The sequence below is a fragment of the Canis aureus genome, chromosome 36 (genome assembly GCF_053574225.1).
Source record: "Canis aureus isolate CA01 chromosome 36, VMU_Caureus_v.1.0, whole genome shotgun sequence".
NCBI classification, from domain to species: Eukaryota; Metazoa; Chordata; class Mammalia; order Carnivora; family Canidae; genus Canis; species Canis aureus.
The window spans coordinates 30,741,274-30,885,452 of NC_135646.1; the positions used below are offsets into that span (position 1 = coordinate 30,741,274).

Below are 144,179 nucleotides of genomic sequence, written 5' to 3' on the forward strand. Positions count from 1 at the left end.
GATAATTAGATAGATAGATGATAGATAATTTAAAAAATAAGTATTGTGTTCTTCATCTCTGATTGGTTATTTTTTGTCTCTTTGTTAAGGGTTTCACTGATGTCCTCCACTCTTTTCTTAAGTCCAATGAGTATCTTTACGATCATTATTTTAAATTCTCTTTCAAGGATTTACTTATATCTGTCTTCACTTATGTTTTTTTGTTGTGGCTTTGTCCTGTTCCTTTATTTGGGACATATCTGTCTCCTCATTTTGTCCAAGTCTTTGTGTCTGTTTCTCTGTGTTAGGAAAATCAGCAACATCTCTTGCTTTTGAAGTGATGGCCTTATGAAGTGAGGTCCTGTAGTGCCCTGCAGTGTAGTGTCCCCCATTCCCCAGGACCTGGTGCTTTAGGGAGTGTCTCCTGTGTGTGTTGCATGTGCTCTGCTATTGATTCCTGGCCTCTTTTCCTTCAGTCCAGTTGTCTGCAGAGCCCCTATGTACATCTGCAGGGGCTGTTTGTTATGCTGTCTTTAAAGGAGGGGAATCTGCTTCCTAATGCCTTCCAAGTTCTCTCAGAGCAGCCCACTGATTTTTATAATTCCAGGCTTTAAGTCCTGTTGATTGTAAGAATTCACAAAATCCAGCCTCTCTTACTTTCAAAGGCAAATGTTATGGGGACTCGTCTTCCCTGTTCAGGCTCCTTATAGTGAGTATTTTTTTAAGGGGAAAATACACAGAGAAAGATACACTGATGCATTAGTATATTGAAGTAAATCTGTATTTTATTGGTCCTGAGATGTGTATGGTGTTGTGGTGAGATCATGAGCTCTAGAGCCAGATTGCCTATATTCTAATACTGCACCCTCATTTCCTAGTGTGTAACAAAGTTAACTTCTACATATCTCAGCTTCCTAATGTTTAAAATGGTGAAAACAGTGCTTAACATAAAATTGATGATGGTTCATTGATATGTGACATGAAAAGTCTTTAGAAGAGTACCTGGCACATAATTTATTCATTTGAAAAATAACACATATTTATATTGGGTTTGTTTTTAGTTAACATGTAATGAATGTCCATTGGGCTGTGAAGCTTGGAGACTAATAAAGTCCTAGAGGGCAAGGGCTGTGTCTATATCATTGACCTGCATCTTCAGCACTAAGCATGGTGCCTGACAAGTAGTGGATGCCTAAGTGAATGAAATCAGACAGATTTGGGTTCCAATCATAGCTTTGCCATCTATAAAGACCTGCCTCGGTTACTTGACCTCTCAGCTATAAAATCAGGGTAACTTCATAGGTTTGTTGTGAGGATAAAGTATGCATATAAAGTACTTTAGTACCCATCACACACTGCATCAGAGATGTTCGCTATTAGCAGGAATTCAAATGCTGATAGACTATGGAACTGAGAGTTTGTGATGTCAACCTATTCAACAGTCTGTCACAGCTATCGCTGGAAACCCCTGCCCAGAAAGCAGTCTGTAATCACATCCATTTCCTCACTTTCCTCATCTTCCTCCTGATAACTGAACCCCCCAAAATAAGCTTCTGAGTCTTCTTTTGATTGTTCTAGTGTGGAACGCACTGTTGCATGGCTACCCAACAGTTATTCCATTCTCTCTTGCTTTCAGGACCCCAGTTTGTTTGGAATTAGGGGATAGTTAGATTTTTGTTCCCAGCCCTTCATCCTCTCTCTAATAGAATTGTACATCCACACCTTTTGGTGTGTGACTTTGTAGCACTTTCCACTGGAGTAGGCCGAGTATATATCCTTGCCCAGTGTGTTTTGGAACTGGCCAGTTTGTTTGGGAAATGGAATGTTACTGTACATGACATGAGCAGAGATTCTAAATGTGTTTATGTGTGTGATTTTATCTGGCTTCTTGTGTGCCTACCGTTTGCCATGAGACTATGCCAGGGACATCAGCAATACCAGAACAAGAATATGAATAGGGCAGACATGAAAACACACACAGTACTTTATCCAAGCCTAGTTGATCCCAGCCAAACCCAGGAGAATCACAGATGACCTATGTGCTCATAAGTGAGGAACAAACTCTTGTTCTAATAAGCCACTAAGATTTGGGGAGTTACTTATTATGAAGCATCATCACAGTGAAAGATGGCTAATATAAGCACTAGTCTGACCTCCTCCAGAAGATGAATCATAATTAATCTAAGCTAACCTTGTTGTTCTTGTCCATACAAGAGAATTTCCCAGATTTGCTTGGAGCTAAAGGTGGCCAAATGACCCAGTCTTGGCCGGTGAAATATATGATGATATCTACTGGGGACTTCTGGGAAAGCTTTGACCTCCACGATAAAAAGCACTGTAGGGGCTGAAAATGGTCTTTTCCTCTTATTTCTTGCTTGAAATTTCAGTGGGCATTTTGGGGCCATAATTTGAAAACACAAAGATGAAAAACTAACAACTATGGATGATGGAGCAAACAAATAAAAGTCTAGGCTCCTGACGACATGGCTTAGTGGTTGACCAACATCAGCAATCACCTATCTTTGCACTTGTTATTTAGTCAGATATTTTGCTTCCTGCTTTCTAAACCATTCCTAACTTACTAGAGCTGAAATATGTCAGTTTCATTATCTTAATCACCATTTCTCTGAGGTGAGTGAGGAAAAAGTAAAGGGAGCTAGGTAATCACAAGTCTCCTCACAAGCCTTAGGAAACTTTGTTAGTTTATTAGAGCCTGATGTGTGTGTGTAGTCTTTGTTTGTTTTTCCTGTGTTGCCTCTATGTCAAATGTTTGTAATAACAGCAATTAGCTTATGGTCACTTTTAACCAAAAATGTGGTGGGAACTGATTTGGATACAGAAAAGTACATCCTGACCAACACTGGAGACCATTATGTCAAATGGGGATTTCTGAAAAGGAAGTTGTGTCAACTATAGAGTCATAGTAAGAGCATCTGTTAGATGGTTGCCAGTATTCAAGAAATATGTGATGTATGTAATACGTATCTTCAACTTGCACAAGCCGTGTCCTCAGTTTAAATTTGGAGTATGCGTGGATTGCTACCAAATGAAGAGCAAAAATTGCCAACAGGGTGCCATCTACAAGATTTTTCCTTGGGTGGGATGAGTGAAGAGTCAGGTATATGAACCAAGGAACTTGATGTCTACACAGATCACCCTTAGAAAAGTTCTCTTTAATGTTGGAGACTATTCATTTTGTAAGAACAAAATGTGGGAAAAAGGCAAATTGTCCTTGTTAAAGCAGATATTTCAAGCTCTTCTCAAAGCCAGCCTCAGAGACATAGAGCAGACTCCTTTAGTTAGAGAAAAAGCTAGTTTTGATGCTGCGCTCTTGTAAAATCCCTCAGTGTTGGAGACGGCAGCTGTGGGTGAGAGTGCAGCCTCCGAGCCAGCCAACAGCATAAAATTGACCTGTCCAACCAGCACTTTTCCTTTAAATTAGCCAGCAGACTTTACCAGAGAGAATGTCAACAAAGAAAACAGACAGAATGGACACAAGAATACACAAAAAATTCTTGATATCTTTGCTTCTTCGATAGAAAATAAGACTTGCTCTGATTTATGTGAGAACCCCAAGAAATGATGACAAGCACAACATTCTGATACTCCTCACTATTGGCTGCATGGCCATTGTTTACTGTGCTTGCAAGATTTCGACAATAAGAGGAGCTGGAATGTGCCCAGGAAGTATTGGAAACAAAAGCAGCCAGTAATGTTGTCTGGATGCATCATAAATTGAACACTGAATCTTGTTGTTGTTGTTGTTGTTTTATGATAGTCACACAGAGAGAGAGAGAGAGGCGGAGACACAGGCAGAGGGAGAAGCAGGCCCCATGCATCGGGAGCCCGACGTGGGATTCGATCCCGGGTCTCCAGGATCGCGCCCTGGGCCAAAAGCAGGTGCCAAACCACTGCGCCACCCAGGGATCCCTTTGTCAAAGAGTCTGGTGACCAGTTAGTTGATCTAGTTAATTGTGGGATGTGTTAGTCTATTTGGGCTGCTATAACAAAATCCCGTACACTGGAGAGCTTAAAAGCAAGCATTTATTTCTCACAGTTCTAGAGACTGAGAAGCCCAAGATCAAGGGGCTGAAAGATTTGGTGTCTGGTGAGGGCCACTTCTTTGTTCATAGGCAAGTATATTCCTGCTATGTCCTCATAGGACAGAGGCAAGGGAACTTTCTGGGGACTTTTATAATGGCACTAATGAATTAATAAGGGCAGAGCCTAATCAACTCCCAAAGGCCCCACCTCTAAATATCATCACATGGGGAGATTAGATTTAAAAAATGAATTTGGGGGAACACATTCAGTCTATAGCAAGGACCAATGAAATCATCACTGAAGTCACTACAGGAGACTTTTGAAGTGGATTTGAAGGAGTTCCACATTTCTTGAAAAATGAAAAGGAATTAGTGATGTTGAAATTTAAGGGCTAGCCATGAAGAAGAAATTTTAGAGATATGATGTCTTCCAGGTTTCATGATCTCAGGGACAACATTCCACTGCTTGAATACACCAGGTAAGATGGTGAACTAACTGTATTTTCACTCTAGGCTACCAAAATACTTTGGCCAGATTGAGGTCCCAAGATGTATAATGCAGATAATTACTCTGGAAAATAAAAACTGTGGAGTAACATCTTTACTGAGACATATCTGATGCAGCTGATGTCATTGTCTATGTGAGAAATTCAAAAGGACAGTGTGACTGAGAAGTCCTTAAAACTGTTCAAGATGGAGATTCTCACAATAAAGCAATTTATTGAAGGAAAAGAGAAACCAAGAGCCTTCTGGTACATACATACCAGGTATGTTTATCAGAAAAGAGACCAAGAAGTCATGAGCATTTCTTTAAGAGTCATCAGAAAAGCGAGCTCAGGAAGAACCAGCAACCATGACCTGGTGTTTAGACCCATCACTACGAAAGCAGCTTCATTAAGAGTATGAAGCTGAAGGCTGGGCAACTGAAAGTTAGCAGAGATGTGGTAATTATCCCAGTAGGAACTCCGTATTATGTTCATGACCTATTTAACTGTATCGGTTGGCTGATGATTTTCTTTCTCCAGAGCGCGTTAAACAATGCTCCTGGCATACTCAGTAATTCTGTCATCTGTCACAGATTTATGCTAATCATGAAGACACATTACAGGTGAAGAATGTTATCTACTGTGGCTTCTGCTATACGAAAAGCCAGCAAATCCAGTTTCATCAAACTCTGAAGGTCCCAGAGATGCTGTAACCTTGGAACAATGAAAGTGATTTATTGGTAGCTGTTAAAACTCCAGGTAGGATTCCTGTGGATTTTAAGAATCAAGTTTCCTCATTTAAAAAAAAATCACACCTGACTTTTGAGGGTACTCTGATAATGTATATTTCTAGTGTTTAGAGACACTAAATATATGTGTGTAGTAAATAGTCACAGAACATGCATCCTTAAACTGTGACTTCTCACCTAGTGCAGTTTTTACCAACTTGCAAAAACAAAATCTCTTACTAGCTTTGGTGCAATACCTACAGTTACTCCATAGCTACTTATTTGGATAGTGTAGACAAAATGCATTTACAACTATTAGGAAACACTTTGCAGTTTATTTGGGTTGAATTTTGTTCCATGTTTGTCTAAGTACCCCTTCCTCTGTCATATAAGATTCAGAAGAACAATAGAGGAAATCAATAGCTAATGATAGAGTTTTTATTATATTGCATAGGATTGACATTATAGAGTAGAAATTTACTTCTGTAAAATTCTGGGGGTTAATAATCTTTTTTAAGTAAAGTTTTTTACTTAAATGAAGCTTTGCTGGTTTTAAGTGTTAAGTATTTTTGCATTATTCACATAATTTTTAAAAGCTTGCAAAATACCTGTGCTAAAATAAAAGTGACATCAAACCATGTAAGGCAGAAACTAACAGATTTGCAAAGAGAAATAGATGAATTTATTATCATGATTTGAGGCTTCAGCACCACTCTGTCAGAATGGATAGAGAAAGCAGGCAAAAGATAGTAAGGACATAGTTGAATTCAACATGATCATCGATCAACTGGATATAATCTCCATCTACAGACCACTTTATCCAACAATAGCAAAATCCATATTCTTCTTAAGCTCACATGAAATGTTCACATAGGTAGACTGCATTCAGAACCTAAAACACCTTAATAAATTTAAAAGAATAGAAATCAAACAATATCTTCTCTTAGATCACAATGGAGTTATCTAGAAACCAATAACAGGAAGATAATAGGAAAATCCTCAAACATATGGAAATTAAACAGGACACTTTTTAAAATTTTTATTTATTTATGATAGTCACAGAGAGAGAGAGAGAGAGAGAGGCAGAGACACAGGAAGAGGGAGAAGCAGGCTCCATGCACCGGGAGCCCGATATGGGATTTGATCCCAGGTCTCCAGGATCACGCCCTGGGCCAAAGGCAGGCGCCAAACCGCTGCGCCACCCAGAGATCCCAACAGCACACTTTTAAATAACACATTGGTCAAAGAAGGTATCTCAAGAGAGGTTTAAAAAATACTTCAACTACATGAAAATGAAAACACAACTTACTAAGTACATAGGATGTGGTGAAAGCAGCACTTACAGGGGATATTTATAGCATTGAATACATATATTAGAAAAGAAGAAATTTCTACTATCAATACATTTCCATCTTAGGAAATCAGAAAAAGAAGAGCAAATTAAATCTAAAGTAAATAGAAAAAAAGAAATAATAAGAATTAGAGTAGAAATCAATGAAGTGGAAAGCAGGAAACCAACAGAGAAAATTAATGAACCCAAGAGCTGTTTCTTTGAAATGATGAGTTAAATTAGTAAGCCTCTAGTCAGATGAATAAAAACAGGACACAAATTATTAATATAAAAAATAAAAGGACATCATTATAGATTCCATGGGCATTAGAAGGATAATCAAGGAATAGTATGAACAATTCTATGGCCCACAAATTTGATAACTTAGATTAAATGGATCCATTCCTTGAAAGACATCATATGCTAAAACTCACACAAAAAGAAATAGGTGAAACAAATAGACCTGTGTCTATTAAAGAAATTGAATCAGTAACTAATAGACTTCCAAAACAGAAAGCCTCAGGTACATTGGTGAATTCTACCAAACTTTTAAGGAAGAAATTATACCAATCCTCTACATTTTTTTCAGAGGAGAGGAGCAAAGGGAATACTTCCTAACTCATTCTATGAGGCCAGCATTGCCCTAAAACCAAAATTCATTTTAAAAACTACAGATGAATGAATAGCTCTTGTGACAAAGATACAAAAATCTTCAACAAAATATTAGTAAATCAAATCCAATAGTGTATTAAAAGAATTGTATACCACCACCAAGAGGGATTTATCTCAGGTATACAAGGCTGATTCAACGTTTGAAAATCAATTAATGTAATCCATTACATCAATAGGCTAATAAAGAACAAACTAATGATTGTATTAATAGGTGCAGAAAAAGCATTTGACAAAATTTAACACCAATTCATGATAAAAACTCAGTAAACTAGGGATAGGGAAACCTTCCCCAACTTCACGAAAAATAATAATTTAAAAAACCCTCAAAACTCTATAGCTAACATCATACTTAATGGGAGAAATTTGAAATTTTCCCACTAAGATCAAGTACAAGGCAAGGATATCCCCTTTAACTACTCTTTCAACACTGTACTGGAAGTTCTAGCAAATACAACAACAAAAGGAAATAACAACAACAACAAAAAAAGGAAATAAAAGATGTACAGATGGGGAATGAAGAAATAAAACTGTCTTTGCTCACAGATGACATGATTGTCTACATAGAAGATCTGAAGGAATCAACAAAAAGCTCCAGGAACTAATAAGCAATTATAGCAAGGTTGCAGGATACAAGGTTAATACACAAAAGTCCATCGTTGCCCTACGTATTAGCAATTAACAAGGAGAATTTGAAATTGAATTTCAAATTTACCTAATACCATTTAATATCCAAAAAAATGAAATACTTAGGTATAAATGTGACAACATATGCACAAGACATATATGAAGAAAACTACAAAATTCTGATAAACAAAATCAAAGAAGTACTGTATAGATAGTCTATACTCATGATTTGGAAGACTCAATATTGCTATGGTGTCCATTCTTCTCAACCTCATCTATAGATTCAATGAAATCCCAATCAAAATCCTAGCTAATTATTTTGTGATTATCAACACACTCGTTCTAAAGTGTGTATGAGGAGGCAAAGACCCAGAATAGCCCATACAATATTAAAGGAGAACAAAGTTAAAGGATTGACACTACCCAATTTCTAGACTTACCATAAAGCTATAAAGCTGTGTGGTATTGGTTAAAGAACAGATCAATAGAACAGAGGAACAGAATAGAAAGCCAAGAAATAGATAAATAATGCCAACTGATCCTTGACAAAGGAGAGTCTTTTCAATAAACGGTGCTGGAACAACTGAATTTCCATATACAAAAAAGAAAATCTAGACACAGACCTTATGCCTTTCACAAAATTAAATCAAAATGGATCACAGGCTTAAGTGTGAAATGCAAAACTATAAAACTCTTAGAAGATAATGTAGGAGAAAACCTAGATAACCTTGGGCATAACAATGACAAGATACAATACTGAAGACACAATCTGTGTAAAAAGAATTGGTAAATTGGATTTTATTAAAATTAAAAACTCATGCTCTGGGAAAGACAATGTCAAAAGAATGATAAAGCCATAGGCTAGGAGAAAAATATTTGCAAAAGATACATCTGATACAGGACTTATCCAAAATATAAAAGAACTCTTAAAAATCAACCACAAAAAAACAACCTGATTTTAAAAAGAGCCAAAGACTTAAACAAACACATCATCAAAGAAGATAGTCATATGACAGATAAACATATGAAAAGATGTTTCCCATCATAAGTCATCAGGGAAATCCAAATTAAAACTGTGAGAGGCCACTGCACTCCTGTTAGAGTGGCCAAAATCTGTATTATGGATAGCACCAAATGTCGGTGAGGATGTGGAATGATCGAAACTCTCATTCATGAATAGTGGAAATGCAAAATTGTACAGCCACTTTGGAAGTCATTTGGTGGTTTTTTGTAAAACTAAACATACTCTTACCATATGATCCAGCAATTGTACTCCCTTGGTATTTACTCAAAGGAGCTGAAATCTTATGTCTACCCAAAAATCTGCACACAGATGTTTATAACAACTTTATTCATAATTGCCAAACCTTAAAGCAACCAAGATATCTTCAGTAGGTGAATCGATAAACTATGCCCAGACAATGGCATAGTATTCAGCACTAAAAAGAAATGAACCATTAAACCATAAAAAGGCATGGAGTAACCTTAGATACTACATAGTGACTAAGTTACTAAGTGAAGGAGACAATCTGAAAAGGCTACATACTGTATTATCCTAACTGTATAATATTCTGGAAAAGGTATTATGTCACCCATAATTATGGAGACAGTAAAAAAAATCAGTGGTTGTAGGGCACTGTAGTTGTGGGGAGGATACAAAATCTCATCTTAGATTGTCCCATACTCAATTAGCTCACTTGCTACTGCCATTTCCCAGGATTCAATTTATGCCATATGGCAACAAGTGCAGCCTCAATGCATCCTTAACACATTTTTTCCAACTGGTCTGATTTAAGAATTTGTAACATCTTCATGTTATAAGAAATTGAATGAAAGATACAGCAACTATTACAATTAATTAACATTACATTGGCAGTATTGGGTGCTTACATAAAAGTGCACAGAACTTATTCCGGTGAAAAGGATTCTGGTTTTGTAATCAAAGAGCTGAATTAGAATTTGAGTTGTATAATTTATTGATATATGCCTTTGAATAAGTCACTTAACTTCTTCTGGGCTATACTTACCATTCTTCTGACTACTGCATAGTTACAGAGACCAGTGAGGTATTCAATGGGCATTGTATTTGGTAAATTGCAGAGGGGTGTGTGGATAGACAGGTTTCTACTGATAATACATATCCTCAGAACAGATGTGTGCAGTGACAGAGTGAGGTAGCAATTTGCACGTGGTTGTTCTGGGGAAGGACATCTGATTAGAGTCTTCTCCTACTATTTCACATGAAATATATGCCCTTATGTAATGATGATGAGCCTGCTCTCAAACTGTAAGATGTAGTGTCAGATCCCACTGGCCTATGACAAATTGACCATATGCACTGTTGCAACTTAGAGACATGGCTTGCATTTTACCCTTTGACAAAGAATAAACTTAAAAACTTGTTGAGTGAAATGAACTTGGGGGCATCGGAAATTTCCAGGCACTCCTTGATATGATTAGAATATTGTGGGTGTTTTCAGGGAGATAACGTTTCCCTGGATTTCCTTGGGATCCAGTAGAAAGCCCAACACTCTTCACATACCATAAGAATTAGATCTGTATCTATGTGTCTGGTTAAATACTCAGATATGGGGATCCCTGGGTGGCGCAGCGGCTTGGCGCCTGCCTTTGGCCCAGGGCGCGATCCTGGAAACCCAGGATCGAATCCCACGTCGGGCTCCCGGTGCATGGAGCCTGCTTCTTCCTCTGCCTGTGTCTCTGCGCCTCTCTCTCTCTCTGTGACTATCATAAATAAATAAAAATTAAAAAAAAAATAAATACTCAGATATGAAATGATAATACAATTTCTTTTATTTCCCTGAGAGAGCCAAATGGTTACAAAACAGCCTAGGTCCCTATGTTAAGGCACAGTGTGCAGGTCAACTGATGGCAATGCTCTCTCCAAGTGGAGATATGATATGAAGCCCAGGCTTTGGCACCACCTCTACGTCATAACAGCTATGACACATGGGGCTATAGGGTCTTTGGAGATATTTCACTTATACAAAGAGCAGGGACTCAGCTCATTATATTTCTAAGAAGGCTATTTCAGGAGGGCGAGGGATGGCTGCCTTCTTCACTTTTCATCATCACTAGCCTATAGTGCCCAGACATTTGTGTAATGTAGTAGGCTTCCCTAGTTTATTAATATATTCAATAATGAATTATTGCTATAAAACTATTACCATCTTTAAAAAAAAAATCTCTGCTTTACTCAAGTGGAAATTGCCCTTAAAGAAAGGGCAAGATTGGGGTACCTGGAGGGCTCATTTGGTTAAACAGCTGCCTTCCTCTCAGGTCATGATCTCATGGTCCTGGGATGGAGCCCTGCCTTGGGCTCTCTGCTCAGCAGGGAGTCTGCTTCTCCTTCTCCCTCTGTGTTCTCTCTCTCTCACACTTTCTCACCCTCTTTCTTGCAGTCAAATAAATAAATGAAATCTTTAAAAAAAAAAAATGAAAGGGCAAGATTGCCTCAGGGTCACACAAAGAGTGAGGCATAGACTCCAGACAAGGGCCTCTGCCTCCCAAATGTTATATCACATAGCTATACAAATGGATTCACAGTAACATTTTCCCTTAATTACAGTAATTCAACTTAGAACAGATATAATCCTTCATGCACAGATTGTAGTCAAAATCAAAATCTCTCTATCATGAGTAAACACCTTTAAAAATTATTATCATCTTAATTGCAAAAGGTATTATGTAGTACTCTTGCAGTCAAGGACCTTCAGAGCTGGAAGTCACCTCAGAAATGACCATCTCTTTCCACTTTACTGATGAGGAAGCAGATGCTATGGGAGTTTCAGTGATTTTTTTTCCAAGCAGTTCAGCAGAGCCACTGTGACTGAGTCAGGGATTGAGCTATCCTTTTTTTTTTTTTTTTTTGCCCTCCAAGAGTGGCCTGAGAGTAGATCCCATAACACCCTGAATTGTAAATGTGAACCCATAGTGACTGGCATACAGATTGCTCCTGCTAGAGATCTTCCAAAAGATGTAGAGATATTCAAGATGATTTAATTTCCCATTAAGAGAAGACCTTGAATGTGTGAGGAGACAAAGGCAAAATATGGAATAGCAATTATCCTTAGCTCTAGATACTCCCAATTTTTGGATATACCAGTTAAAGGTGTACTTTCTGTGTAGTTTGGTCCCAATAGCCAGTCAGACATCTCTCTGCTCCTTTATTTGAGGGACCTGAACATATTGGTATATATTTTGTAGTGTTCAGTGTAGTGTTCAATGTTTTCTTTAGGTTTTCTTATATAGTCAATAGGATATTTTCTACCAAATTAATGATTTGGGGGATGAGAGGAGTGTTACACATTGGATACACTAGACGGTGGAGTGGAATGAATTTGGGTATATTTAATTATCAAGAATTCCAAAACTCAGGGCAGCCCGGGCGGCTCAGTGATTTGGCGCTGCCTTCAGCCCAGGGCGTGATCCTGGGGACCCAAGATCAAGTCCTGCATCGGGCTCCCTGCATGGAACCTGCTTCTCCCTCTGCCTGTGTCTCTCCCTTTCTGTGTGTCTCTCATGAATAAATAATCTTTAAAAGAAAAAAAAAGAATTCCAAAAATCTGCCAAATTATGGAGACAGAGCAGAAAGGCAGAACAGACTGTGTCACATAGCGAGAATCATTTGAGCTGGAGTGCTTAGTGCCCTGAATGCAGGAGACATGGGAATGCTAAGTCTCTTAGGATTCAACTTGAAGGATGAAAACTGGTTCAGATGAAATAGAATAGGAGAACAAGATAAATACAAAGGAGGACAAAGGCGCAGAGAGTAAGGGGTTAAGGAGAGTGCTGTCATTAAAGCTAAAACTAAATAAATTGCTTAGGAGGAAGTGGTAGCTGGGAAAGCCAAGGGTTTAGGAGGTTTAGGAAGAAAGAAGGAAGTCATCAGGAGGCATTATGAGGTGAGGAATCTGAGCAGTTCTGATGACAAACTAAAGCTAGCGAGACAGGTTGCAAGCACTTGGTCCTGTAGCAATAGATATAGCAGTAGAATTTTTTTTTTTTTTTGGCAGTAGAATTTTTATATACTTTTTTGAATTGTTTAATATTTTTATTTTGAAAACTTTCATTTTACAGAAAATTTGTAAGAGGAGAACATTAAATATCATATGCCCCTTTCCTAGACTTACCAGTGGTTAACATTTTGCTAGATTTGCTTCTATCTCATATGCATCTTTATTTAATGAAACATTTATATTACCTGTGAATTTTAAATGGTTTGTGCTACATTTCACACTTAAATATTTCATTATTTATTTTCCAAGAACAAGGGCATGACAACATGACTACAATTCACTTATCACCTTCAGGAAATTTAATGTTGATATAATCTTATCTCTAAAATTTATATATATGCCAATTTCCCCAGGGATACCAAAATGTCCCCAAAATTTGTAGCTTTTTCTCCTTCCTCCAATCCAATATCCAACCAAGGATCACACATTGCATTTAGTTGTATCTCTTGTAGTCTCCTTTAGTCTACAATAGTTACCTACCTTTATTTCTTTCAAGACTGCCCACTTTGAGTCCAGATCTGTTTTGCCGAATGTCCCTCAATTTGGACTTGTCTGTTTTCTCCTGTTGAATTCAGATTAGACACTTTTTGTAGCAGTACCATATAAATGGTACTGGAGACAAGCTTTACAGTAAGTCACAATGCACAAAAGTCCTACAATCCTTCTGATTCTACTTGTCATCTTGAATATGTGTTTTGTGAAGAAGAAATGGGATGTGCTGAAAGCTGATCTAGACCTCCATGGCATAAATTGGATTCATCTCAAAATTCTACTTCACTCTGTGCTACATGTAGTTCAGGAATCAGAAGGCTGGATTCTGTTACTGATAATCAAATCTTTTTCACTCTAAAGCTTATACTTTGTACTTTCTTTTGTCTTAAGGAACTGATTTATAAAACATATACAATATGTTTGGCAATATAAGTATCAAGAATTAACCTCACGATAAGTCTGAGTCTTACTGTAATTCATCTTCAAGCGAAAGTGAAATCCTTTCACTGTTCAAGGCAATACATTTTAGCCAGGGTGGCTAAATCTGCCAACTGGTTTGCTTAACATTTATGAAAAAATTTGTATTTTTGTGACGATCTTTATCATACATGATTGTATTTAATGCTCAGAATGATCCTGTGAGGTTGTGAGATGACTGGGCCTCAAAGAAGAGATACAGTTGGTCCTAATTTCCAGTGAGACTCACATCTTTGCTTGTTGGGGCTGGTTTGCAGTCACACATACACTACCTTCCTCTCTGCCTGAGAAAGGTGGCAGTTTCAGAACCGGTTACTGGAATGATCAGGTTATCAGAGAAATCAAGTTAATTGAGATCTTTGAATCGACAATTTTTGTAGAAAAATGGCCAGTTCTAAAACAAAAATCTCACTTTAATATGTTGTTTTAATTGCATGTTACCTAATAAATTAGGACATCCATTTACTCACTCACTGAGTTTTCAAATTTTCATTTGGAACTCACTTAGCTAAATATACGTTGACAAGTTGGATATGATACCTGTTAGGATATATGAATATTTACATGTCCTTATATTCAGGTCTTTGTACAAAAAGATTTAAGATCTCTTACAGAAATACATGTTGTCTAGCAAAAAAATAATAAGAAAAAAGTAAGTAAACAATTAAAGTCAAAGAAAAAAGAATGCCAACAATGATATTAAAATGCAACACAAAGTGTAAGCCGTGAGATTTTGTTTTAAAGGTTGAAGATACTTGAGTGTAAGTGTGATCTTATGCCAAGGGGAAAGAAGAAAGTGAAAATTAAAGATAGAAGAGTTGGAGGTGATGATTGCTGGAGCAAGCTCCCAAGCAGACTGGAAAGAATGGGGTCAAAACCAAGAGGGTGGGAGTGAGAATTAGTTCCTCATGAACTCAAAGGATTTGCTTGTGGATAAAGCACAAGGATGAAGCAGCAGTGGTTTTTTTCAGTGTGAAACAGAAAGTAAGTCGACCTCCTCTCCTGGTGCTGAGGAGTGTGGGGAGTGGACAGCAGCCTCAAATATCCAGTGAAGCACTGTATTCTAAGATTGGAAAACACAGACCGTATTCAATTTTCTTTAGCTACCCCCACCGACTAAAACTCATGGACTGTGTTGTCTGTGCTGCAGAATATGTAGCTCCTCATTGGTTTCTGGGAGTACTCAGGGCCTGGGAAATAGATTTGATTAGATAGGACGAAATTTATAAACCTACCGTCTCATCATCTTTACCCTGTGGTCTCCTTCATTCAACAAATGAAAGTGCCACTTATGTGTCATGAAGTCTGCTCCTCATTCCATTTTTTGCTTTTGCTCATAATTTCTAGGGGAAATTACTGATGAGGAGTTCTAATTCTAGTCTGTTCTCTTGGGTAAAATCTGCAGAGATTCAGATCAAGTGCATCTCAAGCCTAAGTAGGTGCAGGATCTTCTTTCCTATTCAGAAATAAAATCTTTTAAGCTGTTTGTTTGCTCCTGTCTCCAGTGCCAAAGGAGGCTGTAATTAAGCAGAAAAACCACACATACATTTTTGAGTAGGGCTAATAGACGTCTGGGTATATTAGAGAATCACAATTTGAGAGCTCACCCTCCCCCCACCCAAAATCTTCAGAGGACCATCTAACAAAATACAGCCCTTTTATTTTAGAGGTAAAAAATTTAAGTCCTCAGATAACTTAATACAAGCACACGTGTAGAAAGAAGCTGAGCTGGAACTAGTAGTCTTCTGACTCCTAGATCAATGGAGTCTTTCTGGCCTAAGATACTGCTCACCAAATACAGCTTGACTACTGAACTCAAATTTCACAACGCAAACAGGCATTTCTGAGGGAACAAGAAGTTTAATTTTACCTTCCTATGTGAGCTAGAATATCAATATTTGCATTTAAAGTGATTGTTTTCAGAGCACTTACATTCGTCCTTCCGTTAAAGTAGGCAACCACTGAGTAACAAGGATTATCAAAACTCTACACAACAATGGGAGGAACTGGTGCACTTTCATGTCTGATTATTTCATTTTGGGAACTAAGTGCTCTGATCTCCCAAGGAGTTTCCAAGCCAGAGGTACATTATGCCTGAAGATGGAAAACTAAGATAGCTTTACCTCTATATTTATAAACTGATACCACAAATTTAGTATTTGCAAGACCAGATTCTTGGCATTTGGGGGCATGGGGTGGGAGTGGCACTGTAATATACCATTCTGGCATCTTAGTTTTGTGGTCACAGAATATCAGAGCTGAAAGAGATCATTTAGTTCTGTAATTTAGAGGAAGGAACTATGATCCAGAGAGTAAGTGGTTTGCTCATGGTTTTAGAAAAGCAAAAGCAATTTGAACAGTTCAATCATTAATTACATCTCTCTGGCTGTTGTAGTTCAGATAAAATAGCCTCATAGAAAAATCAATGCCATTTATAAAAGTTAACTTCAACCAAATGTTTTTTTTTTAAAAAAAAAAAAGATTTTATTTATTTATTCAGAGAGAGAGAGAGAGAAGCAGAGGGAGAAGCAGGCTCCATGCAGGGAGCCTGACGTGGGACTCGATCCCAGGTCTCCAGGATCACGCCCTGGTCTCCAGGATCACGCCCTGGGCTGCAGGCGGTGCTAAACCACTGAGCCACCAGGGCTGCCCTAATTTTAACCAAATGGTTATGTTTAACTTAATACGTTTTTTAAAAAGATTTTATTTATTTATTCATGAGACCTACACACAGAGAGGCAAAGACACAGGCAGAGGGAGAGCAGGCTCCCTGTGGGAAGCCTGATGCAGCACTTGATCCCAGAACCTCAAGATCACTCCCCAAGCCGAAGGCAGACGCTCAACCACTGAGCCATCCATGTGCCCCAACTTAATAACTTTCTGTTGAAGGCTACATTATAGTCATAGTGCAAAGACCCCTAATTACTTAAGATACATGATTACATTATAACACATTTCTAATTTGTGCCAGTTTATGATAAAGAAAAAAACAGAGAAAAGCTGTTCACATTAACAGTGAGCTTATTCTAATTAATATGTAGGTGTTCATTTAGCTTATTTTTCATTAAAAATTTACTTAAAACCAAGTATATAATCTAATACAATATCTAAATTTTACATACTTTTCTTGTATTTGGAACGTAATAGTACTAGTCAGATAATTAGAACCATTTGCATACGGAGGAAGAGCTTCATTTTACATATGAGGGGCTAAAGCTCAGCAGATTGAAGGCCTTCAGCCAGGTAAGGAGCTAGCTAGCTCCTGTTTGTGGCTGGGACTATCTAAATCTGGGCTTTCTCCTTTCCTGTTTGTTTCATATCATGATCCCTTCCCAGTTACAGATGCCTTTGTAATGCTAAGTAGCTGTCTTAAGTGTCTGGGAGACCAGGTGTTATTCTAGAAACAGCACAGGATTTGGGATTTGATGGGGAAGGGTTTGTGTCTTAGCCCCACTTCTTGAGGCTTATGATCTAGATATAACTTACTTGCTCTCTCTGGAGCTAGTTTCCTTATTTGTCAAATTGGGGTGACTACCTGACATCGGGAGTTGTGGGGAAAGTGTGATGTGTGTGAAATGTGTGGCATGTGATAAGTGGTTAACCTGTGGTCCATCCCCCATGAGGCTGAGGCTGTATACTTCCTGAAGTACAGGCTGCCCCAGTGAAAGCACCAAGTAGTAGGCTCATGCTGGACAGATAAATTAGATAAATGAGGGAGGAGACAAGGGGAATAAACTTTATAAGTTCACTTATGATGGGACTAGTTTTCTGTGGGGGGGACAAAAACTGGAGGGCCAGAACTACAAATCTGCTGGACAGGTCCAGATTTTAATGACTACAGTGGCCATTTTCCTTTTATTTGTATAATTGTCTTTGGAAAAAGAAACAGTAATTTTTTTATATTGGAATAGGAAAAATTTGAGTAATTCTTCTCAACAGTGTTGTCATGTTTTAGTATTAGAGTGATCAGCCTTTTAGAAAAAATAATTAAGTCCACATTTACAAAGCAACTATTCAGACTGTGTAATAATCATTATTTTAAAAATATATGTTCCATATTTATTTGATTTGAAACAATGGAATCTTTCATCATATATATAGCTGCAAAAAAAATAAGTTATTTCTTAAACTGGGAAGTACCATGTCAGTGTCTCAATATGGCAAAATAATAATGAAATTTGTTTGTAACTATGCCAAATGCCCCGCTTCCTAGGCTGAGAGGAAGCTGAGAATACTGGAGTCCTGGTCAGCCCCATCCCAGCTTACTTAGGGCAGAGGTTCCATGAGGAGAGATAAGCAAGGTCGAGGCTGTTGTCTCTCCCAGCTTGTAAAATAGTGTCTCTATGAGAGAAGGGCCATTGTGTCTATCCCTAGTTCTGGAGAAGTGGCTGACAGATTTTGCCCAGGGGCAGTCCATAAGAATAGACAGCTCTGACATTATTTGAAATAAAGTGCAAGCCTAAGGCTGTCCCTGAAAACAATGGAGGTTTTGGTGGTAGGTAATTAAAAAGAGGCTTGTAAGTAGCTCCATCAGTGCAATAAACTAAACCATGAACCAGCTAGTTTACCAGAAAGAAACAGTATGAGACAGCTATAAAGAATCCTCCTGGGATCAGAAAACAAAGCAAAACATAACAAAAAACCAACCAACCTCAAAACCTAACCATGCAAAGGCATCTAAATCTAATAGACCGGATTATGGAACAATGAATTCTCCATATAATGTAGATAATGAAAAATTATGTGACTGATTTGTAAGTCTTGTGATTTTTCCAAAAATTAAACACAGACTTACCAAGTTACTCAGTAATCCTACTCTTAGGTATATACCCAGGAAAAGTGAAAATAATAAAAAAGAATGATGTACTGATTCATGGTACAGCACGAATGCTAAGGGAAAGACACCAGCCAAAGAAGATCACACATATGATAGGATTCCATTTATATGAAATGTCCATATAAGCAAATCTATAAAGATGGAAGTATTATGGTTGCCTAGGGTGTGGGGTGGGATTGGTTGGGAGAAATGGGAAGTGATAGCTAATGCACTGAGTTTGGGGATGATGAAAATAATCTGAAATTGATTATGGTAATGATATACAACTCTGTGAATATCTGAAAACTACTGAATTGTACACCTTAAATGAGTGAATTTTATAGTGTGTGAGTTATATGTCAATCTAGCTATTATTTAAAAAAATGCATAGGCCTTACTTGGATACTGACTCAAACACACTAAAAAGCCATTTATAGCAATTTCATTAACATTTGTTGAGATGTGCTCTTATACTGTACTGTTTCATTTTTAATGGAGGTATAGTTGACATACAATGTTACATTAGTTTTAGGTGTACAACATGTACAACTCTATATATTACTCTATGCTCACCAGAGGCAATCATCTGTCACCATACAACACTATTACAGTATCATTGATTATATTCCTTACATGGTAACTTTTATCCCCATGACTTACTCATTCCATAACTGAAAGCTTGTATCTCCCATTCCTCTTAACCCATTTTGGCCATACCCCACCCCCCATCTCCTTCCCTCTGACAGCCATCAGTTTATTCTCTGTACAGGTCTGTTTCTGTTTGTTCATTTATGGTGTTCTTTAGATTCCACATAGAAGTGAAATCATATGATATTTATCTTTTTGCCTCATTCATTTCACTTAGTATAATACCCTCTAGGTTCATCCATGTCACAATTGCAATATATTGTTTTATTTTGGCTAAAAAATATTCTATTTTACAGACAGACACTGACAAACACACACCCTACATCTTCTTTATCCATTCATCTATCAATGGATACTGAGGTTACTCCCATATCTTGGCTGTTGTAAATAATGCTGCAATAAACATAGGGTTGCATATCTTTTCAAATTAATGTTTTTGTTTCATTTGGATAAATACCCAGTAGTGGAATTACTGGATCATTTGGCATTTCTACTTTAAAATTTTTGAGGAACCTCCATACTGTTTCCCACAATGGCTGTACCGATTTACATGCCCACTGACAGTGCATGAGGGTTCCTTTCTTTTAACATCCTTGCCAATACTTGTTATTTCTTGTCTTTTTTATTTTAGCTGTTCTGATAGGTAACATCTCATTGTGGGTTTGATTTGCATTTCTCTGTTGATTAGTGATGTTGAGCATCTTTTTCATGGGTCTGTTTGTCACCTGTAGTCTTCCTTGGAAAAATGTCTATTCAGGTCCTCTGCCCATTTTTTAATTGGATTGTTTTGGTGTTGAGTTGTATAAGTTCTTTGTATATTTTGGATATTAAGCCCTTATCAGAGATGTCATTTGCAAATATCTCTCCCATTCAGCAGGTTGCCTTTTTGTTGATGGTTTCCTTTGCTGTGCTTTGCTTTTGTTTTCCTAGCCTTCAGTAGACCTATCTAGAATGATGTTGCTATTGCTGATGTCAGAGGAATTACTACCTGCTTTCTTCTAGGAGTTTTATGGTTTTAATTCTTTATGCCTTTAATATATTCTGATTTTTGTGTATGGTATAACTGGTTCAATTTCATTCTTTTGCATGTAGCTGTCCAGTTTTCCCAGCAGCATTTATTAAAGAGACTGTCTTTTCCCCATTGTGTATTCTTACCTCCTTTGTTGTAGATTAATTGGGTATATAAGCAGGAGTTTATTTCTAGGATATCTATTCTGTTACATTGAACTATGTGTCTTATCTTTGTACCAGTTCTATATCCTTTTGATTATTACAGATTTGTGGTATATCTTGAAATCTGGGCATGCAAAACCTCCACCTGTTCTTCTTTCTCAAGATTGCTTTGGCTATTCAGGGTCTTTTGAACTTCCATATATATTTTATTATTTGGTCTTATTCTGTGAAAAATGCTGTTGGTATTTTGTAGGAATTGCATTGAATCTATAGATTGCTTTGGGTAACATGGACTTTTTAATATTAATTCTGCCAATCCATGAGCATGGACTACCTTTCCATTGTTTGTGTTGTCTTCAATCTCTTTCATTAAGTGTTTTATAGTTTTCAGAGTATAGTTTTATGGTTTTCAGTTTCACCTTTATGGTTATGTTTATTTCTAGGTATATTTTTATTTTTGGTACAGTTGTAAATGGGATTGTTTTTTCAATTTCTCTTTCTGCTACTTTATTATTAGTGTATAAAAACACAACTGACTTACGTGTATTAGTTTTGTACCCTGCAGTGTTACTGTTCATTTATTATTTCTAAAAGTTTTGTGGTGGAGTCTTTAGGTTCTATGCATAATATTTTATATCATCTGCAAATAGTGGCAGTTTAACGTGTTCCTTACCAATTTGAATACCTTCTTTTTCTTGTCTGGTTGCTGTCGCTAGGACTTCTAATACCAGGTTGAATAAAAGTGATGAGTGAACATCCTCGTCTTATTCCTGTTCTTAGAAAAAAAGCTGTTTTTCATTAGAGTATGAATGTTAGCAGTTTTTCATATGTGGCCTTAATTATGTTTAGGTATGTTTCCTCTATACCCACTCATTGAGCTTTATCATCAATCTCATTAACATCATCAATGGATGTTGAGTTTTGTCAAATGCTCTTTATTGAGATATGTTTTTATCTTTCATTTTGGTAATGTCATGTATCACATTGACTCATGAATATTGAAGCTTCCTTGCATCTGCCAAATAAATTCCACTTGACTGTGGTGAATGGTACTTTTGGTATATTGTTGAATACAGTTTGCTAATTTTTTTTGAGGATTTTTGCATGTATGTTCATCAGGGATATTGGCCTATAGTTTTTTTTTTTTATGATGTCTTTGGTTTTGGTATTAAGGTAATGCTGACCTTGTAGAATTTATTTGGAATCTCTCCCTCCTCTTCTATTTTTTTTGGAATAGTTTTAGAATAGGTATTAATTTTTCTTTAAATGTTTGATAAAATTCACTTGTGAATCCATCTGGTCCTGGACTTTTGTTTTTTAGGAGTTTTTAAATTACAAGTTCAATTTTGTTACTAGTAATTGGTTTTCAGATTTTCCATTCCTGATACGGTTTTGGAAGATTATGTTCCTAGGAATTTATTTCTTCTTGGGTGTCTGATTTGTTGGCATATAAATTTTGTAGTAGTCTCTTATAATCCTTTGTATTTTTGTGATACTGGTCGTTGTTATCTCTTTGATTTTCTGTTCTTTTTTTCTTGATAAGTGTGGCTAAAGTTTTATCAATTTTATCTTCTGAAAGACATAGCTCAGTTTCTCTGATATTTTCTATTGTTTCTATTTCATTTATTTCTGCTCTGGTCTTTATTATCTCCTGGCTACTATCTTAAGCTTTGTTTTTCTTCTAGCTCCTTTAGGTATACGGTTAGATTGTTTTGAGATTTTTGTTTCCTGAGGTAGGCCTGAATCACTATAAATTTTCCTTAGAACTGTTTTTGCTGTGTCCTAAGGATTTTGGACAGTTATTTTCATTTGCTTCATTTTTTATTTCTTCATTAATTCATTGGTTGTTTAGTAGCATGGTGTTTAGCTGCCACGTGTTTTAAGGTTTTTTTCCTTGTGATTTTTAGTTTCTTACCATAGTGGCTAGAAAAGATGTGTTATGACTTCAGTCTTAAATTTATTAAGACTTGTTTTGTGGCCTAACATGTGATCCATCCTGGAGAATGTTTCACGTGCACTTGAAAAGAATATATGTTCTAATGTTTCTGGGTGGCATGTTCTGTATATATGTTAAGATAATTTGGTCTAATGTGTTGGTTTCCTTATCAATTTTCTGCCTGGGTAATCTATCTATTGATATAAGTGGAGTGTTAAAATTCTCTACTATTCTTCTATTTCTGTCAATTTCTCCATTTATATCTATTAATAGTTGCTTTGTGTATTTAGTTGCTCCAATGTTGGGTGCACATTTACAGTTGTTGGATTGATCCTTTTATCATTAGGTAATGTCCTTGTCTCTTGTTATAGCCTTTTTTAGAAGCCTATTTTGTCTAAAGGAATACTCTTTTTCTTTCTTTTTCTTTCAATTCCATTTGCATTAAGTATTTTTCCATCCACTCATTTTCAGTGTGTGTCTATCTTTAGGCCTGAAGTCTCTTATAGGCAGCACATAAATGTATCTTTCTTTCCCCCACTACCCTGTCTTTGAAACATTTAGACCATTTAAAGTAATTATTAATAGGTATGTATTTATTGCCATTGTTTGTTTTCTGGTTTTCTTAGTACTCCTCTGTTCCTTTCTTCTCTAACTTGGTTTCCTTGTGATTTATGATTTTCTTTAGTGTTATGCTTGGCTTTTTATTTCTTCTGTACCTATTACAGATTTTGTGGTTACCATGAGACTCATCTATAACATTCTCAGTATATCATAATCTATATTAAATTGATAATCATTTAAGTTTGAACACATTCTAAAATAACTTTTTTTACTCTCTCCATGTTTTATGTATGAACATTTTCTATCTTTATTCATAATTCCCCATTTCTAATTATGCTCTTCTCTTTTTCACTTAAAGTCTCTTTAACATTTCTTATAAGGTGTGTTTAGTGGTGACAAATTCCTTTAACTTTTATTTATCTGGGAAACTTTACTTCTTTACTTCTGAATGTTAACTTTGGTAGGTTATCCTTGCTAGATAATCCTTGGTTGTAGGTTTTTTTCTCTCCTTAGCATTTTAATAGTTCATCTCACTCCCTTCTGACCTGCGTTTTCTGCTGAAAAATCAGCTGATAGCCTTATGTGGTTTCCCTTACACTGACTATTTGCTTCTCTTGCTGCTTTTAAAATTCTCTATCTAATCTTTGACATTTTAATTGTGTTCTTGGTATGGACCCTCCTTGGGTTCATTATTATGTTTGTAACTCTCTGTGCCATTCTTCTCAGGTTAGGGAAGTTTTCAACTATTCTCTCTTCAAATAATTTCTCTGCCGGAAACTGTTTTCTTCTGGGGCCCCCATATGTGAATGTTGGCTTCCCATTGTCTGACACATTCCGTACCCTATCATCCTTTTGTAATTTTTTTTGCTGCTCAGCTTGGGTGCTTTTCATTAGCCTGTATTCCAGATTGTTGATCTGTTCTGCATTTGCTGTTGATTCCCTCTAGTTTTTTATTTCAATTATTGCATTCAAGTAAAATTGGTTTTCTGTTTTATTTTTGTATATTTTTCATATATTTTGTATTATTTTTGTATATTTTTTATTGGAGTTCGATTTGCCAACATATAACACCCAGTGCTCATCCCATCCAGTCCATTTCAGGGCCCATCACCCAGTCACACCAACCCCCTTCCCCCCGCCCCTTCCACTACCTCTTGTTCATTTCCCAGAGTTAGGAGTCTCTCCTAGTTTGACTCCATCTCTGATGTTTCCCACTCATTTTCCTCCTTTCCCCTTTAATCCCTTTCACTATTCCTTATATTTCCTGTAGGAGTGACACCATATAATGATTGTCCTTCTCTGATTGACTTACTTCACTCAGCATCATACCCTCCAGTTCCATCCACTTCGAAGCAAATGGTGGGTATTTGTCGTTTCTAATGGCTGAGGAATATTCCATTGTATACATAAACCACATCTTCTTTATCCATTCATCTTTCGATGGACACCGAGGCTCCTTCCACAGTGTGACTATTGTGGACATTGCTGCTATAAACATCGGGGTGCAGGTGTTCCGGCATTTCCCTGCATCTGTATCTTTTTTTTCTTATTTTAATTTTATTTATTTATTTACGATAGTCACAGAGAGAGAGAGAGAGAGGCAGAGACACAGGCAGAGAGAGAGAAGCAGGCTCCATGCACCGGGAGCCCGACGTGGGATTCGATCCCGGGTCTCCAGGATCGCGCCCTGAGCCAAAGGCAGGCGCCAAACCGCTGCGCCACCCAGGGATCCCCCTGCATCTGTATCTTTGGGGTAAATCCCCAGCAGTGCAATTGCTGGGTCATAGCGCAGGTCTATTTTTAACTCTTTGAGGAACCTCCATAGTTTTCCAGAGTGGCTGCACCAGTTCACATTCCCACCAACAGTGCAAGAGGGTTCACCTTGCTCCACATCCTCTCCAGCATTTGTTGTTTCCTGTCTTGTTAATTTTCCCCATTCTCACTGGGATGAGGTGGGATCTCATTGTGGCTTTGATTTGTATTTCCCTGATGGCCAGTGATGTGGAACATTTTCTCATGTGCTTGTTGGCCATGTCTAGGTCTTCTTCTGTGAGATTTCTGTTCATGTCTTTTGCCCATTTCATGATTGGATTGTTTCTTTGCTGTTGAGTTTAGTAAGTTCTTTATAGATCTTGGAAACTAGCCCTTTATCTGATATGTCATTTGCAAATATCTTCTCCCATTCTGTAGATTTTTTACTTTTGTTGACTCTTTTGCTGTACAGACGCTTTTTATCTCGATGAAGTCCCAATAATTCATTTTTGCCTTTGTTTCCCTTGCCTTCATAGATGTATCTTGCAAGAAGTTGCTGTGGCCAAGTTCAAAAAAGGGTGTTGCCTGTGTTCTCCTCCAGGATTCTGATGGATTCTTGTCTCACATTTAGATCATTCATCCATTTTGAGTTTATCTTTGTGTATGGTGTAAGAGAATGGTCTTACAGGTCTTTTATTGAAAAGACTGTCCTTTTTCCAGTGGATAGTCTTTCCTGCTTTGTTGAATATTAGTTGACCAGAGTTGAGGGTCCACTTCTGGATTCTCTATTCTGCTCCATTGATTTATGTGTGTTTTGTGCCACTACCACACTGACTTGATGACCACACCTTTGTGTACAACCTGAAATCTAACATTGTGATGCCCCCGGCTTTGGTTTTCTTCTTCAATATTCCCCTAGCTATTCAGGGGCTTTTCTGATTCCACACAAATCTTAAGATGATTTGTTCCAACTCTCTGAAAAAGTTCATGGTATTTTGAAAGGGATTGCACTGAATGTGTAAATTGCCGTGGGTCACATTTACATTTTCACAATTCTTCCAATCTGTGAGCATGGAATGTTTTTCCATCTCTTTGTGTCTTCCTCAATTTCTTTCAGGAGTGTTCTGTAGTTTTTAGGGTATATATCCTTTACCTCTTTGGTTAGGTTTATTCCTAGGTATCTTATGCTTTTGGGTGCAATTGTAAATGGGATTGACTCAATTTCCCTTTCTTCAGTCTCATTATTAGTGTATAGACATGCCACTGATTTCTGGGCATTGATTTTGTATCCTGCCACACTGCCGAATTGCTGTGTGAGTTCTAGCAATCTTGGGGTGGAGGCTTTCGGGTTTTCTAGGTAGAGTACCGCATCATGCCAAGAGAGAGAGTTTGACTTCTTCTTTGCCAGTTTGAATGCCTTTTCTTTCTTTTTGTTGCCTGATTGCTGAGGCTAGGACTTCTAGTACTATGTTGAATAGCAGTGGTGAAGTGGACATCCCTGTAGTGTTCCTGATCTTAGAGGAAAGGCCTCCAGGGTTTCCCCATTAAGAATACTTGCTGTGGGCTTTTCGTAGGTGGCTTTTAAGATGCTGAGAATGTTCCCTCTATCCCTACACTCTCAAGAGTTTTGATCAGGAATGGATGCTGTATTTTGTCAAATGCTTTCTCTTTATCTATTGAGAGGATCATATGGTTCTTGTTTTTTCTCTTGTTTATGTGATCTATCACGTTGATTGTTTTACAAGTGTTGAACCAGCCTTGCATCCTGGGGATAAATCCACTTGGTCATGGTGAAGAACCTTGTTAATGTCCTGTTGGATCCCATTGGCTAGTATCTTGTTGAGAATTTTTGCATCTGTGTTCATCAGGGATATTGGTCTAGAATCCTCCTTTTTGGTGGGGTCTTTGGTTTAGGAATCAAGGTGATGCTGGCCTCACAGAATGAGTTTGGAAGTACTCCATCCCTTTCTATCCTTCGGAACAGTTTTAGCAGAATAAATATGATTTCTTCTTTAACCGTTTGATAGAATTCCCCTGGGAAGCCATCTGGCCCTGGACTTTTGTGTCCTCGGAGGTTTTTGATAACTGCTTAATTTCCTCCTGGGTTATTGGCCTGTTCAGGTTTTCTATTTCTTCCTGTTCCAGTTTTTGTACTTTGTGGTTTTCCAGAAATGCACCCATTTCTTCTAGATTGCCTAATTTATTGGCATATATCTGCTCATAATGTTTTTTAAATCGTTTGTATTTCCTTGGTATTGGTTGTGATCTCTCCTCTTTCATGACTTTATTAAATTGGGGGGCACCCTATATACTATTTTCCTTGGTCCTGGAGCTTTCCAGCTCTTCTTGGTCCAGAACTTGCTCTTCCCCTGTCCTTCCAGCTGGTCTTCTGGGGGAGGGTCCTGCTGTGCTCTCAGGTGTGTGTACCTGGGGAGATACCCCCCTCACCCGTCAGGTGCCAGGGTCGTTGGGTGCTGTTGACCCCGTGAGGTCTCTGTCCCCTGGCCGCCCACCCCCCCCCCCCGCCAGGCACACAGTGACATCAGGAGGAACAACCACTGGTGGCAGCCAGGTCTGCAGCTCTGGAGTCAGCTCTCCCAGTAACAACCAACAGTCTCCCAATCCATACTGGCCTAGGTGTTCCTGGGGTGGCGGGGTGCTGACCTGCACAGCCTGGGGGTGCCCGGGGTCATGGGGGTCCCCGCTGTCCTGTGTCCTCCCCGCCTCCACCTGTCCCCGGGGGAGCACAGGATCAGGGGCTGTGTCCACTTGGCGCCCTGGGATCTGGGGCCCTGTGTCGGTGGACCTGTGCTCCCGGGGCCGCCTCCCCTGCAGGGATCGGGGCTCAGCCCCCTCTACCCAGAGCCCCCGCCTGACCCATCCACTTCTCCGAGGCCCCCCCGGGTGCACGCTCCAGCCCTTTACCTAGATCGCCAGGTGTGCAGTGCGCTATTCCCGGGGCCCCCTCCTCTGCTAGTGACTCCGGGAGAGTGGAGGCCAGCTCCTTGTGGGGGCCCTTCCTCCACTTGGTTCCCATCCCCCACCTTCCTAGAAGCGAACACCTTTCTCTCTGCAGTGTCCAGCTGTTCCCTCTTTAAATCTCAGGTCGAGGGGGATCCCTGGGTGGCTCAGTGATTTAGTGCCTGCCTTTGGCCCATGGCATGATCCTGGAGACCCTGGATCGAGTCCCGCGACAGGCTGTGGGCATGGAGCCTGCTTTTCCCTCTGCCTGTCTCTGACCTCCACTCCCTCTCTGTCTATCATGAATAAAATCTTTGAATCTCAGGTCGAATTCGTAGGTGTTCAGGGTGATTTTAAAATTATCTAGGTAAGTTGGGAGGACCAAGTGATTTAAAGACCCTACTCTCCCACCTTACCCTGCCATTTTCTCTTTAATGAAGTTATTTTACTCCTCTCCAGCTTGGTGAGCATCTTTATAATCATTACTTCAAATTCTATATGGAAAATTGCCTATCACCATTTCATTTAGTTCTCTGGGGTTTGATCTTGTTCATTTGGAGTATATTCCTGTCTTTTTAAAAAATTTTTTAAAAGATTTTATTCATTTCTTCATGAGAGACACAGAGCAAGCAAGCGAGAGAGAGAGAGAGAGAGAGAGGCAGAGACACAGGCAGAGGGAGAAGCAGGCTCCATGCAGGGAGCCTCAGGTGGGACTCCATCCCGGGTCTCCAGGATCAGGCCCTGGGCTGAAGGCGCTAAACCACTGAGCCACCCAGGCTGCCCTTTTTTTAAAATCTATTTTTTTAATTGAAGTTCGATTTGCCAACATATAACAACCCAGTGCTCATCCATCAAGTGCCCCTCTCAGTGCCCATCACCCAGTCACCCCATCCCCCTGCCTACCTCCCCCTTCCACTACCTCTTGTTCACATCCTGTCTCATATTGCTTGGCTTTCTGTGTAAGTTTCTATGAATTAAGTGGATTAGCTACTTCTCAACTTGAAGGAATGGTCTGGTATATGGTCATCTTCTGTACCAACTGTGTATGCCTGGTGACTTTGGCTGGCTGGCATGTGCTGGGGATCCCAATGCTCTCTGTGCTGGGGCTGCCCTGGTAGGATGGCTGGGCTTAGTGTTCCAGGGCACTTTTTATACGCACGTCACCTTGGCAAGATACCTAGAGTAATAAGCACTGAACAGGGGTGTCCAGTGTACACCAAACTAGGGTCACTTTGGTGAGATGGTTGGGGCTAGGGGCTTGGGGCTCATTGAAGTGGTAGGCTGGTTCGGGTGCCCTGACCTTGCTCCCATTCATGCTATCAAATATGGAGAGAGAACATAAAACTGTGGCACTCTCCAAGCCCTCCAATTTGGACAGAGTTCCAGCAGTTCTCTTATTTATTGGCAGAGTTTGAGGGCTGAATACTATTCTCGTTGCTCTTTTAAACCATGGCGTTTTCCCCTGTGCCCCAGGGCAGACGAATCTGCTTGCATGTGGTTCCTCAGTACTATCCCACCTCACTGCCATTTGTAGTGCTGGGGGTAGGTGTTCTCTTCATTACCATGTCACTCACTGTTCTGTATGTGGTCTATCTTTTGCTGTGCAGAAGCTCTTCAGTCAGCTTTCTGTTGTTCTTCTGGAGGAAGTGCTCCAGAAACAGTTATAGATTTGGTGTGTCTGTGGAAGACATGGGGAGTTCAGGGTCCTCCTATGTCACACTATCTTGGGACTGTAAAACTGTGTACTTTACTGTTTTTAACTCTTTAACATTAATTTAATAGAGTAAGAAAGGTCCAAATACTAAATGGTTAAAAGTAGCCACCTCAGTACTTAAATATTGAGACTTGTATTTTATTCTACTAGCAATGGGACTTTGGTTAAAAAGTAGTTTTTCTCAAAAAAAAAAAAAAAAAAGTAATTGTTCTTTGACTCAATATACATAGCTGTAACACTGACAAAATAATATCTTCTTATATCTTCCAAGGCTTTCCTAAAAATTATATTATAAGTTGAGTAGATAAGTCCTTATCTGAAAGGCTTGGGGACAAATGATTTAAATTTAAAATTTTTCAGATTTTAGGAAGCCTATATTATTTAATATCCTATGGAATATCACGTAATCAAGTTATTTCTCTAAATTTCTCTTTGAGAAAATAAATACACTAAGAGGTATGAAGTAGGCCTACAGAAAACATCATATCTGTTCAGGTCCTATTTGGCCACCAAAGAAATCTTGGTTTAACACCAACTTAACAATATCATCAACAAAAACTTGTGATTTTCCAAACATTTTATATCTCCAAATTGCAGAGAAGAGGACATATGCTGCAACTGCTTGTGAAGAAAATGCCTCGCTATTTCTGAGGCTGATGTAACTCAAAAATGAGATGGTATCTATATGAATGCACCCAGCAACACTATAAAGCATGATGCAAACACAGCTTTGCATTTAAAAAGTAAAGCCTGTTCATATTTGATATTTTAAGAGAAATAACATTAAATAAAGTAGATGTTTTTGAAATATCAACATATAATAAAAAAAAATCACAAAGTGCAAGAATCTTCCTCTATCTCCAATGCTCAGAGAACAGTTATCCAGCTGTAGTCTACTTTCCTGAATTTTCTTAGTTCTTTTTCTTCAGATTTTGACAACTGATGTATAAGGTCTTCTCCCAAATCTGTGCTGTTTGTATCTTCTATCTTTTCAGTAAAATCTTTTTCTTCATCTGAATCATTACTTTCTTTTCCTTCCATATCTACATCTTCTGGGATTTCTTCACCACTTTCATAATAAAATGAATAAAATATAATTATCTAAAAATGCTTATAAATAGCAACTTCCTGATTTAAGATACCTGTGTAGAAATACAACTATACAAAGTAAATGAAAAATCTTGTTATTGAGTGCTCTTCAGAATGGGTTATTACAAAGTAAAGTAATTTTTATTCACTTGGCTTAACAGTCCTATATCCTTTAACTTCATTTTAAAGCTAAAATAAAGAGAAATACAATCGACCTTTTAACAACACAGATTTGGACTGTACTGATCCACTGATACATGGATTTTTTTGATACAATACTGTACATGTATTTTCTGTATGATTTTCCTAATTTCTCTAGTTTACTTTACTGTAAGAATAACATATATAACATGTATAACATGCAAAATGTGTGCTGACTGTTTATGTTAAGACTTCCATGCACATCAGACATTAGTTATTAAGACTTCCATGCACCATCAGACATTAGTAATTAAGTTTTATGGGAATCAAAATATACATGTGAATTTTTTGACTATGCAGGGGGGGTCGGTGCCCCTACCCCACACGATATGGAAGGATCAAAGTGAAAGAATATTCTAATAAAGGATAACAAACTATCTTGTTTCCCAAAACAATATCTAAACATATTTTCAAAACATCTTACCTCTTTGTCTCCTTAGACAGCAGCAATGAATTAACAAACTTGGAGCAAAGGAAAGAAGCAGATGGCAAAACATGAGCTGGAGTATGAAGAAGCTAGAGTTAAAAAAACAAGAAAAAGTTTCACTTAAAAAGACTTAATACCACCAGTTGAATGCAACAGATTTTCTCCACAGAAAAACCAAACCAGAAAAAATTTGTGCCTGCCTTCCAACATTTATGCAAAATGTCAGTTCAGATCACAATAATCTGGAATAACAAACTTATTTGGTTTGGATATTAAAACTGCATAGTATACAAATAATTATTCAAATGTTAGGTTATAGGGATGCCTGGGTGGCTCAGTCTTAGGTGTCTGACTCTTGATTTTAGCTCAGGTCATGATCCCAGGGTGGTAAAATGGAGCCCCATTTATGGTCTTTATGCTTCGCAGGGAGCCTGCTGGAAATTCTCTCTCCCTCTGCCCCTCCCCCTGCTTACACACGAACCCTCTCTCTCAAATCTTTAAAAAAAAAAAAAAAAAAAAAGTAATCTGTTACGAACTGACTGTATAAAAATTAAGTTAAGGTGCTGCTTTAATGGATTAATCTGTTTCATGTTGTGAATTACCTCATTAATTGCAGGTATGTTTTCTGTTAAGGGTAGTTGTATTAGTTCACTCTCCAAAGCTTCATTTATTTTTTCATCCTGCTGTTCCCTGTGTTTTCCCAGTATGAAATAAAATGGTGTCGTTGGAAGACTTTCTTCTGCTAGCAGCTATAAAGATTTAAGACAAAGGGAAATTTCAATAAAAAGGAGGAATTGCCTTTGACTCAATGAAAAGTACTGCAGTCATATAATGCCAGGTAAGAAAGGAACTTAAAAAATTATCTAGTATGATTCTTTCACTTTACAGGTAAAGTAAAGCTCAGCAGCCCACTTGTTATGGGAAAAGCTAACAATGGACACTTAGATGACAGAACAATATATACACTACTGCTTCTCCCAGTGACAAATGACAGCAAATGGGTTTTCAAAAGGACATAAGCCCAGAGAGAGAAAGAAAATGGGTAATATGTTGGAAGGTGGGCAGCAAGTTCAAGGGTGGTATGTAACTTAGTAGATTTGTCAAAGAATTCTAAGCTAGTTGACCAAGAAGCAACCCGATTTATACTGCAGAATCCTGCAAATGCTTAGGAATTGGTACTAATAGTACCAGTACTTCAGAAAAATGCTGACATAACCAGGTAGCCTCGTTGCAAGTCTATTTAGAGAGCACCCAGATTCCTAGATCTCCTTCTGGGCCCCAGTAGAGGGCTGCAAGTACAGTCTTTGAAGAGTGGAACAAAAGCATGTCTTTGAACTAAACTGCCTGGTGGGGCTGGTGACAGTGTCTTCACAGCTGGCAGTTGTGCCTCACAGAAGGTGCTTCCAGGTTGCTATCCTCCAGGCAAGAGTTTAGAAGAATTTTGTCTGGGCCATCCAATCAGCTTAAGACAAAAATACCTAAAAATAATGACTTTGGAGACTTCCTCAAAAATAAGCAGATGGTGGAGACTAGGAGACTAATTCCACCTAGGAGAGACCTTCTAAATGGCTTTTTTGATCATGTTTAAATAAAAACAGCTAAGAATCATCAGACTGATGAAAATTTCTGAAATCAAAGAGACCAAAACAGATGAAAAACAAATGATGGAAATGGGACTATGCAAGAGAAAAAAGCAGATTAAGATGATAAAAATAATCTCCCACAAAAAAAAGATGAAAAAAAAATTAAAGCATTCTTCTAGACTGTCCAGCACTAAGTAAGAGTTCCAGAAAAAGAACAGACAAAATGAAGGCAAAGCAGCAATTCTCTCATAATTATTTCTTGGATTAAAACTCTTCTAGGGCTCCACATATTACTCAGAGGAAAAGTCAAGGTCTATTTTATTCACCAAGGCTACTCTGCCTGGTCTACATAAAATGGCAAGCTGTACCACACACCCTTTTCCTCTAATCCTCCACTCCTAATTTCCTAACACTTTCTAAAGTACTACATATTTCATTTATTTCATGCTTGCTGTATTTTCTGCTAGACTGTAAACACTCTTAGTTTACAGACCTGTTTTGCTCACTGGTGTGTACTCCAACCATCTAGAACAGCTTCTAGCCTGTAGATGTTCAACAAAAAATTGAACGAATTCAATGGAGTTTTCAAAGGAAAATAAAGCTAATTTATAGATAAAGGAAGAGGAGTAAGAATAGTAACACCCAAAGTTATAAGACGGGCAATAGCATCAAAGTTTTAAGAGACAATGATTTTCAACCTAGACCTTTATAACTCAACCACCCAATCAAGTGGGAGAGAAAATAAACATTTCCAAACACAAAAGGTCTTAAATTTGCCTCCCGTGCACTAACAGAAGGTATTTCACCAAAGCGAGGAAGTGATGGAATAAGGGGAAAGCTATGGGATCTACTATTGTAGAAGTGAAATGAATCCCCAAATGATGATGAATATAGATCCCATGATGCCTGCTGTGCACCAGGTATTCATAGAGTGATCAGTACAGATGGAAGCAAGTCAGCGGCTCTTGGAAATATTCCTTCAAGACTTGAAAGAATACCTACTGTACCTGAAATACTGAGAGAAGATTTATACAACTTGAGTTTGGGGGTGAATTAGATGAGAAGTAGAAAACTACGCAAAATGAGAAGGCAATCATTAACTCCAGAGAAAACAGAGTTGCAAATAGAAGAAAATCTGTCTGGTTACTACATGATTCAGCTATGAATTGTGTTGACACGGTTATAATGAATACTGACCTGATTTATCTACACTAAGAAAACTGGGAACAGGAATGTTGCGTGTGTTATGTACATGGATGGGGAAGTGGCAGTGTGACAGAGAGGGACAACTTAAACATATCATTTAACAGACAATAACTTAATCTGAAAAATCCAGAATTAGCAATATAAACATGTTTCCTTAGAGATAGGAAGGCAAATAAAAACTCAAGCTGAAAGAGTTGAAACTGATTATCTTTTTTTGGGTAATGGCAGTGGGGTTAGGAAGTTTCCTGAAAGTCTTAAATAACTCCTTAAATCACAAGCATGTATTTTTGGTATTATAAATTAAAACTACATTTTAGAAGAGTAAATATAAGCCCAAAGAGGCAAGTAGCTTTGAAGTGTACGTTTAATTCCATGTTAGGGCAAGTGGAACATTGTTCTCACAGCTGAATTCAAACAGATAAGGTTATCTCTGTAGGGAGGTAATGTAGGTCTGCACCATGAGTGGCTAAAACATACCTGCTTGCTTGTTGGTGTGAGTTTCTCTTCTGGAGACTTCGTACTGAATGTCAATAAACTCTGAAAAGAAAGATTAACAATGCAAAATCTAAGTAAAAATGTTATAGTTAAAAAATGAGGTCAATTTTTCATCTTTATTTATGTCTCTGTCCAAAGAAAAGTAATTGGAGACTTAAAACATATTTAGTAACTACTGTGACAGTTACAAGATTATTCTAAGAAATCTTATTTAAGAGGAGGATCCCTGGGTGGCTCAGCAGTTTAGCGCCTGCCGTCAGCCCAGGGCGTGGTCCTGGAGTCCTGGGATCCAGTCCTGCGTCAGACTCCCTGCATGGAGCCTGTTTCTCCCTCTGCCTGTGTCTCTGCCTCTCTCTCTCTCTGTGGCTCTTATGAGTAAATAAATAAAATCTTTAAATAAATTTTCTGCAAAATGTTTTTCTTAATTTAGAAATGTTATTTTAACTTCAATTTTTCAATTGTGTATATCATTTTGAGGTAAACTGTAAAAGGAGTATCCTGCCTAGGCCCAAATTGGTACCTTTCTTGAGGTCAATTCCTTGTTGTTTACTACCTAATAAAGATCTAATAGTTCTCATACCTAAAAAACAAAAAACAAAAAAAAGGTATTTTAGTTGTCTTTTTTTTTTTTTTGCATGGAAATAATGCAAACAATACTTAAGGAGCCTCAAAGGTGTGGAGTAAAGTGGTGCTAATATACTAGCAATACTGTCCTACTGAGCATTTTAGATTACTTCCTAAAAGAAGGAAAGAAGAATCTAAATAATCCTTTATTTATTTAGAAGATTTTATTTATTTATTCATGGGAGACACACAGAGAGAAGCAGAGACAGAGGCAGAGAGAGAAGCAGGCTCCATGCAGGGAGCCCGACCTGGGACTCAATCCCTGGTCTCAGGACACGCCCTGGGCCGAAGGCAGGCACTAACTGCTAAGCCACACAGGGATCCCCGGGAAATAATCCTTTAATATAACTGTTCTACCTGTTATGGGCTATTACTTTCAAATATTAAATCCACTGAAATTTACATATACAAAGTGGCTGCCTTTTTGAAGTGGGATGGTTACCTGTGACTTTGTTAGGAAGAAAAACTGGGATCTGTTCAGCCACTGGTAAGCTTCTGAGGTGAATGATTCAGGTACATCTCGTGGAACAAATACTCCCCACTGGACGTCCTCTCTGGAGATATTCTTTTGAATATACAATGGTCTTGGCTCACTAGGTTTAAATACAAACACTAGAAAGAAAAAACAAACACACAATAACATTTTGCTGCAAAGGTTAGTTCTAGCCTCAGGCTGACAGACACAGTAACCCTGGGACTTACTCCATTGAGTAAGTGGTCCAAGTCATGATTATTTTAGACTCTGACTCAACAAATATCTACTGGGTGCCTGCTATGTGCCAAGCAGGTTAGAAAGGAGGGCTATGGAGATGAAAAAGAAGAAGAATCCCTGCTCCAGAGGCCAGGGCCTACTGCAGAAGACAGACACCAAAATATTATTGCGGTATTTTGTCTTAAGTACTAGAACAGGGGTCTGTAGACAGTGCTTTAGGAAAACAGAGGAAGAATGATTAAAGCTTTTTGAAATGCTTCAGGGGGCAAAATCTCTCTTGGGACATTCTGAATGTGGAGTGGGGTTGGCATGGTGAAAACTGAGGGATGTACCGGGGCTCTCCTAGAAATAAGTATGAACGCATACAGAACAAGTTGTTGGGGTAAGAACTCAAAGGGCAGTCACTACCTCAGGCAAAATGGCTTAAAATAAATATTTGATGTAAGAGCAGTTTGACTCAAAAATGCTACAAGAAAATTTAGGTAACAGATCGTGTCTTATTATCAAAGTAGAGTCTGTACTTACAGTCTGAACCCATCGAAGACTGAGAGATTGCAGCAATATTCTCTGAATTAGGATCAGGTTCTAGAACTCTAACATTTAATTTTGTACTCCATTCCACTGGGGGGAAAAAAGAAAACAATTCATTTCTAAGAAGAGATCTACCCAAAGCTTTTTTAAGCTTGTTCTTAAAAGTAGTTAATTTTTACTGGGGCAATCAATTCTATTATGCTTAGGAAGAGGGATATTACACTTCAAAACAATACATGGAGAGAACTGAAAATGACTGCAGAAGGCTGTACTAAAGTGAGGAAGCAGAAAAACAACGTGCTCCTCCCACATACAATGGAATGGTTGTTGTTTCAATGCAACTACTATCTGGTGCTTTTCTGTAGCTGCTAAACATGGGCAAAATGTTAACCACATCCAAAGAACATAGAGTATCACATATGTTTATGACTAAGCAACCACCACACCTTCCAAACATATTTGAATGAGTAAAATGCCAATAAGTAAAATGAATAAAAATGAGAAGTCCGCATTTGTTAGGAGGCCTGTGAAAGGAGACATTCAAATTTAAAGCTGCCAGGGATGCGGCCGTTAATGTAGGTTACAGATTAACAGAAACATTCCTCAGATTGTTAGGAGAGAACATGGAAGGCAAAAGAAAGTTTACATGGTGGGGAAAGGCAAGGTAACGGAAGAAGTCAATTTATGGCCAATTAGGCAGATTACAAAGAACGTGCATCTATGACAGGCCCAGCACTCTGAATTTTGGTGGTGTAACATGACATGTGAAAAATTACATATACTCTCTGGAGGAGGCATGAAGATATGAGCCAGAAGTCCTAAAATGCCAACATTTAATGGCCATTATTACATGCTTTGCCAAGTCACTTTATAATAAAAAAAAATCTTACATGCACAACTGAGCAGATTCCAACAGCAAAGAATGTCACTTTTAGTAGCACCAAGAAGATACTTGGAACAAGTCAATCTTCCAAAGCAAAGGTACCTATATTAAAACCACAAGACATGAACTATCAGTTCTAGCATGCTGAGGTTTGAACTGCAGACTTCTAGTATAGTTTTATGCAATGCAGATTTTTAGAAAGACACATTTTTGTTCATAATTATCTTGAAAAAAAGGAATAAGGAGAGCAAAAGGAAATATTTAGCTATTTTGTTTCTTTAAAAAAACAGGTTTGATGACCAATTCTTTCTTCTCTAATATGCTGTACAGTATAACTGACATATACTATAGATAACATGTATGTGAAATGCTCAAAGTCATTTAACAAAATCCTTTGTAGATTAGTACGCTTGTTTAATCTACAGGAAGAACATTTGCAATATAAATTCTGAAGGCAGTTTTACAAAGAAAATTCAGAATCAGATATGTTGGGAATTAAAAACTATCTTGTTAGCCTTCTGCCATTCTGTCCTCAAATGCCTGAGGTAAAGTGGGAGATGTTGCTGTCTTTCCTTTTGACCCTTCTGGATACAACAAAGTTTGAGTATGACAGTGTTTTTATGGGAAAACAGAAGATAAGGACTATTTGGATCCACTGAGGCTTATTAGCATCCATTATTAGGTAGCACAACCATGAAAAGTATTTATTGTAAAGAAAAAAGAAACCTGTTAGGCCAAAAGTGAAATGTTAATCCTCATTTCAGAAATGGGTAAAACCACAGCAAATGGTTCACATACCCCAAATTTTTAGCTTCCTACCATTTTGGTTTGCTGCTGACCCCCACTGACCCACAGCTAGCTTTAGAGGAAGCATAAATCATTACTAAAGTTTATGTGGAAAGACTCATTTAAATTAAAAAAAAAAACAAAAACTAATACCATATGACATACTCCCCAAATTACTTACCTTATACTCCCAGCTCGTTGACAAAATGTACATTTAAGTTCCCATGTCTCTGAATCCCATATTGTAACTATTTCCTCAAAACTAACTGCTAGTAGAGAGCCATCTTCAGAGAAACAACAGTTAGTTGCTTGGTATTTATGATAACTACCCACAAAGTCACAGGTCCAGCCAACTGCTTTTTCTGTGGAAACAGATCATATAGTTCAGAAATGGTATAAATGCTATATAATACTTTAGGGTAGTTATAAGCAGTAAGAAGCACAACAAAAAAAACCCTGCTCCTTGAAACTTTAGCTACAAATGCTCCAAGGCACTGACAGGTATGAAATGTATGTCCCTTCCTGGCAATCTTGACCTCCCTCTAGTGGAACAGTGAAAGAATTGGTGGGGTTTTGTTTTGTTTTGTTTTGTTTTTTGCACTGTACCCTCACAGAAATAATCAGCACGTGATTAATCAAGAATGTCATGGAAAAGCATATAGATGTTGGGGAAAAGGCATGTAAAATGTAATTCTCTTAAATCATTAAAATTAGGCAACAACTCACAGAAGTTAAATATGGTAGAAAATGTCCACCAGAATGGATACAAGTCACAAAAGAAATAAATATATGAATTCTTAAAAGTTATGCACTTTAGACATATTTATTTAACTTACTGTATATATCAGAATCATCTGTTAACATCCACACTTTGAAGTGACCATCTTTACTAGCTGTAACCAAAGTGGGGTTTTCAAATTTTTCTGCATTACAGAAACAGAGAGCTGTGATGTGGTCTTCATGTGGCATGTTAACCTTTGTATTAAGAACAAACCTAAGAGAAAGGAAATCATCAATTTATTCTTACATCAGAACCATATGATACACTGTCATGAGCACAACAATTTTTTAGTGTACACTTTACAACAGATCTTTAAGAATGGAAAACAGATACATTATCATCTAGAATGACACACAACTGAGTGTGCTAATGGCCACAGGATATAAAGCGTTCTAATACATTACCTCTGTTTTCACGTAACTTACACAATATAGAGATCATTATGTATACTGTCAACTTGTACAAAATAAATATAAAATAGGTCATTACAGAATGATATACAAAACTCTGCAAGAAAACTGTACAGAACTCAGATGACATCTACTTTGGAAAATAAGCAAAAAATGGAACTGCTGTGAAATCCCCTACTTGGGGCAAGAAAATACAGAAAACTACCTATTCAAACTGTCATAATCAATATTTAATATTTGGTCATCCAAACTCACTCTCAAAGCTTGTTTTCAACTTGACAGTGCTGCTACGAATGCAAGATAACCTCTGCTAGCACTGTGTTCTTAAAAGAACATCGGAGCAAGACTGTGCTGTGATTTTTTAAAAGTCCATACTACAAAAAGAGTGACTAGCGATAATCTATTAAACCCTCTGAGCCAGTTTCCTCAACCTGTAAAATGTGGAAAAGAAGTTTATCTTACATTATTTCTGTGCAGATTGGGAGGACAACAGGTACAAAAGCACTAATCCTAGTTCTTGGCACAGAGCAAGGCCTTGATAAGCAGCTGCTCTAATCAAGGTCTGAGAAACTAGAGAACTCCCTATCTAATCAAACATACAGGCTACTACTCTGCTGCCTACCGCTGCCATTTTTCTGAAGGTAGCATGTTAATAAAATAGCAAACGGACTAAGAAGTTTGGATTCCAATTCTGGCTTTGCTTGGAATTAGGTCTGATGTCCTTGGGGAGGGGGATCATACTCCTGTTTCCTCATTTATGCATGGAGATGACCTTACAATCTGGGGGACACCGACACTTTCTCAGAGCAGAAAGCTTGAAAGGCTTCATTAGTACAGTACCACCTCCCTCATTTCTCTAAATCTGAAATTTACCAAAATGAAACATTTAAAAGACAAATGAAACCATAAAATAGAAAGCCATACATTTTCCACTCTGAAATTAAATAGTCATGCAGATAGTATTACCCTTGTGTTTTCTTATTATACATCCACAGTTTCATCTGCAATTCAAGCTCTGTTTCCTTTTCCTGACGTTGTTCCACCGTTGCAAGCCAGTTACCATAGCAGTCAAATGCAGCCTTTGTCAGCTCGATTTGGATCAGACCATAATCATTGATATATTCTTGTTGTATAATATCTAACTGAAGGGTTAAAAAAAAATCCAAAATACTCTTAATGTAAATACAGAAACGTGAATGTTTTCAAGGAATAGTAATTAACCACAAAGGTAATTTTTGGAATCTATAGTAATAAGTTTTCAGATAAGGGAAAAAAATGAACTATTAATTATGGATATCAAAACCGCCATGAAAAAAGCACACTACACTTCACCAGTTCAGTGGCAATTATTCTTTAATGACCTTATATTTTAGTAATGACTGACCATGAACAGGATACAGTGGAACCTTTAGTTGACAGTAACACTTTTCTCCCTTGTTTCTATGTACAAAGAGCTTTATATAAAATCTCAAGGTTAAATTCTACATCACTAAAAAGGAGAAGAATAAAACTTAAATCTACAACTTTAAGTGGAGAAGAAAGATAGCAATGTTATAAGTAGACAATTTTATTTATGGTTGTTTCTTTTATCCCATTCCTTTGCTTACTCACTAAACATATATCAAGTAACTATTATTTTCCAGGCACTGTACTGGAAATGTACAAAGAAATAAGTCTCCTTTGAGGGGCTTAAAGGCGAGGGAAAGAAAGACCTCAAGTGTACAGTGCTATGACAGAAACTGGTAAAGAGTACTGTGGGGCACAAAGCCACAAGGCTGGATTAATAAGAAGCCTCCCCCTTACACTGAAAATTTCATCGTTAGTATGTACAGACTGACAACATTTTACCACAAAGCAGAGACATATCTGTATTTCCAATCCTTATGATCTTATTTCCCTATTCTTGTAACTCAAAGGCACAGATGTATGACAGCTAATTAGAGTGCAGTCTGAAGCATAATCAAATGGAGAGCCAGCATGGAAGTGCCAACTGGCTTACTTGGAGACTTAATTTGCAACTGTGGCCTCATTAGAATTATGCTGTAAAGAACTCAACTAAGTAACCACAGATAGTATTGATAATATTCAAGCAAACAAAGGCACAAGATCTTTTTAGAAGCTACTATACAAGTTACTTAACCCTAGTGGTGCGGCTGGGAACTTTCATTAGTTTTAAGACCAGTTAATGGATCAAAGTCTTACATTATATGGGGATCCCTGGGTGGCTCAGCGGTTTGGCACCTGCCTTTGGCCCAGGGCGTAGTCCTGGAGTCCCGGGATCGAGTCCCGCATCGGGCTCCCTACATGGAGGCTGCTTCTCCCTCTGCCTGTGTCTCTGCCTCTCTCGCTCTCTGTGTCTCTCATGAATAAATAATTAAAAAAAAAAAAAAGTCTTACATTATATAACTGCTTATCATGTTGCAGAGAATAAAACTGCAAATGGCCAGGTTTTCCATTCAAAACCAAAGCTTTAGTTCTGGGATCAATCATCAAACCAGTATAGATATTGCTGTCTGCAAAAGAAATGATAAATCGTTAAAATCATGCAAATAATCACTTTTAAAATGCACATGATTACAAATCGACTGGGTTTTATCTTACCTTTCACTAGGCCTTGAATTACTGCGGATGCCTCTAGGTTTCGGTGAATCACTATTATCTCTGTGGGTAAAAAAACAAAAAACAAAACAAAACAAAAAAAACCCAATCAATCAGAACTTCAAGGTAAAAAAAAAAAAAAAAAAAAAAAAAAATCAGTTAAATTATGTCCTTCTAAAATATACCAGAATACAATACAACTTAAGTTCAATTTATACTTAGTATTATTAGAAAATCAGGAATAAAAAAAGAAAATCAGGATTGTATTTTGTGATTTACCTAGAAAACTGAGGCTGGGGAGGAGGGGTGTTTTGAGGCTTTAAGGTTTATCACTTGTACATATGAATATATTTTAAGTGTTAATTCAGAAACTCATATACCCTAAAAGAGACAGTTTACTTTGAAATGAGTCACTACACTCATGGATTATCCAGTTATGGTTTTTTTTTTTTTTTTTTGAAGGGAAAAGGAGATAATAGGCTCAGATCTACATTTAGGCTGAGTAGTAACAGGATAAGCAAAAAGTTTTGGGGTTGTATCTATGACTGCCTCCATTCCTGTCAGAATCCACAGGACTCCCATGCTGAGAGAGTAGTTATGTAAGCGTTCTTTTGAAAATGTCATTACATTTGCGGAGGCACAAATGCCCACTTCAAGAGCTGCTACTCTATTACCCCGACATCATCCCACATGTAAAGGTTTTGAAGTGGAAGTGGTACAACAAGAACCAAATTACTAGCCCTGTATTTTTATAAAAACAATCCTGAAAATGTTGGATTCTGGTGCATCTAGAGTCAAAAAAGGAAGAGAGAAAGGAGGAAGAATGGAAGAAAAAAATGTTCACTTATGCTACTATGAATCTTATGCTACTCTTGATTAGTTTTAGGTCTCTTATTTTCCATTCGCTAGTTGTACAATTCTAATTCTTCACAACAAATTCAGACTTACTATTATCAGAGTGAGAAGTACAGAACAAATCCCCAGCTGGTGAGACCGAGATATGTTCAATAGTAGCTCCCAAACGGGGGAGGAACTCCTTATTCTTCTCTGCTGCATCGCGCCACTCTACTAGGACAGATTCCCGACCACCACTCAGCAGACTGGTGCCTTCTCATCCATCCACAGAAATGGAAAGAACAGCATATGGGGGGAAAAATTAGAAAGAGAAATAGAATTAACACTTAAGATTTTCCTACCATGTTAGAGATATATAACTATTTTTAAAAGTATGCAAACAAATGTCTTCCTATCTATTAATAAACCTAAGACAACAGACTTAACAGTTATGGATTCTGGGATATTCCTTTCCAACAACATCTAACTAGTTTGTTGCTGACCAACTCTTCTGCCAATAGTAGAAAAACTGAATGAAACAAACATCCTCTAGGACCAGATGGCTTCAATGACAAATTTTTTCAAATATTTAAAAAAAATGAACCAATTTTAATACTCTTCAAAGTAACAACAACAACAAAAAAAAAAAAAAAAAAAAAAAAACCCAGAGAACACCTCCCAACTTGTTTACAGGAACAGCATAACCCTTCCCCAAACTAATAAATTGTAAGAAAGTTATAAGTCAATTTCATGACAGATGAAAATTCTGAAAATATTAAAGCTGAATCCAAGGATATATTAAGCAGATAATATATGAGTAAACTCAATTGTAAAAATGTGATTAACACTTGAAAAGTAATTAATTCCATTGACAAAATAAAGACAATAATCATGAATATTTTAATAGATGCAGAAAAAGTAAATTGTAGAATTCTATACCCATGATAAAAATTCTCAGTAACTTAGGAATTGAGATCTCTAACATTTCATCAAGGATTCCTGGAGAAAATCTACAGAAAGCATCACTTTAAATGCTAAAATAATGAAAACTTTCCTCCTGTGATTGGGAACACTAGTCCCACTTAGATTCAGCATTATGTGGAGGTCCTGATACACTGACATGAGACATGAAGGGATTAAGGATGGGAGAGAACTAATGACTTCAGTGCTCATACAGTGTGACTGGGTGCAAAGCACAGCCAAAACAGTTTATACTGTTCATATTTGCCTGAACTTATAACCATCCTCCAAAGCAACTATAATTTATAGCTCATTTACACAGACAACTAATCTTCTCCTATTATTTCTCCTATACCTATATAGGATCAATGCTGATGTTTTTATTACTGACAACCATGTACTAGATATACGTGTGTGTGTGTGTGTGTGTATTTTAAAGATTTGAGACAGAGTGCATTGCACCAGAGTCGGTGGAGAAACAGAAGGAGCATCTCAAGAAGACTGCGCCCACTGTGCAGCCCGATGCAGGGCTTGATCTCACTACCCAGAGATCACGACCTAAACTTACAGTTGGATGCTCAACTGACTGAGCCACCCAGGTGCTCCCCGCCCCTACCCTGTATACGGTATTTAACTATTACTTCTCATTTACAAATATCCACATGACTTATAATATAAACCCAAGAATTCAACTCTCCGATAAGCCACGATTAGCTGTAGGACCTCCTATACCAAAGCTTTGGCTCAAGGCACAGGCTCCCTGTATTCTTTCCTTCCCTTTCTTTGAGTGCCTACTGGTCTACTCCTTCTCCAAGACTCATCTGTAAAGGGCAATAGTAAATGTTCCAGGGTTTAAGTAAAGCCATCACAGAGAGCTGTGACTGCTAACTGGTGTGAGAGGTGGCAGACGACAGAGAGAGGAGTCAGTGATAGTATGTATCAACTGGTCTTGGCCCAAATTAGGACAGGGGCCATAGCAGAGAACATGAAATTGCGGATGAAAAGCCAAATGACACTGCGTGGAACATGACATACATATGTATACATACACATGCCTCCCCCCATTTGTATTTCTGGAGGGTGGGGTATGAGAAGGGTGGAAAAGATGAGAACAGCCTACATCTTTTATCCAGAGGGTTAATATCCTCTTCATTCTCCTTCTATTCTTAATTCCCATTTCACAACTGTTGTACTACCCTAAGTGCATTAGGTTGGGTCCCACCCCCATACATCAGTAACTGCTCCCCACTCCAACCCAAAGTAGGCTGAAGGCACCTCCTACATCCTGAGGCTCCAGTGAGTTAAACCCAAGTAACCCTGTAAGGATCCAGAGCACATGATACTAAAACTTATGCTGACAGTCTCTAGGAAGACCTAGAGAAAAAAAAATTCACTTTCTCCAGGCACATAATCTTTTTTAGCACCCAGTCCCCTTTTTTCAGCAGTCAGTCAAAATATACTGATATAACTTTGACTACACAGGTGTGAGGGTGCTAAAATACAAACTTCTGTTGACCATCCTATTTTCAAGGAAGATTTTTAAATATTCTTAATAATTTAAAAAATGTTTCAAATTCCAATTAGTTTATAGTGTAATATTAGTTTCAGATGTACAATATAGTGATTCAACAATTCTATATAATACCCAGTGCTCATCACAAGTAAAGTCCTTAATCCCCATCACCTATTTAACTCATCTTTCACATCCCCTCCCTCTGGTAACATTTTTTTTTTTTTTGCTTAGAGTCTGTTTCTTAGTTTGCGTCTTTTTCCCTTTGTTCATTTGTTGTTTCTTAAATTCCACACAAGTGAAACCATATGGTATTTGCCTTTCTTAGACTTACTTTGTTAAGCATAATTCTCACTAGCTCCATCTGTCTTTGCAAATCGCAGTCTCATTCTTTTTTTTTTGGCTGAGTAATATTCCATTTTGTGTGTATGTGTGTGCGTACACACATCAGATTTTCTTTATCCATTCATAAATCAATGGACACTTGGCTGTTTCCATAATTTGGCTATCGTAGATAATGCTGCTATAAACATGAAGCTGCATGCATCCTTTTGAATTAGTATTTTTGCATTCTCTGGGTTAATACCTAATAGTGCCATTGCTGGATCATTTGGTAATTCTATTTTTAACTTGATTTGGGAGGATCCTCCACACTGTTTAACAGAGTAGCTGCACCAGAGTGCTTGCATTTCCCACCAACAGTGCAAGAGGGTCTCCCCTTCCCCACATCCTTGCCAACACCTGTTGTTCCTTGTGTTTTTTATTTTAGCTACTCTGACAGGAGTGAGGTAATCTCACTGTAGTTTTGATTTACAGTTCCCTGATCAGTGATGTTGAGCATGTTTTCATGTGTCTGTTGGCCATCTGTATGCCTTCTTTAGACAAATATCTGTTCATGTCTTCTGCATGTTTTAATTGGATTACTTTTTGGGTTTAAGTTGTGTAAGTTTTTATATATTTTGGATTCTAGCCTTTTATCAGATATGTCATTTGTAGATACCCATTCCATAGGTTACCTTTAAGTTTTTATTGTTTCCCTTATTTTGATGAACTCCCAATAGTTTATGTTTGCTTTTGTTTCCCTTGCCTCAGGAAACATATCTGGAAAAATATTGCTACAGCCAATGTCAAAGAGGTTGCTGTGTTGTACTCTAGGATTATGATGGTTTCATGTCTCCCATGTCCTTAAACCATTTTGGATTTATTTTTGTGTATGGTGTAAAAAAGTGTTCCAGCTTTATTCTTTTGAATGTTGCTGTCCAGTTTTCCCAACACCATTTGTTGAAGAGACTTTTTCCCATTGCATTTTCTTTGCTGCTTTGTTGAAGACTAATGGAACATATAGTTGTGGGTTCATCTCTCATGGGAGCATGGAATGTCTTTCCATTTCTTTGTGTCATCTTCAATTTTTTTCATCAGTGTTTTATAGTTTTCATAGGACAGACCTTTATATGTTTATTCCTAGGTATCTTATTAGTTTTGGTCCAATTATAAATCGAGACTGACTCCTTAATTTCCTTTCCCCTGCTTCATTATTGATGTATAGAAATGCAACAGTTTGTTGTTTTTTTTTTAAATTTTTTTTTAATGCAACAGTTTTCTGTACTAGGATTTTGTATCCTGTGACTTTCCTGGATTTATTTATCAGTTCTAGCAGCTTTTGGTGGTCTTTCAGGTTTTATAGTATCATGTCCTCTGCAAACAGTGAAAAAGTTTTCCTCCTCCTTCATCACTCTCAACGATTGCTATGTCTAGGACTACCAGTACTATCTTAAATGACAGTGGCAAGACTAGACATCCCTGTCTTCTTTTAACTACAGAGGAAAAGTTCTCAGTTGTTCTGCATCAAGCATATTAGCTGTTTTTGTTTTTTGTTTTTTGTTTTTTCACATATAGCCTTTATTATATGTTGAAGTATGTTCTCTCTATTATATGTTGAAGTATGTTCCCCTGTTTTGAGGGGTTTTATCATGAATGGATATTGTACTTTGTCAGCTTAATTACAATAGCCACACTCTCATGTACCTTAAATGAAATACAAGTTCTGAATTAATTTAAAAATGTGAATGCAAAGGAGGCAACCTAATTATGTTAAGACATAAATTTTTGATTTAGACCTAGGTCCAAATCCCACTTACTAGCTGTGGGACCTCAGGCAAATTAGTTGTTAACCACAAATCACTTTATCTGCAAAACTATGCCTATTTCATAGCTGCCAGAATTAAATGAAGTAGTGGATGTAAAGCATAGCATAATCATTTATACCTGATAAACTATAGCAACTCTAATGGACAAGCACTTAGCCACATATTTTTTTAAAAAACTAGTGTAATTTCAAAAGGTTCTTTATGTTAACAACAAGGACTTTATCACATGTGTGCATTTTGATACTCTGAAGGGCTCTGAAATCTATGATATGTGGTACTGTGCTGAAGAAAGCCCAAACCACAGGGGTGATTTATAAGCATTTACAATTCCTTTGGTTCATGCAATCCTAAACCTTTCAATGCAGTGGATACTGACCCATATATTTCAAAAGTTCATTTCAATTATTAAACTTCACTTACCTGTCACTGAAAAAGCCAAATCCATGACCATATCATGGTGCCAATGTAAACATGTGTATGTGTATTTCTTATCATCATCAAAATTCCTCCTATTGAAGAAAACAAAAATTGTTCATTTGACCAAAGGCATTAAGTTAATAAAAGTAATGGCATGCCAAATATAATGGACATAATATATGCCAAAATAATAAATTATATCAAGCTTGCAAGTCTTAATGTGTAAAAAGTACATTTTCTATTTCTAATCAGTGACTTCTACAAACAATAGACCATTCATGGTATCCTACTAGATATACACTGTTAGTCTTTTCTTTTCACTTAAAGCCTGATAAAGAAGGTGTCCTCAATAAAACAGTTATAGGCAAAATGAAATTTTTTTAACTCCTCCTACTAGCCCAAGGTTAGAAGTTTGAAAATACTAAGTCTATGCAACGAAGAGCACAGTAGTAGTACAAGAAATGGAGGGTGTCAGCAAAACCTCATCTGTATTACCAGTACTATCCTTTTTCCTGAATCCAAAGATAGCTCTGTTCTGCAGCACTGATATAAAATAATATGTAAAGATCACCATGCTCTTCATAAGTTAACTGACCAAAGACGAATTTTGCCATCCTTGTGACCAGTTGCTATGCAATCTTCCTTCGGATGACATGCTACACATGTAAAATTGTTCTTGGCATGTTTCTTATTTCTTGATGATGATAATGTAAACCTAGAAGAAAAAAACTGTCCCTTATTAAAGTCTCTTGGTAAGTGGTGATGTAGTTAAGTAAAAGGGAGTTTGCACCCTTATGAACCAAACTGGAGAGCTCTCAAAATTCACCAAATATAAATGCATAATTTAAAAAAAATCATGACTAAGAATCAATATTTTTTTTTGGCAAACACTTACTAATATGCAATATAAACTCCATGTGACTAACATTCTATCATGGTAACTTGTCTACAGAGGCCACTGACATCGAGGTAAAGCCAAGGCAGTCCTTCCAGCAGCTTTTGCCTGAGCCAAGTTTGTCCAAATCTCTTGTCAACTGAAGCCAAATTTTCACATTAGGTATGAACAAGCCTAGTAAATTATATCTGAGACAACTGGCTAATGTGTCCGAAGATAATAGGATCTTTATTATACTGCAAAGAAAAACATGTTAATCTTGACAGGATAAAGGGAAAAGGGGACAGTGTCATTCAAAGAGTCACTGCTCATGCTCAGCACTAATCTCCTCAAATATGTTATTTTATTCATCCTTACAACTCTAATAGGTAGATATTATCCCCATTTTAAATAGATGTTAATGTGAGGTACAGTGAGGTTCAAAGAGACTAAATTTGACTCATTTTAAACCCAGTTATCCCAAAGCCTACGTTCATTCCTATAGCCAAAAGAAAATAGCAATAAAGGTCATCTGGGCTAACCTTTTAAACTACATCCAATTCTGACATCATGCACGCACACCAGAACCTAAGTGGACAAGGGGTTTTGGCTCGACAAAGCTCCCTAGGTTTCTATGTGTTAGGATTCCTTCAACCCTATCCATTGTGGGTTAAAAACTCTACCTCTGTATGTAGTGGTTTCACAATCTCTTCCAACATGAAAGTAGGAACAGCTCTGGGTCACAGGTACGAACATGAAATAAATTACAACAAACTCGAGTAAATAAAACTATCAGAAAGGATTTCTTACCTTGATGTTGTTTTCCTTTTGAAAAAATAGACAGACAAGTAAAAGTCCCGTACTGCAGCAACATATTCTCCCTAATATTTCAGAGAGAGGACATTCACAAAAATAGAAGTCTTTAAGAAATGCTCTCATCACAAAAAATGAACATAGTAACATCTTTTTTGCAGATTGAGTATATTAATATAAAATGATATAGATAGCTATGGAAAAGATAATCCTTTTAAAATAATTATAGAAAATTCAAACACAAATTTAGGTCCTATATCTGAAAACTACACCCTCTAGCTTTAAGTATCACGATTCCAATTTTTCCCACTAAGGCATAATTTATATACAAAATAATGCAATGCTTGACATGTATGTCCATGTAATCACAAGATGGAGAACATTTACTTCACATCAGAAATGTTTCCTTGTTCCTTTTCCTAGTCATTCCCAATGTCCTTGCCCCGGCCAGCACAAACGGAGTTCTATCAGTACAGTTTACTTCTCTGTTCCAGAACATCATACAAACACAACAGTGCAATGTACAGCTTTGTGTCTGAACTCTAGCTCATCATCACCTTTTTGAGATTCGTTCATGCTCTTATCGGTATCGTTAGTTTCTACTATTATGAAGCAACATGCCAATAGAGGAGTACGTATCATGAATTGTTTATTCTCTTGTTGATGAACATTTAGGTTACTTCCATTCTGGAGCTACTATGAATACTAGCAGGACATTTTATGGTCATGTTCTCATTTCTTTACATAGGAGTGGGAACTACTGGCTCATGGTAAGGACAGATGTCTACCTTTGATCTGTATCTTGCCATGGTCAATACTGTCAGTTTTTAACGTTAAAAGTGTTCTCTCTAAGAAATTAACCCTTTTTAGAACAAAACCAAAATAATGCTGTAAACTTAGACTATACAAACATGCCACCCCAATGTCCTCTAGGGACTTCTGGTGATGCTTGATTTTTAAAATAACCAAGTAATTACTAATAGGGAAAGGCTAAGTCATGGTAGCAACATCATAGTTAGTATTTCTGATGAACATTTAAGTATATACACTCATGCTACAATGTTAAGTGAAAACAAAGGTAAGGTAAAAAGCCTCCAGATCCTAATTCAGTTTGGGAAAAGTTATTTTATACATGTTTAGGAAAAAGTCTAGAAAGATTCCTCAAATATCACTGGTAAGATTTAATTTTTTCACTTTAACTTCCACATTTTCTATAATGGGCACACTGATTATGGACAGAGAGGTCATATTTTCTAAAGACACAGTCTAAAAATGAAAGAATTTGAGTGGCTTTTATATAGGGCAGGCTAAGAAAGAGTACAAATACCAAAATAATGGTATATTTTGAAGAATTAGAGGGTTTACAAGAACAATAGGTGTATACAAAATTAAGGATCCTAAAAAAATCTATACCATAAACACATGCTAATGTAATGGAACAAACTTCTTAGCTAACAAAAATATTATAAAGCAGTATTCAATGACTGTAACAGAACATGCTCAGAGGAAACATTGCTGCAAAGGGATTTTACAAAAGAGAAAACCAAAACAAATTTTACCTCATTTCCAAAGGCAATGCACTTGGGTGACTGGTTTATATAATCCAAAACAAAGGAGATCTCCTTAGCTTCTATTTCCTGACTTGATGATTTTGACAGTTTCACTGAAACCAGCTGAAATACATCTAGCCAAAGGAAGCTATATTAATATAAACGTTCTCTAGAGAAAAATGAACATGTGCACTTATTCATATGAAACTGTTAATTAGTACTCCAAAATGCATTCGATAGCAGGAGAATAATTCTAGGCCATCTTGAACAAAATGCGCCTTCAAGTTGGACCATTCATCTGAATATACAAGTTTTAAGTGGAAGTCTAATTTCACAACTCCTACATATACATGCTCTATAGAACAAGAGAAAACAATTTATCTTACTGGTGTATTCTCTGTATTCCAAAGTATTACGCTAACCTTTACAATGGAGATGGAATGTGGTGTAGTGGTGAACTGAGAAGCCAAAGGCAATAAACCCATCTGAGAAATGCTATGTGCTTGCCACACAGTCACAAGATCAATGTCCTCATCTATAATACTGACGTGCTGTTCTCTTTACCATCTATTTAAAAAATCTCTCAAGAGAAAATGGCTGTATTTTACTATGCTACTTTCTTATTTTCCCAGATATTATAATGTCTGAATATAAGCTTCTGTAACACATTGATTTATCACTTTCTCATTTCCCAGCCTGATTATTATTTGCTTTCCACTCTGGATTCTTCTAGCTTTCTCAGTCATCTGAAACTTCACATGTCCAAACCGTGAACTCCTGATTTTCCTTTTTAATCTTAGTCTTCCCCCACTGCAGGAGATGATACCACCATTCACCCAGTTGCTTAGACTAAATCCTTGCATTGTCGTGTACTTCTCTTTCATATCCCACGTCAAACCATCGGCAAACCCTGTCGGCTGTATCTTCCAAAGATACCTAGACCTCAATCATTTCTCACCACCTAATCAGTGACCTCTTAACTGTACTCTGTACTTCTATCCTCGTTCCCCTTTAGTGTATTCTCAATGAGCCAGCAATTCTAGTACAATTAAGATCATTTCACTCTTCTCAAAACTCTTCAATGGCTTTTTATCTACTTGGAGTAAAAACCAAAGTCCTTTCAATGGCATATAAAGCTATATGTTATATTATTTATTATCCCTTGGATCACTCAAATCCAGCCTCCCTGCTATTCCTTAAACATGCTAGAAATGCCGCAGATTATGATTCTCCGATACCATCGCACAGCTTATCCTCAAAACCTTCCCTGACCACTTATTTAAATATGTAGTTCTCCAATGTTGCCTATTCCCCTTCCCTGCTGTATTATTCTCCAAAGCATCTTTCAACTTACATCTTATGACTGATCTAGTCTGCTTATTGTTGGGATTGTCCGTTTTGTTCTCTGCAGCCAGAATAGTATTCGGCACATGGAATGTTTTCAATTAGATATTAAATAGATAAATTACTTATAGTAAAAGAAAATGATAGCACTAAAGATGATATGTAAATAACAATTTGTTTTTAAACCAGCAAAACATACTTCAATATGATTTGTACAATTCTGTATCAGATACTGGTTTTGGATTGTGGAACAAAGATGAAACAAATGAAGGATATATATTTTAGTTCTAAGAAATGCCAGTTCAAGCCTGATTCACATTTTTATGTAACAGCCAACTAGATTTTCACATGCTGAGTGCTCATGATGTGCCAAGTAGGAAAGAGTAAAACCAATCCCATCATGAACAGAATTTTGATTAGATTACAGCATTTGGTTAAGTCCAAAAGGTGAATGCCAAGGTCTTACTTGGCAGTAGTTTTCTATCCTTGACTCAACTAGGGGAACATTTGAGTAAACAGGCCCCAGCTTAGGGAATCAACATTTTAATAAATTCCTTGGGATGATTCTAAAGTGCAGCAATTGTTGAGAATCACTGATCTCACTGATATGGATAAAAAAGTTTTGCTACAACTATTAGCAACTACCTTTGCAACTAAGGAATCATGGTGTTAGTATACAGACTGGTTACCAACGTGGGTGATGAGCAGAATCATCAGGGGAAATATTAAAATGAGATTCCTAGACTAAATCTCAAAACTAGTGAATCAACTGTCAGTCAGGGAGATTAGGAATCTGAATTTTATTACGTATGTGGAGAGACATTAGGAATCCACACTCATATATAAAACAGAATTTAAATACTGAAAAGTGTTATCTAAAATAGTCAACCAGGAAGGAGACTTAATTTTTTTAAGAAATGTTGCCATTTCCAGAACACTTTTAAAACCATCCTTTAGAGGTGGTTTCTGGGCTACATAAGAAAACTAAACTACTTGTTTTTATTCTTTCATGTAGCATTTTTGACAGATAAAATATTACTCATAAACAGACTTCACCAATTTTCAGCTAAAAGGCAGATTTAGCTTTCACCATTTTGACTATTCTCAGATAACTGAAAGTCCACAATATAAAACAATCGATAAATTTGTTACAGCTAAAACCAAACACACACAGCACAAAATAAGCCAAAAACAAAACAAAACAAAAAAACAAAAACACCCTCCCCAAACCAAGCCCAAAATAACAAAAATATACCATGGAAAGGATTCATTTAGCTAATGAGCCATGAGCCAGTCAGCAGACTGCTTTAAGACCATCTTAAAGCTCCTTTCATCTTTGAATTCTGAATACAACTATATTTTATAGAGAACACCAGAGGATACAGTGGTCTTCCTGAATTCTGGTATTAGAAAAATTCTTTGGTTTTATCGCTCATGTCAATGTTCTGATGTATCAAATTCTCTGCTAAAGGACAGCTGTTTATAATCACTGAAGATATTCCAGGAATTCATAAAATGCTCTGAAACATGGTAATTCCAATGAATAATGTTCCAATGATAATGAAAATGCAATTAATAATTTAATCACACAACTAGGTCTTAATATCAAACTGTTTACTATACCATTTCTGGCAGGTTCAGGATCAACAAAAAGCGTGTTCGGTAATGGATAAAATGACAGTGATGCTTAAGAATGACAGATTAAGGTCAGTAGAAAGAAAAATGCTAGCCCCCTACAAAACAGCTTTCAAGTCTGAGCTATGCAATCTACTATTACAACTATATATTAATCATTCCCCCATTGTGTATTTCAGAACTAGTGGGAAGCTTCCCCAAAATGAATGCAATAATAATAGAAACAAATTAAATGCCAGCTCCAAAAACTTAACTTCAGATTAAACCAAAATGTTAAATTCTGAGAAACTATGAAAAGAGTAACCTAATGCTATATAAAACAAAGTAAGTTAATTATACTATACCTGGTTTTTCTTTGTTTATTATAACAAAGACAGAGTCCTCAGCACAGGCTAGAGTAAAGAGGGCATGAAGTTTATGCCCTACTATGAAAGTCTGAAAGACAGAGTAAGATAAAGATTAGAAGTACCATATTGTTTATATCTATCTCAAAACCCCAACATAAGGGGGATCCCTGGGTGGCTCAGTGGTTTAGCGCCTGCCTTTGGCCCAGGGCGCGATCCTGGAGTCCCGGGATCAAGTCCCTCATCGGGCTCCCGGCATGGAGCCTGCTTCTCCCTCTGCCTGTCTCTGCCTCTCTCTCCCTCTCTATCATGAATGAATAAATAAAATCTTTAAAATAAAAAAATAAATAAATAAACAAGAGATGCATGAAGATTAAAAAAAAACAAAACAAAACAAAAACACACAACATAAGTTCCATAAGGGAAATCTTATCCATTTTGCTTACTGCTATGTCCCACCATCAGAAGAATACCTGGCATACAAAAGGCACTCAATATGTATTCGTTGAATAAAATTTCAAATTAATAATATAGATCCACTTGTTTCTTTTCAATGGTTATACAGTATCTATTGAATATGAAATGTTAACGGTTATACTCAATATTTTTCTACCATAAACAATGCTGTAGATATTACAATATTGACAATACAATGTGTGTATTGACACACACATTATTTCTGCAAGAGATTCCAAAAAGTGAGATCGCTGGAGCAAAAGTTATTTTTCCATTTTCTTTTGTATTCTGATACAAAAGTATCTGTTTCTCTATACTTTACCTCTCACTAGATTGTTTTTGCAGTCTGCAATTTGGCCAAACTGATAGGGAAAAATGCTGTTACTTCTTTATTAATGAGGTTAAACACCTTTTTATGTTATTTTTTTCTGGGAATTACATATTCCTACCTTATGCCAATTTCTTCCTACTGGGTTATTAGTATTTTCTTATTGTTTTTGGGAATTTTCTGTATATTAGGGATACTAACTCTTGTAAATATTTTCTTCCAATTTTATTGCTTATCTTTTTGTTGTAAGTTTAAAATTTCAAACAATTTCTTTTCTTTTATGGTGTGTGACTTTCATAACTTATTTAGAAAGACTATCTAAAGATTAGGCCTTATAGAAGAAAACAGTGTGTCATTAAATGATGTTGCCATCCCTTTTCAAATGGAAGATCAATCCACATACCTTTATTAAAATGCCATCTATATAGTCCCACAGTTTAATGGTGCCATCAAAGGAACAAGAATACAACTAAAAGGGTAAAGATAGTACAAAAGTTATTACAAAATAAAACTCCATTAAGATAGCAATGAATAACTGATACAGATGGTATTTTCTGTTCATTAAATTATCAGCCTTAAAGAGGCAGAGTCATCTACTCATTGTTTTTGCAAAATAGAAAATCTAATCACAGCTCTTTGAAGAAACTTCAAGTTTTAATTAAAATGAGGGAGGACAAAAGTCCACCTTCTATGTTCAAGAGGGAGATGGTAAGTTATTGAGCTATAAAAAGCACTTAAGAGGTTGGTAATATTTCTCCCAGAGCCCATCCTCTATTATTAGCAGAACTCCTTTCATCTTAGATGGGTATTAAAGGAGTGCTTCTCAATTGATCTGAGAATGTCCTATTTAAAAAAAAAAATGTCCAACACATTAATGAACAATATTTTTGTAAAACACAATATAGAAGTTACACACTTGGATGCTATAGCAATGTTGAAGTCCTCTAAAGTTTTGGGTCAATTTCTACAGTTTTCTAGTTGCAAACTGGTAACCAACCATTTGTGGTACTGGTTTGTGCCTCACACTTTGGTAGCACCAGGAGGCCTTAGTAACATGCATTTTTATTTTTATTTTTATTTTTAATTTTAATTTTTATTTTTTATTTTATTTTATTTTTTATTTTTGTCCCAGTGGACTTGAGTTTACTAAGGTCACAACAGATTACTAGTTGCTGTTCCTGTGAGAAATACTTTGGTTATAACATTAGTAAAGAATTTCAAGTTTTCTGAAAGTGGTAATTTTAAGATTTCTGCCAATGAGGACATGGAATCAGAGAACAGAAAATGATATTATTGATTCAAGTAAAAGAATCATAGTAAGCAGAAAATATACATCACAATTACTACGTATAAAGGAAAAATCATGAACATGAATCAGTAAATATAATGAGGCAAACCTAGACTGTCAAAACACAAATCCCAGGACTCCAAAGTCCAGAGAATCTGTATTCCCTATCACCTCCACCAAACCGGCAATAAAATTGTTCCCTAATTTTATTAACTTTCAAGAAACATGAAATAGATCTTTTATGCAATGTATGTTTTTTGGTTTGTTTTGCTACAAAATTTAGTAATACAGACTTCACAAATTCCAATTTTAACAAAAGGATATTTCTGCTTTAAAAACACTCAAATGCTACAGATAACAATAAGCTATTTTGTCAAATCCCCAGAGGACAGCAAGGAAAAAAATATGTGCTTGCACCCTGCAGAAAAGCTACTTAACTTTGATTTTCACAGTAGCTCATTTAATTTGGAAAGAAAAGATCCCTATCACTTTATGCCCTCCTTCCTTTACTGTTTACTTTGCCATTTACTGTTACTCATAGGAGCAGTAAATGGCAATGCAAATCTATTCTTGCATCAAGCAATAACTTCTAAGCTGGCTGTGACTAATCCAGAAAAACAGAACCCGATCAAAAACAAGAGCAAGAGTAAACTGTTTCTGAGATCTCTTTAGCGACTGCTGAAGTGTAAGAACAGAATTAAAGTGACATTTCATTATTTTGAATTCTGAGAAGCAAGAGCTGCTTTATGGGGTGACCGAGAGGTCTGGATTAAACTGGACCCCAAAGTCTGTCCTGAAATTAACTGGTCCATTCATTGAGTTAAGAAGCCCTTCTTGACCGGCACTGGTCTGAAGATGGCCTAACATCTGCATTGGCGTTAACGAGCCTCATCTGTAAAGCAACAAGTCTACAACATCAATCTCTCTCTCTCTTTTTTTTTTACATCAATCTCTTTTAGTCAACGTTTTCGAACACATGTTCCAGAAAGCAAAGGGCTCAAGGGCATATAAGCTTGAGAAACAACAAACCATATACAGTCTTTTCAGATATTCACAAGGCTTATAAAAAGGACATGAGAAGATTTACAACCCAAGAATTCATCTGTATCTAGCCCTGAATTTCAGGAACTCATATAGCCAGGAATGTCTTCTTTCATGCAACATCCAATTAGCATCCTTGGGAAAAAAACGGTTCACAGAACACAGTAAGCGGGACAATGTAGTTCTAGGCTGTGACCCTATTTTAGTAACTAAAAATGGGTAAAAATACCCTGAATCAGAAAATCAATATACAGGTTTCCCATGCTAAGTGGAAGTATTACTATAAAACCCTTTGTAGTGGAAATAGTGTAGAACAAAGAAGCAATTACCATTCATTTGTATGGAAAAATCTTGAGTGTTCCCAGATCCTGAAAATAACCTCTCTTAGGCTTTTCTGGTACCTCAGGACTCATCTTGCTAATGGAATATATGAAACACACACCGAGATAAAGTACAGATGCTCACAGACACAGTTTAAACTATGGTGGCTTGGTGCTAAGATGCTGAGTGCGGCTCCTGGGGAAGGAGACTGGTAGCGTCACTCTAGCTGGAAGGGGTGCATGCTGCCTCTATAACACCTTGTTGCAAAACAAATATTGAATGTTATTTTTGCTTTTTCCTTTCATTGTAAAAACCAAGTGGCATAATGCAAACTTCTGAAAAGGAAGGGATACCTGCATTTTTTTAAGTCTAACCTGGAAAGTTTCCCGGCCCAAATCAATTTACAATCTTCCGGCAACAACAAAGCCAATATTAAAATATTCAATTATAAATCGTTTGACACCTGTAGATGATTGTTGGGGTTGAGTTGGATTCCAGTCACCAGATTTCTGTGCCCTTGCAATACATGTACACATTCTTCTGTAGCCGTGCTATGAACTTTAACAAAGTCTCCAGAGACATAGAAAATATACCTGGAAATAAGAAAAAAAAAGATTTTTTCATGGACTGTAAAAAGAGATTAAGCTATCTACAGAATATCATGAAAGTTATTTTTTTCTTGCAATAGAGGTTTCTTTCAAAGCATCAGTTTCAAAAATTATATATTAAAAATCGTGTGCTACGTATTCACTTACTATATACACCATTACTCTGACAGCATCTTTCCATATCCCCCACTCTCCACGGTTCACCAGGGACACCACCCCGCTATAGAAGGTACAGACCCGGGATCCCTGGGTGGCGCAGCGGTTTGGCGCCTGCCTTTGGCCCAGGGCGCGATCCTGGAGACCCGGGATCGATTCCCACGTCGGGCTCCCGGTGCATGGAGCTTGCTTCTGCCTCTCTGTCTCTCTCTCTCTCTCTGTGACTATCATAAAATCAACAAAAATTTAAAAAAAAAAAAAAAAAAAAAAGAGAAGGTACAGACCCAGAATTCCTAGGCTAGACCTCTCTGTGTTCCCAAAGCGCCCTGTACATGACTTGATCCTAGTACTTTTTATGTTGTGTTGAAATTACTTGTTTACATAAATATCTACCTTCCTTATCTGCCCATAAGCTCTGATAGGGCAAAGGCCTTAATTTATCTTTGATTCCCAATGTCCAATCTAGTTTGTTGAACAGAATCCATCGGGTCCTCAAAGATTTGGTAAACTGAATGGATAAAATGAGCCAACAAAAAAATTATTACAGAATAAGAATAAATCTTCTGATGCTGACTAGGGTCACTATTATCCTATTTTATCAGTTCCAAGACACTTGCTTTTTCACCTCTCTGAAATCAGGATGCATTCCGTAAGTGCTGTAGCCAGGAGACAGTCATAAAATGGTTGTTTAACTAATAGGTTAAGGAAGTTCAAGCAACAAAACATCTGAGGTATATGATCACCGCTCTAGCCGGAGCCTCTTCATTCCCATGAGTACCTTAATTCAGAGTTTTAACATCTCCAGGCTAGACCACTCTTAAGGGCTTCCTACAGTTTCCAGGTGTGGCCCTTCAATTCACCTTTCCCACTCAAACCAGATTAATTTTGCAAATTTGACCACATTACTTCCTTAAAGGTAAAATTAAATTACAATTTGTCAGTGTTTTCCTACTTGTCTCTAGGATGTGATCTAAACTCCTAAGGCCTTTGGTGATTTGACCTGGTGTACTTGGAACCACTTTTTCACTTGAAAAGCGTGCTCTAGTAAAGTGGTTCACAACTCCAATATCCTTGCACTCCCCACAGACACACTCCATTAATACTACCAGGTCCCCTGAGATGGTGGTGGGGGAGAGGGTACCATGTGCCAAGAAAACTCCAAACTGATAGGCTTCCCCAGAGGAAAGGAATGTCCTCTCTCTCTTTGCTCCCTGGCAGAGAATGGCTTTAAATTTGAATGCAAGCTCCCAAAGGAAAATGCTCTCTCCAGGCTTTGGTATATTTTGTGGTCTACCCAGAACACTTTATAATTAATTCCTTAAGACAAATTCAGCTCAGGTGAAGCCTCACATTTTCTCACTCCACATCAGCACCACTCTGAATGCTTCTACAAGATGGCAGGCTTAGCTCTATCACAGCACTTACCACATGACATCCTTGGAAGACTTCCCCTACCAGACTGTGAGCTCTTTCAGGGGAGTAAGGGTGCCTGTACTTATTATAAATCCAGTAACAAAAGTATCGTATGGTAGGGAACGACGCATTTTTTAACTAGTCAAACACAAATAGGTTCAAACGCCAGCTTTACCACAAATGGGCTGAATAATATTGGGAGAATTAACTTCTCTAAAATGTCACTGTTCTCCACTCTAAGATTTCTCACAGGGTGACTATGAGGATAAAATGAAACAACACATGCAAATGCACCCTTAATACACACAGTATACACTCAGTAAATATTTCCATACAATTGGGATAATAATACCTAACCTTGTAGACAGAAATGCATGTAAGCACCTACCACAATGCTTGTCACATAGGACTCAACTCATCTTTGTTGATGAAGTGGAGAAGCAAGAAGTTAGGGATGCTTTAAAGCAGGAGTCAGGACTTAAATGAGGCTCTGAAGGATGCATAATTTAAGAGCTGGGAAGGAAAAATAGCAACATAAGCAAAAGCTGGGATACAACTAACAAGAAATTGGAAATGTACCTTTCTAACAAGCGAAGTGTGTACAGTGGGTTATGTCAGGAAACACACTGGATGAGCAGACTCAAGCTAGATCACGGAAGGCCTTGTAAGCCAAACAAAAGAGCAGTATTTAAGGACGGCAACAAAAGATTATTACAGGGTTCTGAGCAAGACTAAGGGTGAGAATAATAATATTATGACAGTAACACAAGGAAAATTATTACAGCAGCAGTACACAGAATGGCCTGCAAAAGAAAAATATCTAGAGAAGGACATTAGCTTTGTGAGAATTCAGGAATGCAAATGGCAAAAATGACTTCTTTTAAAATCTTTTATGCCCTAGCAACCTAATGCAGAGCATCCTGTAAATGTGGGAAGTAACAGGATGTAATACAGACAGTGCTGGACCTGGAGTCCGTGATACCAGACACAGGAATGTCACCTACTGTCATGGACACCCAGCGCTCGGCTTGCCTCTCAGAACACCCCCTGCACACGTCTTTGTGTCCTAATTCCAAGAGCACCCAGTGACCAGGAGAATGTCTTGCATATGCCACAATTCTATGGTTTTATTTACTGTTTCAGATTTCTTGATAAGCTCCCTGAAGCAAAATACAAAATTACCTTATTTCTTTCTGTATTAACTAACCAACGCTTGTTGATAATCCTCAACTCCTTGATAAGTTCACTAAAACCCTATTAATTTGCTAGAGAACTGATTTTAATTGCTACATTCTACATAGATAACAAAAACCGAACAACAAAAACATAGCTAAATCTTCACCAAATTCCCCAAACTTCAGTACTGAATTTCTACCTAATCCTTGCTTGTCCAACTGGTCATTTCCCTAACCCTTAAACTCAACAGCCCCCCAGATGAACTCATCATCTTCTCAATAATCCTAATTGCTACATCACTCCAAAATGGTCTTTTCATCTTCAATATTTTTTTAAAAGATTTTATTCATGAGACAGAGAGGCAGAGACACAGGCAGAGGGAGAAGCAGGCTCCCTGCAGGGAGCTCGATGCGGGACTCGATCCCAGGACACTGGGGTCACACTCTGAACTGAAGGCAGATGCTCAACCGCTGAGCCACCCAGGTGTCAGGCATCCCTTTCATCTTTAATATTATCTTAGCTCAGGCCAAAGTAATGTCTTGCTTGGATGCCTGCATTAGCCTTTTAAGCCCTGGTGTATACTCTTCCAGACTCTTCTCCCCTAGACTTATGCTGTACTGACCGTACACACGTGATACTCCTTATCCCTCACATCACCCCAGCAATTTAAAGCTGCACACTTTGCCTGGATATCCTCCCCCAATATCACTGGTGGGGCAAACTCCTGTTACTCTTCCAAGATCCTATAGTGAAGGGAAACCTCAACATCACTCTCCCTTCCACGCCAACACTGTACCTCTAGTATGCTAAGCCAACCCACCTCTGATCTTGCTGCTCTCCACCACTTATTACACAGTTTTATAAATGGGTTTCGGATTAATTTTTCTTGAAGAAACACAATCATGTACCTCCCATCGTTCTCCACCTATTGAATAAAAATATACACTCTTTGGACCAAACGATCAAGAGCCGGCTTCATGTTCCTCTTCCGTCACGAGCTCTCTTCATCCACCATTCGTACTAGCTAACTGGACCATAGTCTGTCCAGTATCCTCAGGCTTCTACTCCTTTTGCCCGTGCCCGCTATCTGCAACGCCCCCTGTCCATATCCCCTAGTCAGGATACCACTCACCTGCTAAGGCCTAGCCTAAATATCACTTCCTTGGGAACCGCCCACCCTCAGTCTGAAGTGCTCTCTCCTACTTAGGAACTTCCAAAGTACCACACTATGAAACACGTTTCAAATTATTTTCTTTTCATCATCAAGACTGTAAGGTCTTGAAGGTAGGATCTATATTAAAGTTATCTTAATTTCTGTCGTATCAACTTGTCATAAATAATACATAGTTGACAAATACTTGAAAACAAATTGTAAGACTTAGCAAAGAAAATACTGCGTGTCGTTACAGTAAAATGGAGAGACAGTACACGGGGGAAAAAGAGAGTGGATACCTAGATCTAGGCCCAGAGTGGCGGCACTTTGGCACCCTTTAAGTCTCCATTTCTTCCTGATGTAGAAGATAAATATCAACAAAACCCTCTTTCATGGAAGGATCAAGGATTTACTCTTAGGGCAGTTTATGAACGCTCCTGAAAGCTCCTTCAGTCTCGCCTGCGTTCAACAAGTATCATACGGCCACAAGCAAGATTTTGTGAGGGATATGAACTTTCCTAAGCTATTATCTTGACTCTTCCAAGACAGAAGGTGTTTTTACTAAGGGTCACCGGCCTTAAATTTGAAACCTCTTCCTACAAGGTATCACTTCTACATGATGCTGACAAGGGAGCAACAAGGAAGATGACAACTGACGAACACTAAGCCATTAACTGCCAGGCTGTTTACTTGCTTTCTACGCCTGACAGCATTTAAGCAATCTCAACAACCCTAGGAGATGGATTACAAAATATTCCTGTTTTACGGGAAAAGCAACTGAAGAGAAGATTAAGAACTTGCAAAGATCACACGACGGAAGAACCAGGTTTTAAACCTAGCGAGCATCTTAGTTTCCAATCACACCGAACTCCTGAGAAAAGGGACCAGGGTTTATATATGTTGTTATCCCGCACAGAAACGAACACCCCGATTCATCACGCAAAGCTGCCAAAGGTTGCCAAAATACTTTCCCCGAGGTGCCGCGGGGACCCTGCGCCCGCCCCTCCCGAGGTCCTACCAGGACCCCGCGCCCTCCCCCCCGCCCCGAGGTGCTGCGGGACCCTGGAGCATCTCCTCCCCAGGTGCCGCGGGGACCCTGCGCCCGCCCCTCCCGAGGTCCTACCAGGACCCCGCGCCCTCCCCCCCGCCCCGAGGTGCTGCGGGACCCTGGAGCATCTCCTCCCCAAGTGCCGCGGGGACCCTGCGCCCGCCCCTCCCGAGGTCCTGCCGGGACCCCGCGCCCACCCCTCCCCAGGTGCCGTGGGGCCGTGCGCACACCCGCCCCCCCGCCGCGCCGACTCGGGGGCGCGGGGTCCCCCGGGCCTGCACCCACCCGCGGGCGAGCGGCCCCGGGCAGAGGCGCGCCCAGCGTCGGGGTCACAGCGCGGAGCTTCCACTCCGCCGCAGCCTCAGGCCCCGGCGCCCGCGCGCCCCCCGAGCCCGGGACCGCGGGTCCGCGAGCCCGACGCGCCTGACCTCTGCCCCCTCCCGCCTCCACCCGGCGGCCGAGGCCGCGGCCCCGTACTTGGAATCCGCGGAGAACTCGGCTCTCCGGAGGTTGAGCTCGCTGCCGCCACAGCGGACCACGCGGACGGTCCCCTCCTCCGCCATCTTCGCGCAGGCGCAGAAGCCGCGGGGGCGGCCCGCCGGGAACTTCCGCCGGGGGCGGGGCCGGGCTGGGGGCGGAGTCGGGGCGGCTCCTCTAGGCCGCAGCGTCCGTGGCGCGAGCTCCGCTGGGCGGCCGTCTCCGTGTGGGCGGCGTGAGAGACGTGCGGGCTAAGCGGTGACTTAGAGACCCGAGTTCACGCCAGGCGCTCCCGAGCTCTAACCACCGCGGCTGAGCCTCTCTCCGGCCCACAGTCTGCTGGTCGCCTCCCTCCGCCACAAGGGAGCCCCCCCTCCCCGCGTGTCCCGCGACCTCCCGTCGACCCTCCTTGGCGTCTCCCGTGACCTCTCGTGACCTCCCGTCGCCCCCCCCCGCGTCTCCCGTGACCTCCCGTGGGGGCCGCCTGATAGATGAAATGTGTGCAGGATGATGTGGGACATGACTCCAGAACTGGGACCTTGAGCACTGAGGTCACCATGTGCCGTGAAGGAAAGACTGGAAACAGACTTTGGGGGGTGCCCCTGGGTATGACCGTCCTACGAGCCATCTCAACGCTGAGGCTGAGTGGGCTTCCGCTCCTGCTGCAGCCTAGCGGATTCTCTGCCGGAGATAGAGACCCGAGAGCCATCTGCGTGCGGGTGACACGGAGGCGCCGCGGGGCAGGCTGAGGTCACCGATGGGGGGAGTGTACCTAGAACGTGGAGCGGGTCCAAGGACTGAGTCTGAGGCATCGGGAAGGTGAAGAAAAAACCCGCGAATGATTGGGCAGCTTAAGAAGGAAAACAGGAGGATATATGCCATCAAAAAATGTCAAAGGAAGAAGGAGGTAGAATCGATCCTTCTGTCATGTGTGACTGATTAAATAACTGGAAGACAACTGACTGCTGTCCTGAGCAGAATGGAAATCACTGGGGGCTTTGATAGCAGTTTTGATGCAGTGATGGGATTGAAAATGGGATTTGAGTGGGTTCGGGAGAGGATAGAGGAGTACAATTAGAGACAGTAGGACTCCTTCAGAGTTTTGGTGAATGGAGAAAGGAAGAAACATGATAGCTGGAAGGGAGATGGAGGGCGTTCATGAAGACAGGAAACAGAGGTAAGATTATTTTATTTTTTACAGATTGGAGATGTATTGGGAAGTTTCATTATAAAAGAAAACTTTTGTTGCTGTACTGATCTTTTTTTTCTCAGATTATCAAAATGGCATCTCAAAATTTAAAGACTACAATTGAACTCTCAGATCTCAGGTTGAGAGAGTGGGCAATAGGGAATAACTTCATAAAGCTAAAAATTGCACATTTTAATGACAGCTATGCAATAAAGCTCTTAAGTAAAGCTATGCAATAAAACGAACTTAAACAAAACATTATAGTTTTAAGTACCTGGCATTGCAAAATACTTTATGCCAGCCATATTCCCAAAGGATCTTCTATTTATATCAACCACTTACTAAATTCTCTTTATTATATGTAAACAAGTAGTTAATCTTAGCTATACAGAAGAAGTACCTGGGTTACTTTAGAAAATAATGAAACCTGATCCAACCCCCAGAGATTCTGATGTATTTGGTCTGCAATTGTCACCTAGGCACCAGAGTTATTTTTTTAAATTGTGGTGACCTTTACATACATAAAGTTGTTGGTAGTGACATTTAATATATTCACAATGTACAACTATCACTCTCTGTATCTATCATGAATATTTTTGTCAGCGCAAAAGGAAAGCCTTTACCATTAAGCACTCACTACTTATTCTCTCTCAATTGCTAGTGTTTAGAAATAAAAACTGATTTTTGTGTATTGGTATTACATCCTACAACTTCGCTGAATTCGTTTATAGATCTAATAGTTCTTTATTGTGTATTCCTTAGGATTTTTTAATTTATCAGATCATGTTATCTATGAATATTTACTACTTCTTTTCCAGTTTGTGTATTTTTTGTTTCCTTCTCTTGCCTAATTGGTCTGACTAGAACTACCAATACAAGGTTGAATAGCAATGGTGAAAGTGGACATTCTTGTTTTATTCCCGATCTTAGGGGGATCAGTCCTTCACTATTATGATGTTAGCTGTGGTTTTTCATGAATTCCTTTTATCTTATTGAGGAAATTCCCTTCTATAATTAGTTTGGTGAGTGTTTTAATCATGAAAGATGTTGGATTTTGTCAAATGAATTTGCTGTGTCAGTTGAGATGATTGTGTGGGGGTTTTGCTTAATTATATTAATGTGGTGTATTACAACATTGATTTTCATATTTTGAAACACTCCTGCATTTCTGGGATAAACCACATGGTTATAGTGTATAATCCTTTTAGTATGCTTTAAAATTTGGTTTGTTACTATTTTTTGAGGATTTTAATTTCTACATTAATAAGGAATATTGACCGATAGTTTCCTTTTCTGTGGTGTTTTTGGCTCCTGGCATTAGACTAATGCTCGCCAAATAGAACAAGTTAGGAATTGTTTCCTCATCTCCTATTTTTTTCTAGGTGATTGTGAAAGATTAGTGTTAATTTTTAAGAATATTTGGTAAAATTCACCAATAAAGCTACTTGCTCCTAGACTTTGCTGGGAGGCTTGTGATTGCTGATTCAGTCTCTACTTGTTATAGGTCTGTTGAAATAATTCTGTTTCTTCTTATGTTAGTTTTGGTAATTCATAAGTTTCAGAAATTTTCTCATTTCATCTAGGTTTCCTAATTTGTTTGCTTATAATTAATTGTTCATATTATTCTATTATAATCTTTTTTATTTATGTAAGATTGGTAGTAATGTCCCCACTTTTATTTCTGTTCTTAGTTATTTGCATCATCTCTCTTTTTTTCTTAGTGTATCTAAATGTTGTCAATGGAACATTTTGTTAATCTTTTAAATTTTGGTTTCATCGATTTTCTTAATTATTTATTATTTTCTATTTTTATTTATCTGCACCCTTTTTATTTTCATTTTTTATGTATATTTTTACCGGAGTTCAATTTGCCAGCATATAACACCCAGTGCTCATCCCGGCCAGTGCCCCACTCAGTGCCTGTTTCCCAGTCACCCTTTCCCACCTGCCTCCCCTTCCACTACCCTTTGTTCGTTTCCCAGAGTTAGGTGTCTCTCCTGATTTGTCTTCCTCTAATTTTTCCCTACTCAGTTCCCCTCCTCTTCCCTATAATCCTTTTCACTATTATATTCCCTGTATGAGTGACACCATGTGATGATTGTTCTTCTCTGATTGACTTATTTCACTCAGCATAATACCCTCCAGTTCCATCCACGTCGAAGCAAATGGTGGGTATTTGTCGTTTCTAATGGATGAGGAATATTCCACTGTACACATAGACCACAGCTTCTCTATCCATCATCTTTCGATGGACACCGAGGCTCCTTCCACAGTGTGGCTATTGTGGACATTGCTGCTATAAATAGGGAGCGGGGCCCACACACATGAAAAGTTGGCCATTTCCTTTACCAGGAGTCATTTGACTGACGATTGATTTAAAGTGCTATTCAATGGCGAAGGTCGTTCTAGGATTGGGATGCAGTGAGAACGTTCTAGGATTCAGAGGTAGCTAAAGCTCCCCCGTCATGGACTCGATGTCCCAGTTGGATGCAGAGATAGGCGAGCCAGCAAAGAGATAAGAAACATGGCACTGGGGTGCCTGGCTGGCCTGGTCGGGGGATCTTGATCTCAGGATTGTGAGTTTGAACTCCATGTTAGGTGTAGAGAGGACATAAAAATAAAATATTTAACAAATAATAAATGGATGAACTAATAAAGCATGACATCGAAGGTAAGTGCTTGCTTCAGGAAAAACCTCAAAGCGGACTATGTCTAACCTGCGACCTGTTCTTGAACGCCCTCGCTGCACTCCTTGGTCCAGATGACGTCCTCCACGAGGGACGATGACGTCCTCCACGAGGGACGATTCCGCCCGAGTGGGAGTGGGCTTCCTTCCCTGTAAGGCCTGTGGTTCCCCTCGTTCTGCAGGGAGAGAAGAGCTGCGAAGGCACGAGTTCGGTGGATCAGCACAAACCTCGGCAATGATCCTTCCCGATCCCGGGAGCCAGAGCTCAGCCTCCTTTTAGGACCTGACATCGTAACGAAGCCCGTGTGGTCAGTGGCTCGGATGCAGGGTGGAGGCTGAAGGAGAATGAGGAAGAACAGAATAGAGGGAAAACCAGAAGCTGAAAGAGAGGACAGATGTCAGCATCCGGAGCCTTCGCAGGGCCCCGGCGTCTTTTCCTAGGAGGGGCCCCACTCTGTAGGATGCTTCCCGCCGCCCCGCGCTCCTCGTCAGCACCCACAGGCACATCCCCGGGCCTCCAGCGCCCCTGCAGCCGTGGTCTGGAGTGTCCTCCGTGTGTCCTACCAGGGACCCCAGCTTCATGTCTGTAACCATCCAGCTGCTGTCTGACAACGATCGGGGGAATCCGACTTTTGTTGGGTTTGGGGTGTGTGTGTGTCTGTCTCTGTGCAGCGATCTGCTCCTCGGGTCACGTCATCCTGATGCCGAAGTGGTTGAAACACCATCATTTCTGGTGCTGGTGCTGGGCGGCTAGCTGGGTTCTCCTGGCCGACCCTGGGCTCCCTCCTGCCGTGACGTCCTGCTGGAGGGTCAGCTGAGCTGGAAGGTTTGGCTCGGCCACATTCCCATGGGTGGCAGTGGGTCCCGCCGAGCACCGGCTGCTTCTCTTCTCCCCGACGCCTCTCCAGCGGGGAGCCAGACCTCGGGGCCACCCTGGGGGGAGCTCCTGAGGAGCCGGCTGCCCATGGGGGGAGCCCTGGGGCTGCCTGTGTGTGGGAGTCGGGGTGGGGACGGGGCTGGGGTCCCTCGGTCCCCAGCGCTGCCTGCTCCCAGGCTGAGCCCCATGCTCACCCAGCCCCTACTCTCTAGGGCGTGCAGGGTGCCCTCCACACTCTGGTGCGAGAGATCCAGCAGCACCAGGTGTGCACACTGAGCCCGCCCGGTGAGGGTGGCCCAAGTGCATGAACTGCAAGGGCCTGCTGTCCTGACGTCCCCTCCAGGGCCACGCTGACCGCCCCACGGGCCCTCTGTGCCACAGACGCACAGGCACAGGGTGGAAAGGGGTGGAAGTGCCCCGGAGCCCAGGCAGCCCAGGCCCCCTGGACAGAGGGAGCACAGACCTCCCAGGGTGCTTTGCACAGACCCTGGTGACCTGAGGCTCCCTGGCTGTCACTCTCTCCCAGGCCCATCCTGGCCCCGGGGCACAGGCTGAGTCACAGTAGAGTCTGTGGGGTCCTGACCCTGGTGTCTGGCCGCCCCTGGAGGGCACGTGGGGACATCAGCTGTGTGTGCCTGGCGGCACCCCTGCAGGGGCTGGTCGGGGCCTGGGTGGTCCCCCCTCCTTCTCTCTGGGGGTCTCTCCACGCCCCGTGCACAGAGCTCCGGGAGATGCAGAAATGAGCCGGCCATGCATTTTCACACAACACTTTATTGAACTTTCAACAGCAAACGGGCTCAGAGCCGAGGGTGCGCGCCCTCCCCTGGGGAGGGAGACCTTCCTGTCCTTAGAGGAAAGCGGAAATCCCATGGGGGTGCAGGTGCTGGAGTCCCCCACCTGGGAGCCTGTGCAGACTCTGGGTGGGGGTGTGTGTCCTTAGGTTGGGGCGTTGAGAGGCGGTTCTGAGGACAGCAGGGCTGACCTGGACCTGCGGCTCATGGGCTCCTGTGCTGGGTCCCTGCAGGGCAGCTGGACCCCGGCCTCAGGCCCCCTGGGACTGGGTGACTGCTGGAGCCCCAGCACGTGGAGGAGCCTGCCTCCTGGTGTGGGTGCGGGTGGGGCCCACGGGCCTGCCCCTGTTGGCCTGCCCTGGGGTGTCCCGGGATCCCCAGGACTGCCCTAGGTCAGCGACCTGGATCTGTGGGGCACGCCCAGGGCCCAGGAGGCCACATCCGGCTGTGAGAGGGCTCGCTCAGCCCGGGGCCAGAACGCAGGCCTGGCCAGGGCCCCGGGGCGCTGGATCCCATTAGTGCTGGGCCTGGGGGGGGCTCGAGTCGCCCCTGCCCCCACAGGGCCCGGGGCCAGGCCAGCCCAGGTCCCTCTGGGTCAGGGGCTGGTGTCCTGTGTGGGGGGTGCCGCCCTCCAGGAGGGACAGCGAGACGAGGCAGGGCACGGTGACGGCGGGCCAGAGCCCCCGGGCCCCCGCACTCACCGCCACGCTCTGCCCCCGAGGCCCGCGAGCATCGAGCTGCCCCATGGACGCGGAGGGCCGAGGGTCTCGGGCCTGTGCGGGGCCTCGGGGCAGCGGGCTCAGCGCCGCCCTGGCTCTGCCCTGGCTGTGCCCGTCACTGCCCAGCGAGGGGCACGAGCTGCAGTGGCCACGGGGCAGGAAGGGTGTCCTGGGCCTGACAGCGTCGTCCCTCGGGGGCTGGGGGGACCCCGTGATAGGAGTCCCAGGGGGGGCTCCAGGGCCTGGTCTGTCACGGGGCCTCTGGGGTGGCCCAGGCAGGTGCTGAAGGGAAGGGGACCCCGTTTTTTGTCTTCAAGCCCACCATGTCCGGGGGCCGCCTGCCTGCACCATCTTGTTGCACTGGGAGGATGGGGAGGGAGTTCCATCGCTGGGGGAGAAGTTGGACGATGGCCTGGCTGGGAGGGGGTCCGGGCGGCTCAGGTTGGGTGGCTGGGCCTGGGGAGGCCTGCTCCTCCACCCTGGGTGGTGGCTCAGAGGCCGGAGAAGGGAGGAGAGGCCCGGGTGCCAGGGACACTCGCTCCAGGCCCAGGGGCCACGTGGGGAACTCCTCAGGTCCCGCTGGAAAGAGGCAGATGGGGTCAGCGTCTCCAGCAGGCTGTGTGTTCCCAGTGGTACATCCCCGGGGTCCTCATGGCTCCCGCGTGGCCCCCTGGCCTGGCCCTGTGCTCAGCCCCCCAACACTACTGGTGCCCAGGCCCTGCAGTGGGTGCCCGCCCGCCCAGCCCTAGCCTGAGGTCCCCAAGGCTGGAGCAGAAGAGGAGAGCCCCAGAGATGAGGATGGTGGCCCCAGGGGCTCTGTCCCCTGTGGGCGGCCCCAACAGGCCGAGTCGGGAGGGGCCAAGGCCCTGAGCCCACCTGAGGGGGGGGGCAGGTCGCACCGCATCCTCCGGAGCTGGGTCATGGAGGCCAGAAGGTGTCTGAGCACCGCCTCGTCCTCCAGGGCCCAGGGCTGGGCCAGAGAGTCCTGGAGGAACTCCCGGAGCCCTTCCAGGGGCAGCTTCAGGAGGCACTCTGGGCGGTGGGCGAGAGTCAGACCCAGAGGGCCCCGCCCTGGGGCCCCGCTGTGCCCAGGAGCGCCGTGGGCAGTGCGCTGGCCGGGGTGGCCCCTGCCCGCTGCTCCTCTCAGGCAGCCCCGCTGCACCCGCCTGCCCCGCCATCCCCCGGCCCCAGGTCTGGGTGCTGCTCAGAGCACAGGGTCACTGCCCCTGCCCCCCGCCCCTGGCACACCTGGACTCCCAGGGGCTCACTTACTCCTGTGCACCTTGAGGATGGTGTAGGCCATGGCCGTGAGCACCCTCTCCCCATCGAGTACGTAGGCATCCCACAGCTTCAGAGTGAGTGGAAGGGGGTCTAGGGGACAGCGGGGTGGGAGGAGCGGCCTGAGCAGGGCCCCGGGGGGGCTTGGCTGGGGCCAGGCTAGGCCTGCCATCTGCCCCCCGGCTGCCTCCGACGAGGCCCCACAGCCCCCCCGTGCGTGCCCTCCTCCCAGGGAGATCAGGGCTCCCGGCCGCTCCGGGTTCCGACCCCGGCCAGCACCTCCTGCACCCCTGGGGGCACAGACTCTGCCCACACTTGACGACACCACGCCTCGAGAGGACCCCAGGTTGGCCGCCCAATGGGCCGAGGGCCCGTCCACACCCCAGGCTGACCCAGCCTCCCCCGGGGGAGCTGAGGCAGAGACGGCCCGCCCCCCGGAACCTCGTCCAGGGACCCTCTGGGCTTCTCCAGGACGGGCTGGGCTGCGAGCCTCAGCCTCAGGGCCCCAGGGTCAGGCCTGGCTCGTCTGTAGGGTGGGGCTGAGCTGGGCACTCCCTGGGGGCAGGGGGCAGGTCCGGGACTGGGGGTCCCGGGGGGGCCTCACCCGGCTGAGGAAGCATTGGAGAAACCACTTGGGGGTGTAGATTCCTGTGCACATCTGCTCCTCGTCCTGGTGGAAGGGCAGGAGGTGCTCAGGCCCCACGCCGCGGCACCTGGAGCCAGGTGGACGTGCTCCCCACGGCCCCGCCCAGCCCCGAGGGCGCCCCGGGCCCCAGAGGAGGATTGTGACCCCGACTCTGGGCAGCTCAGAGGGCCGTGCCCCCCACCGCCTGCCCCGGGCCCTGGGGCCGGAGCCTCAGGAGCTCCCACTCGCCATGTGCTTCTTCAGGTCGGGGAGAGCTCTTTCGAGGATGCGCTCATGATGAGCCTGGAACCTGAGGAGCTTCGGGAAGGCCGGGACGAAGAAGCCTGAGAAGGCCCCAGGCCCCCACAATCAGGGGCTCCTCCTGTACCAGGTGGGTGGGGGGTGTCGGGGCAGGGGCCTCCCCCCACGCCCTGACCCCCGTGTGCCCACCACCCTCGGAGCCCTGACTGGACCCGCTCTTCCCAGAGGGCAGGGCTGCCTCCCAGGCCGGGGGCGCGGGGCCCGGGGACCCTCGTCCTCACAGACCCCGCGGGGCGTGGGCTGGGGGCTGAGGACCAGACCCGGCTGACCCAGCACCCTCTCTCCTGCAGGGGCCGCTGTGGGGACAGGCGGGTCCCCAGCCCCGAGGGGCAGCTGGTGCAGGCCACAGGGAGGGTGATGGGCGTGCACGGCCCTCTGTGGGGCTTGGGAGTGAGGCTGGGGGCCCCCGGGAGGGGGAGACGCTGCCCCCTGGGCCCTGTGTGGCCATGGGCTGGCAGGGGGGCCTGGGGGGCAAGCAGGCAGCCGGGCGGGAGGCTGGGGGAGCAGCGGGAGTGTGAGCCCCGCCTGCAGACGGTGGGGCGGGCGGCCGTGGCTCCGGGACCCCAAGGCCATTGGGGAGGCGGGGCCCTTGCCCGTGGGGGGGCGGGCTGGGGGGGTTCCCGCCTGCCCCCCGGTGCAGCAGCCTGCAGGGAGGCCCTCCTGAGCTCCCCTCCCACCCGGTGGCCCGGCGGGCCCCTACCGTGCATGGCGTGCCTGTCGGTCATCAGCTGGGCCAGCGCCCAGAAGGCGTCCTCCTCGGGCAGGAACATGAGGATGGCCGCGATCTCGCTCATGCCCTGGCAATAGCCCACCTCCTGCAAGAGCCAGAGCCCCACGAAGGGCGTGCGCCCCGAAGCCCCCTCTGAGCCCTCCCCGCGGGCGACAGGCTCCCCCTGCTCCATCACAGCCCGGGCTCCCGGATCCCGGAGAGGGCTCCCAGAGGGTGGGGGGCAGGTGAGGGCCACCCGGACCAGCTCGGGCGCCAGCACCCCGGGCCCCGCTACAGAGCCCTGCGGCCGCCGTGCCAGGGCCCCCATCCTCAGACCAGGAGGAGGGGCCTCCGTGAGCTGCAGGGGACCCCCCAGGTCTGGAGACCCACCCTGAGGGCAGGTCGGGAGCCTGACTGTGGCCCCTGGGAGGTCCCACGAGGGGAGCTGGGCCAGGACACCCCACGGGGCCAGGGAGCATGTGAGCTGGGGTCCTCGGGGACCCTTCTGGAATGCCCCATGGAAGGGGGCGGCCTCCTGGGCGCCTGGGCCTCCTGCCCTTCAGGGGAGTGGGAGCCTTCCCCGCCCGGGTTCTCATCAGTAGTCTCGTCTATCAGGGTCCAAATCCGAGTTCTAGGACGGCCGCGGTGCACGCGGGGGCCCTGGGCAGTCCCAGCCCTTGGGCACGCAGGCCCTGCCTCCCCTGGGAGGTCTGCACCCAGCCCCCTGCCCGTCCCGGAGGAGAGAGACCCTCCCCGGCATCTCGGGGCCGTGGAGCTGGGGCCCTAACTGTGAGTCCCACTGGTCACCAGCACTCAGGACAAGGCCGCCCGCGGGGCAGGAGGCGGGGGCAGGGATACTCACGGTGTCATACAAGGAGTAGGCAGACAGCACCTGAAACAGGGCTCGCTGCCTAGGAGGGGGGACAGCGGGGGGCTCTGCTCAGTCAGCCCCCGCCCAGTGAGGCCGCTGAGGTGCCGACACCAGCCCCGCGGCCCTCAGGGCCCCTCCGCAGGGGCCAATCTCTGGGGTCAGGTCTGCGCACAGGGACAGGCGGCGACCTCACACATGCAGTGCACCGGGGGTTATGTGCACCCTGGGGTGTCCGATGTCTCCGTGCGGCTCCCGCCGTGGGGTGTGCAGCTCCGGGCTCCCCCAGCACCGCCAGCGCCCCCTCCAGCCCTGGAGCAGCACCCCCCCACACGCCCCCTGGGAGCCAGCGCTCCCCCTGTCCCGGTCCTTGCAGTCCCTGATGCCTCTCCTCCCCTGCCCTGGCCTGGCCCTGTGTCCCAGGAACACCAGCCCCATGTGGCCCCTGCCCCGAGCCCACGCAGCCGGGGCATCCGTGGCCCTGAGTGCACCCCCAGGCCTTCCCAAGTGTCCCTGGGCTGGACTCTGTTGGGGGGACCCCGGGCCCACCCATCCCGGAGCATCTCGGGGCTCCAGGTCTGAGCCACCGTGAGGAAAGCAGGGAACATCATGCAGGTGTGACCCGGATACAGGCTGCGAACTCCTGGGATCACTATCTGAGCACGGGGGGGGGGGTATGGGGTGCAGCCCCTTCAGCACTGCCAGGAGCCACCCGATGCCCCGGGCACGGCGGCCTGAGTCTGCACCCCGGCTCCGCGGCCCCCGGGCCAGGGCTGCTGGAGGCCGGCTCCCCCTGGGCCGGGGGTCACAGGTCAGCCTAACCCGGCCACGCTCTAAGGGCCGCAGGGGCCCCACGGGGCAGCAGGTTCCCTGCAGGGAGGAGCACCGAGCTCTCATGGGGAGACGGTCCAAGCGGCCCCCTGGGAAGCCCAGCACACCCCTGCCTGGTGGCTCCTCAGCCCTGCCCCTGGCGCCCCTGCAGGTCAGCCCTGGGGTCCCAGGCTCCCACACACCCCACCCGCTGCACACAGAGGTAGCTGCACCCTCTGCTCCACCCACCTGCACCCCCCTGTCGGGGGCTCCCTGCCTTCCCCCCTCCCCGCAGCCCCTGGGGACTCTACGGGACACCTGGGCTTCTGACGGGAGCAGGCCGTCCAGAGAACCCCAAGGTGGCCGGGGAGGCTGAGCATGTCCCACAGAGGGCAGCTGCACCGCATCCTTGTGGGGGGGGGCGGGACCGATAGTGTAGGGGTGGGGGGGTGTGTGAGTGTGGGGGATGGTGTGGGGGGATGATGTAGGGGGATGGCGTGGGGGGGCCTGCAGACACAGGGCACCCCCTTCTCTAAGGTGCACACGGAGACGTCTACAGATAAAGGCGACCCCAGTCTGGGGTTTGCTGTGACCCCTGCCCCTGGGGCCCCGTGTGCTCAGTGCAGAGCCTGCCTGGACCGGGGGCAGTATCTGGGGGTCATCATACTATGTGTGCTCACCAACTGCAAATTGTCTAAAATAAAATGCACAGAATTCAGAAATACATAAAGCACCGAGAGGGGGTGTCACCCTGACCGGTCCGACCCTCGTTGGGTCCATGTGTCCCGGTCCAGCCGCAGCTATGCACCCTGGCCCCCAGGTCCCCTTACTGCCCCCCACACTCCCACCCCGGCCCCCTGCTCTTCACGGGCCCCCCCTCACCCCCTTGGGGTTCAGCTCAGACAGTGACCCCTAGAGGCCCCATCCTGAGACCCCGGGGGTGGGGGCACGGGGGTCATCCCTAGCACCCTACCATGTGGCAGTGTGTTGTTTGCTGTCATCGCTCCCCCCGGCCTCAGAGACCCCGTGTCCCCTGCACGGAAGTCCCCGGGCCTCCCCTGGGCCCCTGAACCCCACTGGCCCAGCAGCCTCACCTGACCCCGTAGCGGTCCCAGAACATGGTGTGACTGCGGAATGTGCGGTTGACGTCCAGGTCGATCTGCATGATGTCCCGGGAGGAGACCAGGGCCGCCTCCTTCATTTCCTGCGGGGAGACCCCGGGAGGAGGAGCCGGCGTCAGGGACACAGACCCTGACCTGTCAGCAGCTGCCGTCCTGGGCAGGGAGCCCAGGGGCCACCATGGGAGTGTGTCCTGCAGGAACCTCCTTCCTTCCCCTGGGAGGCTGGGGACGGCGGGAGTGCCCACCGTGCCGGCGGGGCCTGCGTGAGGGCCTGTGCCCAGCTGTCGTGGGCGGGGAGGGGACTGAGGGTCAGCCCAGGTGGGAGGGGACATGAGGGGTCAGCCCTGAGTGGGGAGGGGACAGGGGGTCAGCCCTGGTGGTGAGGGGACTGAGGGTCCACGGGGAGTGGACGGGCCCCACCTGGTATTTCCCGGCATTCCCGGCCTTAACCTGGTCGACGTTCAGCAATCGCAGCCACACCTGTCCCCGCACCTGGGGCGGACCCCCTTGTAGACCCGGCGCGGTGCGCCGCAGCTGCAGGGAGGAAGGCAGGGCTGGTGAGAGGGGCCCAGGGCGGCCCCTTGGAGCCCAGTGAGCGCGAGGCATCTAGAAGGTTCCGGCTTCAGCTCCAGGGTGTCTGCGGAGAGGCTGGGTCTCCCTGGAGCTGGGCCCCGTCCCCCACGAGGAGCAGGGACCGTAGCCCCGACCTGACGCTCCCCCACCACCGTCCCGGGGCCTGGGGAGGCTCGGGCTCCCAGCAGACTCTCCCCAGGCAGGGGGCTCCCCCGAGGACGGGGCAGGAGGACACTGAGGGCGGCCCCCCAGCCCCGTCAGGACGGAGAGCCCTTGGGGGCACCCAGCGCCCCACCTTCTCGCTGGGGAGGTAGTGGTCCCATCGCTTGAGCATTTTTATACATTTGTCCACGCGCCGGGTCTCCTGGTGGAGTTTCTGGAAGAGGACAAGCGGGGCCCGCAGGTGAGGCTCCAGCCCGGGAGGTGGGCGCTCGGCCCGTCCAGTCCCCCGCAGGACCCGGAGGAGCCAGGAAGGCACAGGGCCCCCCGCGGACCGCGGCTCCGGGTCTGGGGTGCGTTCCCGGCAGCCCGTGCAGCGCTGGGACGGGGGACTGGGGAGATGCCCGGGGATGTCCTGGGGGATGGGGTACAGACAGCTGGCCCCAGCCCCCCACACGTCCTGCCCGGGGCCCAGGACGGGCTCTCACCTTGGCCTCTTGGGGGCTGGAGCCGGGCAGCTCCTTGTCCCTGGAAGGCAAGAGACGCAGAGGCCTGAGGCCCCGGCCCCATAGCCACCACCACCCCCCGTCTGCACCCAGGGGCCTGGGGAGGGCAGGGCTCCTCAAGGGAGGGCAGGGGCTGCCAGCGGCCTGAGGGCGGGCAGGGGCGGCGTCTGGGGGTCTGAGAAGGGTGTTTGCTGGTGGTGGGCTGGGCGGGGACCCCTCGGCGCCCCCAGGGGGTGACCTGTCCCCCTCCTGGATGGACCAGCCCGAGAGCTGTCAGTGTGGCCTGGGTGCCCCATGACCGTCCCGCTGAGGTCCCTCCGCCTCCCCAGAGCCTGACTGCCCAGCGTCCAGCCGGCTTCCCCCTGCCCCCTGGCATTCCCCCTGCTGTCCCCTGACTCCCTTCTCTGCTGTCCCCTCTGCCACCCTGGCCCATTTCACCTCCTGTCCTGTTGGAGCCCCTGAGCACGACCACCCCTGAGCCATCCCAGCAGCCACTGGGCCGTGAGCAGGGCTGAGGGGGCCCCACCTGGGGTCTCCAGCCTCCATCAAGTTCCCGTGGGGCTGTTGACCCAGCATCCTCGTCCCCTGCGACCTAGGCCACTGGGCTGTCCCCTCCCTCGTTCCCGCCCAGGGCAGCCCCCTCCTCCTCTTCCCTCCTCCTGTCCAAGCTGGTCGGGCCCTCCTTCTGCGGCGCCCCCCCCCCCAGCCCTGGCCTGGTCCCCGGCATCTAGCTGCAGCCCCGCAGAAGCCTTCGGGACTGTGGGGGCCCTGGCTGGGGGGTGTGGGTGAGAGCCCCCTATGGAGAGCACGCCCCGGCCCCAGAGCTCCTCACCCACGGGATCCCCTGCTGAAGGGACTGGACACCCCCCCCCCGCGCCACCCCCCCCCGATGCAGGAGGCAGACACCTGGGCCTGCCCGAAACAGGCGTGGGGGCCCCTCCTCTGAGTGTCCAGGGGCCTCCCCCAGGCCCAGCTCCCTTCCTGCCCACGTCCCGGGTCGGCCTCCGGGGTCTCTCAGCTGCAGCCCAGTGCAGACATGGCCCTCAGAGGGCTCCAGGGGATGAGGTCCCAACCTGGGGGGGGTCAGCCTCCAGAGAAGTGTTCCTGCAAATGCCACCCTCCCTGAGATGGATGAGGGGTGTCCAGGGGACTCACTGCAGAAAGCCCTGGTGGTTGGTGACCTTCCACAGTAACAGGTCCTGAGGAGACCCTGCTTGGTGTGCCTGCAACAGAGAGGGCTCCGTGGTGGGGACCCATCAGAGCAGGGAAATGGGGACAGGAGGGAGCAGAAGGGCTCCTCCCTCCCCTGAATCCTGAGGGAGCGCCGACCCTCTGAGATTGGCCGGGCACCAGAGGAAGGGCCTGTCTGCCCGGTGGGCGCAGCCTGACAGCCTCACCTGCTTCTATCTATCAGTGACGATCCCCACCTGGGCCTGACCTGACCTGGTGACTCTGGTCTCCACCTGGGCCTCATCTGTACCCAGTGATTGTGGTCCCCACCTGGGCCTCACCTGGACCTGGTGACTCTGGTCTCCACCTGGCTCTCACCTGGACCTGGTGACTGTGGTGCCCCGCCTGGGCCTCACCTGGACCTGGTGACTGTGGGCCCCACCTGGGCCTCACTTGGACCTGGTGACTCTGGTCCCCACCTGGGCCTCATCTGTACCCAGTGATTGTGGTCCCCACCTGGGCCTCACCTGGACCTGGTGACTGTGGTCCCCACCTGGACCTCACCTGGACCCAGTATACTGTGGTTCACAGATGGACCTCACCTGGAACTGGTGACTCTGGTCCCTGCCTGGACCTCACCTGGACCCGGTGACTGTGGTCCCCCACTGGGCTTCACCCGGACCTGGTGACTCTGATCGCTACCTGGGCCTCACCTGGACCTGGTGACTGTGGTCCCCACCTGGGCCTCAGCTGGACCTGGTGTCTCTGATCCCTACATGGGATCATGGGTCTCACCTGACCTGGTGACTGTGGTCCTCACCTGGGCCTCACCCAGACCTGATGACTGATCCCTACCTCCCACATCCTCAGTTCCCATCCTCGGGCCCTGCAGGCATTCCACCCTTCAAGGCAGACTGGGGGCCACAGATGTCCCCTGCCCCCCAGGGTTTACAGCAGGGATTGCAGTTAGGAACATTTGAAGGGCTCCTGGGTGGTTCAGTCGGTTCCACGTCAACTCTTGAGTTTGGCTCAAGTCAAGATCTCGAGGTTAAAAAAAAAAGATCTCGAGGTTGTGGCGTGGAGCCTCGCGTGGGGCTCGGGCTCTGGTGGGTGAGGAGTCGGCTCCAGGTTCCCCCTCTCCCTCCGCCCCCCCCACTGCACCCTCTCTCAAGTAAATCTTCTAAAAATTAACATGAAGACACGTGAGCATCTTGATCCCCTCTGCAGAGGTGCCTTCGTGTGTAATGACCGTGTAAATGCCTTTCACGGACCCACCAGGAGTCCTACCAGAAACCCCTTTTCCTTGATATTTATTGAAGTACACACAATGTGACAGTAGTTTCAGGGCTACAACTAGTGACTTGACAATTGTATGCCTCATTCAGCTCTCCCCACGAGAAGCGGTGTCACCGTCTGTCCCTGTACAAAGTTGTTACAACAGTACTGACTCTATCGCCAGGCTGTACTTTCTAAATTTCTGGGATTTTTTTATTTAGAACCAGACGCTTGTAGCTTTTACTGTTGTTCATCCATGTTGCCCACCTGCCCCCCGCGGCCCCTCTGGCCATCAGTCAGCACGATCCATCACATTAACCAGAGAAAGGACATGGGGTGGCCCGGGTGGCTCAGCAGTTTAGCGCCCGCCTTTGGCCCAGGGCGTGATCCTGGAGTCCTGGGATCGAGTCCCACATCGAGTTCCCTACATGGAGCCCTCTTCTCCCTCTGCCTGTGTCTCTGCCTCTCTCTCCGAGTCTCTCAAGATATATAAATAAAATCTTAAAAAAAAAAAACAAGAAACAAGAGAAAGGACAAAAAGCATACGATCCCCTCAAGAGTTGCAGAAAAATCATTTGACAAAATACAACATCAAAAGCACAGTGGGTTTTGAGGAAATGTCTATCAACAGTGTAAAGGCCGTGTAGGAAGGCCCGCAGCTGATGTCATCTTCAAGGGTGAAAACCTGAAATCGTCTCCCCTAAGAGCAGGAACAAGCCAAGGAGGTCCCCTCTCAGCGCTGGAAGTCCTAATGTAGTCAACAGACAGGAAACAGCAAAGGTTCCACACCTGGAAGGGGGACGTCACACTGTCCCTATTTGCTGAAGACGCGGCACTAGAAACAGGAAACCTGAGAGCCTCCACCAAAACCTGTTAGAACTAAGGTGTGAATTCAGGAGCGTTCAGGGACACAGAACGACCCTACAGAGCTCAGTAGCCTCCCTGTGTCCCGACAATGAGCCTCAGGAAGGAAATTAAGGATGTGACTCCCTTCTCAGGAGCATCACAGAGAACAAAGTAGTTAGACTGAACCCAGGGAGCGCGAGACTTGTGCGCTGAGACCCTCCAGGCTCTGGGAGGCCATCCTGGGCTCGTGGGGCGGGAGCCTCAGCTTATGAAAATGTCCGCAGTTCCTGAAGCCACCCTCAGTTTCAATGTCACTACTATCAAAATCATGGTGGCAGTTCTTAGAAATAGAAAAAAAAAAATACCCTAATATCCGTCCCACGGATGACCCCGGACAGCAAGTCAGTATTGGAGAAGCATGACAGAGTGGGACGCAGCACTTTCCTATTTCAAACAATGTCACAGAGACACAGGATAAAGCAGTGTGGTTCTCGGGCCCCCAGCTGGCTCCATCGGTTAAGCATCCGACTCCTGACCTCACCTCCGGTCCTGATCTCGGGGTCGTGAGTTCTAGCCCTGGGCTGGGCCATGGACGAGGCCTGATGCCTACTTAAACAAACCAGACCCATGGGGGGTGGTTCTGGCATCAGCTGAAGGAGCAGAACAGAGAGCCCGGAAGGACATGTGCTCTGATACAAGGGATTTTTTTTTTTTAAGTTAATTTAACTCAAACCCAACTAGTTAGGTTCACAGTGTAGTGTATTATACTTTCAGAGGTGGAATTCAGGGATTCACCAGTTGGAGAGAACAGCAGTGCTCATGACATCACGTGCCCTCCTTCAGGCCCATCCCCCGTTACCCCGCCCCCCTCCCCTCCCCTCCAGCGACCCGCAGTGTGTTTCCTCGGATTAAGAGTCTCTTTTTCCTCCGTCTCTGTTTCCATCTTTCCTTCCCTTCACAGATGTTCATCTGCTTTGCTCCTTTAATTCCACCTGTGAATGACGTCACACGGTCATTTTCTTTCCCGAGTGACTTATTTCACTTAACACGATCCCTCTAGTTCTGTCCGCGTCACTGCAAACGGCGAGATGTCCTTCTCTTCGACAGCTGAGTGACACCGACCTCTCTCTCTCACCACCACACGTCTCCGTCCTCTTTATCCATCCTCTGCCCGAGGGCACCGAGGCTCCGCCCGCAGTGTGGCTGCCGTGGACATCGGGGGCAGGTGCCCGGCGTCTCCCCGCGTCTCCATCTCCCAGGAGCTCCGGGCCGCGCACCTGCCGGTCCGGGGCGGCTCCAGCGGGCACTCCCCGAGCAGCCTCCGCGCTGTCTCCAGGGCGGCCGCACCGGCCCGCGGCCCCGCCCGCGGCGCAGGAGGGTGCAGGGGGTTTTGCGGGACGTGGCGAAAGTTTGGTCCACATTCCACGTCGTCCCTGGGCTCCAGGTCCCCGTCCGCCAGTGTCCTGGGAAACCCGGGGTTGGGCTCCGCGTCGGGGAGACGTTTCCGCCGCTCACAGGCCTGGGCTGGAGCCTGGACGGAGGCGGGGGCGGCCCTGGGCGCGGGGACGCCGCCTCCCGCACGGCCTCCTGCAGCGCCTGCGCGTCCCGCAGGGGGCGCCCGAGCCCAGGCCCCGCCGGGGGCGCGTGCGCAGTAGCCTCGTCCGCCTGCTGACGGGAGCCCGCCTGCGCTGGGGAGGCTCGGGGAGGCCACGGGGCCGCGTCCACGCTGACAGGGCCCGGCTCCTCAGGACCCGCGGGGAGGCTTCAGGAAGATATGGGGCCGCGTTTTAGGATTAAGGGTAGAGGTAAGGGGTTAGGGGTTTACTTTTAAGGTAAGGGGTTTGGTTTAGGATTAGGGAGTGGGGTTAGGGGGTGGGGTAGGGTTAGGGTGGGAGCCAGGGTTAGGTGTGGATGAGGGGCTAGCGGTTCATGTTTGGGTGTCCGTTAGTGACAGGTCTCGTGTTAGGGTAGGGGAAGGTCAGGGTCAGGGTCAGGGTTAGGGCTGGGGTGACTGTTTACGGGTAGAGTTGGACCTGGTCATGTGCCTGGCCGGGGGACTCCCAGGATCTTCGGGTTAAAGTGTTTCGTTTAGGTTTTGGGTGAGGGAATGTGCCCGGCCTCCCGTCGTAGGGCAGATCTATTTTTAACTCTTTGAGGAACCTCCACACAGTTTTTCAGAGTGGTTTTAATATTTATTCATGGAAGACACAGAGGCAGAGAAGAAGCAGGCTGCATGAAGGGAGGCTGATGTGGGACTCGATCCCAGGACTCCAGGATCATCCCCTGGGCCGAACGCAGGCGCTAAACTGCCGAGCCACCCAGGGATACCCTCTTCCGTTTTTCAGAATATTTTCTATGCATGTGACAGGAATGCCTTGGTGTGATCCTTGGTTCCTCTCTTCTCTATATTTTATTCAGGTAAAACTTATTAAATCATAGTGCGGAAACTACACTTAAAATTATTGTACATGTTCTTTCGGTTACTTAGATATTAATGTCTCACACTATGATGATGAATTTGATATTCACTGTGAGACTGGTAGTGTTTACTTTAAAATTTTTGAAGCTCTCTTTTTAGGTACATACAAATTAGAATGCTATCTCTCTGAAGAGGGACACTATATCATACTTAAAGGGTCTACCCAACAAGAGGACCTAAACATCATGAATAGTTATGCCCCTAATGTGGGAGCTGCCAAGTATATCAATCAATTAATGACCAAAGTAAAGACATACTTAGATAATAAATACACTAATAGTTGAAGAATTCCACACAGCAATTTCTGCTAATGAACAATCTTCTAAACACTACATCTCTAAAGAGACAAGAGCTTGAAATGATCCACTGGTCCAGATGGATTTCAGAGGCAGAGGGAGAAGCAGGCTCCATGCAGGGGGCCTGACATGAGACTCAGTCCCTGGTCTCCTGGATCTCACACTGGGCTGAAGGCGGTGGTAAACCACTGAGCCACCAGGGCTGCTCACACCTTTATTTTTGAAGCATGTGTTTGCTTAGTGCAGACTTCCATGTTAGAAATAACTCAGCAATTTGAATAGACCATTTCACATTTCATTTTAAAAGTCTGTTACCAATCTTCTTGGTAACTTTACTAAAGATAATGTGTTTTACTATCTCTGGCTGCTCTCAAATTTTTTTACTTTGATTTTTATCTATTTTACTGTGATGTGCTTAGGTATCTCTTGTTTTATCCTGCTTAGTGTGTGTAGGCCTCCTAACATCTTGAATTGTTGACTTTCACAAGTTTTAGAAAATTCTTAGCCTGTATATCTTCCTAGAAACCATTTGTTCCATTATCTGTCCTTTTTCTTTTGAAAGTTCATGTAGAAGTATGTTAGGTTTTCTCAGAGTAGTCCTTTTTCCGGTTCTTCTGTTCTGTTGTGTATTTTCTGTTACTTTCTCTTTCATAGTTTATTCTGGATTTTTTTCCAGACTTCTAAGTCTCATTCTTTTTTTTAGTTGGATCCAGTTTGTTATGAAACCCATCCAAGGAATCTGGGATGATGAACTGAGCCACCGTTGGGCACTTAACCAACCAAACTACCCAGGTGACCCATTTTTTGCTTTAAATTACTGTCTGGTTCAGTTTTAACTCCTCTTTATCATCTCTTTAACTCCTGAAGATTTTTGTTTAATTGATAATCCAAGTCTGAATAACCCAGTACTCTATCGTTTAAGTTGATACCAAGTGTCCTTTATTTAATGAGGGTATTTAATCGGTATGCCATTAACTTTTAGCTGCTGTGAAATTTTATGTAATGTCTAAAGATTACACTAATATGTACATGTCCATGGAACTGAGTATATTTATCTGATGTGAATTTTCTTCTTTCTAGGACAATTTCCTCATGGGTAGTAAACCCAAAAGAGACAAAACACAAGCTACCAACTGGTGGTGATTCTGTACGTAGGATAAGCACCATTGCTTCAGCCATTGTAGATGCATCAGTGAGTACTGATCCTTCCCAACTTGCTACCATGATCAAGGCGCTTTCAAATAAAACCAGAGAGACTTTTCAGGAGGACAATGAACAGAAGGACTATTCCACGGAGTCTCATTTCTTCCCTAGTGATATAGAAAAAAGTAGTGGCTCCAGCATGTTTGATATGGAGAAATACCTTACCAGAACAGAAGTTAGTAGATATGAATGTGGACTGGAAAACTTTTCAAGAGCCAGTAGTACGTCTGATATTTGGGATTTATCTTTGCAAAAGAACAGACTACACAAGACATCCATACAGTGGACTTGGGTACTACTAATAAAACCCGGTTCTGAAAGGAACTGGAAGAATATATAGTATTTACTTTTTATGGTGAAAATGGAAAGAGTGAGAATCAGGAATCATTTAGAACAAACTTTCCATGTTCAGTTATTACAAATACAAAAGAGAGTGAACATATGGTAGTTGACATGAAGCCCTATCCTATTGACAGCAAATTACCAAATATTGGTAACCGTGTAACAGCCCATCGGTATCCACTCCAAAATCTGATAGTGATTCATTAGTAAGGAATCCCGGCCTAGCAACTGTTTGGCTGTCAGAAAAGTGTGAAGAAATACCAAATAATGAAGAAAATCAGAGGGAAAATGAATGTGCTAGTGAAGCAAGCAACAGTGAAAAACTTGTGACTTTTGTTGGAAAACATTGCATAGTTGCACCTAAGAATGTTGATAACTGTTGAAGTAATTGTTTACGTTCACAGAATTATAAGTGATTGTGTTGTTGTTCTCATTGGAAAATAACACTTTTATGATAGGTTTGCAAAAATCCCTCTCCTGAAGATGGTGGACATGGCTCAAAGGATGACCAAGATAGCTTCAGACCTTCCTCTTTTCCACTGAATCATTCTTCTAGCGAAATTTCTGGAACAAGTTTATGAGGGTAGGTACTTACCTTTTATTTTCTTTAATAAAAATATGTGTTCAGTATAAGAAAATTGGAAAAAGCGTAGAGAAGAAAAATATCACTTATAGGTTCATTTCTCAATGGTAACCATTGCAAATATTTTTTGAATTTGTTTCAAGCCATTTTTCTCTGCAAATTTTTATAGTTTCTTGTTTTCACTTATTATAATGATTCTTTGTATTTAAGAGAAAAGTAATAATGTTACAGTCTACATCGTAAATCAGTCATGGATTATTTGATGCCCCTAGTGGGTAGGGGTTGATACTATATTTTACTACGTTTTGCGATTTTATTTTATTTATTGTGTGTTTTGCCATTTGAGATGAACAACTTTGCCTATAAAATTTTTTAAATGTTTTGTCTGACTTCCTAAGGCTAGATACCTAGAGGTGAAACTATTAACACATTATTTTATTTATTTATTTATTTATTTATTTATTTATTTATTTATTTATAAATTAATTTTTTATTGGTGTTCATTTACCAACATACAGAATAACACCCAGTGCTCATCCCATCAAGTGCCCCCCTCAGTGCCCGTCACCCTATCCCCCCCACCCCCTGCCCTCCTCGCCATCCACCACGCCTAGTTCGTTTCCCAGAGTTAGGAGTCTTTATGTTCTGTTTCCCTTTCTGGTATTTCCCACACATTTCTTCTCCCTTCCCTTATATTCCCTTTCACTATTGTTTATATTCCCCAAATGAATGAGAACATATAATGTTTGTCCTTCTCCGACTGACTTACTTCACTCAGCATAATACCCTCCAGTTCCATCCACGTTGAAGCAAATGGTGGGTATTTGTCGTTTCTAATGTCTGAGTAATATTCCATTGTGTACATAAACCACATCTTCTTTATCCATTCATCTTTCGATGGACACTGAGGCTCCTTCCACAGTTTGGCTATTGTGGACATTGCTGCTATAAATATTGGGGTGCAGTTGTCCCGGCGTTTCATTCCATCTGAATCTTTGGGGTAAATCCCCAACAGTGCAATTGCTGGGTCATAGGGCAAGTTTATTTTTAACTCTTTGAGGAACCTCCACACAGTTTTCCAGAGTGGCTGCACCAGTTCACATTCCCACCAACAGTGTAAGAGGGTTCCCTTTTCTCCGCATCATCTCCAACATTTGTGGTTTCCTGCCTTGTTAATTTTCCCCATTCTCACTGGTGTGAGGTGGGATCTCATTGTGGTTTTGATTTGTATTTCCCTGATGGCAAGTGATGCGGAGCATTTCCTCATGTGCTTGTTGGCCATGTCTACGTCTTCCTCTGTGAGATTTCTCTTCATGTCTTTTGCCCATTTCATGATTGGATTGTTTGTTTCTTTGGTGTTGAGTTTAATAAGTTCTTTATAGATCTTGGAAACTAGCCCTTTATCTGATACGTCATTTGCAAATACCTTCTCCCATTCTGTAGGTTGTCTTTTAGTTTTGTTGACTGTATCCTTTGCTGTGCAAAAGCTTATTATCTTGATGAAGTCCCAATAGTTCATTTTTGCTTTTGTTTCTTTTGCCTTCGTGGATGTATCTTGCAAGAAGTTACTGTGGCCAAGTTCAAAAAGGGTGTTGCCTGTGTTCTCCTCTAGGATTTTGATGGAATCTTGTCTCACATTTAGATCTTTCATCCATTTTGAGTTTATCTTTGTGTCTGGTGAACGAGAGTGGTCTAGTTTCATTCTTCTGAAGGTGGATGTCCAATTTTCCCAGCATCATCTATTGAAGAGACTGTCTTTCTTCCAATGGATAGTCTTTCCTCCTTTATCGAATATTAGTTGGCGATAAAGTTCAGGGTGCACTTCTGGGTTCTCTATTCTGTTCCATTGATCTATGTGTCTGTTTTTGTGCCAGTACCACACTGTCTTGATGACCACAGCTTTGTAGTACAACCTGAAATCTGGCATTGTGATTCCCCCAGCTATGGTTTTCTTTTTTAAAATTCCCCTGGCTATTCGGGGTCTTTTCTGATTCCACACAAATCTTAAAATAATTTGTTCTAACTCTCTGAAGAAAGTCCATGATATTTTGATAGGGATTGCATTAAACGTGTAAATTGCCCTGGGTAACATTGACATTTTCACAATATTAATTCTGCCAATCCATGCGCATGGAATATTTTTCCATCGCTTTGTGTCTTCCTCAATTTCTTTCAGAAGTGTTCTATAGTTTTTAGGGTATAGATCCTTTACCTCTTTGGTTAGGTTTATTCCTAGGTATCTTATGCTTTTGGGTGCAATTGTAAATGGGATTGACTCCTTAATTTCTCTTTCTTCAGTCTCATGGTTAGTGTATAGAAATGCCATTGATTTCTAGGCATTGATTTTGTATCCTGCCACGCTACCGAATTGCTGTATGAGTTCTAGCAATCTTGGGGTGGAGGCTTTTGGGTTTTCTATGTAGAGTATCATGTCATTGGCGAAGAGGGAGAGTTTGACTTCTTCTTTGCCAATTTGAATGCCTTTAATGTCTATTTGTTGTCTGATTGCTGAGGCTAGGACTTCCAGTACTATGTTGAATAGCAGTGGTGAGAGTGGACATCCCTGTCTTGTTCCTGATCTTAGGCGAACAGCTCCCAGTGCTTCCCCATTGAGAATGATATTTGCTGTGGGCTTTTCGTAGATGGCTTTTAAGATGTTGAGGAATGTTCCCTCTATCCCTACACTCTGAAGAGTTTTGATCAGGAATGGATGCTGTATGTTGTCAAATGCTTTCTCTGCATCTAATGAGAGGATCATACGGTTCTTGGTTTTTCTCTTGCTGATATGATGAATCACATTGATTGTTTTACAAGTGTTGAACCAGCCTTGTGTCCCAGGGATAAATCCTACTTGGTCATGGTGAATAATTTTCTTAATGTGCTGTTGGATCCTATTGGCTAGTATCTTGTTGAGAATTTTTGCATCCATGTTCATCAGGGATATTGGTCTCTAATTCTCCTTTTTGGTGGGGTCTTTGTCTGGTTTTGGAATTAAGGTGATGCTGGCCTCATAGAACAATGTTAGAACTACTCCATCTCTTTCTATCCTTCCAAACAGCTTTAGTAGAATAAGTATGATTTCTTCTTTAAACGTTTGATAGAATTCCCCTGGGAAGCCATCTGGCCCTGGACTCTTGTTCTTGGGAGGTTTTGGATGACTGCTTCAATTTCCTCCCTGGTTATTGGCCTGTTCAGGTTTTCTATTTCTTCCTGTTCCAGTTTTGGTAGTTTGTGGCTTTCCAGGAATGCGTCCATTTCTTCTAGATTGCCTAATTTATTGGCATAGAGGTGTTCATAATATGTTTTTAAAATCGTTTGTATTTCCTTGGTGTTGGTAGTGATCTCTCCTTTCTCATTCATGATTTTATTAATTTGAGTCTCCTCTCTCTTCTTTTTAATAAGGTTGGCTAATGGTTTATCTATCTTATTAATTCTTTCAAAGAACCAACTCCTGGTTCTGTTGATCTGTTCCACAGTTCTTCTGGTCTCGATTTTGTTGAGTTCTGCTCGAATCTTAATTACCTCTCTTCTTCTGCTGGGTGTAGGATCTATCTGCTGTTTTTTCTCTAGCTCCTTTATGTGTAAGGTTAGCTTTTGTATTTGAGTTCTTTCCAGTTTTTGAATGGATGCTTCTATTGCGATGCATTTCCCCCTTAGGACTGCTTTTGCTGCATCCCAAAGATTTTAAACGGTTGTATCTTCATTCTCATTAGTTTCCATGCATCTTTTTAATTCTTCCTTAATTTCCTGGTTGACCCTTTCATCTTTTAGTAGGATGGTCCTTAACTTCCACGTGTTTGCGGTCCTTCCAAACTTCTTGTTGTGATTTAGTTCTAATTTCAAGGCATTATGGTCTGAGAATATGCAGGGGACGATCCCAGTCTTTCGGTATCGGTTCAGACCTGATTTGTGACCCAGTATGTGGTCTATTCTGGAGAAAGTTCCATGTGCACTTGAGAAGAATGTGTATTCAGTTGAGTTTGGATGTAAAGTTCTGTCGATATCTGTGAAATCCATCTGGTCCAGTGTATCATTTAAAGCTCTCGTTTCTTTGGAGATGTTGTGCTTAGAAGACCTACTGAGGGTAGGTAGAAAGAGCTAGATTGAAGTCACCAAGTATAAGTGTATTATTATCTAAGTATTTCTTCACTTTTGTTATTAATTGATTTAAAGATTTGGTAGCTCCCACATTCGGGGCATATATATTGAGGATTGTTAAGTCCTCTTGTTGGATAGATCCTTTAAGTATGATATAGTGTCCCTCTTCATCTCTCACTACAGTCTTCAGGGTAAATTTTAGTTTATCTGATATAAGGATCGCTACCCCTGCTTTCTTTTGAGGACCCTTTGAATGGTAAGTAGTTCTCCAACATTGTATTTTCAGGTTGTAGGTTTAGTCCTTCTGTCTAAAGTGGGTCTCTTAAAAAAAATAAATAAATAAAGTGGGTCTCTTGTAGACAGCAAATAGATGGGTCCTGCTTTTTTATCCAGTCTGAAACCCTGCACCTTTTGATGGGGTCATTAAGCCCGTTCACGTTCAGAGTTACTATCGAAAGATATGAGTTTAGTGTTATCATGGTATCTATTCAGTCCTTGTTTTTGTAGATTGTTCCACTGAACTTCTTCTTAAAGGGGAATTTTAAGAGTCCCCCTTAAAATTTCTTGCAGAGCTGGTTTGGAGGTCACATATTCTTTCAGTTTCTGCCTGTCTTGGAAGCTCTTTATCTCTCCTTCCATTTTGAATGAGAGCCTTGCTGGATAAAGTATTCTTGGTTGCATGTTCTTCTCATTTAGGACCCTGAATATATCCTGCCAGCCCTTTCTGGCCTGCCAGGTCTCTGTGGAGAGGTCTGCTGTTACCCTAATACTCCTCCCCATAAAAGTCAGGAATTTCTTGTCTGTTGCTGCTTTAAGGATCTTCTCTTTATCTTTGGAATTTGCAAGCTTAACTATTAGATGTCAGGGTGTTGAATGGTTTTTCTTGATTTTAGGGGGTGGATCTCTCTATTTCCTGGATCTGAATGCCTGTTTCCCTTCCCAGATTAGGAAAGTTTTTGGCTATGATTTGTTCAAATACATATTCTGGCCCTCTGGCCCTTTCAGCGCCCTTGGGAACCCCAATTAAACGTAGGTTTTTCTTCCTCAGGCTGTCGTTTATTTCCCTTAATCTGTCTTCATGGTCTTTTAATTGTTTGTCTCTTTTTTCCTCAGTTTCCCTCTTTTCCATCAACTTGTCTTCTATGTCACTCACTCGTTCTTCCACAGATTAAATAAATTTTGATGGTTATTCTTAAAAAAACAAAAGAAAGAATTCTTGGCTGCATACTTTTCCCATTCAGCATATTGAATATTTCCTTCCACTTCCTTCTGGCTTGCCAAGTTTGTGGACAGATGCTGCAACCTGATTCATCCTCCCTTGTAGGTTAAGGACTACCCCCCACCCCGAAGCCCCACCTCCGCTGCTTTCAGGATTCTTTTCTTGTCTGTGTATTTTGTGACTTTGACTCTGATGTGCTTGGGTGATGGTCAGCTTCTGTTGAATTTATTGGGAGTTCTCTGTGCTCTCGATTTCAGTGTCTGTGTCCTTCCTCGGGTTAGAGAAGTTTACATAATTTGTTCAAATAAAACTTCTGCCCCCTTACTCTCTCTTCATCTTCTGAGTCTCCTATGATATGAATGTTATTGTTTTAATAAGTGGCTCAGTTCCCTCGGTCTGCCTCTGTAGTCCATAACCTTTCTTGTCTTTAAGGCTTCCACTTGGGACTGCATCTCAGTTATAGCATTTTTAACGTTGGCCTGACTAGATTTTAGTTCTTTTATTTTTACAGTAAGGGATTCTCTAGCTTTCTTCTGTGCTCTTTTTCCAGCCCAGCTGCTATCTTTAAACTGTAGTTAGACATCATATATGTGTATTGACGAACTTCCTGGAGGTGAGTACTACCTCATGTTATTTTATGGAGGTGAATTTCTCCATCTCATTATTTTTTCCAGAAAAGAAAGAAGGAAGAAAAAGAAAAACCAAGAAAAACAATAACTGCCTTCCCAGAAAAACACCAGATTCTGTGTTTATTTTGGCCTGCTTGTTAAAAGATTCTAAATCCCAAAATAAGAAACACAATTAAAGTACCATGAAAGTAAACAAAAATAAGAAATATATAAGGTACATACATAAAAATTAAAAGAAAGCAATTAATAAAAAAGAATCAAAGAAAATAAATGAAAATAAAGCACAAAGTACAAAGGAAGCTAGACTCTACTTTCCCGGCAGAGCTGAAGCTCTGCAGCCTCTGTGGTCCGACCACTTGGTGGCAGCGAGTGGTGTGTGCGGGGTCCGGGGACGGGCCCGTGGCGCTGATTGTCAGGTGCACATCTGCCTGGGAGATGCACCTGCGGGGTCAGAGGCGGGGTGGGCGTCAGCACCTCTGGCCTCCAGCGGGCGGCGCTGTGCTGCTCCCTGAGACTTGGCGGGATGTGGGTGGGGACGCTGGGTCCTCTGGCTCTGGGGCTGAGCATCCCGCCCCCCAGTCTGCAGGGGCCTTCACAGAAGAGCCCCCAAGCCCCAGGTTCTCCGCCACTTCTCTCAGAACCCTGCGTTCACTCTGCCTGCGTCCGAGCTTCTTTTGGTTTTGTTTTTTTATCTCAGACTGTTGTGCCCAAGATTGCGAATCCGAGAAACCACCGAGAAGCCGACACCGATGCAAACACACGACGGTTATTTACAAGCTGGAGCTTGCGTCCAAGTACACCTGACACAGCGGAGCAGGGACTTGGACCCCAAGGTGGGTTCTAGCTGAGTTTTATGGGCTGGTCTAGGGGACCTCCAGAAGTGGGGGGAGGAATTTCTCAAGTTCTGTTTACATTCTGATATGGGGCTTTCAAGGGCATTGAGCTCTGTTCTCATTCTAATATGGGGCTTTCTGGGACCTTAAGCTGTAAGCTGTTTTTTTCTTTTTTTCCTGTAACTGAAATAATGTAAAATTTAGCTCTTATTCACAGGGGCCTGGGATGGCAGTACTTGTGCTAACACTGAACTTAAAGTGGAACAGCCTTAATTTTCTCAGCCTCCACACAGACAAGTGACTGAAGTTTAAAACTCCAAATTTTAGGGGCTGCCCTTGTGGAGACCTTGCCCGGGAGGGTGTCCTCCCACACCTGGCCTTTGCTGGCCTGTCCCAGGAACGCGGCTCCATGACTGCACAGGGGTTTGCAGTTTGTGGCCACACAGGGCAGACAGCTGGCCTGAGTCCCGCTGCTCTCAGCCGGGTTCCTGCTCCTGTGCCTGGGAACAGTAGGCGCCACCATCCTTGGGACCCCTGGGATCCTGATCCCACCCTGTCGCTCCAGGGACTGCCCCCCACTTCTCCACCTGAACACCTTAAGGCTGGTGTGTCCCCCACTCTAGCAGACTGCTGAAAGTTCAGATTTTGTGCTCTGCTGCTTATAATATTGTGTGTAGACCCATCAGCTGGCTCCCTGCCCTTGTGGGATCTGGGGCTGTGTCTCCCCAAGATCAACTGATTGATTTTTTTAATATTTTATTTTTCTGTAATCTCTACACCCAACATGGGGCTTGAACTTGCTACCCCAAGAACAAGAGTCCCATGTTCTTATGAACCACACCATTCCGGTCAGGCTCCCTTTGATTGATTGATACATGTTAATTGAAGCAGGGGTGTTGCATGTCTCAGGGCAGAAACTGAGCCCATGCTTTGAGGTGTGGTGGAGTCATTTGGACCTTGATCAATGTTAAAGAAACCATAGCTTCCCCGGGAGCCCAGGGAGCAGGGCCCAGACACATGAAAAGTTGATAATTTCCTTTACTGTAGTAGTTATTTTACTGACTATTTATTTAAAGTGCTATTCAATGGTAAATGTCAATCTAGGATTGGGATACAGTGAGAACGTTCTAGGATTTGGAGGTAACTAAAGCTCCCCGTCAAGGACTCAATGTTCCAGTTCGATGCAGAGATAGGCAAGGAAGCAAAGAGTTATGAAACATGGCACTGGGGTGCCTGGCTGGCCTGGTTGGGGGATCTTGATCTCTGGGTTGTGAGTTTAAACTCCATGTTGGGTATAGAGAGGACATAAAACTACAATATTTAACAAATAATAAATGGATGAACAAATAAAGCATGACATCAAAGTAAGTGCTTGCTTATGTCTCACCTGGGACCTATTCTTGATCTCCCCGCTTGCACTACTTGGCCCAGATGACGTCCTCCACAAGGGACAGTCCCGCCCGAGTGGAAGTGGGCGTCTTTCATTGTAAGACCTGTGGTTCCCCTCGTTCTGCAGGGAGAGAAGGGCCGTGAAGGCATGAATTCAGGGGATTAGCATACACCTAGGCAATGATCATTCCCGAACCCGGTAGCCAGAGCTCGGCCTCCTTTTAGGATCCTATGTCATAACGAAGCCTCTTTGGTCATTGGCTTGGATGCAGGGTGGAGGCTAAACTAGAATTAGGAAGAACAAAAGAGGAGGAAAACCAGAAGCTGAAAGAGAGGAGGACAGATTTCACCATCCATAGCCTTCACAGGGACCTGGTGTCCTTTCCTAGGAGGGGCCCCCCCTCCGTAGGATGCTTCCCGCCCCTCTGCACTCCTTGTTGGAACCCAGCAGGCACATCTCCGTGCCTCCAGCACCTCTGCAGTCGTGGTTTATAGCGTCTTCCATGTATCCTATTGGGGACCACAGCGTTGTGTATGTAACCATCCAGCTGCTGTTTGACAACATTGGGGGGATTCTGACTTTTGTTGGTTTTGGGGTGTGTGTGTGTTTATCACATGAGGCTATCACGTGCAGCTATCGGATCCTCTGGCTGGGTCACCCAAGCGCTGAAATGGTTGGCACAACATCATTTCTGGTGCTGGCGCTGGGCACCTAGCTGGGCTCTCCTGGCCAACCCGGGGCTCGCTCGTGCAGTGACTTTCCACTGGAGGGTCAGCGGAGCTGGAAGGTCCGGCTCAGCCACATTCCCATGTCCGGCAGTGGGTCCCGCTGAGCGCCAGCTGCTTCTCTTCTCCCTGATGCCTCTCCAGCAGGGAGCCAGACCTCGGGGCCGCCCTGGGGGGAGCTCCTGAGGAGCCGGCTGCCCATGGCCAGGAGCCCTGAGGCTGCCTGTGTGTGGGAGTCGGGGTGGGGTCGGGGCTGGGGTTCCTCGGTCTCCTGTGCTGCCTGGCCTTCTGGCCGAGCCCCATGCTCACCCAGCCCCTACTCACTAGGGCGAGGAGGGTGCCCTCCACAGGCTGGTGTGAGAGATCCAGCACCACAAGTTGTGCATGCTGAGTCCACCTGGTGAGGGTGGCCCAGGTGCGTGAGCTGCAAGTGTGGGACCCAGGAAATTTAACAAAAATCCCCTACCCCTGGACAAGCAGAGCAGGACTGATTCCATTTTGTGCTACACCTGCCACCTCCCCTATGACCCCCACATGTCATGCTTATGGCTTAAGTCAGGCCGCTGGGCACACCCTAATTGGAAATCGGCTCATAGCAATGTAACCCTGCTTTGTGCCCACCAAAACTGCGACCGATTCTGACCAAAGTAATAGGCCAGCTCAAGGGGGTACTATAGGGTAAGATGTAATTCAATCGGCCACCTGCGTGTGGACCGACAGAATGTGCAATGTTCTGCGTATCCCATGGGCCACTGGCCCCTATAAAGCTGCTACGCCTCTTAGTCTCGGGGTCCAAGTCCCTGCTCCCCTGTGTCGGGTGCACGTGGACCCAAGCCCGAGCTTGTAAATAAACCCTTGTGTGTTTGCATCGGTGTCGGATCCTCGGTGGTTTCTCGGATTCGCAATCTTGGGCACAACACAAGGGCCTGGTGTCCTGACATCCCTTCCAGGGCCACGCTGACCACCCCACAGGCCCTCTGTGCCCGAGGCACACAGGCACGGAGATGCAGGGAAGGGAGGAAGTGCCGCAGAACCGACCAGCCCAGGCCCCCTGGACAGAGGGAGCACAGACCTCCCAGGTCGCTTTGCACAGACCCTGGTGACCTGTGGCTCTCTGGCTGTCACTCTGTCCCAGCCCCTCCTGGCCCGCGGGGCACAGGCTGAGTCACAGTAAGAGTCTGTGGGCTCCTGACCCTGGCATCTGGCTGCCCCTGGAAGACACGTGGGGACGACAGCTGTGTGTGCCTGGCGGCGCCCCTGCAGGGGCTGGTTGGGGCCTGGGTGGTGCCCCCTCCTGCTCTCTGGGGGTCTCTCCACGCCCCGTGCACAGAGTTCTGGGAGACACAGAAACCGGCTGGCTGTGCACTTTCGCACCACAACAATTTATTGACTTTCTACATTAACAGGCTCAGAGCCGAGGGTGCGCGCCTTCCCCTGGGGAGAGAGACCTTTCTGTTCTTTAGGGGAGAGCAAGAATTACACGGGGTTAGGGTTCGGGTTAGGGTTAGGGTTCCGGTTAGGGTTTGGGTTAGGGTAGGGTTCGGGTTAGGGTTAGGGTTCGGGTTAGGGTTTGGGTTAGGGTTAGGATTCGGGTTGGGTTAGGGTTAGGGGTTAGGGTTAGGGGTTAGGGTTAGGGGCTTAGGGGTTAGGAGTTAGGAGTTAGGGTTGGGTTTAGGGTTAGGGTTTAGGGTTAGGGGTTAGGGTTAGGGGTTAGGGGTTAGGGTTAGAGGGTTAGGGGTTAGGGTTAGAGGGTTAGGGGTTAGGGTTAGGGTTTTAGGGTTAGGGTTAGTGTTAGGGGTTAGGGTTAGGGTTAGGGGTTAAGGTTAGGTTTAGGGTTAGGGTTAAGGGTTAGGGTTAGGGGTTAGGGTTAGGGGCTAGGGTTGGGGGTTAGGGTTAGGGTTAGTGTTAGGGAGTTAGGGTTAGGTTTAGGGTTAGGGTTAGGGTTTACGGTTAGGGTTAGGGTTACCGTTAGGGTTAGGGATAGGGTTAGGGGTTAGGTTTAGTGTTAGGGTTATGGGTTAGGGTTAGGGGTTAGGGTTAAAGGGTTAGGGTTAGGGGGTTAGGGTTAGGTTTAGGGTTAGGGAGTTAGGGTTAGGTTTAGGGGTTAGGGTTAGGGTTAGGGGTTACGGTTAGTGTTAGGGGTTAGGGTTACGGTTAGGGTTACGGTTAGGGTTAAGGTTAGGGATAGGGTTTGGTTAGGGTTAGGGTTAGGGTTAGGGTTAGGGGTGTCCTCTCGTTTCACCACATTGTATCCTCTGGATAAATACCCAATAGTTCAATTGCTGGTTCATAGATTTTTTTTTATCTTCCTGAGGAAAATCCACTCTGTTTTCCAGAGTGTTGCACCTGCTTGCATTCCCATCAAAAGTGCAAAACTGGTCCCCTTTCTCCACATCTTCACCAACATTAGTTTATTGTCTTGTGAATGATATCTTTCTCAGCGTGGAGAGCTGGAATGTCATTGTTCTTTAGGTGTGTATGTACCTGATGTCAAGGGTTCTGGAGCATTTTGTCATGTGCTGTCAGTCAACAGTGTCTTTTTAGGTGAAATGTCTGTTTATGTCTTCTGCCTATTTCCAGCCTTCCTGGATAAAGGTGTTTGGCTGCATTTTTTCTCATTTAGTACTTGAATATAACAGGCCAGCTCTTTCTGGCAGGCCAGATCCCATTGAACACGTCTTTTATTTTTTTATTTTTTAAAAGATTTATTTATCTATTTATTTATGATAAACACAGAGAGAAAGAGAGGCAGAGACACAGGAGGAGGGAGAAGCAGGCTCCACACTGGGAGCCCAATGCGGGACCCGATCCCAGGACTCCAGGGTCGTGCCCTGGGCCAAAGGCAGGCACCAAACCACTGAGCGATCCAGGGATCCCTGAACACGTCTTCTTTTAATCGACATATCTCTCCATAGAAGTTCATAATCTCCATCTTCTGGAGACGATGTCTCCATCTTCTTTTAGGACTTTCTATTGATCAATGAAATTTCAAGCTCCAATTTTATATGTCCAAGTGTTGATCACCTTTGTGTGATTTTGGGGGGGGATTCCTCTCTGTCTATTGAATACAAATGCCTGTTCAGGGAAGTTCTCAACTATGATTCATTCCAATATGCTTTGTGTTTTTTGGTCTCTCGCTCCATAACTTCTGGAATGCCAGTAAGAATAATATTATTCCTTCTCAAAATATCACTTGTATCCTGATATCTGCCCTAGAGAATTCTGAACTGTCTTTCTTTTTTTTCCAGCTACATTCCTTTCCATGAACATGTCTTCTACATCACTTACTGTCTCTGCTACCTCCTTATCCCTATGTGGTAGCATCCAGTTAAAATTGAAAGTCAGGGAATGGATTTTTTATTTCAGCCTGATTTTCCCAATTCTGCAGTATGGGAATTGCTGCAGTACTCTTTCTTTTTTCAAGAGCCACCATTAGATTTAACATTGTGTCTCTGGGTTTTTACCTCTGACATGCTACTGAAATTGATATTCCTTAGGTTTGTGGCAGAGAGTTTTATTCTCATTCTTTCTGTTGTCAATTCTTCTCCTCTTTTTGTATAGTGCAGAATGGCTATATGAGTGAGTAGAGTCAAAAATATTAACCAGGACCTAAGTAAAATATAGCCAGAAAATTCTGAAGATGTCTAGGACTGTAAAGTAATGGAAAAAGAAAAACAACTCAGCCATTAGAAATGACAAATACCCACATTTGCTTCGATGTGGATGGAACTGGAGGGTATTATGCTGAGTGAAATAAGTCGATAGGAGAAGGACAAACATTATATGCTTTCATTCATTTGGGGAATAAAAATAATACTGAAAGGGAACAAAGGGGAAGGGATAAGAAATGGGTAGGAAATATAAGAAAGGGAGACAGAACATGGAAGACTCCTAACTCTGAGAAATGAACTAGGGGTGGTAGAAGGGGAGGAGGGCGAGGTGTTGGAGTGACTGGATGTCAGGCACTGAGGGGGGCACTTGACAGGATGAGCACTGGGTGTTGTTCTGTATGTTGGCAAATTGAACACCAATAAAAAAATAAATTTATTATTAAAAAAAAACAGAGAAAACAGAAAGACAACAAAGGGAAAAGCAGGGCAGCCCCAGTGGTGCAGCCGTTTGGTGCTGCCTGCAGCCTGGGGTATGATCCTGGAGACCTGGGATCGAGTCCCACATCGGGCTCCCTGCGTGGAGCCTGCTTCTCCCTCTTCCTGTGTCTCTGCCTCTGTCTCTCTCTGTCTATGAATAAATAAATAAAATCCTTAAAAAAAGGGAAAAGCAAATTTAAAAGATAGTATAATATAAAAAGAAAGTGGGGGAGAGACCATGGTGTGTGGGAGAAATATAATCTCATAGTGTGGACCGAGAGGTGGATCTTTTCCATTCTGAGTGTATGTTGCTCTGTATTATAATAGGTGCTAAATCCAAATTTGTATAAACCAAGAAAACACATATAGATTCACAACAGCAATAAAAAAAGCAGAACCAAGATAAAAGAGAGGGGCGGATTCAAAAGGAAGAGAAAATATAATCCTGTGGAACAACAAACATGTGGCTCCACATTTTGGTCAGTATTTAATAGGTGCTAACTTCCACAATTATGAAGTAAAACAAGACAACCCACCGAAAACCAATAACTCATATATCTACAAAATTCAATTAGTTATATTAACAGGAATTTGAAAATGAAGGTAAGTGTAGAAATATGATAGTTAAAAAGGAAAAACCTTAAAGATTTGTTATTATGTTGTTGGTAAGGCAGGAAAATAGAAACAATATTGGAAAGTTTTAACCTGAGAGGTAATTGAATTATAAGGAAAAATCTTTGAGCTCTATAATATTTTGCCTCAGCCCTGGCATTTACCAGTGCTACTCAGTAAACTGGCTGTTCCCCTGTTCTTCCACCTGTCCATCTGGGGAGAGGCCAAAGTAAAGAACTCAAATACAAAAGCTAACCTTACACATAGAGGAGCTAGGGAAAAAACAGCAGATAGATCCTACACCCAAGAGAAGAAGATAGTTATTTAAGATTTTAGCAGAACTCAATGAAATCGAGACCATAAGACCTGTGGAACAGAACAACAACAAAAAACCAGGAATTGGTTTTTTGAAAGAATTAATAACATACATAAGCCATTAGTAAGCCTTATTAAAAAGAAGAGAGAGAAGATTCAAATTAATAAAATCATGAATGAGAAAGGAGAGATCACTACCAACACCAAGGAAATACAAACGATTTTAAAAACATATTATGAACAGCTATATGCCAACCAATTAGGCAATCTAGAGATATGGATGCATTCCTGGAAAGCCAGAAACTACAAAAACTGGAACAGGAAGAAATAGAAAACCTGAAGAGGCCAATAACCAGAGAGGAAATTGAAGCAGTGATCAAAAACCTCCCAAGACACAAAAGTCCAAGGCCAGATGGCTTCCCAGGGGATTTCTATCAAACGTTTAAAGAAGAAAACATACCTATCCTACTAAAGCTGTTTGGAAAGATAGAAAGAGATGGAGTACTTCCAAATTCATTCTATGAGGCCAGCGTCACCTTAATTCCAAAACCAGACAAAGACCCCACCAAAAAGGAGAATTACAGACCAATATCCCTGATGAACATGGATGCAAAACTTCTCAAAAAGATACTAGCCAATAGGATCCAACAGCACATTAAGATAATTATTCACCATGACCAAGTAGGATTTATCCCCGTGACACAAGGCTGGTTCAACACTCAAAAATAATCAATGTGATTCATCATATCACCAAGAGAAAAACCAAGAAGCATATGATCCTCTCATTAGATGCAGAGAAAGCATTTGACAAGATAGAGCATCCATTCCTGATCAAAACACTTCAGAGCATAGGGATAGAGGGAACATTCCTCGACATCTTCAAAGCCATCCGGGAAAAGCCCACAACAAATGTCATTCTCAATGGGGAAGCATTGGGAGCCTTTCCCCTAAGATCAGGAACAAGATAGGATGTCCACTCTCACAACTGCTATTCAACATAGTACTGGAAATCCTAGCCTCAGCAATCAGACAACAAAAAGACATTAAAGGCATTCATATTGGCCAAGAAGCAGTCAAACTCACCTTCTTCACCGATGACATGATACTCTACCTAGAAAACCCAAAAGCCTCCACCCCAAGATTGCTAGAACTCATACAGCAATTTGGTAGTGTGGTAGGATACAAAATCAATGACCAGAAATCAATGGCATTTCTATACATTAACAAAGAGACTGAAGAAAGAGAAATTGAGGAGTCAATCTCATTTACAATTGCACCCAAAAGCATAAGATACCTAGGAATAAACCTAACCAAAGAGGTAAAGGATCTCAACCATAAACACTATAGAATGCTACTGAAAGAAATTGAGGAAGACACAAAGAGATGGAAAAATATTCCATGCTCATGGATTGGCAGAATTAATATTGTGAAAATGTCAATGTTACCCAGGGCAATGTACACGTTTAATGCAATCCCTATCAAAATACTATGGACTTTCTTCGGAGAGTTACAACAAACTATTTTAAGATTTGTGTGGAATCAGGAAAGACTCTGAATAGCCAGGGGAATCTTAAAAAAGAAAAACATATCTGGGGGCATCAGAATGGCAGATTTCAGGTTCCATTAAAAGTTGTGGTCATCAATACTGTGTGGAACCGGCAAAAACAGACACATAGATCAATGGAACAGAATAGAGAACCCAGAAGTGGACCTTGAACTTTATGGTCAACTAATATTCGATAAAGGAGGAAACACTCTCCATTGGAAGAAAGACAGTCTCTTCAATAGATGGTGGTGGGAAAATTGGACATCCACATGCAGAAGAATGAAACTAGAGCACTCTCTTTCACCACACACAAAGATAAACTCAAAATGGATGAAAGATCTAAATGTGAGAGAAGAATCCATCAAAATCCAAGAGGAGAACACAGGCAACACCCTTTATGAACACAGCCACAGTAAATTCTTGCAAGGTACATTCATGAAGGCAAAAGAAAAAAAGCAAAAATCAACTATTGGGACTTCATCAAGATAAGAAGCTTTTGCACAGCAAAGGATACAGTCAACAAAACTAAAAGACAACCTACAGAATGGGAGAAGATATTTGCAAAAGACGTATCAGATAAAGGGCTAGTTTCCAAGATCTATAAAAAACTTCTTAAACTCAACACCAAAGGAACAAACAATCCAATAATGAAATGGGCAAAAGACATGAACAGAAATCTCACAGACGAAGACATAGACATGACCAACATGCACATGAGAAAATGCTCTGCATTACTTGTCTCAGGGAAATACAAATCAAAACTACAATGAGATACCACCTCACACCAGTGAGCATGGGGAAAATGAACAAGGCAGGAAATCATAAATGTTGAGGAGGATGCTGAGAAAAGGGAACCCTCTTACACTGTTTCTGGGAATGTGAACTGTTGCAGCCAATCTGGAAAACTGTGTGGAGGTTCCTCAAAGAGTTAAAAATAGACCTGCCCTAAGACCCAGCAATTGCAGTGTTGGGGATTTACCCAAAATATTCAGATGCAATGAAACTCCGGGACATCTGCACCCCGAAGTTTTTAGCAGGAATGTCCACAATAGCGAAACTGTGGATGGAGCCATGGTTTCCATCGAAAGATGAATGGATAAAGAAGATGTGGTTGATGTATACAATGGAATATTACTCAGCCAGTAGAAATGACAAATACCCACCATTTGCTTCAAAATGGATGGAACTGGAGGGTATTATGCTGAGTGAAGTAAGTCAACTGGAGAAGGACAAACATATGTCCTCATTCAATTGGTTAATATAAATAATAGTGAAAGAGAATATAAGGGAATGGAGAAGAAATGTGTGGGAAATATCAGAAAGGGAGACAGAACATAAATACTCCTCACTCTGAGAAAGGAACTAGGGATGCTTTAAGGGGAGGAGGGATGGGGTTACAGTTGAATGTTTGAAGGGCACTGAGGGGGGTCCTTGCAGGGATGAGCACTGGGTGTTATTCTGTATGTTGGTAAATTGAACACCATAAATAATAAATTTATTTTTTTTTAAAAGTTCAAACAACTAAATATTTATGCTGCCAACATGGGAGTACCTAAATATAGAAACCAATTAACAACAAACGTATAGAAAGTCACTGATAATAATACAATGACAGGGGATTTTAACACCTACTAATGGCAATGGACCTATCGTCTATACAGAAAATCAACAAGGGAAAAATAGCCTTGACACACTGGACCACAGGGACTCAACAGATATAGTCTGAACATTTCAACCTAAAGCAGAATACACATTCCTTTCAAGTGCACATGGGACATTCTCCAGAACAGATCATTCATGGCCCACAAATCAGGCTTCAACAGGTACAACAGGTACAAGAAAGTTGATATCACACCCTGTACATTTTTGGACCACGATGTTATGAAACTCGAAGTCGACACTAAGAAAAAATTTGGACAGACCAAAAATACGTGGAGATTATGAACATCCTACTAGAGAATGAATGGAGCAACCAGGAAATTAAAGAGGAAATTTAAAACAAATGAAAATGAAAACATGTTTCTCCAAACCTCTGGGATGTAGCAAAGGCAGTCCTGAGAGAGACGTACATAGCAATACAGGCCTACCTCAAGAAAGAAGAAGTCTCCAATACACAGCCTAACCCTACACCTTAAGGAGTTGGAAAAGGTGTAGCAAACAAAGCCTAATGCCTATAGAAGAGGGGGAAAATAAAGATGAGAGGATCAATAAACAATACAGAAACAACAAAGCAGTAGAATGGAATAAAGAAACAAAGAGATGGTTCTTCAAAATAATCAAGAAAATGGATCAAGCCCTAGCCAGCCTTATCAACAAGAAAACAGAAAATACCTAGATAAATAAAATCACAAATGAGAGAAGAGAGATCACAATCAACACCAGAAAAATTAGACAATTATAAGTGAATACTATGAAAGATTATATGCTAACATACTGGGAGACCTGGAAGAAATGGACAAATCCCCAGAAATGTGCAAACGAGCAAAACTGAAATAGGAAGAAATAGAAAATGTGAAGAGACCCTTAACTAGCAAAGGAATTGAATCAGCAGGGCACCTGGGTGCCTCAGTGGTTGAGCATGTGCTTTGGCTCAGGTCATGATCCCGGGGTCCTGGGGAATGAAGTCCCACATCGGGGTCCCCGCATGGAACCTCAATTTCCCATGTGTCTATACCTCTGCCTCTCTGTGTCTCTCATGAATCCATAAATAAATCTTTAAAAAATGAAAAAAGATAAAATGATGAGAAAGGACCCAAATAAAATCACAAATGAGAAAAGAGCTATAACAACCAACACTAGAGAAATACAAACGATTATAAGAGAACATTATGAAAAAATATATGCCAGCAACCTAGAACCTGGAAGAAATAGATCAATTCCTAGAAATATATAACAGTAAAAATGAAAAAGGAAGAAATAAGACTTGAACATACGAATAACCAGCTAAGAAATTGAATCACTAATCAAGGATCTCTCAACAGGAGACGCTTAGATCAATAGAACAGAATGGAAAGCCGAAACAAGATACAAACCTGTAACTCTATGATCCAATAATCGACAACAAGGCAGGAAGGAATATCCAAAGCACAAAGACAGTCTCTTCAACAAACCCTAACCCTGACCCCAGGATAAGAACAAATGGTGTTGGGAAAACCAGGCAGCCACATGCAGAAGAATGAAACTGGACCACTTTCTTACACCATATATATAAAAAATAAATTCAAAATGGATAAAAGACCTAAATGTGAGACCTGAAACCATACAAAGAATAAAAGATAGCAAACGTCTTTGACATTTGCCATTGGATCTTCTTTCTAGATATGCCTCTAAGGTGAGGGAAACAAAAGCAAAAATACTATTGGGACTTCATCAAATTGAAAAGCTTCCACAAAGTGAAGGAAACAACCAAACCTAAAAGGCAACATACAAAATGAGAGGAGATATTTGTAAACAACACATCCAATAAAGATTTAGTATCCAAAATACATAAAGGAAATATATTCTCAGCCTCCTAAACACAACTTATCCAACTGCCAATGGGCAGAAGACACGAATGGACTTTGTCTCTGACAAGACATCCAGATGGCCATGAGACACACGGAAAAACACTCAGCGTCACCCATCAACAGGGAAATGCAAACCAAAACCACAATGAGATGTCACCTGACAGCCATCATAATGGCTAAAGTTAAGAACAGAAGAAACAACAGGTGTCGTTGAGGCTATGGAGAAGAGCGAGGCCTCTTACACTCCTGTTGGGCAGGCGAACAGGTGCAGACACTGTGGAAAACACTGTGAAGGGTCCTCGAGAAGTTGAAAATAGGGGATCCCTGGGTGGCTCAGCCGTTTGGCACCTGCCTTTGGCCCATGTCGCGATCCTGGAGAACCGGGATTGAATCCCACGTCGGACTCACAGTGCATGGAGCCTGCTTCTCCCTCTGCCTGTGTCTCTGCCTCTCTCTCTGTGACTATCATAAAAACAATTTTTTTAAAAAGTTAAAAATAGAGCTACACTACGATTCCAAAATTGCACAGCTAGGTATTTACCCCAAGGATACAGAAGTTGTTTAGTAGATTCAAAGAGGAACACGCAGCCCAGTGTTTGTAGCAGCATTATCAACAAGAGCCAAACTGTGGATACAGCCCAGATGTCCATCGACAGATGAATGGGCAGAGACGATGTGGTTAATATACACACTGCGGCATCACTCATTCATCAGAAGGGATGAAATGAAGCCATTTACAATGACGTGGGAGAAGTGGAAAGGACTTATGCTAAATGAACTCAGTCAGAGGAAGACATATACCAAATACCATACAATTGTATTCACATGTGAATTTTAAGAAACCAAACAAACTGGCAAAGGGGCGAAGGGGGGGATGAGAGAAGCAAATAAAAAAACACACTATTAACCACAGAGAATAAACTAATAATTACCAGAGGAAGGTGGGGGGATGGGGAACCAGGCGATGGGGATAGTGGAGAGCACCTGTGACCAGTACCAGGCGTTGTATCCAAGGGTTGAATCACTATGTGGTAAACCTGAAACTATATCATACTGTGTTTACAAAGAGGAATTCAAGTAAAACTTTAAAATAATAATTGGTAGTATTGATGAAACATGTGCGCACAAGAAATAAAATCAGAAAGGCAAATGAAAATCCAAATAAAGAGTCTTTAGAGTCACAAATCCCCTCCTTAGCTCAGCTCGGGAGAAGCCTGCCATGTCTATTCTGACCCCAGCAGAAGCCTGGATTTTGATTTTCTGGGGAAGCCACTGACTTGGTGGAGTCAGGCTATCTTTGAACCCAAAACCTAAATAGAGTGCATAAAACTAAACTGCCCAAGATAGTAGGAGTCCCACTGTAGGCACATGCCAGGACCCAAACTCTAACCATACACAGATATAACCCTAACCCTACACTAAAGCCTAATGTTGACCTAACCCTTAAACAAGACCTATCACTAATTGAAAACCAAACACAAACCCCAAGACCGAAACACATTCACTGAACCTTCCTGCCAAACCTCACCCTAACTCCTAAACCTATTCTAAACCCTTAACCCTGACCGCTACCTTAAATCTAACTCTAACCCTAACCTCTAAACCTAAATTGAACTTAATGTACTCAAACCCTATTCCTGACCTTAACCTGTACCCTAACCCTCTAATACTAATCCTATCTCATACCCCAAACTGTACCCTAACCCATACCCTAAAACTAACCCCTACCCACTCCCTTAACGAATCTCTTACTCTCTTCTAAAACCATACCCTGACCCTGACCTGTCCCTAACCCTAACCCCTAACCAAACAACCCTAACCCTTGTCCTAAACCCTATCCTAACCCTAACCCTCGCCCTAATTCTAAACCTAGTCCTAACTATAACCCTAGCCCCTCACCCTAAACCCTAACCCTAACTTACACCCTAACCCCTAACCCTAACTGAAAACCTAAGCCCAACCCTAACTCTAACCATCACCCTAACCCCAACTCCTAACCTCCTGCCCTAATCCCTAGAGCCTAAACCCTAACCCTAACACTAAATCCTGTCCCTTACCCTAACCCCCATCCTAACTCTTAACTACTGACCATTACCCTTATACCTCACCTAACCTCTAATCCATAACCATAAGCATAATCACTAATACCTAACATATAACCTAAGGGTAACCACCAACTGCCTCCCCTCCCCTAACCCTACCATTAATTCTGCCCTTTCACTTACCCTGTGGTTCTGAGGAGTCCCTTCTGATGTAGATGTGGCCCCCAGTGGCTCCTCCAGAGTCCTCCAGGGGATCCAAGCGAGCCGGGCTCCTTTGAGTGTGGATATGGCCCAACGTGTTCCTGAGTCATAGTCAGCGGGTCCTGAGGACGCCGGGTCTCCTGTCACTGTGGACTATGTCTCACATCCTCTGGAAGCCTCACAGCAGGTCCTCAGGAAGCTGGGGGCTCCTGTCAGCATGGACATAGTCCCACATCCCACAGAAAACTCACCGCGGGTCCTGAGGGGGCTGTGGGCTCCTGTCAGCATAGACACAGCCCCATATGTCCTGAAGCCAAAGTGCTGGTCCTGAGGAGGACAGGGTTCCTGTCAGGGTTCACGTGGCCCCACATTTTCCTCAAGCCTCACCATAAGACCTGAGGAGGCTCGGGGTTCCTGTCAGCATGGATGTGGCCCATAATCTTCCCAAACCTTCACAGTGGGTTCTGAGAAGGCTGGAGAATCCTGTCAGTGTGGATGCGGCACCCACATTTTTCTTAGGCCTCACTACAGGCCCTGACAAGGCTGGGGTCTTCTGTCCGCATGGACGCATCCCCATATTTCCCCAAGTCTACACCGGGGGTCCTGAGGAAGTCAGGGTCCTATTCTGTCCATGTGGCCCCAAGTCCTACCGAAGCATCACCGAGGGTTCTGAGGAGGCCGGGGCTCCTGTAACCATGAATGCGGCCCCCAGCTTCCAGAAGCCTCAACTTATGTCCTGAGGGGCCTGGGAGCTCCTGCCAGAGTGGACGTCGCACCACAACTTTCTGAAGCCTCCCCGCAGGTCCTGAGGCGGCTCAGGGGCTCCTGTCAGCGTGGATGTAGGCCCATATCCTCCTGAAGCCTCTCCGCTGGTCCTGAGGCTGCTCAGGGGCGCCTGTCAGCGTGGATGCGGCCCACAATTTCCTGAAACCTCCCCGTGGGTCCTGAGGTGGCTCAGGGCTCCTGTCAGTGTGGATGTAGGCCCACATCTTCCTGAAGACTCCCCGCAGGTCCTGAGGGGGCCCAGGGGCTCCTGTCAGGGTGGATGCGGGCCCACATCTTCCTAAAGCCTCACCGCGGGTCCTGAGGAGACCGGGGCTTCTGTCAGCATGAACTCGACCCAATTTCCCCCTGAAGACTTCCCGCGGGTCCTGAGGAGGCTGCAGCTCATCAGCATAGACGCCTCCCCACATCCCCCTCAGGCCTCCTCAGCACAGGCTGGCTCCTGATAGTGCAGGCAGAGGAGGCCTACTGCACATGCTTGCCCCATGGGAGGGGTCTGGCCTCGGGCGCCCCCTGCGGGACACTCAGGCGCTGCAGGAGACTGTGCAGGAGGCAGCCTCTGCTCCATGGGCCGCACCTGCCTCCTTTCAGGCTCCAGCTGGGGCCTGTTAGCTTCGGAAACATCTCACTGAAAAGGAGCCCAACACCCGGCTTCCCTAGAAATACTTAAGAACAAGGAATTGGAGCCCACAGGACGCGAAATGAAATGTGGACCAGACTTTTACCACGTCCTGCAAAACTCACTCAACCCTCTTCCACTGTGGGCGGGACCGCGGGTTGGTGGAGCCGCCCTGGAAACAGTGTGGAGGCCCCTCAGGAAGTTACAAATGAGCCACCCTGCGACCAGCAGGTGAACGGCCTGGAGCTTACTCCGAAGATACAGATGCAGTGAGACGTGGGACACCTGCACCCCAATGTCCACAGCAGCTGGGTCCACAGTAGCCAAAATGTGGGAGGAGCCTCAGTGCCCTGTGGCAGATGATGGATAAAGAGGATGGGAGATAGATGATGGTCATAGAGGAATGGTACTCAGCTATCAAAGAAAAGGAAATCTTGCCATTTGCTATGATGTGGATAGAACTAAAGGGATCATGTTAAGTGAAGTAAGTCACTTGGGAAAGAGAATGACCGTGTGGTGTCATTCATAGGTGGAATTCAAGAAGCAAAGCAGATGTACTACTGTGAAGGGAAGGAAAGACAAATAAGATCAAAACAGATGCAGGAAATACAGACTCTTAACGATAGGAAATGAACTGAGGGTCGCTGGAGGGGTGGGGCATAACAGGGGAAATAGGAAAGTGCTGCGTCTCACTCTGTCCTGCTTCTCCAATACTGATTTGCTGTCCGGGGTTATTTGTTGAGGAGGATGGATGTTATGTTTTTTTTTCCTATTTCTAAGTTCTGTCACCATGATTTTGATAGGAATGACTTTGAAAATGAGGGTGGCTTCAGGAACCTTGGACATTTTCACAAGATGAGGCTCCCACCCCACAAGCCCAGGACGGCCTCCCAGAGCCTGGTATGGCTCAGTGCACAAGTCTTGTGCTCCTTTGGTTCAGTCTCATTTATTCTCCTTGATGCTCCTGAGAAGGCCTTCACATCCTTCCTTTCCTTCCTGAGTGCTCATCGTCAGGACACAGCAAGGCTACTCTGCTCTGTAGTTTCAGTTTGTGTCCCGTGACTTTACTGAACCCACTCCTTAGTTCTAACAGGTTTCGGTGGAGGCTCTGGGGTTGCCTGTTTCTAGTTCCGCGTCTTCAGCATATAGGGACAGTGTGACGTCCCCCTTCCAGGTGTGGATCCTTTGATTTTTACAGCTTTATGTCCTAGAAAGCCCCACTATTGAATCAAAACTGATCCCAAGCCAAGGGCAGGAAGCCCCTATTAGAATGAGAACAGAGCTCAATGCCCTTGAAGGTCCCATATCAAAATGTAAACAGAACTTGAGGAATTGCTCCAGCCCTTCTGGAGGTCCCCGAGACCAGCCCTTAAAACTAAGCCTAAGCCACCTCAGGGTCCAAGTCCCTGCTCCGCTCTGTCGGGTATACTTGGACACAAGCTCGAGGTGGTAAATAAACCCTTGTGTGTTTGCATCAGTGTCGGCTTCTCGGAGATTTCTCGGATTCGCAATCTTGGGCACAACAGTCTGAGATAAAAAAAGAAAACCAAAAGAAGCTCGGACGAAGGTAGAGTGAACGCAGGGTTCTGAGAGAAGTGGCGGAGACCCGGGGGCTTGTGGGCTCTTCTGTGGAGGCCCCTGCAGACGGGGGGCAGGATGCTCAGCCCCAGAGCCAGAGGACCCGAAGACCCCACCCGTATCCCGCCCATCTGGGCTGGGTCCGAGTGAGCAGCACAGCGCCGCCCGCTGGAGTCCAGACGCGCTGATGCCCACCCCGCCTCTGACCCCACAGATGGATCTCTCAGGCAGATGTGCACCTGACAATCAGCTGCATGGCCTATCCCCAGACACCGCACAGACCATTAGCTGCCACCAAGTTGTCGGACCACAGAGGCTGCAGAGCTTCAGCTCTGCTTGGAAACAAGGGTCTAGCTTCCTTTGTACTTTGTGATTTATTTTCATTTATTTTCTTTGATTCTATTTTATAAATTGCCTTATTTTAACTTTTATGTATGTACCTTATATATTTCTCATTTTAGGTTTCATGGTACTTTAATTGTGTTTCTTATTTTGGGATTTAGAATCTTTTAACAACCAGGCAAAAATAATCTGGTAGTTTTTTTTGGGACGGCAGTTGTTATTGTTTTTCTTGGTTTTTCTTTTTCTTCTTTCGTTTCTGGAAAAAATAATGAGATGGAGAAATTCACCTCCATAAAATAATATGAGGTAGTACTCACAGCCAGGAAGTCCATCAATACAAATATATGATGTCTGACTACAGTTTAAAACAATGATTATAAAGATAGAATCTGGGCTGGAGAAAGAGCACAGAAGAAAACTAGAGAATCCCTTACTGTAGAAATGAAAGAATTAAAATCTAGTCAGGCCAACGTTAAAAATGCTATAACTGAGATGCAGTCCCAAGTGGAAGCCTTAAAAACAAGGAAGGTGGGATCCCTGGGTGGCACAGCGGTTTGGCGCCTGCCTTTGGCCCAGGGCGCGATCCTGGAGACCCAGGATCGAATCCCACGTCGGGCTCCCAGTGCATGGAGCCTGCTTCTCCCTCTGCCTGTGTCTCTGCCTCTCTCTCTCTCTCTCTCTCTGTGAGACTATCATAATAAATAAAAATTAAAAAAAAAAAAACAAGGAAGGTTATGGACCACAAAGGCAGACTTCGGAACTCAGCCACTTATTAAAACAATAACATTCATATCATGGGAGACTCCCAAGATGAAGACAGGGGAAAGGTGGGCTTGCTCAGCCATTAGAAACGACAAATAACCACCATTTCCTTCAACGTGGATAGACCTGGAAGGTATCATGCTGAGTGAAGTAAGTCAATCAGAAAAAGACAAATATTGTATGTTCTCTTTCACTTGGGGAATATAGATAATAGTGAAAGGGAATATAAGGGAAGGGAGAAGAAATGTGTGGGAAATATCAGAAAGGGAGACAGAACATAACGACTCCTAACTCTGGGAAACGAACTAGGGGTGATGTAAGGGGGGGAGGGCGGGGATGGGGGTGAATGTGTGACGGGCACTGAGGGGGGCACTTGACGCGATGAGCACTGGTTGTTATTCTGTATGTAGGCAAATTGAATACCAATAAAAAGTAAATTTATTATTAACTAAAAGAAAGAAAAAAAGAAGAAAGAAAGAAAGAAAGAAAGAAAGAAAGAAAGAAAGAAAGAAAGAAAGAAAGAAAGAAAAAGAAAGAGTGGCACCTGGGTGGCTCAGTTAGTTAAGCTTCTGCCTTAGGGTCAGATCATGATCCAGATCCCAAGGAAGGCTCCCTGTTCAGCAGGGAACCTGCTTCTCCCTCGCCCTCTGTCCCTCTAGCACATGTTTATCAGTCTTCTCTCTCTCAAATAAATAAATAGCATCTTTGAAAAAGAAACAAACCCAGAGGGAAAAGAAATATCCCATGTAGAAGATTTTCAAATAATTTGTGCAGACATTCCACCTGCAAGTTCCTGAGCGTAGCTTCCCAATCTTATGTGTGGAATACACATAGTAACTTCCTTCTACAAAATATATTATGAAAAACTTAATAATGATAATATAATAATAATAATAATAAAGAATCACTTTACTACAGAGAAACCTGACAAACACTACCTCAGCAAGATGATCAGATCGATACCAAGACTGATAAATCGTGTTGATAGTATCTATCCTTTACATGATATAATAAAAATGGCAGTATATCTCTGTATATAATCCACAAAAACAGTTCAATTATGAGATAAACAACAGACATGTCCCAACTGAGGGAAATTTTACAAAATACTCTACTTCTCAAAGTGTTCCAGTTCAACAACAACAAGGAAAGGCTGAAAGACTGTCACAATCCAGAGGAGCCTAAGAAAACATGAGGACAAATGGAGTGTGGTATGAGGGATAGTGATTTAGCAAAAACTAAGGAAATGTGAATAAAGTGTGGTCTTTGGTTATTGTGAAAATTTTAATATTGATTCATTAGCTAATATTTGTACCGTACTGATATAAGATATCAATAATTGGAGAAATTGAGTGCAAGTGCATGAGAATTCTCTGTACTATATTCTCAATTTCCCTATAAATCTTTGTTTTCTTTCTAAGAAATAAGATTTAATTTGAAAATTGACTTAAATGAATCAGGCTCCAGTGTGAAGACATTTTAAGAATCCTTGAAGTATCTTTTGCCTTATTCTTAAAAAGTTCCTTCGATGGGAACAAAGTAAGAATTTTATATCAGAAGGAAAGAAAAACATTTATGAACACGTATAATGCCTCCTCAACCTGAAGCAGGAAAGGATAATAAATAGCAAAAATCAGATAAAAATACTTCTATTATAATAGACACCATATTGCAAGTGCATTTAAAATTAGCAATGCATAACATTTATTTCCTGGACATTTGTCTTCCAAAGAGTTCATAGTGTTTCATTGTCAGTTGAAACGGGAAGAATCTCAGGGAAGAATCCTTCACGTAATAATAGGACCATTGGTACTAATGTCTCTCAATCATTTCCAAATCAATAAAGATGCATTTCCTGATGAGTGACTGAGCTGTGAAGAAAGAGATGAGAAACCCTCATCCCTTTGAATTACTTGTGTCAGAATATTTTAACCATAGTATTATGGATAGTAAATTATCCTTATTAACAGGAAATATGTCTCAGAGTGGAATCTTAGCAATCAGATGGGCAGAGAAAAAATGCTTAACTCGCTCCTGCACTTTTAAAGACAAAGGAGAACTTTTCTATGTACAAAGTCAGTTGTCAAGATAGCCTTAGGGAATAAGAGTCTGCAGCATCGAATCCTGCTGCACAGCTGGGAAGCCCGTGCCCCAGTTCTTCCTAATCTCAAATCCCTGGGCCTGTCCCACAACACTGGTAGCCACGCTGAGGTCATTTGCAATTTCTCTCTTAGGAGCTCCAGGGAGGGGGGCATGAGCTAGATAGGACAGGACGGGATGCGTGGAGGCTGAGAACATTATGGCCATTCTATTTTACATTCAGTATTAGCACAGGTCCAGCAGTCCCAGGCCCCTGTGAAGAAGAGCTGAAATTTGCATTACTTCAGTTACTGTAAAAAAACAAAGTTTACAGCTAATGTCTTAGAAAGCCCCACAATAGAATAAAATCTGAGCCTAAGCAAAGGCCTGGAAAGCCAATTAGAATGAGAAAAGAGCTCAATGCCCCGGAAGGCCCCATATCAAAATGTAAACAGAACTGGAGGAATTGCTCCAGCCCTTCTGGAGGTCCCCGAGACCAGCCCTTAAAAGTAAGCTAAAACACTCCTCGGGTCCAAGTCCCTGTTCCACTCTGTGGCGTATACTTGAACCCATGCTCGAGTTTGTAAAACAACCCACGTGTGTTTGCATCAGTGTCGGCTCTTTAGTGGATTCTCGGATTCGCCATCTTGGGAACAACACCCCCATGACCCCTCCCCACCTGGACTGACCTCCTGTCCCCTCCCACCCATGCTGACCCTCAGTCACCTCCCCGCCCACAACAGCTGGGCACAGGCCCTCACACAGGTCCCACGGGAAAGGTGGGCACTCCCGCCATCCCCAGGCTCCCAGGGGAAGGAAGGAGTTTTGGGCAGGACACACTACCATGGTGGCCCCAGGGCTCCCTGCCCAGGAGAGCACCTGGTGAAAGGTCGGGGTCTGTGTCCCTGATGCCAGCTCCTCCTCCCTGGTTTTCCCACAGGAAATGAGAGAGGAGGACCTGGTCTCCTCCAGGGACATCACACAGGTGGACCTGGACATCAACAGGACGTTCAGCAGTCACATCATATTTTGGGACAACTACAGGGTAGGGTGAGATTGAGGGGCTAGGGGGGATCAGGACCCAGGGGAGGCCTGTGGGCTTCGGGGTAGGGAAAACGGGGCTTCTGAAGCCGAGGGGAGCAACAGCAGCCAACAACAAACCGCTCCATGGTAGGGTGTTGGGGATGACCTCTGTGCCCCACCCCCAGGGACTCGGGGATGAGGAGGCCACTAGGATGGGGCCTCCAGTGGTTGCTATGGGAGCTGAACCCCAAAGGGGAGAGGGACGGCGCCCTGAGAAGCAGGGGATGGGGTGGGGGACGTGGGGGGCAGGAACCAGGCCTGGGGGCCAGGCGGCATGGCCACGGCTAGAGCAGGACACACATCAATCCCATGAGGGTCGGACGGGTCAGAGTGACACCCACTCTCGGTGCTTTATATATTTCTAAATTCTATGCATTTCATTTGAGACAATTTGCAATTTGAAAACATACATAGTATGATGACCCCCAGATAATGACCCTGGTCCAGCCAGGGCCCTGCACTGACCACACGGTGCCACAGGGGCAGGTGTCTCAGCAAACCCTAGACTGGGGTAGCCTTTAACTGTAGAAGTCTCCTTGTGCATCTTAGAGGAAGGGGATGCCCTGTGTCCGCAGGCCTCCCACGCCATCCTGCTCATTCCCCACCCCCACATCATCCCCTTACATCATCATCCCCAATGGCATTCCACATAACACCATCCCCCTCACAGCTCCACACAATCCTAACCCACACTACACCACAACACCATCCCCCCTACACCATTCCCCACACTCCACCACCATCATACCCCTGGTCCCACACCATCTACCCCACACCATCGGCCCCCAGCAAACACCCGGTGCAGGTGACCCCTATGAGACATGCTCAGCCTCCCTGGGATTCTCTGGATACCCTGTTCCCATCAGAAGACTGGGTGTTCAATAGAGCACACATGGGTTGCAGGGAGGAGTGAAGGCACGGAATCCCCAACAGAGAGGGTCAGGTGAGTGGTGCAAAGGAACCACTGTGCCTTGCCTCCACCCACTCTCCCTCCTGGAGGGCGACACAACCTGCACAGGACAACAGCCCCTAACCCAGTGGGACCTGGGCTGCCCTGGCTCCAGGATCTGTGGGGGCTGGGTTGATTTGGGCCCCTCCCCCAGGGCCCAACACAAAGACGAATGTGTTCCAGCCCCCCATGGCCCTGTGCAGCCCTGGATTCTGGCCCCACGCTGAGCGAGCCCTCTCACAGCTGGATGTGGCCTCCTGGGCCCTGGGCGTGACCCACAGATCCAGGTCTCAGACCTAGGGCAGCCCTGAGGATCCCGGTACACCCCAGGGTGGGGAGAGCAGGGGTAGGCCGGTGGGCCCCACCTGCACCCACACCAGGAGGCAAGCTCCTCCAGATACTCAGGCCCCAGGAGGCCCGAGGCCAGGGTCCAGCTACCCTGCGGGAACCCAGCGCAGGAGCCCATGAGCTGCAGGTCCAGTTCAGCTCTGCTGTCCTCAGAACCGTCTCTCAGGCTGAAACCTCAGGACACACGCCCCCACCGGGAGTCCACACATGCTCCCAGGTGGGGAACTCCAGCACTCAACCCCAACCCATGTGATTCTTGTCCTCCCGTAAAGGACTGAAAGGTCTCCCTCCCCAGGTGAAGGCGCGCACCCATGGCTCTGAGACCATTTACTGTAGAAAGTCAATAAAGTGTAGTGGTGTAAAAATGCACAGCCAGCCCTTTTCTGTGTCTCCCAGAACTCTGTGCACAGGGTGTGGAGAGACCCACAGAGAGGAGGAGGGGGCATCACCCAGGCCCCAAACAGCCCCTGCAGGGACACCACAAGGCATACACAGCTGACGTCCCCACGTGCCTTCCAGGGGTGGCCAGACGCCAGGGTCAGGACCCCACAGACTATACTGGGACACATCCTGTGCCCCGCGGGCCAGAATGGGCTAGGACAGAGTGACAGCCAGGGAACCTCAGGTCACCAGGGTCTGTGCAAAGCGATCTGGGAGGTCTGTGCTCTCTCTGTCCAGGAGGCCGGGGCTGGCCCGGTTCCAGGGCATGTACTACCCTCCCCGCATCCCCATGCCAGTGTGCCTGGGGCACAGAGGGCCTGTGGGGCACTCAGCGTGGCCCTGGAAGGGATGTCAGGACAGCAGGCCCTTGTGTTGTGCCCAAGACTACGAATCTGAGAAACCACCAAGGAGCCGACACCAAAGCAAACTCCCGAGGGTTTCTCTACAAGGTGGAGCTTGGGTCCAAGTTCACAGGACACAGCGGAGCAGGGACTTGGACCCTGAGACTAAGAGGCATAACAGATTTATAGGGTCAGTGGACCATGGGATATGCAGAAATTTGCACAGTCATGTCGGTCAACACGCAGGTGGCTGATTGAATTACACCTTACACTATAGTATCCACTTGAGCTGGCCTATTACTTTGGTCAGAATCGGCGCGCAGTTTTGGGGGACACAAAGCAGGGTTACATTGTTATGAGCCGATTTCCGATTAGGGTGTGCCCAGCAGCTTGACTTGGGTGGGGCAGCGCCTTAAGCCATAAGCTGGTCATTTGGGGGTCATAGGGGAGGTGGTGGGTGTAGCACAAAATAATCAGTCCTGCTCTGCTTGTCCAGGAGTACGGGAATTTTGTTAAATTTCCTGGGTCCCAACTTGCAGCTCATGCACCTGGGCAACGCTCACCAGGTGGACTCAGCGTGCACACCTTGTGGTGCTGGATCTATCACACCAGCCTGTGGAGGACACCCTCCTCGCCCTAGTGAGTAGGGGCTGGGTGAGCATGGGGCTCGGCCTGAAAGCCAGGCAGCACAGGGGACTGAGGGACCTCAGCCCCATCCCCACCCTGACCACACAGAGGCAGCCTCAGCGCTCCCCGCCATGGGCACCCAGCTCCTCAGGAGCTCCCGCCAGGGTAGCCCCGAGGTCTTACTCCCTGCTGGAGAGGCATCGGGGAGAACAGAAGCAGCCGGAGCTCGGCAAGACCCACTGCCGGACATGGGAATGTGGCCAAGCCAGACCTACCACCTCAGCTGACCCTCCAGCTGAATTCACTACAGGAGCAAGCCGCGGGTCGGCCAGGAAAGCCCAGCTAGCCACCCAGCATCAGCACGAGAAATGATGTTGTAACAACCATTTCGGAATTTGGTCTACCCAGCAGAGGATCTGATAGTTGCACATGATAGCTTCATGTGATAGACACACACACACCCCACAACCAACAAAAGTCAGAATCCCCCCAATGTTGTCAAACAGCAGCTGGATGGTTACATACACGACACTGTGGTCCCCAGTAGGATACCTGGAAGACGCTATAAACCATGACTGCAGAGGTGCTGGAGGCATGGAGATGTGCCTGCTGTGTTCCAAAAAGGAACGCAGAGGGGCAGGAAGCATCCTACGGGGGGGGGGGGGGCCTCCTAGGAAAGGACACCAAGTCCCTGTGAAGGCTACGGTTGGTGAAATCTTTCCTCTTCTCTTTCAGCTTCTGCTTTTCCTCCTAAATGCCATTTTCCTCAATCATAATAGCAAAAATTTATTTTATGTTTTTAAATTTCTTTTTATTGGAGTCCAATTTGTATGAATTCTTTCTTCAGCAAGGGTGTCATTCAGGATAGAAGGAAACATTTTCCCAGACAGGCAAAGTATAAAGGAGTTCATGACTGCTAAACCCGTCCACTAGGGAATTTTAAGAGGGACTATTCTAGTGGGGGGAAAAAAAGAGACAAAAGCAACAAAGACTAGAAAGGACCAGAGAACGTCACCAGAAACACCAACTCTACGGGTAAAACAAAGGCACAAAGTTCATATCTTTGAATAAGCACTTTGAATGCTGATACTAAATGCTCCAATTAAAAGATATAGGGTATCAGAGTGGCATAAAAAACAGGATCCGGGATACCTGGGTGGCTCAGGGGTTAAGTCTCTGCCTTTGACTCAGGGTGTGATTCTAGAGTCTGGGATCGAGTCCCATATTGGGGTCCTGGTGGGGAGCCTGCTTCTCTCTTGCCCTAATTTTCTGCCTCTGTCTCTGTCTCTGTCTCTCTCTCTCTCCTCTGTCTCATGCTCTCAAAAATAAAATTGTTATTAAAAAAACAAGGTCCTTCGGTATGCTGCCTAATAGATGCTCACCTTAGACCTATAGACAACAGCAGATTGAAAGTCAGGGGATGGAAAATCATCTATCATGCTAATGGTTATGAAAAGAAAGCTGGAGACCAATATTTATATTAGAGAAACTAGATTTGAAACCAAACCCTGGGGGTCACCTGGTGGCTCAGTGGTTGAGCATCTGCCTTCGGCTCAAGGTGTGTTCATGGGATCCAAGGATCGAGTCCCACATTGGCATCCCTTTGGGGAGCCTCTCTCCCTCTGCCTATGTTTCTGCCTCTGCTTCTCTGTGTATCTCTCATGAATAAATAAATAAATAAAATATTTAATCTCAAAAAGAAAGAACAAATACTGTAAGAAGTGATGAAGAAGGGCATTATTTCATAGTTAAAAAGACTCTCCATCAGGATCAAACAACTAAATATTTATGCTGCCAACATGCGAGTACCTACATATGGAACCCAATTACCAATAAAAGTACAGGAACTCACTGATAATAATACAATGACAGGGGATTTTAACACCTACCCACTTATGGCAATGGACCGATCATCTATGCAGAAAATCAACAGGGGAACAATAGCCTTGACACACTGGACCACATGGACTCCAAAGATATAGTCTGAACATTTCTTCCTAAAGCAAAATACACATTCCTTTCAAGTGCACATGGGACATTCTCCAGAACAGATCATATCATGGGCCACATATCAGCCCTCAACAGGTACAACAGGTACAAGAAGGTTGATATCACACCCTGTACATTTTATTTTTTTTTAATTTTTTTAAATTTATTTATGATAGTCACAGAGAGAGACAGGCAGAGACACAGGCAGAAGGAGAAGCAGGCTCCATGCACCGGGAGCCTGATGTGGGATTCGATCCCGGGTCTCCAGGATCGCGCCCTGGGCCAAAGACAGGCGCCAAACCGCTGCGCCACCCAGGGATCCCACACCCTGTACATTTTCGACCACGACGCTATGAAACTCGAAGTCGACAGTAAGAAAAAATTTGGACAGACCTAAAATACGTGGAGATTATGAACATCCTACCAGAGAAGGAATGGAGCAACCAGGAAATTAAAGAGGAAATTTAAAACAAATGAAAATGAAAACATGTTTCTCCAAACCACTGGGATGTAGCAAAGGCAGTCCAAAGAGGGAAGTACATAGCAATACAGGCCTATCTCAGGAAACAAGAAGTCTCTAATACACAACCTAACCTTACATCTAAAGGAGCTGGAAAAGGAATAGGAAACAAAGCCTAAAGCCTACAGAAGAAGGGAAAAAATAAAGATGAGAGCAGAAATAAACAATACAGAAACAGTAGAATGGAATAACGAAACTAAGAGCTGGTTCTTCAAAATAATTAATAAAATGGATCAAGCCCTAGCCAGCCAAATGAACGAGAAATGAGAAAAGACCTAAATAAAATCACAAAAGAGAGAAGAGAGATCATAATCAACACCAGAAAAATAAGACAATCATAAGGGAATACTATGAAAGATTATATGTTAACAAACTGGGAGACCTGGAAGAAATGGACAAATCCCTAGAAATGTGCAAACAAGCAAAACTGAAATAGGAAGAAATAGAAAATGTGAATAGACCCATAACTAGCAGAGGAATTGAATCAGCAAGGCACCTGGGTGTCTCAGTGGTCGAGCATGTGCTTTGGCTCAGGTCATGATCCCGGGGTCCTGGGGAATCAAGTCACACATCAGGCTCCCCGCATGGAGCCTCATTTTCCCTGTGCCTATACCTACGCATCTCTGTGTCTCTCATGAATACATAAATAAAATCTTTAAAAAAGAAAAAAGATGAGAAAGGACCCAAATAAAATCACAAATGAGAAAAGAGAAATAACATTAGAGAAATACAAACAATTATAAGAGAATATGATGAAAAACTACATGCCAGCAACCTAGAACCTGGAAGAAATAGATCAATTCCTAGAAATATATAACATAGCAAAAATGAAAAATGAAGAAATAAGAAATTTGAACAGTTAACCAGCAAAGAAATTGAATCAGCAATTAGGGTTCCCCAACAGGAGACGCTTAGATCAATAGAACAGAATGGAAAGCCAAAACAAGATACAAACATGTATCTATGACCCATAATGGACAACAAGGCAGGAAGGAATATCCAATGGCACAAAGACAGTCTCTTCAACAAACACTAACCCTGACCCCCAGATAAGAACAAATGGTGTTGGGAAAACCAGGCAGCCAAATGCAGAAGAATGAAACTGGACCACTTTCTTACACCATATATATAAAAAATGAATTCAAAATGGATGAAAGACCTAAATGTGAGATCTGAAACCATACAAAGAAGAAAAGATAGTCAGCAACGTTTTTGACATTGGCCATTGGATCTTCTTTCAGGATATGCCTCTGAGGTGAGGGAAACAAAAGCAAAAATACTATTGGGACTTCATCAAATTGAAAAGCTTCTGCAAAGTGAAGGAAACAACTAAAGCTAAAAAGCAACATACAGGAGGAGAGGCAAGATGGCGGAAGAGTAGGGTCCCCAAGTCACCTGTCCTGACCAAATTACCTAGATAAACTTCAAATCATCCTGAAAATCTAGGAATTCGGCCTGAGATTTAAACAGAGACCAGAGAGAATGCTACAGTGAGAAAAGTTCACACTTCTATCAAGGTAGGAAGATGGGGAAAAAGAAATAAAGATACAAAAGGCATCCAAGGGGGAGGGGCCCCACAGAGCCAGGCTAAGGCCAGGGCGAGTGTCCCCCGGGCAGGAGAGCTCTGTCCCAGAGAAGCAGGAGCTGCACCATTCTTCCAGGGGGAAATGACGCCCGCAGGGATTCAGAGCAAGACCCCAGGAGGGCGGGGATACCCTCGGGCACCATGGGACACAAACATACACCTGCACTCCCAGGAGATTGCACCGAGCTCCCTAAGGGCTGTAGGGCACATGCATTGACCCAGGAGCAGCTCTGAGGGGATCCGGCAGCGGCTCTGTGCAGAGGGGGCAGTGGGTCCCTGGGAACAGCTAGGTGGCAGTGCCTAGGGCAGAGGAAGTGGCTTCGTGTGGAGGGGGCTGCGGGGCTCCAGGAGCAGCTCAGAGGGCCTATCGCGGCTCCGTGGAGAGGTGCCTACCCGGCCGGGAGTGAGAATCCAACAGCGCAGGTCCCGGAGAACAGGGCCGGGACACAGCCCAGGATTCGGCCTCCCCTGGGACAGGCAGAGGCCCGGACGGCCCAGGACAGCAAGGACGCTCCTGCCCAGAGCTGAGCAGATCAGCAGCCCTGGCCCAGAGCCTCCAGGCCCTGCAGATGGACTGCTCCAGAGTTACTGGGGGGGCTGAATACAGGTGTTCCGACCTGGCTGCTGCCACTGGGGTTGTTCCTCCTTGGGCGTCACAGGGTATACAACCCCCACTGAGCGCTTCACCAGGCAGGGGGAGAGGAGCTCCCCCAAGGGCTAGCACCTGAAATTCAGCACAACAGGCCCCTCCCCCAAGAAGACCAGCTAGACGGACAAGTTCCAGGGGAAGTCAAGGGACTTAAAGTAGACAGAATCAGAAGATATTCCCCCATGTTTTTTTTTAAATTTCTGATTGCTTCCCCCATCCTTTCCCCCTTCTTTCTTTTTCTTTCTCCTTTTATTCTCTTTTTTGCTTTTTTCTTCCTTTTTCCTTTTTTCTTTTTCTCTTCTCTTTTTTTCTTTCTCTCTTCTCTTTTTCTCCTTTTACCAATACAACTTGTTTTTGGCCACTCTGCACTGAGCAAAATGACTAGAAGGAAAACCTCACCTCAAAAAAAAAAACAGTCCTCTCTCCCAAAGAGTTACAAATCTGGATTACAACTCAATGTCAGAAAACAAATTCAGAAGCACTAGTATACAGCTACTGGTGGCTCTAGAAAAAAGCATAAAGGACTCAAGAGACTTCAGGACTGCAGAATTTAGATACAATCAGGCAGAAAGTAAAAATCAATCGAATGAGATGCATCCAAACTAGAATTCCTAATGACGAGGGTTAACGAGGTGGAAGAACGAGTGAGTGACATAGAAGACAAGTTGATGACAACGGGGAAAACTGAGGAAAAAAGAGACAGACAACTAAGAGACCATGAAGATAGATTAAGGGAAATAAACGACAGCCTGAGGAAGAAAAACCTATGTGTAATTGGGGATCCCGAGGGCGCCGAAAGGGACAGAAGGCCAGAATATGTATTTGAATAAATCCTAGTTGAAAACTTTCCTAATCTGGGAAGGGAAACAGGCATTCAGATCCAGGAAATAGAGAGATCCCCCCGCCCCCAAAAATCAATAAAAACCGTCCAACACCTCGATTTAATAGTGAAGCTTGCAAATTCCAAAGATAAAGAGAAGATCCTTAAAGCAGCAAGAGACAAGAAATCCCTGATCTTTTTGGGGAGGAGCAGACCTCTCCACAGCGACCTGGCAGCCCAGAAAGTGCTGGCTGGATATATTCAGGGTCCTCCATGAGAAGAACATGCAACCAAGAATACTTTATCCAGCAAGGCTCTCATTCAAAATGGAAGGAGAGATAAAGAGCTTTCAAGACAGGCAGGAACTGAAAAATATGTGACCTCCAAACCAGCTCTGCAAGAAATTTTAAGGGGGACTCTTAAAATTCCCCTTTAAGAAGAAGTTCAGTGGAACAATCCACAAAAACAAGGAATCAATAGATGTCATGATGACACTAAACTCATATCTGTTGATAGTAACTCTGAACGTGAATGGGCTTAATGACCCCTTCAAAGGCGCAGGGTTTCAGACTGGATAAAAAATCAGGACCCAACTATTTGCTTTCTACAAGAGACTCATATTAGACAGAAGGACACCTACAATCTGAAAATAATGGGTTGGAGAACCATTTACCATTCAAATGGTCCTCAAAAGAAAGCAGTGAAAAAAAAAAAAAAAGAAAGAAAGAAAGCAGTGGTAGCCATCCATATATCAGATAAACTAAAATTTACCCCGAAGACTATAGTGAGATGAAGACGGACACTAAATCATACTTAAAGGATCTATCCAACAAGAGGGCTTAACAATCCTGAATATATATTCCCCGAAAATCGGAGCTGCCAAATATTTAAACCAATTAATAACGAAAGTGAAGAAATACTTAGATAATAATTATCTAATACTTGGTGACTTCAGTCTAGGTCTTTCTACCCTCGATAGGTCTTCTAATCACAACATCTCCAAAGAAATGAGAGCTTTAAATGATACACTGGAGCAGATAGATTTCACAGATATCTACAGAACTTTACATCCAAACTGAACTGAATACACATTCTTCTCAAGTGCACATAGAACTTTCTCCAGAATAGACCACATACTGGGTCACAAATCACGTCTGAACCGATACCAAAAGATTCAGATCATCCCCAGCATATTCTCAGACCAAAATGCCTTAAAATTAGACCTAAATCACAACAAGAAGTTTGGAAGGACCTCAAACACGTGGAGGTTAAGGACCATCCTGCTAAAAGATGAAAGGTTCAAACAGGAAATTGAGGAAGAATTAAAAGGATTCATGGAACTAATTGGAATGAATATACAAACGTTCAAAATCTTTGGCATGCAGCAAAAGCAGTATGAAGGGGGAAATACATCAGAATACAAGCATCCATTCAAAAACTGGAAAGAACTCAAACACAAAAGCTAACCTTACTCATAAAGGAGCTAGAGAAAAAAACAGCAGCTAGATCCTACACCCAAACAGAATAAGAGATTTAATTAAAATTAGAGCAGATCTCAAGGAAACTGAGACCATAAGAAATGTGGAACAGATCAACAAAACCAGGAGCTGGTTCTTTGAAAGAATTAATACCATACATAAACCATTAGCCAGTCTTATTAAGAAGAGAGACAAGACTCAAATTAATAAAATCATGAATGAGAAAGGAGAGATCACTACCAACACCAAGGAAATACAAACGATTTTAAAAACATATTATGAACAGCTATACGCCAACAAATTAGGCAATCTAGAAGAAGTGGACGCATTCCTGGAAAGCCACAAACTACCAAAACTGGAACAGGAAGACATAGAAAACCTAAACAGGCCAATAACCAGGGAGGAAATTGAAGCAGTAATCAAAAACCTCCCAAGTCACAAAAGTCCAGGGCCAGATGGCTTCCCAGGGGAAATATATCAAGCGTTTAAAGAAGAAACCATACCTCTCCTACTAAAGCTGTTTGGAAAGATAGAAAGAGATAGAGTCCTTCCAAATTCGTTCTATGAAGCCAGCATCACCTTAATTCCAAAACCAGAAAAGACCCCACCTAAAAGGAGAATACAGACCAATATCCCTGATGAACATGGATGCAAAAATTCTCAACAAGATACTAGCCAATAGGATCCAACAATACATTAAAAATATTATTCACCATGACCAAGTAGGATTTATCCCCGGGACACAAGGCTGGTTCAACACGTGTAAAAAAATCAATGTCATTCATCATATCAGCAAGAGAAAAACCAAGAACCATATGATCCTCTCATTAGATGCAGAGAAAGCATTTGACAAAATAGAGCATCCATTCCTGATCAAAACACTTCAGAGCGTAGGGATAGAGGGAACATTCCTCGACATCTTAAAAGCCATCTACGAAAAGCCCACAGCAAATATCATTCTCAGTGGGGCAGCACTGGGAGACTTTCCCCTAATATCAGGAACAAGACAGGGATGTCCACTCTCACCACTGCTATTCAACATAGTCTGGAAGTCCTAGCCTTAGCAGTCAGACAGCAAAAAGACATTAAAGGCATTCAAATTGGCAAAGAAGAAGTCAAAATCTCCCTCTTCTCAGATGACATGATACTCTACCTAGAACACCCAAAAGCCTCCCCCCCAAGATTGCTAGAACTCATACAGCAATTTGATAGCGTTGCAGTATAAAAACTCAATATCGAGAAATCAATGGCATTTCTATACACTGACAATGAGACTGAGGAAAGAGAAATTAAGGAGTCAATTTCATTTAGAGTTGCACCCAAATCAAAAGATACCTAGGAATAAACCTAACCAAGGAGGTAAATGATCTATACCCTAAAAACAATAGAACACTTCTGAAAGAAATTGAGGAACACAAAAAGAGATGGAAAAATATTCCATGCTCATGGATTGGCAGAATTAATATTGTGAAAATGTCAATGTTACCCAGTCAATGTACACGTTTAATGCAATCCCTATCAAAATACCATGGACTTTCTTCTGAGAGTTAGAACAAATTATTTTAAGATTTGTGTGGAATCAGAAAAGACCCCGAATAGCCAGGGGAATTTTAAAAAAGAAAACCATATCTGGGGGCATCGCAATACCAGATTTCAGGTTGTACTACAAAGCTGTGGTCATCAAGACAGTGTGGTACTGGCACAAAAACAGACACATAGATCAATGGAACAGAATAGAGAACCCAGAAGTGGACCTTGAACTTTATGGTCAACTAATATTCGATAAAGGAGGAAAGACTATCCATTGGAAGAAAGACAGTCTCTTCAATAGATGATGCTGGGAAAATTGGACATCCACCTTCAGAAGAATGAAACTAGACCACTCTCTTTCACCATAAACAAAGATAAACTCAAAATGGATGAAAGATCTAAATGTGAGACAAGAGTACATCAAAATCCTAGAGGAGAACACAAGCAACACCCGTTTTAAACCTGGCCACAGCAACTTCTTGAAACGTACATCCATGAAGGCAAAAGAAACAAAAGCAAAAATGAACTATTGGGACTTCATCAAGATAAGAAGCTTTTGAACAGCAAAGGATACAGTCAACAAAACTAAAAGACAACCTACAGCATGGGAGAAGATATATGCAAAAGACGTTTCAGATAAAGGGCTAGTTTCCAAGATCTATAAAGAACTTCTTAAAATCAACACCAAAGAGACAAACAATCCAATCATGAAATGGGCAAAAGACATGAAGAGAAATCTCACAGAGGAAGACACTGACATGGCAACATGCACATGAAAACATGCTCTGCATCACTTGCCCTTAGGGATATACAAATCAAAACCACAATGAGATCCCACCTCACACCAGTGAGAATGGGGAAAATGAACAAGGCAGGAAACCACAAATGTTGGAGAGGATGCGGAGAAAAGGGAACCCTCTTACACTGCTGGTGGGAATGGGAACTGGTGCAGTCACTCTGGAAAACTGTGTGGAGGTTCCACAAAGTGTTAAAAATAGACCTGCCCAATGACTCAGCAATTGTACTATTGGGGATTTACCCCAAAGATTCAGATGCAATGAAACGCCGGGACACCTGCACCCCGATGTTTATAGCAGAATGTCCACAATAGCCAAACAGTGTCAGGAGCCTTGGTGTCCATCGAAAGAGGAATGGATCAAGAAGATGTGGTTTATGTATACAATGGAATATTATTCAACCATTAGAAACGACAAATACCCAACATTTATTTCAACGTGGATGGAACTGGAGGCTATTATGCTGAGTGAAGTAAGTCAATTAGAGAAGGACAAACAGTGTATGTTCTCATTCCTTTGGGGAATATAAATAATAGTGAAAGGGAATATAAGGGAATGGAGAAGAAACGTTTGGGAAATATCAGAAAGGGAGAGAGATCATAAAGACTCCTAACTCTGGGAAAAGAACTAGCGGTGCTGGAAGGGGTGGAGGGCGGGGAGTGGGGGTGAATGGGTGACGGGCACTGAGGGGGACACTTGACGGGATGAGCACTGCGTGTTATTCTGTATGTTGGTCAATTGAACACCAATAAAAAATAAATTTATTTTAAAAAACAGATAAAACAACTGCATATTTATGCTGCCAACATGGGAGTACCGAAATATAGAAACCAATTAACAGCAAACGTACAGGAACACACTGATAATAATACAATGACTGGGGATTTTAACACCCACTTATGGCAATGGACCGATCGTCTATGCAGAAAATCAACAGGGGAACAATAGGCTTGACACACTGGACCAAAGTGACTCAACAGATATAGTCTGAATATTTCTTCCTAAAGCAGAATACCATTCCTTTCAAGTTCACATGGGACATTCTCCAGAATAGATTATATCATGGACCACAAATCAGCCTTCAACAGGTACAACAGGTACAAGAAGGATGGTATCACACCATGTATATTTTCGGACGACGACGCTATGAAACTTGAAGTCGACAGTAAGAAAAAATTTGGACAGACCAAATATTTGTGGAGATTATGATCATCCTACCAGAGAAGGAATGGAGTAACCAGGAAATTAAAGAGGAAATTTAAAACAAATGAAAATGAAAACATGTTTCTCCAAACCTCTAGGATGTAGCAAAGACAGTCCTTAGAGGGAAGTAGATAGCAATACAGGCCTACCTCAAGAAACAAGAAGTCTCCAATACACAACCCAACACTACACCTAAAGGAGCTGGAAAAGGAATAGGGAACAAATCCTAAAGTCTCCTTAAGAAGGAAAAAATAAAGATGAGAGCAGAAATAATCAATACAGAAACAACAAAACAGTAGAATGGAATAATGAAACTAAGAACTGGTTCTTCAAAATAACTAAGAAAATGGATCAAGCCCTAGCCAGCCTTATCAACAAGAAAACAGAAAAGAACTAAATAAATAAAATCACAAAAGAGAGAAGAGAGATCACAATCAACACCAGAAAATAAGACAATTATAAGGGAATACTATAAAAGATTATACGCTAACAACCTGGGAGACCATGAAGAATTGGAGAGATCCCTAGAAATGTGCAAACGAGCAAAACTGAAAGAGGAAGAAATAGAAAATGTGACTAGACTCATAACTAGCAAAGGAATTTAATCAGCAAGGCACCTGGGTGCCTCAGTGGTTGAGCATCTGCTTTGGCTCAGGTCATGATCCCGGGGTCCTGGGGAATCATGTCGCACATCAGGCTCCCTGCGTGGAGCCTCATTTTCCCCCTGCCTATACCCCTGCCTCTCTATGTCTTGCATGAATACATAAATAAATATTTAAAAAAGAAAAAAGATAAAAAGATGAGAAAGGACCCAAATAAAATCACAAATGAGATAAGAGAAATAACAACCAAAACTAGAGAAATAAAAACGTTTATGAGAGAACATTATGAAAAATTATATGCCAGCAACCTAGAACCTGGAAGAAATAGATCAATTCCTGGAAATATATAACACAGCAAAAATGAAAAAGGAAGAAATAAGAAACTAGAACACACAGATAACCAGCAACGAAATTGAATCAGCAATCAGGAATCTCCCAACAGGAGATGCTTAGATCAATAGAATAGAATGGAATGCCGAAACAAGATACAAACCTGTAACTCTATGATCCATTAATCGACAACAAGGCAGCAGGGAATATCCAATGGCACAAAGACAGTCTCTTCAACAAACCCTAACCCTGACCCCAGATAAGAACAAATTGTGTTGGGAAAACCAGGCAGCCACATGCAGAAGAATGAAACTGGACCACTTTCTTACACAATATATATAAAAAATAAATTCAAAATGGATGAAAGACCTAAATGTGAGACCTGAAACCATAAAAAGAAGAAAAGATAGGCAGCAACGTCTTTGATGTTGGCCATTGGATCTTCTTTCTAGATGTGCCTCTGAGTTGAGGGAAACAAAAGCAAAAATACTCTTGGGACTTCCTCAAATTCAAAAGCTTCTGCAAAATGAAAGAAACAACCAACGCTAAAAGGCAACATACAAAATGAAAGGAGATATTTGTAAATAACACATCCAATAAACAGTTAGTATGCAAAATACGCAAAGCAAATATAAATCTCAACCTCCTAAACACAAATTATCCAACTGCAGATGGGTAGAAGACATGAATGGACTTTGTCTCTGACAAGACATCCAGATGGCCACCAGACACCGAAAGACACTCCGCGTCACCCATCATCAGGGATATTCAAATGAAAATCACAATAAGATGTCATCTGACAGCCGACAGAATGGCTAAAATTAACAACAGAAGAAACAACAGGTGTTGTTGAGGCTATAGAGAAGAGGGAGCCCCCTTACACTCCTGGTGGGCATGCGAACAGTTGCAGCCACTGTGAAAAACACTGTGGAGGGTCCTCGAGACGTTAAAAATAGGGGATCCCTGGGTGGTGCAGCGGTTTGGTACCTGCCTTTGGCCCATGTTGCGATCCTGGAGACCTGGGATCGAATCCCATGTCGGACTAACATTGCACGGAGCCTGCTTCTCCCTCTGCCTGTGTCTCTGCCTCTCTCTCTGTGACTATCATAAAAAAAAAATTAAAAAAGAAGTTAAAAATAGCGCTACCCTACGATTCCAAAATTGCAGAGCTAGGTATTTACCCCAATGATACAAAAGTCTTTTAGTAGATTCCAAGTAGGACACGCAGACCAGTGTTTGTAGCAGCGTTATCAACAACAGCCAAACTGTGGATACAGCCCAGATGTCCATGGAGTGATGAATGGGCAGAGACGATGTGGTAAATATACACACTGCGACATCACTCGGTCATCAGAAGCGATGAAATGAAGCCATTTACAATGACGTGAGAGAAGTGGAAAGGACTTATGCTAAATGAACTCAGTCAGTCAGAGAAAGATACGAAATACCATACAATTGCATTCACATGTGAATTATAGGAAACCAGACAAACTGGCAAAGGGGCAGAGGGGAGGATGAGAGAAGCAAACAAAAAAACACACTCTTAACCACAGAGAATCAACTAATAAATACCAGAGGAAGGTGAGGGAGATGGGGAATCAGGGGATGGGGATAGTGGAGGGCACCTGTGGCCAGTACCAGACGTTGTAACCAAGAGTTGAATCACTATGTGGTAAACCTGAAACTATATCATACTGTGTATACAAACAGGAATTCAAGTAAAACTTTAAAATAATAATTGGTAGTATTGATGAAACATGTACGCACTAGAGATAAAATCAGAAAGGCAACTGAAATCCAAATAAAGAGTCTTTAGAGCCACAAATCCCCTCCTAGCTCAGGTCGGGAGAAGCCTGCCATGTCTATTCTGACACCATCAGAAGCCTGGATTTTGATTCTCTGGGGAGGCCACTGACTTGGTGGAGTCTGGCTATCTTTGAACCCAAAACCTAAATAGAGTGCATAAAACTAAACGGCCCAAGATGCTAGGAGTCCCAATGCAGGCACATGCCAAGTCCCAAACTCTAACCATACACAGACATAACCCTAACCCTACACTTAATCGTAATGTTAACCTAACCCTTAAACAAGGCCCATCACTAATCGAAAAACAAACACAAACCCCAAGACCAAAACACATTCACTGAACCTTCCTGCCAACCCTCACCCTAACTCCTAAATGCAGGTGCACCTAAACTTAGGTTTCCTTAACCCTGACCCCTACATTAAATCTAACACGAACCCTAACCTCTAACTCTATCCTTAAAATAAGGTATTCAGATCCTATTCCTAACCTTAACCTGTACCCTAACCCTCTAATACTAATCCTATCTCATACCGCAAACTGTACCCTAACCCATACCCTAAAACCAACCCCTAACCCACTCCCTAACCCTATATCTTGCCCTTTTCCAAAACCGTACCCTGACCCTGACCTGACCCTAACCCTAAACCCTAACCAAACACTAACACTAACCCTAGCCCTAACCCCTATCCTAATCCTAACCCTCACCCTAACCCTAAACCTAGCCCTAACTTTAACTCTAACCCTTAACTCTAACCCCTAACTCTAACCCCTAACAATAACTCACACCCTAACCCCTAACCCTAACTGCAAACCTAAGCCCAACCCTAACTCTAACCATAACCCTATCCCCAACTCCTAACCTCCTGCCCTCATCCCTAGAGCCTAAACCCTAACCCTAACACTAAATCCTGTCCCTTATCCTAACCACCATCCTAACTCTTAACACTGACCAATACCCTTATGCCTCACCTAACCTCTAATTTGTAACCATAAGCATAATCACTAACCCCTAACATCTAACCTAAGGCTAACCACCAACTGCGTCCCCTCCCCTCACCCTACCATTCATTCTACCCTTTCACTTACACTGTGGTTCTGAGGAGTCCCTTCTGATAGGGACGTGGCCCCCAATGGCTCCTCCAGATTCCTCCAAGGGGTCCTGAGGAAGCCGGGCTCCTGTGAGTGTGGACGTGGCCCCACGTGTTCCTGAGTCATAGTCAGCGGGTCCTGAGGACGCTGGGTTTCCTGTCACTGTGGACTATGCCTCACATCATCTGGAAGCCTCACAGCAGGTCCTCAGGAGGCCGGGGGCTCCTGTCAGCCTGGACATGGCCCCACGTCCCCCAGAAAACTCACCGCAGGTCCTGAGGAGGCTGTGGGCTCCTGTCAGCATACACACAGCCTCTTATGTCCCGAAGCCAAAGTGCAGGTCCTGAGGAAGACAGGGTTCCTGTCAGCATTGACGTGGTCCCACATTTTCCTCAAGCCTCACCATAAGACCTGAGGAGGCTGGGGGCTCCTGTCAGCATGGACGTGGCCTCAAATCTTCCCAAAACTTCACAGTGGGTCCTGAGGAGGCTGGAGACTCCTGTCACTGTGGATGCAGCACCCACAATTTTCTTAGGCCTCACCACAGGCCCTGACAAAGCTGGGGTCTTCTGTCCGCATGGACGCATCCCCATATTTCCCCAAGTCTACACCAGGGGTCCTGAGGAAGTCAGCATCCTATTGTGTCCATGTGGCCCCAAGTCCTCCTGAAGCGTAGCCGAGGGTTCGAGGAGGCCGGGGCTCCTGTAACCATGAATGCGGCCCTCCGCTTCCAGAAGCCTCAACTTATGTCCTGAGGGGCCCGGGAGCTCCTGCCAGAGTGAACGCATCTCCACATCTTCCTGAAGCCTCCCCACAGTTCCTGAGGCTGCTCAGGGGCGCCTGTCAGCGTGGATGCGGGCCCACAATTTCCTGAAACCTCCCCGCGGGTCCTGAGGTGCTCAGGGCTCCTGTCACCGTGATTGTGGGCCCACATCTTCCTGAAGCCTCCCCGCGAGTCCTGTAGCGGCCCAGGGGCTCCTGTCAGGGTGGATGCGGGCCCACATCTTCCTAAAGCCTCAACGCGGGTCCTGAGGAGACCGCGGTTCCTGTCAGCATGAATGTGGCCCAATTTCCCCCTGAAGACTCCCCGCGGGTCCTGAGGAGGCTGCAGCTCATCAGCATAAATGCGTCCCCATGTCTTCTGCAGGCCTCCCCAGCACAGGCTGGCTCCTGTTAGTGCAGGCAGAGGAGGCCTACTGCACATGCGTGCCCCATGGGAGGGGCCTGGACTCAGGCGCCCCCTGCGGGATGCTCTGGTGCTACAGGAGACTGTGCAGGAGGCAGCAGGTGCTCTATGGGCCGCACCTGCCTCCTTTCAGGCTCCAGCTGGGGCCTGTTAGCTTCGGAAACATCTCACTGAAAAGGAGCCCAACACCCGGCTTCCCAGAAATACTTAAGGACAAGGAATTGGAGCCCACAGGACGTGAAATGAAATGTGGACCAGACTTTTACCACGTCCTGCAAAACTCACTCAACCCTCTTCCACTGTGGGCGGGACCGCAGGTTGGTGCAGCCACCCTGGAAACAGTGTGGAGGCCCCTCAGGAAGTTACAAATAGAGCCGCCCTGAGACCAGCAGGTGAACGGCCTGGAGCTCACTCCGAAGATACAGATGCAGTGAGACTTGGGACACCTGCACACCAATGTCCACAGCAGCTGGGTCCACAGTAGCCACACTGTGGGAGGAGCCTCTGTACCCTCTGCCAGATGATGGATAAAGAGGATGGGAGATAGATGATGGTCATAGAGAGAGGAATGGAATGAAACTATCAAAGAGAAGGAAATCTTTCCATTTGCAATAATGTGGATAGAACTAAAGGGATCATGTTAAGTGAAGTAAGTCACTCGGGAAAGAGAATGACCGTGTGGTTTCATTCATAGGTGGAATTAAAGAAGTAAAGCAGATGAACAACTGTGAAGGGAAGGAAAAACAAATAAGATGAAAACAGATGCAGGAAATAAAGACTCTTAATGATAGGAAACAAACTGAGGGTATAGCTGGAGGGGGCAGATAACAGGGGACAGGCATGAAGGAGGGCATGTGATGTCTCGAGCACTGCTGTTATCTCCAACTGATCAATCCCTGAATTCTTCCTCTGAAAGTATAATACACTATACGTTAATTAATTGGGGTTAAATTAAGTTAAAAAAATCAGTTCTTTCAGAGCACATTTCCTTCTGGACTATTTTGCTCATTCAGCTTATGCCGGGACCACCCCCCATGGGTCTGGTTTGTCTACGTAGGCTCCACGCCTCAATCTGGCCCAGCATAGGGCTAGAACTCACAACTCCTGAGATCAGGACCGGAGGTGAGGTCAGGAGTCGGATGCTTAACCATCGGAGCCAGCCTGGAGCCTGAGAACCACACTGCTTTATCTCTGTGACATCTTTTGAAATAGGAAAGTGCTGCGTCCCACTCTGTCATGCTTCTCCAATACTGATTTGTTGTCCGGGGTCATTTGTTGTAGGGGTTGGATGTTATGGGTTTTTTTTTTTACCTATTTCTAACATCTGCCACCATGATTTTGATAGGAATGACATTGAAACTGAGGGTGGCTTCAGGAACAGCGGACATTTTCACAAGATGAGGCTCCCACCCCACAAGCCCAGGACGGCCTCCCAGAGCCTGGTTTGGCTCAGTGCACAAGTCTTGTGCTCCTTTGGTTCAGTCTCATTATTTATTCTCCTTGATGCTCCTGAGAAGGGCGTCACATCCTTCATTTCCTTCCTGAGTGCTCATTGTCAGGACACAGCAAGGCTACTCTGCTCTGTAGGGTCAGTTTGTGTCCCGTGACTTTTGAACTCACTCCTTAATTCTAACAGGATTTGGTGGAGGCTCTTGGGTTTCTCGTTTCTAGTACCTCTTCTTCAGCATATAGGGACAGTGTGACGTCCCCCTTCCAGGTGTGGAACCTTTGCTGTTTACAGCTTAATGTCCTAGAAAGCCCCACAATTGAGTCAAAACTGAGCCCAGGCCAAGGGCAGGAAGCCCCTATTAGAATGAGAACAGGGCTCAATTCCCTTGAAGGCCCCATATCAAAATGTAAACAGAACTTGAGGAATTGCTTCTGCCCTTCTGGAGGTCCTGGAGACCAGCCCTTAAAACTAAGCTAAAACCCACCTCAGGGTCCAAGTCCCTGCTCTGCTGTGTCGGGTATACTTGGATACAAGATCGAGCTTGTAAATAATCCCTCGTGTGTTTGCATCGGAATCGGCTTCTTGGTGGTTTCTCATATTCGCAATTTTGGGCACAACAGTCTGAGGTAAAAAACAAAACCAAAAGAAACTCGGACACAGGCAGAGTGAAAGCAGGGTTCTGAGAGAAGCGGCAGAGACCTGGGGATTGGCGGCTCCTTTGGTTCCTGCAGCCTGCAGATTGGGGGGCGGAATCCTCAGCCCCAGAGCCAGAGGACCCAGTGTCCCCACCCGCATCCCCCCCATCAGCGCTGAGTCTCAGGGAGCAGCACAGCGCCGCCCGCTGGAGCCCAGAGATGCTGACGCCCACCCCATCTCTGATCCCTGCAGGTGCATATCCCAGGCAGATGTGCACCTGACAATCTGCACCACATCCCATCCCCAGACCCTACATAGACCACTCGCTTCCACCAAGTTGTCAGACCACAGAGGCTGCAGAGCTTCAGCTCTGCCTGGAAAGTAGGGTCTAGCTTCCTTTGTATTTTGTGCTTTATTTTCATTTATTTTCTTTGATTCTTTTATATTAAATGCCTTACTTTAATTTTTATGTATGTACCTTATAAATTTCTTATTTTAACTTTCGTAGTATTTTAATTGTTTCTTTTTTTAATTTTTTCAATTTATTTATGATAATCACAAACAGAGAGAAAGAGAGAGAGAGAGAGGTAGAGACACAGGCAGAGGGAGAAGCAGGCTCCAGGCACTGGGAGCCCGATGTGGGATTTGATCCAGAGTCTACAGGATCATGCCCTGGGCCAAAGGCAGGCACTAAACCGCTGCGCCACCAGGGATCACGTTAATTGTTTCTATTTTGGGAGTTAGAATCTTTTAACAAGGAGGCCAAAATAATCTGTTGTGTTTTTTTTGGGGGGGGGAGGACAGTTGTTATTGTTTTTCTTGAATTTCTTTTTCTTCTTTCTTTTCTGGAAAAAAATAATGAGATGGAGAACTTCACCTCCATAAAATAACATGAGGTTCTACTCACAACCAGGAAGTTCATCAATACACATATATGATGTCTAACTACAGTTTAAAACAATGATTATAAAGATAGCAGCTGGGCTGGATAAAGAGCACAGACGAAAACTAGAGAAACATTTACTGTAGAAATAAAAGAACGAAAATCTATTCAGGCCAACGTTAAAAATGCTATAACTGAGATGCAGTCCCAAGTGGAAACCTTAAAAACAAGAAAGGTTATGGACCACAGAGACAGACGTAGGGAAGTCAGCCACTTATTAAAACAATAACATTCATACCATAGGAGACTCAGAAGATGAAGAGAGAGAAAAGGTGGGACTTGCTTAGACATTAGAAACGACAAATAACCACCATTTCCTTCAACGTGGATAGACCTGGAAGGTATCATGCTGAGTGAAGTAAGTCAATCGGAGGACAAACATTGTATGTTCTCATTCATTTGGGGAATATAGATAATAGTGAAAGGGAATATAAGGGAATGGAGAAGAAATGAGTGGGAAATATCAGAAAGGGAGACAGAACATAAAGACTCCTAACTCAGGGAAATGAACTAGGGGTGATGGAAGGGGAGGATGACGGGCGGTGGGGGTGAATGGGTTATGGGCACTGAGGGGGCACTTGACAGGATGAGCAGTGGGTGTTATTCTGTATGTTGGCAAATTGACACCAATAAAATATAAAATTATTATTAAAAATAAAGGAAGAAAGAAAGAATGAAAGAAAGAAAGAAAGAAAGAAAGAAGAAAGAAAGAAGAAGAAAGAAAGAAAGAAAGAAAGAAAGAAAGAAAGAAAGAAAGAAAGAGTGGCACCTCTGTGGCTCTGTCAGTTAAGCTTCTCCCTTAGGCTCAGATCATGATCCAGGTCCCAAGGAAGGCTCCCTGTTCAGCAGGGAACCTGCTTCTCCCTCTCCCTCTGCCCCTCTCGTTCATGCTTTATCTCTCCTCTCTCTCTCAAATAAATAGAAAACATCTTTGAAAAAGAAACAAACACACAAACCCACAAGGAAGAGAAATCACCCATGTAGAAGAATTTCAAACAATTTGTGAAGACATTCCAGCCTCAAGTTCATGAGCATAGCTTCTCACTCTTAAGTGTGGAATACACATAGTAACTTCCTACTACAAAATATAATATGAAAAACTTAAAATATTGATAATATAATAATAATAATAATTAATAATAATAATAATCAGTTTACTACAGAGAAAGCTGACAAACACTACCTCAGCAAGATAATCAGATCGATACCTAGACTGATAAATCATGTTGATAGTATCTATCCTTTATATGATATAATGAAAATGGCAGTATATCTCTGTATATAATCCACAACAACAGTTCAGTCATGAGATAAACAACAGACATGTCCCAGCTGAGGGAAATTTTACAAAATACTCTACTTCTCAAAGTGTTCCAGTTCAACAACAAAAAGGAAAGGCTGAAAGACTGTCACAATCCAGAGGAGCCTAAGGAAACATGAGGACAAATGGAATGTGATATGAGGGATGGAAACTTAGCAAAAACTAAGGAAATCTGTATAAAGTATGGTCTTTGTTTTCGTTTTTGTTTTTGTTTTTTGTTTTTTGTTTTTGGTCTTTGTTTAAAGTGAATTTTTTAATATTGATTCATTAGCTAATATTTGTACCATACTAATATAAGATATCAATAATTGGAGAAATTGAGTGCAAGTGCATGCGAATGCTCTGTACTATCTTCTCAATTTCCCTATAAATCTTTGTTTTTTCCTAATAAATAAGATTTATTTTGAAAATTGACTTAAATGGAAAGCGAGGTGAGAAGCGCAGGGCGGCGGTCTGTCCCGGGCCCTCCAGGCCCTCCGGCCTGAGGCCGGGGGTGAACTGGGGGGCCCAAGGAGAGGTCAGGAGCTCGGACCTGCAGACACCCAGCGCCCTCGCCGCAGCTGCCCACCGGCCAGGCCCACACTTTGCAGCAGTTGTGAGCCTCTCCCCACCCCCACCCCCACCCCCACGCCGGCGCCCATGGCTGCGGCCTCTCGGAGCCGGGCCTCGCCGGCTGCCCGCTCTCCTGGCCCAGCTCTGCGGAGCCTACGCGAAGCCCCCGCCCAGCCAGCCGGGCCGCGGAGCCTTTGGACGTCGGGTGTGGCGGGGTGAGAAGAATGGCGGCCGCTCAAACGCCGGCCCGGCCCTTGGGGCCTCCGAGGGCCTGAGAAGGCGGGTCTCCGCGGACGTAAGCTCGGCCGCCCTCGGGCTTTGGCGCCCCACAGACCCGGGCCCCGGGATGACCACTCCGCCCCAGGTGGACGAAACCTCACCTACGGCGAACAGTGGACAGAGGCCCTAACGGCCGGAAGGTGAGCGAAGCTCCCCCCCGCCCCCCGCCCCGGTCGGCGACGGGTGGAACAGTTAATGGGCCAAAGGCGGTTGGTCTTCGTTCTACAGACATTGCTGTCGGAAGATCGAAATGGGAGAATTACGAACCGCGTTTGGCCAATAGGAAGACCACCCTTTGGGAAGATTTACTGGCCGTTTATAGAAGGCCTGTGTATATAATATGAAAAAGCTGCTCTCAACTTACCCCCCAACCTTTTCAAAAGAAAACTTTTGCCACATCTAGGCCTTCTAGATGTAAAGAGGTTGCCGACATATGATAAAGTAGAGTTAGAAAATCATACGTCTTGTAAATGCCTGTTTGGTTTTTTGTGGTTTTTTGTTTGTTTGTTTTTGTTTTTAAATCATAGAAATGTCTTTTGGAAATGACTTTTTGAAATGGAATTGTTAGATCACTTCTAGAAGCGACATCAGGAGCGACACGTTCACGTTTGTGCAGTGGGTAAGAGGACATGAAGTAGACGACCTTGAGGAGGAAGAAAAGAAGGTTCTGTGCCAGACTGGTCATACTTAGAAGACATTTTCACATTATAACCATTGTTTTGTGTGTGCATTTTATTCCTCAACTACTGTGTATATAGTTGACAATGCTAAGTACCTTTGTCAAATATCTAGTCTTTCTAGATGTTCTGAAGTGCCTGATAACATGTTAAAAATAGAGGTAGTAAAAATACATTTGGTAAATATCTTCGTTGACATTCATAGGAAATGCTGTTTAATTTGCGGGGAATGGCCAAACCACCTCTTTGAATAGTATGCATTGTGTTTGTGCACTGGTTCAAAGGAAGAGGGAGGAGAAGGAAGTGCAAAGAGCTTTGCCGGTGTGTTTATGGAGAGGGAAGATTAACCATTGTCCTTTATGTTCCTGCATTTTGTTTTACTTAGCTGTGTATATAGTGTATATACTGGACAAATGAGTCCTAATTTTCAACATCTAGTCTTTTCTAGATGTTAAAGAGGTTGCCAGTGTATGACAAAAATAGTAAACTAATATGTTTTGTACATTTTGTGTTAAAATTCTTAGGAAGATTGTCTTCTGAAAATTGGAGCATTATAGCCCACTGGGCTGGTGGAGAAAGAAGGGAAGAGTTAGTCTTAGGCTAGAATGTTCTTATTTTGAAGACACTTTCAGATTATAACTGTTACACGTGTGCAGTTTATTCAAGACTGCTATGTATATAGTGGACACATTAAGTCCTTATTTAAAACATCTAGTCTGTCTAGATGTTTAGAAGTGCCCAACGTATGTTAAATGTAGAGGTAGTAAAATATCACTCTGTAAATATCTTTTTGCTAAAATTCATAGGAAATAACTCTTGGGAGTGGAATTGTTAAACCACCTCTGAGCAATATAGGCTATCATGTATATTCAGTGGTTTGGAGGAGGTGGAAGGGAAAGAATTGGAAAAGGTAATATGCTTGTGTGTTCATACTTGGACATTTTCAGATAAAACCATTTTTTTGTATGGTCTGTGCATTTTATTTTGCTGTGTATATAGTGTATATAATGGACAAATGAGTCCTAGTTTTGCAACATCTAGTCTCTAGATGTTAAAGAGGTTGCCAATGTATGACAAAGTAGTTAAATTAGCACATTCTGTACACATTGTGTTGAAATTCAAAGGAAAGCTTTTTTTCTGTAAATAACTTTTGGATATGAATTTGTTCAACCACCTTTAAGCATTACACATGTCTGTACCTGTCTACTGGATTAGTGGGGGAGAGAAGGAAGTGAGGGAGGGAATAGTTTAGGCCAAAATGGTGGTCATATTTAGAAAATACCTCAGATTATACCTGTTGTTAGGTGTGTGCAATTCTATTTAACAGTGCTATGTACATAGTGGACAAGTTAGTTCTTATGTGAAATATCTAGTCTTTCTAGATATTTAGAAATGCTTGATGTATTTAGAAGTAGAGTAATGCTTCTTGTAAATAGCTTTTAAAGACTGATGGGAAATATTATCTATGGAAATAGAATTGCTAAAACCACCTCTCTGAACAGTATACTTGTTCAGTGGTTTGAGGGAGGTGGGAGGGAAGAAATTGCAAAAGATTTTTTGCTAGTGTGTGCTAGGAAATTTCAGCTTATCCATTGCAATATGTTATGTGCATTCAACTCGACTGTATATATTGTATATATACTGGACAAATAGGTCCTAATTTTATAATATCTAGTCTCTAGATATTAAAGAGGTTGCCAATGTATGACAAAAGTAGAGTTAGTAAACTAACACATTTTGTACACTTTGTGTTAAAATTCATTGAAAGGCTGTCTTCTGAAAAGGACTTTGAGAGATAACATTGTAGTCACATCTCAGTGACATGTGCCTGTCTACTCACCCTCTGGGTTGGCAGTGGAGAGAAGGGAGAAATAAGGGTTCTAGACTAGAATGTTCCTATGCAGAAGACACTTTCAGATATAACCCATTGTTACATGTGTGTAGTTTATTCAACACTACTGTGTATATAGTGGACAAACTTAAGTCCTTATTTGAAACATCTAGCCTTTCTAGATGTTTAGAAGTGCACAAAGTATGTTAAAAGTAGAGGTAGTAAAATAACACATCTTGTAGATAATCCTTTTGTTAAAATTCATATGAAATACTATCTTTTGAAAATGGTATGATCAAAGTGATCAAACCACCTCTCAGAGCAGCACACATTATATATCTGTGCTGGTTCAGGGAGAAAGGAGAAGAAAGTGCAAAGGGCTTTACACCAGTATGTTTATAGTTAGGTGGGATTAACCATTGTCCTGTAGGTCTGCATTTTGTTGTACTTAGCTATGTATATAGTGTATATAAAGGACAAATGAGTCCTAATTTACAACATCTAGTCTTTCTAGATGTTAAAGAGATTGCCAGTGTATGACAAAAGTAGTAAACAAATACATAGTGTACACTTTGTGTTTAAATTCATAGGAAAGACTATTCTGAAAACTAGAAGTGAAATTGTTAAATCCCCTCTAAGTATTACAGATGCTTATACTTTTCACTAGGTTGATATAGATGAGAAGAGGAAGGGTTAGGCCAGAATGTTCTTTCAGTGCTACTATGTATGTAGTGGGCAAATTTTAAATACTTAACTTGAAACATCTAGTATTCTGGATGTTTGAAAATGAACAACATGTTAGGAGTAGAGAGTTAAAGTAACAACACCCTTTAAGTATTAATTTACAGGAATGGTTGTTACTTTGGGAATGGAATTGTTAAACCTGATGTCTTGGAGAATATGCTGACTGTTCACTGGGGGACAGGGGCAGGAAGAAGTGAGAAGAGAAGGGTTCTGTGCCCTTGAGTCTTTAGACTAAAATTCTGTTTAAAAGTAGAGGTAGTAAAATAATCCCTTTATAAATGTCCTTTTGTTAGTTTTTAGGAAGGACTGTTCTGGGAGTGTCTGTTAATCCACTTCTTAGAGCTAGATGTAGTCCTATACTTAGTCGTTAATATGGTGGAGGGAGCAGAGGAGGGGTGAAGGGAAGGGCTTTTTGCTAGTATCTCCACATCTAGAAGACAGTTTTAGGTTATAAACATAGGTCTATATGTATGTTTTTATGAAGTACCTGTGTTTGTTGTGGAGAAGTTTCGTTATTTTGCAACATCTAAGCTTTTTGGATGTCCTGAGGTGACAATGTATGATAAAATGTACAGCTAGTGAATTAACCAATTTATAAGTTTCTCTTTGTTATCATTGATAGGAAAGAAGCATCTTGGACATGAGATTGTTAAGCTGTCTCTGAGAAATGTCAGAACTTACTAGGTTGGCAGCAGAGGGGCAGAAGGAAGTATAGAGGGAGAATTGTATGCGGATGTTTTCATATTTACATTTTAATGATAACGTGTATTAGTCTCTTTGGCTGTACTATAGGAATACATTAAGTGATTCAATGGAAACATACCTCTTTGCTAATTGAATATTATAGATTGGATGATGAATTCTTTTAGAAGCATTATATGTTGTGTACTCTGTTACTTTATGTCTCAGTTTTAATTGAACATTAAGGGAATGCAGTATTTTAATTGTAACTCTGTCAATATCTTTATCCAGAGTCCTGTTGCCATTTTTGTCGCCAAGAAAGGCAGGATTACATTTTTTTTTTTCAGATGGAGTTGGTGTATTCTTGGTTATCAAAATACTCATAGTTTGGGGACTTTGACATGATAAATACTCATGGTGTGTAAAAGCATGATACATAATTGTACAATCTTACTTAAAATGCTTACTTGTGTAGATAGATACACACACGGGACCTAGAAGTCAAACTGCAAACTGCTTGTGATTATGGATGACTTTGTTCTTTGCTTCTTGTGTTTTTCAGTTTCCTTTTATGCACATATTAACTTTTAAAAAATAAATTTTTAAAAAACCTAAAAACAACAACAACAACAACAAAAAAAAAAGAAAATTGACTTGAATGAGGCTCCAAATGTGAAGACATTTTTAGAATAGTTGAATTAACTTTTGCCTTATTCTTAAAGAGTTCCTTTGATGGAAACAAAGTAAGAATTTTAGATCAGAAGGAAAGAAAAACACTTATGAACACGTACAATGCCTCCTCAACCTGAAAAGCAGGAACGGATAATAGCAAAAATCAGATAAAAATACTTCTATTATAATAGACACCATATTGCAAGTGCATTTAAAATTAGCAATGCATAACATTTATTTCCTTGACATTTGTCTTCCAAAGATTTCAAAGTGTTTCAGTGTCAGTTGAAACAGGGGAAGAATCTCAGGGAAGAATCCTTCACATAATAATAGGACCATTGGTAATAATGTCTCTCAGTTCATTCCAAATACATAAAGATGCGTTTCCTGATGAGTGACTGAGCTGTGAAGAAAGAGATGAGAAACCCTCATCCCTCTGAATTACTTGTGTCAGAATATTTTAACCATAGTACCACGGATAGTAAATTATCCTTATTAACAGGAAATATGTCTCAGATTGGAATCTGAGCAATCAGATGGGCAGAGAAAAATTGCTTTGACTCGCTCTTCATCTTTTAAAGACAAAGGAGAGCTTCTCTATGTACAAAGTCAGTTGTCAAGATAGCCTTAGGGAATAAGAGTCTGCAGCATGGAATCCCACTGCGCAGCTAGGAAGCCCCTGCCCCAGGTCTTCCTGATCCCAAATCCCTGGGCCTGTCCCCCAACAGATGCTGCCATGCTGAGGTCATTTGCAATTGCTCTCTTAGGAGCTCTGGGGAAGGGGGAAGGAGATAGTTAGGATGGAACGGGAAGCATGGAGGCCAAGAAAATTAAGGCCATTCCAATTTAAATTCAGTGTTAGCCCAAGTCCACCCATCCCAGGTCCCTGTGAAGAAGAGCTGAAATTTACATTACTTCAGTTACAGGAAAAAAACAAAAGTTTACAGCTTAATGACCTAGAAAGCCCCACAATAGAATCAAAACTGAGCCCAGGCCAAGGACAGGAAGCCTCTATTAGAATGAGAACAGAGCTCAATGCCCTTGAATATCCCATATCAAAATGTAAACAGAACTTGAGGAATTGCTCCAGCCCTTATGGAGGTCTCTGAGACCAGCCCTTAAAACTAAGCTAAAACCCGCCTCGGGATCCAAGTCCCTGCTCCACTCTGTTGGGTATACTTGGACACAAGCTCGAGCTTGTAAATAAACGCACGTGTGTTTGAATCAGTGTCGGCTTCTCCGTGGTTTCTTGGATTCGCAATCTTGGGCACAACACTCTGAGATAAAAAAACAAAACCAAAAGAAGCTCGGACGCAGGTAGAGTAAACGCAGGTTTCTGAGAGAATCGGCGAGACCCGGGAGCTTGGGGGCTCTTCTGTGGAGGCCCATGCAGACTGGGGGACCAGATGCTCAGCCCCAGAGCCAGAGGACCCAGAGACCCCTCCTGCATCTCGCCCATCAGGGGGGGTCTCAGGGAGCAGCACTGCACCGCCCACTGGAGGCCAGAGGTGCTGACACCCACCCCGCCTCTGCAGGTGCATCTACCACGCAAATGTGCACCTGATAATCAGCACCAGAGCCCATCCCCAGACCCTGCACAGACCACTCACTGCCACCATGTTGTCGGACCACAGAGGATGCAGAGATTCAGCTCTGCCTGGAAAGTAGGATCTAGCTTCCTTTGTACTTTGTGCTTTATTGTCATTTATTTTCTTTGATTCTATTTTATAAATTGCCTTATTTTAATTTTTATGTATGTAATTTATATATTTCTTATTTTTACTTTCATGGTACTTTAATTGTGTTTCATATTTTGGGATTTAGAATCTTTTAAAATGCAGGCCAAAATAATCTGGTGTTGTTTTTTTTTTGGAGGGCAGTTGTTATTGTTTTCCATGGTTTTTCTTTTTCTTCCCTCTTTCTTTTCTGGAAAAGGTAATGAGATGGATAAATTCACCTCCATAAAATAACATGAGGTAGTACTCACAGCCAGGAAGTCCATCAATACACATATATGATGTCTAACTACAGTTTAAAACAATGATTATAAAGATAGCAGCTGGGCTGGAAAAAGAGCACAGAAGAAAACTAGAGAATCCCTTACTGCAGAAATAAAAGAACTAAAATCTAGTCAGGCCAACGTTAAAAATGCTATAACTGAGACGCAGTCCCAAGTGGAAGCCTTAAAAACAAGAAAGGTTATGGACCACAGAGACAGACGTAGGGAAGTCAGCCACTTATTAAAACAATAATATTCATATCTTAGGAGACTCAGAAGATGAAGAGAGAGAACAGGTGGGCCTTGCTCAGCCATTAGAAATGACAAATACCCACCATTTGCTTCAACGTGAATGGAGCTGGAAGGTATAACGCTAAGTGAAGTAAGTCAATCGGAGAAGGACAAGCATTGTATGTTCTCATTCATTTGGGGAATATAGATAATAGTGAAAGGGGATATAAGGGAATGGAGAAGAAATTTGTGGGAAATATCAGAAAGGGAGACAGAACATAAAGACTCCTAACTCAGGGAAATGAACTAGGGGTGATGGAAGGGGAGGAGGGTGGGCGGTGGGGGTGAAT

General features: G+C 43.5%; 2 protein-coding genes, 1 long non-coding RNA gene and 1 pseudogene across 8 annotated transcripts; 2 read left to right on the forward strand and 2 right to left on the reverse strand.

The window, feature by feature from the left end:
• The first annotated feature begins 2,745 nt into the window (after window positions 1–2,745).
• On the forward strand, window positions 2,746–5,200 carry LOC144306069 (lysine-specific demethylase 3A pseudogene; annotated as a pseudogene).
• A 24,939-nt stretch (window positions 5,201–30,139) lies between these two features.
• Window positions 30,140–63,801, reverse strand: WDR75 (WD repeat domain 75). The gene is made up of 21 exons (XM_077885219.1): window positions 63,647–63,801; window positions 58,079–58,208; window positions 55,369–55,434; window positions 54,182–54,272; window positions 50,868–50,992; window positions 49,306–49,376; window positions 48,217–48,336; window positions 47,625–47,713; window positions 42,702–42,860; window positions 41,757–41,816; window positions 41,553–41,668; window positions 40,122–40,297; window positions 38,801–38,958; window positions 38,146–38,326; window positions 37,186–37,280; window positions 36,290–36,385; window positions 35,495–35,664; window positions 34,411–34,470; window positions 31,747–31,893; window positions 31,142–31,233; window positions 30,140–30,496 (listed from the first exon to the last, which is right to left on the reverse strand). The coding sequence occupies exons 1-21, from the start codon at window positions 63,730–63,732 to the stop codon at window positions 30,295–30,297; spliced, it is 2,490 nt and encodes an 829-aa protein (XP_077741345.1). The 5' UTR covers window positions 63,733–63,801; the 3' UTR covers window positions 30,140–30,294.
• A 7,264-nt stretch (window positions 63,802–71,065) lies between these two features.
• LOC144305988 (USP6 N-terminal-like protein) lies at window positions 71,066–78,699 on the reverse strand. 2 transcript variants are annotated; one of them, XM_077885220.1, is made up of 8 exons: window positions 78,034–78,699; window positions 76,861–76,900; window positions 76,509–76,589; window positions 76,061–76,174; window positions 75,614–75,723; window positions 72,833–73,752; window positions 71,791–71,856; window positions 71,066–71,279 (listed from the first exon to the last, which is right to left on the reverse strand). In XM_077885220.1, exons 3-6 carry the CDS (start codon window positions 76,545–76,547, stop codon window positions 73,473–73,475), a joined length of 543 nt encoding a protein of 180 aa, XP_077741346.1. In that variant the 5' UTR covers window positions 76,548–76,589; window positions 76,861–76,900; window positions 78,034–78,699; the 3' UTR covers window positions 71,066–71,279; window positions 71,791–71,856; window positions 72,833–73,472. The 2 variants fall into 2 exon arrangements, with proteins under 2 accessions (XP_077741346.1, XP_077741347.1); XM_077885221.1 differs by lacking the exons at window positions 75,614–75,723; window positions 76,061–76,174; window positions 76,509–76,589; window positions 76,861–76,900; window positions 78,034–78,699 and having other exon boundaries at window positions 71,791–72,155; window positions 72,833–73,471.
• Window positions 78,700–81,813: 3,114 nt separating this feature from the next.
• Window positions 81,814–113,400, forward strand: LOC144305989 (uncharacterized). Of its 5 annotated transcripts, XR_013373027.1 has the most exons (7): window positions 81,818–81,974; window positions 82,515–82,587; window positions 83,648–83,736; window positions 84,025–84,136; window positions 84,948–85,072; window positions 91,716–91,851; window positions 92,069–93,219. It is a non-coding gene; the product is annotated as an uncharacterized LOC144305989 (long non-coding RNA). The 5 variants fall into 5 exon arrangements; XR_013373026.1 differs by lacking the exons at window positions 82,515–82,587; window positions 92,069–93,219 and adding an exon at window positions 113,380–113,400 and having other exon boundaries at window positions 81,814–81,974; XR_013373024.1 differs by lacking the exons at window positions 82,515–82,587; window positions 92,069–93,219 and adding an exon at window positions 109,157–109,178 and having other exon boundaries at window positions 81,814–81,974.
• Window positions 113,401–144,179: the final 30,779 nt, after the last annotated feature.

Bases quoted from the DNA above. Each gene is read 5' to 3' on its own strand.
- WDR75 (XM_077885219.1), bottom strand. From the start codon at position 63,732: ATGGCGGAGGAGGGGACCGTCCGCGTGGTCCGCTGTGGCGGCAGCGAG. The intron at 40,298-41,552 runs GTAAGACTTTTT...TTAACCCTTCAG, and splicing joins ATGATAAGCAGTTATATAAT to TTAGATATTATACAACAAGA. The intron at 31,234-31,746 runs GTAATTCACAAC...TTTTAACTCTAG, and splicing joins ACATACCTGCAATTAATGAG to CTTCTTCATACTCCAGCTCA.
- LOC144305988 (XM_077885220.1), bottom strand. From the start codon at position 76,547: ATGCTCAAGCGATGGGACCACTACCTCCCCAGCGAGAAG. The intron at 76,175-76,508 runs GTGGGGCGCTGG...TCCTCCCTGCAG, and splicing joins ACTACCTCCCCAGCGAGAAG to CTGCGGCGCACCGCGCCGGG. The intron at 73,753-75,613 runs GTGAGGCTGCTG...CCCCCCTCCTAG, and splicing joins TGGGACCGCTACGGGGTCAG to GCAGCGAGCCCTGTTTCAGG.